This window comes from Epinephelus lanceolatus, chromosome 11, assembly GCF_041903045.1.
Source record: "Epinephelus lanceolatus isolate andai-2023 chromosome 11, ASM4190304v1, whole genome shotgun sequence".
NCBI lineage: Eukaryota > Metazoa > Chordata > Actinopteri > Perciformes > Serranidae > Epinephelus > Epinephelus lanceolatus.
Window position 1 is genome coordinate 28828008 of NC_135744.1, and position 144179 is coordinate 28972186.

Sequence of the window (144179 nt, forward strand, 5' to 3'; positions counted from 1 at the left end):
GATCTTCCCTATGATGTGCATGGTGCACGTTTTATCGTGCGTGTGTCATGCAGTGTGGGACTCACACTGGTCCTGGTCTTGGTCATGGCTTGATCTCGGTGACTAAAACACTGGCTAGCAGACTCTGACAGCATCATTTTTCCCAACTTTGGTAAAGCCACTTTTCATGGTTTGTGTACTGTCAGACTGCTCAGCACTTGGAAGGGTCACTGCCCTGATTTTTTCTCTAGGAAAGGAGAAAGTATGAAACTCAATCTAAAAATTCAAAAGTACATTTTGGAAAATAGCTGACAGTTATGTAAAGCGTGCACAATTTTAATGGGCCTAAACCACCAGTGATGTTCTTTTAGTAGGTTGAGAGTAAAGATGTTAAAGGAGTGGAAAAATAATTTGCTCAGAAACCTTGATGTGATGCTGATCTTTTTTTCAGAATATTATTCAGTGGTGTCAAAGTTTCCGCAAGTTTGTAATAACTGAAACTGCCACAAACCCTCCTACGCAAAGTCAATAATGAAGCACATTCTTTACCAATGTTATCCACAACTCTTCCTTGTTGTTTATGATATTTAAAATGGTACACACCAATAAACATTACCACAACAGAACGTAGCTCATGAGTTGACAATTACATAACCTGGATGCAGACCTACACAATATCACAAAAAAAAACAAGTTAAATAGGAGTGCTCTCTTCATCTTTAAAAAGCTGCCAGAGAAAGCAAATGGAATGTCAAAGACGATTACACATTAGACATCTTGGTATTACAAAGCAGGATCTGTGCCTCACTCCTCTACCCACATCAAGCCTGCTTATGCAACTAACACTGTTCTTGCTCAGGCAAACAGCCAGTTAGTTAGCTTGTAAAGCACAGCAGCAACAGCAGTTCCAGTATCCACATACTGAGAAATGGCATGGTCATGGTATGTGCATCCTGACTCCCAGCTGGTCAGCTGGCTGCTCTATTTGAAGTGTGGGCTCTTTGCCAATGCAACATATGGACACAAGGAGATTGTGGTTACACATTAAAAAAAGTCCTCAGAACTCTGCTGTTGCCTTGATTAAAAAGGTATGAAAGAGTATTTCAGGGTTGCGTTCACTTATAATCATCTGCCCTCTTGCCTCCCATTAATTATAAAACAAGATGATAGTTGATGTTTGCAGCATAGAGAAAACCTTCAACAAATAAAAAAAGAAAATAATGAACTTTCCAGAGACTTTCCTCACCAGAAAACCAACTACTTTCTTCACTTAAAACAACCTATGTTTGTTTTCCCGACAGGTGACATATCTTGCAGTCATGCAAACCCAGTTGTTTTTTTAATTGTGGCACAAAGTATAAAACAACAAAAGGTGGGACGGTTTTGCCATAGAAATTCAAACATACAAGTAACGCTTGCAAACAAGCTTATATGCAACACTTCAAAGTCTCAGTCCAAAACAACTAATAATCACTGATTATGATAGGAAAAAAAGACTAATTCTAAATGTTTAACTAACATAATTTTTTGCTCCTATGGCACAAACGTGATGTCACCTGAGTTACACTTTTTACGAATGTGATGAGGAATCATTTTGATGTATTTATCAAAATATGCATTCAAAATGCTTCAGTGAAACTCTGTTAGGCACTCAAAGCAGAGTACCAGGTGTTATTTAACAAGACATTGGCTGTGTCACCAAAACCCAGTATTTTAAGCCCAAACCATAACTAAGCATTTTCTGTGCCTACACATAGCAGCACATTAACAATGACATTGCCACGCCAAATAACCGTTAAGTTTCAACATATTTGCTTGAATGTACTAATGTAACATATCAGTGATTTGCAGAAATGTAAAATGCCAACATTTATTCCGGCAATTGGATCGGCATTAAATCTAATTTCCAGGGGACAGGGTTGATTCCTAAATATATTCATACCCAGTCTGACTTTGAGAACTCATCTGCATTCAGCCCGACACAATTGACTATGTAGCCCCATGTGGATCCACAAAGAAGCCTCCTCTTACATTACCAACTTCCAACCTCTACTGAGACTGTGCACTGTGCTGTTGTGTTTTGGTTTTGTAGTCCCTGGAAGCATCATGTGACAAGTCTTATTGTGACAGGAGCTTGCTATTGCACTGCAATCCCAAATGCACTCAGTGCTGCAATTCCACAAGGGCATGATCTAGCTGTCCTCCTCAGTGAAGCACTGGGCTAACTGCGTGCAACAGAATAAGTCTTAATGAACTGTGTGGCTGGGATGATTGTTGATCTGCTTCTCTCAGCTCTGTTTCTCTTTGTTCCTCTACGTCTGTTAGTCGCTGTTCAAGTTCGTTCTTGAACAGAGAAGCCTTTTCAGCTCAGTGTGCTTCGCTTCTCATGTACTCAAGATTTGATTATACCCTTACCTTGTCTGCTTCTGCTTTTCACAGAAATGCCTCTGTCACTTTTATGTGAAAACACACTTGCTTTATTACTTTAATTCATGTTCACAGTCGTCTTTGGAGCATAAATACAAGAAGACACATACTCTGCATGTAACTGGAGGAGGTCGTGTCTCCAATTAGACACAGCAGATACATAAAGTGGTCCAGGAAGCAGCGCTTTTTTAAATATGTTGACTGCCAATTAGGGCTGAGCAATTAACTGATGCTTTATCAAAATCGAAATATGGCTTAGAGCAATTTTCAAATCACGAGGCGCAATATTTGTTAAGGGTGAAATGTGTGTCAGATTTAAATGTTGTTGTGCTGCGCTGCAGAGAACTCCTGGCCTGAATATTTAATGAAATGTTCGTTTGGTACAAATCCCCACAATAATCACACCATAATCATTTTTACATGTTGTTCAGTGATGAGAATAATGATGTAAAAATTATCACTGTCTCTACAGCACAGATCATATTGCAACTGCAGTATCAGTCAAATTATTGCAATTAGATTTTTTAATTTTTCACAGAATCGTTCAAGCTGGCTGAAGATTACTGAAGAAGAGCACCTGGCAAACATTTTTTCCTTTTTTTAGAGACATATTGACATCTACAAACCCTACACTACAAATTTTACGACATTACTGAGAGTTCAAAAAATAAACATAATCATTCAGCACTCATAGTGGTGACAACACTTTCTTCAGGCTATGGTCAACTGTATATTCCACCTCCTGACCTGCTGCTCTTCTTACAGTGACAACATCTGGTCTGTTTTAAGTTGTTAGGTGTGAAACACACATCAGAGTTATTGTTTCACACCTTTGGTACAAAGTGTGATAGTTTGCTCTTGTCATTCATAAAGAACCATGTATCTAATGTAGGTAAATCAGGGGCATAGGCACCTGCTTAATGTTTAATCAACTCTTTTTGCCACCCAACCCTGCAGGGGGTTCTGGGGTCATTCCCCCCAGGAAAATTGTTTTTGAAACTAACACAGCTAAAGAAGCTAATAAAAGCTAAACTGGCCATTTAAGAGCATTTTGAGTAAACAAATCTTAGATCAGAGGTTCTCAAAGTTTATGACTGAGTTCCATTTGATTGAGGACTGCACAAGAAGACTTTTAATGACCTTCCTAATTATGACATCATGATAATTTACATAAAATAGAACAATTGACAGTGATAAAGCATAATGCCTGCATAACACTGATATGACTTTTTAGTTTTACACCTTTTAAAGGGGAACTAATATTTTTTTCAACCTGGGACCTATTTTCCAATCTACTTTTGTCTAAATGAGTGATAGGATCTTCAATATTTGACATTTCTCCAGTATGAAGCTAGGACTGACCTGCCTGCAGCCCATGAGCGCACGCTATATTAACTAATAGGGCACTCAGATAGCGTCCAACAATGTCAAAATACATCCAAAGTGCAATTTTTTCACACAGATAGGCTCGGATTGTCAGTATAATTATCCGACAACATAATGGAAAGGAGAAATAAACGTCTGTGTTTACCTTTAGCTGGATTCGGACATGTTCCTCTGCCTGTTGCTGCTCCCTCTCTCTCCTCGTCCGCTCTTCAATTTCAATGAGTTCTGCGTCCGTGTATGTCTGTGTACTCCGTGTTCAAATACATACGGGCGGTCATCAAATTCAAATGGTTCATCCAGATCCAGTTGATCAAAATTGGGTAAACATTCAGCCATGACTACTCCAAACAGAGTAACTCCTCACGTTTGTAAGGTCACTCCAGCGGTAACTTGCTGCAACAACTCAAATCTTGCGAGACGTGAGATTTCAGAGCCAGACTTTCACTCTCTGAGTGAGTGTTTTGACTTGCCACACAAACATGTCCGAATTTTTACCCAATGTTGACCAACTGGATCTGGATGAACCATTTGAATTTGATGACCGCCCATATTTATTTGAACATGGAGTACACGGACATACACGGACGCAGAACTCATTGAAATTGAAGAGTGGAAGAAGAGAGAGAGGGAGCAGCAACTGGCAGAGGAACATTTCCGAATCCAGCTAAAGGTAAACACAGACTATCTGTGTGAAAAAAATGCACTTTTAGTGAATATATTTTGACGTTGTTCGATGTTGTTTGAGTGCCCTATTATTTAATAGCGCACGCTCACGGGCTGCAGGCAGGTCAGCCCTAGCTTCGTACTGGAGAAATGTCAAATATTGAACATCCTATCACTCATTTAGACAAAAGTAGATCGGAAAATTGGGCCCAGGTTGAAAAAACATTAGTTCCCCTTTAATAGATTTGAAATGAATGAAATAGAGATATGCCAGTGTTTGAAATTGAATCGAGTAATGGCTTCTGCTGGGGTACGGTGACGCCACAAAGCACATGGAACTGCAGTACACCATAATACTAGTAGTAATAATAATATGTTAAGCAATATGTTAAGTTTATTTATGATTATGACAACATTTGCTAATAATTATTTCACACAGTGGATTATGCACTATAAATTTAATCACAGAAGTGAACATGTTGAGAAAACAAAGAGAATCCAGTGGAGAGAAGCCCTACTACTGAGCTGTAAAAATGATAATGTCCTCATCGATTGCTCGGTTGGTACCTATCTTGTTAGACACAGGACGATCAGCAGTCTTCCAGACAGGCCAGTTAGTTTTTCCTGAAATTGAAAACCAGTGCAGTTTTGGTCTTGTTTACGTTGTCTATCTACCAGGGAGCCTCTCCGCATTAGCAGACCTTAGTTGATGTTCAGTGTCACAGTGAGTGATAGCAACACTCTGTTAGATCAGAGGGTGAGCGTTAATGCCTTGCTTTTCCTGCCTCTTATTTGGAAACACACACTCACACGTGCTCGCAGTCTTTTTCTATGTCTGTTTTTATATTTTTCAGATGAAATGTTTTTCATCCCAATCTATTTCATCCCAATTCTCTTCCTGCAATTCTCCTCCTTAAATTGCTCGCTTACATGTACCTCCCCATTCTCCAGCCCAGATGTTCCAAAATGTTTTCCCATCAGCAAACTTTTAATGGAGTTATTTTGGAAGATTTTGCCAGAAAAAGAAGATTTTTGCTGTTAGGTATAATTTTAGATTGAAAAGTGTCTACCTGATGGAGTTGAGGCAACAGTGAAAGAATATTATACCAAAGTGTAGTGAGTGAAATACAAGAGAGGCAGACAGAGACATAAACCAAGGGTTTTGATATGGTCCAACACACGCATCTCTTTTACTTGTTCAAAGACGCTTCTCTCTCCCACTTCACTTGATCTGCCCAATCTCCTCATCCTCTGTTTCCATTATTGTGAATGCAGCATGGCAGACTAAGTTGGACTTGATCCACAAGTCATTCATTCTAATTAGATTCCACAGTTTAACTGGCAAATGTTTTAAATGCAGTATGCAGTCTTTAGGTGATGGCCAGAATTTAATCAGGGTCCTTAATTACGGACTTTTTTTTTTTTTTTTTACAGTGACATTTTCATGTCCTGTCACTTTTAATTAAGTTACATATGTTCTCCTCCTTTGGTGTGAGTGCATTTCTGTAGCTCTACCTCACTATTCTTTCTGAAAAATCTATCTTTTTTTACTCACTCCTCGTCGGCTAAAAAACATCTGTATGCAAATCAGAACTGCTGCTGCTGGATCCTCACAAATCATGTTATCAGATGTTTTTGGGGAGCCTACATGGTTACTGTAGTAGCAATGTGACCAGTGTAAGTACACTGTACGGTATTCATTGTTCCTCATGTCTTAGTTATTGTAAATGTTCTCTGTTACTCAAACACCTTACATTTTGCAGTGAAAGAGTTGCCTGCTGTCGGTCAGCCATTATTATCTGTAGTGGAGCAGACAACTTAAGGCATGGAGTGAAAAACAGAAGCTCACCGAGGCAGCCATGGGTGAAGAATAAGAGACTACTTTTGCTCAAGTGTTACACTTAATTATCTGTCATGTCAAAAAATTAAATATCATTTTACCAAGAAAAATATGGCGGATATTTGACAGCGGTATCTGCTGAATAGCTTCCACTTTAGGGCTGAATGTAGCAATAGAGATAAGTTCATGGGGGTCACCAAATTTATGAGGATTCAGTGTCTGAGTCCACTCGCACAGGATAAACGGAGTCTGTATTTTACTGAAATTTACTGACATTATCCCTCGGATATGATGTCAGGGGTACTGGTGTAGTGCTGCCAGAGTGCACCGGGAAGGACGCTAATAATTGAAATTCATATAAATTTTTGAGTGCTTGAAGATCCAATCATCTCTAAAGCAACACATTCTCACCCCGACCTTGTCACATATTGTCGTTTGGTCATGGATCTTCCACGTCTGATACGATGTGAAAGGTACCCTGGGTGCACTGGTTGTTGACGTGTTCAGATGTCGTGTCAAGTTCTGCCTGATGCATGCATTGTCTTTTTCTCAAAATACACTTGCGTTTTCAAGGGAAATTTACAGCTGACAAATGGAGTGGTCAGAGTTGACATATTGATATTTAGGGTGTGTTGAGTGATTCACAACATCAACTCGTTAAAACTTGCAGGTAGCTACCGCTGATAGCCTTTGAGTGGCACGGTGAATCTATAGCTCATTAATTGAAATGTGCATCTGCTGCTGTGTAACAATGATAATATGACCCTAAATCACTGAAATGCCGATTCGCATAGGACCAAAATTATCACATGACCTCTTTGGCGAAATACGGTAGGTAATTTGCAGGAGAATTTTTACTTGAAAAATTATGGACGTGGCAAATTTGCAAATTTGCAATTAAGGTCACAGGTCGCATTTTATGCCCATTACATTTTGATATTTATTCTCCACATGAAAAAAAAATGTCCTGATAGTACCTCAAGGGAGACTTATAGTATCAATCAAAAGCAGTGGGACTCATCTTCTGGAGACCATCAATACCCATATAGCCAATCTGCCTTCCAGCTCCAAATCTTGAATGGATAAAAAGACCGTGCTTTTGTTAGAATTCAGGCCACCAATAATGTGGAGGGGGTAATTGACTCTGGTTTTCAATTAGTGTTACTGTATCTTTCACAAAAGAGGGTCAACACACAAAAAAATTGCCTTTATGAAAGTCATGTTGCAAGAGAATATTTTGCCTTTGAATGGCAAGTGTATTTAATTTTCTCTCTGAAGATTATGGTCAAGACTGAATTTGATGTAGACCACACTGACAGTAACACCATTACAAAATGCATACGTGTGTCGTGGTTGGTCTCTTTGTCTTTTTCCATGTTTATGTAAGCATGATTATGTCGTGCATTCATACGTGCATGAATTTCCCCCCGAGGCTTTCATTTGTCGGTCATGGACAGCTGCAGAACTAATTCTGATTCATGCTATAAGAGGCGTTCTTATATTGTGCATGCTATATGTAGGACACATAACATTACTCACTGTGTAATATAATCAGTAATATTTACCTTATTGTCTCCTGTGCAGTATAAATGTTTATTCTTAGCCATACACAAAAACATGTTTACCAGAAAAACAGTGATTACATGCTGATGACCAGGGACCTATATAGTTTCGACTCAGTGTGTTACTAGAACATTTCAGCTCTTCCCTGAAATCTATCAACCTGAAGACAAACAACAATGATGTTTACCTGAGATCCTGAACTGCATCTGAGGATAGCCACTCAGTCACAGTGCTCTCACAGAACTAATGTAATAGACACACGTCAGACTGAGTTGGCTAACTGTCAGGCACAGATCCATCAAGTGCTTTGTTAAGATTAGTCAGAAATGTACTGGTCACAGGTTCACTAAAGATAATAAATGAAAGGTTATTCTCTCAGTTTGCTGAACATAGTTATCAGACACGATGCGCAACACAATAAAGGTTCATGATACCTAAAGAGAAAACAAGTTTGATACAGAAAGCAGTCGTGTACAGAGCCATGATCAAGTGGAATTTACTGCCAGTGCACATACAAACCTATATTACTATACAAACTTATATTACTGATCAGTTCATCAAAAATCACATGTAAACCTGGGTGAAAGTAGAAACCCCCCTCAGAAGATAATGACATATGCTTTTTTTATATACTCTATTTTCTTAGAATTAAATGTTTGAAAGCACAAAAGTCAGCCAGACAATGATTTGTCATTGTAAAGAGTCACTATCATTCGTATGAAGCTCAAAAAATCAAGTCTGCTATGAATTCTTGTGGAATTGTGACTGATTTATAATTTTGTGTTTGGATCAATGTTTGTTAAAAGGATGACAGTTTTGTTTCTTTCTGCACTTGTTGCTTTTTCATATGTCTCAATGGATTACTTCCTTGAAACGGTGAGATGAGCTGTTTTATCTGTTTGGGTTTTTTTGTGCTATATTTAGGGATGCACGATCTATATCACGCCAATAAATTATCGCCTGATAATGGGATATTTTAATTATTATGTCTCATGCTGGGCGGCATGGTGGTGTGGTGGTCAGCACTGTCGCAGGTTCCTGGTTCGATCCCAGGAGGGAGCCCTTCTGTGCAGACTTTGCATATTCTCCCCTTGTCAGTGTGGGTTTTCTCTGGGTACTCCGGCTTCCTCCCACAGTCCAAAGACATGCAGGTTAATTGGTGACTCTAAATTGCCCATGGGTGTGAATGTGAGTGTGAATGGTTGTCTGCCTCTATGTGTCAGCCCTGCGATAGACTGGCGACCTGTCCAGGGTGTACCCGCCTCTCGCCCGATGTCAGCTGGGATAGGCTCCAGCTTTAAAATGAGGAGTGGTAGGATGATAGGCTGACAGAGAAGGTGTGTCGCTGTGCTATTTGTTGATTGTGAATCAGCTGATGACTCAATTGACAGACCCAGACAATGACACCTAGAGATAGTGAGTGAGCATGCATGCAAGGAGTGAATGGCAGGGTGAGAAAGAACATTTACAGCCTGTGCATAAAAACTATCGCCTTCCTGACTGAACTTTTGCTAGAGCTTTGCATGTGAGGTGAATCAATAGCGCACTGCTATTCTACTTGGTAGTTGTAGGCTTGTCTACCGTGGGACGTTGAGGTGGCACCTGGATGTTTTGTAAAAATGTAACATGATGATACAGACATTTCATACACCACGTGACAGGGACTTGCCGATGCTCATTCAACCCGCATTGGACCTGTTCATATGAGCCAGCTGTCACTTTTTTTGTCACTATTTATAGAGACATTCAGTCTCAGTGCAGTTTATACACTTTATTGATAAACCAGAGAATTACACAGTAACACTGGCCTTCATAATCTCTTTCCCTCTCCACACACAGCTGTGTTGGCTACTACACATGTAGTCTACAACCTAGTAAACAAAATGGAAACACTAAATTTAAACTTTTATACTCTTTTATGTTAGTTATGTACCCATGAAGGATTATGAAGCTGCTGATGGGGATCAGAATAAAGAAAGAATTAAAGTCTGTCATCTTAAAAAAATAAATTAGTTAATTAGTGGTATTACTGGGAAACAGAATCATGAACACTAGTTCACTTAGTAGCCTGTCATCTCAAATCCTGTATAATGTTCCTTTGCTAATCCTAGAGTATTTTCCAGGACCATTTTGCAGAGGACTATAACACAGTAAAACCAACTATCCTTAAAATATATATTGTTATCAAGATAAATTAATTATAAAATTAAGAATTTTTGCTAAATATTTTCACTCAGTAGTATTTAAATAGATAAATAAATAAAAATGGAATAAATGACCAATTTCACCAAAACAGCAAAGTGAGGAGACGAGGGGCCCTCAAAGGCATTACAGACAGACAGCACTGTAGGTTACAACATTGCCACCATTGTAGAGGGCTATAAGGAAAAATCAAACGCATATTCTAGTTTGTGTTATATAAAACACTTTCTGTCTCAATTATGCATGCATTTCCAGTTTGATATGGTAGTTTAAAAAAAGTGAGTAAGTTAAAACAATACAATTGAATTTAAAATGAAAAAGGTAAGACGGGTGTGATTATATGGGCCTCTTTATGGGGATGTTCTCAGAAGATGAACCTCTCCTGTTATATTTACTGTTGCTGTCTGGACTAAATTTACAGTCAACACCTTTGGTCTATGTTCTCCAAATGGCAATTAGCTGTGGATAGTCATGGTCCAGAGATGATGAATGAAATTTCCTATTTTTGAGCAATCTCTCAACACATATTCCACTTGCAAAAAAACAAAGATCAAAACCACATTGCAATGCTATATCCTCTAGGGCCTGAGGAAGTGTTGCATTTTACATTTTCAGCAGCAAGTTGTCTCAAAAAAACAAGAGGCCGATCGTTCAGACAGAAGCTGCATCATTAGAAAATTTAAGGGAAGAGAAACACCTTTGGAATAAATAGAGATGCTTTATAGTTTGATCACTGACAGCCATTGTGGGTGAACACAGTACAGATGTGGTTCAGTAGCTTTAAGCCTGGACAGGTTCGGTCATATGAGCAGTTTACATATGGAATGCAACTGACAACTGTTTCGTCCATTTAATCTCACAACCTAATTGTCATATCATAAGATGATTTCGTAAAAGCAAGGTGGTCATGTCTCACAAACTCCACCAATATTCTGCTTTGGCAGGTGTGAAAAAAAGTATCCACTGTTATGGATGTTTCAAGAATAACAATCTAGACAAGAAAGCAAAATAAGATTTTACAGAAGGATAAGCGAGACACCGGAGCCGGTGCATAATGATGAATCATTAATGAGACAGATTTTGCAATTCATCCTGTCAATTCACAGGACACATTGTGCAGTTTGGGAACTGAAAGTTGTAGTTAAATAGTGATGGATACATACCAAATGATGTACACCTTCTGAGATTAATCACTGAGTAACCTTGCTTCAAAGCTTAATCTGGGATTAAGGTATGATGTCTGCTGCCAGTATGTGACAGCTATGCATGAGTCTCTGAGGTAATTTGAGGTTCTTAGACATTTTCTAACCACTGCAAGGAGAAAATACTCCTCAGAAGCTTGTAGAAGCTCCTAATTTTCTGTCATATACAGTACAGGCCAAAAGTTTGGACACACCTTCTCATTCAATGCGTTTTCTTTATTTTCATGACTATTTACATTGTAGATTCTCACTGAAGGCATCAAAACTATGAATGAACACATGTGGAGTTATGTACTTAACAAAAAAAGGTGAAATAACTGAAAACATGTTTTATATTCTAGTTTCTTCAAAATAGCCACCCTTTGCTCTGATTACTGCTTTGCACACTCTTGGCATTCTCTCCATGAGCTTCAAGAGGTAGTCACCTGAAATGGTTTCCACTTCACAGGTGTGCCTTATCAGGGTTAATTAGTGGAATTTCTTGCTTTATCAATGGGGTTGGGACCATCAGTTGTGTTGTGCAGAAGTCAGGTTAATACACAGCCGACAGCCCTATTGGACAACTGTTAAAATTCATATTATGGCAAGAACCAATCAGCTAACTAAAGAAAAACAAGTGGCCATCATTACTTTAAGAAATGAAGGTCAGTCAGTCCAGAAAATTGCAAAAACTTTAAATGTGTCCCCAAGTGGAGTCGCAAAAACCATCAAGCGCTACAACGAAACTGGCACACATGAGGACCGACCCAGGAAAGGAAGACCAAGAGTCACCTCTGCTTCTGAGGATAAGTTCATCCGAGTCACCAGCCTCAGAAATGGCAAGTTAACAGCAGCTCAGATCAGAGACCAGATGAATGCCACACAGAGTTCTAGCAGCAGACCCATCTCTAGAACAACTGTTAAGAGGAGACTGCGCGAATCAGGCCTTCATGGTCAAATAGCTGCTAGGAAACCACTGCTAAGGAGAGGCAACAAGCAGAAGAGATTTGTTTGGGCCAAGAAACACAAGGAATGGACATTAGACCAGTGGAAATCTGTGCTTTGGTCTGATGAGTCCAAATTTGAGATCTTTGGTTTCAACCGCCGTGTCTTTGTGAGACGCAGAAAAGGTGAACGGATGGATTCCACATGCCTGGTTCCCACTGTGAAGCATGGAGGAGGAGGTGTGATGGTGTGGGGGTGTTTTGCTGGTGACACTGTTGGGGATTTATTCAAAATTGAAGGCACACTGAACCAGCATGGCTACCACAGCATCCTGCAGCGACATGCCATCCCATCCGGTTTGCGTTTAGTTGGACGATCATTTATTTTTCAACAGGACAATGACCCCAAACACACCTCCAGGCTGTGTAAGGGCTATTTGACCAAGAAGGAGAGTGATGGAGTGCTGCGGCAGATGACCTGGCCTCCACAGTCACCGGACCTGAACCCAATCCAGATGGTTTGGGGTGAGCTGGACCGCAGAGTGAAGGCAAAGGGGCCAACAAGTGCTAAACACCTCTGGGAACTCCTTCAAGACTGTTGGAAAACCATTTCAGGTGACTACTTCTTGAAGCTCATGGAGAGAATGCCAAGAGTGTGCAAAGCAGTAATCAGAGCAAAGGGTGGCTATTTTGAAGAAACTAGAATATAAAACATGTTTTCAGTTATTTCACCTTTTTTTGTTAAGTACATAACTCCACATGTGTTCATTCATAGTTTTGATGCCTTCAGTGAGAATCTACAATGTAAATAGTCATGAAAATAAAGAAAACGCATTGAATGAGAAGGTGTGTCCAAACTTTTGGCCTGTACTGTATATAATGTTAGAATGCCAGATGTCCATATTAAATGTCTCTGATAAGTTTTAAATAATGAGGTGAAAAGTATTCCAATGAGCAAACACCTCAGGCTTTAGATTGCTCTGAATACTCTGTTTCTTATCTTTTTCGACTTTTGAGAAAAGAGTGACCTCAGCTTGTGACAAATTTATTCATTCAGTCATTTGCTCCAGGCACATTACTGCAAGTAGTGTGCAGCCTACACTGCTATGTGTAGCTGCACGTTAACGTCAGGGAAACAACTTGGTTGCTGATGTTGTTAATTTCTCCCTGATTTCGGATCATATTCCTGCTGGAACATTTCCATTTGTGTAGATTTTGGTTTAGAAGCTTTTATTGGTAATTTTTTCATAGAAGTTAAAGTGCCACTTCACACCGTTAGAGTCATTCTCCACCTGCAATGACGTTGCGGATGCAGTGACACAAAAGACCTGGAGATGGTGATCAATCAGGGCATACTGGGCTTTTTCGGGAGGAGGGGTTTAAGGAGACTGGTACTAAACTGTGTTTTAAACAGAGGGTGAGTACCAACCTGGTGTCACTCCAAATTCGTCGAAATCCGGAGCTTGGGCAGTGATTTGCGGCATCAGGCACTGGCAAAAAAACGCCACCCCTTAACGTCGGCATGATACGCAGCTGGTTGCCGCCGTCAGGGGGAAACGTGGCAGGACAAGAACGAAAGTTAAGGCGTCGGAAGTCCAAGAAGGGGGTGGATGGGTCCAACAAATACCTAATTTCACCCGGAGAGCGGTGTTTGCATCCCGTATGATTATAAGGCCAAACCCTGTTCTTTTTTCCGAAACCCATCCATGTGCTTTTGTTGCCTAAACCCAACCACATGCGTCTGTTGTTTGAGGGGAAAAAAACATCAATTTGCGTTGCTGACGTAGTGCATTTATTTATATATAAAAACAGTACATTTTTTGTGAAAACGGAGGTGTACAGGCAGAACTTGACACAGAGTCCCAGAACATCAACAACCAACGCACCCAGGGTACCTTTCACGTTGTATCTGCATGTAGAAGGTCTGTCACCAAACATCGATATGTGACAAGGTTGGAGTGAGAATGTGTTGTGAACACAGGTGTTCAGCACAGACAGTATAGGAAAAAATAAAGTGTGAATAAAGTGAACATTAACACATGTTGATGGTCTAGTAGAAACCCAAAATACAAGTGTGAACCTGCAAAGGAGCACCATGTCCCCTTTAATAAGGCATATAACGGGATTATTTATGTTCCTCCTTATTGTGTTTTAAAAGATGTTTTTCTGTGTCTCATACAAAGTACTTTGAATTATTCAGTGTTTAAAAGTGCCATACAAATAAACCCTCCTTCCTTTCACTTTTATTCAGGCTTATTAGACCTCTTCTAGGGTTTAGGGCGTGCACAGACTACGCTTGATTGATGACTCCCTGACTCCCCTTTTTGTTTTGCTAGAGCAAGACAACTTGAACCTTTATTCATTTTTTATGCATATGCTGTGTGGTGACTGCCCAATGTCAGCCTTAGAAGAGGTCTAATCAGCCAAAATGACTGAAAACAACACCAGAGTTGGGCGCATTAACATTCAGTACCCTGCATGTAATGTTCTCAACAATATTTATGTCCTTAAACACAAAGTACCATAAATTAATCTCTTCTAATAGAACACCAATTACTTTCTCTTTTTTAAGTATACGTGCTCAGTGGTGCATTATTATAGGATAAAATCATAAAAGGAGGACATTTTCACAGATCAAAGCTATTTTTTACAGCTGAATTAAATCAATTTGCAAACATAAACTGGCTACCCCCGCTGAAAGCACCTGAGAAATTGTTGTTTGTCCTTTAGGGCAAGAAGTGCGGCTTCAGTGAATTAAAAAGCAAAAACACAATGTAAATCTCCAAGGGGGATATTAGAAGACACTTAGAACTCCTATTAATCTATTTCCACACCAGCTCAGGAATGAGTTTTGCAATGTAAAGCAGCCATGCCCCTGTAGCTGCACACCTAAATGAATAACGCTGTCCTTTCTACTTATCCTTCCCCTCCAATTTCTCAGTGGAATAAATCTCCATAAACAACATGGTAACGTTTTATCTTTGCTCCAACAATGGTAGAATACTTTTTTTTCTGAAATTAACATGCAACCTTATTGAAGTATTTATATAAAAATGACAAAAAGATGAAAATAAAAACACTATGACACGATGAATATGTGGCACTTTTGCTTCTGTGTTTCAAGATTTTTAAACCTCATCTGATACTGCATGAAGGGATATACTGTAGGTCATGTAGTTTTCTAGGAAAAAGGAAACGAGCCATGCTGATGGTACACATTGTGAAAGGTTGTGTGGTTCATTGTAAACCATATAATTTCCGTTTTCTGTGTTTATGTATGTGCAGATCCAATTTTTAGCAAGGACTACAATTTGGCTAAAATATATACTATCTATTTATCTGTCCATTTCCTATACCTGCTCACTGCGTTCAGGGTCACAGGGAGCATGAGTGAATTCCAGCATGTGTTTTGTAAGAGGCAGGGAATATCCTAAACAGGTTGCCAGGTTGTCTATCTCAGTGCTAAAACTATATGTATGTTTTAAATCACGGAAATGTATGATAATAGGGGATACATTCGTTTAATTATTTGCAATGGTATTACTGAGAAAGCATTCCCTGTGTTTTAACACAAACAAATAAATTACTTTTTATAATAAATGATCTGTTTTGGTTGATGATTTTGGTGCGCATCATTTTAAGACAAGGTTTTGACTTGATACATAGAACCATGGTTTTCATAAATCAGCAGAGTTGACTTTAATCCAAACCAAATTATTCACTACTTCACATTTGACACGTTTGACAAATGAAGCAGCAAGCAATACTGTTTGCTCGACTCCAGTCTGCACCCGGTGAATTATTGCATCAGGAAGATAATTCTAGAAACAAATTGTGTTTGTAACAAGGGTTTAGCAGTATTTTAATATCATCGGTGTAGATTCTCCTCTATCTATCGAGTTATATCAATTATATGGTGCTTGCATCACCAGGTTTTCATTAGGCTCCTTCTACATTACATAAGAAAGGTTTTGTCAATAGCTCCAGAGAAAACTGTGTGATGTGCGTGTGTTTGTGTGTGTGGCCTTTCTTGAGGATTGAACTCAGTCGGCCTGAGGGAAATTTGACTTTGTCAAATCTCACATGGGCCACATGTTAATGTTAGCTAGAGGTGGTAGAGCTGTTGATAAAGTATGACCTGGGGAAGTTATGGTGCTTATGGGATTTGAATTACTTCCAAAAAAAAACTGTATAAGTAAGCCCAAGGAGGACCCTCTTCTGTGCTCACACACACATTCACCCAGATACAGGATAAATACTTCCCAGCAGACTTCACTGACACAAACAATACACCCACCCATACATATTTTTTGGACCCTTTATTTGAGATTTTGATTAAATTTAAATTGAGATTAAAACATGTACGTTCTGTCTCAAGTGCCCTTTGTAAGAGACAAAGCATATTAATGATATCTGCCCGACTGAAGGATAAGTTAACCATAAAAGTCAAGACTCTTGTGTCTGTACATTTATCAAGCAAAGAATGACAATGATGCAGCTCTACAAACTTGTACTACCAATGAACTGTAATTGCTACATATACTCAGAGTGATTAGATATTATTTCAAACCAGCAACTGTACTGAATTTCATCAAGGTTACATTTCCTCCAAGGTTTAAGGTTGTAAAATGACTTTCCATTTCAGACACGTAGTATGTGAGTGTATATTATTACCTACATTTATTGACAACCACTATAATCTAAAACTTATATTTTGTTACTGACTTTCTTTTGATAGATATATAAGCCTGTTTGATTTGTAAGTAGAAAGAGAACGGAGGAGAGTGGGGAAAAGAGAGAGGAAGAGGGAGGGAGATATGGGATAGTATTGTAATTAAACTGAGAAAGGTACAGTCACAAAGCATCTGTTACCACATCTAAGTGAGCAGCAAAAGTGTATTTAACATGCTTGTAAAACATTAAAATATGTCGACAAAACAATACAAATGTATACTCGAAATGTGGAAGATTCACGACATCCGAGGAAGCTGTGGCTCAACTGTGGGGAAAATGTGGAACGGCTGTGCACCCGGGTCAGCTGAAGGGGAAAAGCTCTATCTTGATGGCTGCTGGACAGGATAAAAAAGACCCTGCAAAGTGAGAACACATAACTAAATACAGAACACAATGAAAAGCTTCTTGTCTTGTATTTCCTGATAGCACCTTTCTGTATTTGATGTTTTCTATCAAAGCCCTGAGAGGCAAGATAAAAATAAAATTCTGTCTGATCCGAGGTCTGTTCTACAAAGTAGGATTTGGTGTTAGCAAGGTTACTTCAGGGTTAAGTCAGGGTTTTTAGTAATACGAAGCTTGTTCTCATTTCAATGGGATAAATTACTGTGGTGACTTATGCTGAACTTCAGGGTATCAGATCACAGCCTGTCAACACCCCGACCACTGACCAATCAGATCACTAAAGAAAAAAGTGTCCATGGACGAAAGTCTGGAGTCTCAAGAATCATTTCATTTTTCCAGGGCTCTATTTCCACTGGTTTTAAAACAGAGCTGAATTTGCTATTTTATACCCTGATTCCATCACTGCAGAGAAATAATCCACACACTATTAATTGACTCCTGTTATTATAAATGCATCGTTTCAGTCAGATATACCTCATCAGTCATTAACAAGGCTATTTTTCTACCCTTTACTTCAATAAAACTCATAAAATTATGAAACTTTAAAGAGTTTCATGTAACATATTCAGAGTAGTTTCATCATCATCCAACTAAATAGCAAAAAATATTCTATACTAATGTCACATATGGCCTAGTGATACCTACACAACGTAATCATTTATATTACTGGTCATTAACATTGTACTCTTCTCACAGTCCCAGACACTTTTGGTACCATTTCATTTCACATGATATGAAGTAGCCTACTTCAGTTATCTGTTATTGACACCCTGGCCTCTTTCACATGAACGTTAGGGTTCGTCAAGCCAGATAAGGAAAAGATATCCTGGGTAAGTTGAACTGGCTTTGTAGTCCTGGTCTGATCTAAATTATTTTCTTTCCTGTATTTATGACTGATTAAGAGCAGGCATTTTATTTCTAATAAAGGTGTTGCCAGGATAAGTTCCTTAAGAAACTTTAATCTGTTAAACAGGTGGAGAAAAAGTTTGTTGTAATACTCATTCTGGCCACAAGAGGCTCAAGTGCACAGCTACCCTTGCTCTACACATAGGTGTTAGCAGCATCTTGTGGCCAAAATGAGTATTTCAACAACAAACACTTCAAAAAAGTGATCCTGCCCCCTTTCCAAAACATTTATTTTAGATTTTTTTTTTCACAGATGGAAAAAAAGTAGCTTAGAAAAATAATCCTCGCTAAACTATTTTCCCACCAAATTAAAAAAAAGAGAAACTTTTAAGATCATACTGGTAAAATCTTTCTTTTAACCTGCTCTTTAGTCATTAACAGAGAAGAAAACAATTTAGATCAGATTTAAAGAAATGGATCACCAGAATTTTTTTTCCACTTGCCTCTCAGGGCGCCTGTAGTTTCCCAACTTTGCAGTGTTTTTCTCCAAATGCTGCTCATGTGATTTCAAATTGATGAGGACATTTTCTTCATGGACTTTAGCTTTGCCTATTTGCATGTGTTTCTTATGATGCAGAGCATTGAGCTCTCTGTGCCAGCGCATACTATCCATGTAAATATCCATACCTATTGTAGCTGTAGGCAGAGGATGAAAGTGAATAGGGCAGCCCACAGTAGCCCATGGAATTACATCCACATTAGATGTTTTTCCACTGCACAATTTATGTCTAATGCCAATGTCCAGTGCTACTGCAGGACATAGCGTGCGCTATATGTAGCAAGACCAAAAGTAAAGGTGAGAAAGTCAGGGTGGTGGATGGGATTCGGAGAACTTGTAAAAGGGGACTTTTGGATAGCCTCAAACTGCCGTAGAACAACTATTCAAATGGAAAAGTGGAACATCCATCTTGACCTATGCTGGACTGGGGTAGCAAACTATTGTTGGATGATAAGCAACATAAATTGAGAAATTCCTAAAGAACTCTAGGCAAGTTGTTTTTCAGTCTGACTGTAATATAGGGGCCATCAGTTATTTCTATTAGGTATTATATCATAGTCAAGACCACCATTAAGTCTGTTTACTGTCTCAGTGCAACCAGTGCATGCAGTACAATAAATTATACAGACAACAGTCAGAGCTGATGCCCCTGCTGAGAAATTTGGTCAGTATTTAAGGTTGAATGCTGATTTTATGAGTCTGCTTTTATTTTGGAAAATGAGACTGCTCTCACATTTCCTGCAAAGTGTTCAAAGTGTAGCAGCAGAGAAGTAATCAGAGCTGTGAATATTTTCCATTTTCCGTCTATTCTGCTTCTGAAGAAAGATCAAACTGCTCACTTTTTTTCATTCCTTGATGATGAGTGGTCTGAAATGAAACTTCTGTTTGTTTGAGCAGGAGGACACTGGCATCAATTATAAAGTTTTTTCCTCCCTCTTTTCACACACAGCTTTCCTGTTCCCCCTGGTGCAAATACCGGACTTGATGCTTTTAATGTCTATTTGACATGCTCTTCTCCAACTCCACACTGGATCCACTCCTTATGGACCCCCTGCTATCACCCGCTGGAGGCATTTTTTCTTTCCTACATGATCACACCCTTCTTTGACATAAATGAATGCATTACCATTTTTATACTTATTTTGAATATTGCTTCCACACTCCTGAATGTCTGATGGAAGTGCTGCTGTTTCTTTATGTCGTCCTCAATTGTCCAGAGAGTCCCTATTACTGGCTATGACGATGAGGAGTGTGGTGTCCAGGGTAAAGTCAGCTTTGCTCTGCTGCCTAGGTAAGATCAATATCAAGTTAGATCTTTGCAGTAAATCTTATTCTATATCAGGTAATTGTTGTAAGTAGACTTTTCGAGGGACCTAGATTATAAAATATATATACAGTATATAATGTACTAGAAAAGAAGATTCAAGTGTTTCTTTGACTCCAAGTTGACATGAATACACACACACCCAGGTTTAAGATAACTGAATTATATAACTAAATTTAAAAAAAAAAACAAAAAAAAAAACAGCCAGGCTAAAAAAAAGACTAAATATTGTATTAGATGCCTATAGCTGTCTACAGCCAATAGCATGCTTATAGCAAGTTTGACGTCTGTTGTCTGATGTCTGTTGACACATGTATAATGTCTAATGAGTTTTTTTAATTGCACAAAGGGAGCAGAATATATAAAGACTATGCATCTTGTTTATACACACGCAACTGCACTGATGCATGTACACACACGCGCATGATGAGCAACACTATCAAAGGTGGTATTATTTTCCAGACACAAACAGAAGAAATAAAAAAGTTATGCTTTTGTTAACCTCACGGAAGAAGTAGGTCTGCTGAAAGCGTCCATTCAGCTTTAATTATTCTCCCATTTCAGTTCAGTTTTGAAGGTTTTGGACTTTTTTTCCCTGTAACATACTATTAAAAGAATGAATTCGTGGAAAAGCTAGATGCTACTCTTCACACCTGCGTCTTCAGTTATTTTACACCTCTGAGTACCTGCTGCTATATTGGAAAATAAGTCTAGCCTTATTTTATCAACAGTGTTTTTGTTAAAACACATAGAGAAGTCTATAGTGGCAGTGGATATGTTTATTATCATGCCTTTATAAAATTTCAATGTCATTAGCTAAAAGTGTTGCTGATTATTGTAAATGTACCAAATTCCAGCACAACACCAACTTATAACCATATTCAGCTGTTTATACACATTATGTGGATATACTTTTAAATTTCAGTTTCCCTTTTTTTATTGAGTGAAGTTTAGTTAATTAGTTGATCTTTAATGTACCCCCCGGCAACTGAGAAAGTACTCCCTGGGGTACAGTTAATTACTCCCAGTTGGTGATGACATATTAAAAAACAATGGTGCAAACGTTAGTGAGAGTTAGAGAGAGGAGTGCCAGTACAGAAAGTGTAACTTAATGTTATCTAAAAGATTTGCAATGCCATGGCTCAATATTTAGCTGACTTTCACAATGTGGAAAAGTCCGCATGATTACAGAACGAGACTTGTCCTTGAGTGAGACATGGTTACACACAATAACAACACACTGGATCAGCGAAAGGTAAGAAAAAAAATGTATCATTTCTCTGTAGGGTCTTTGCTGTAATGTTGTCAGACACTTAAAATACAAATCTGAGCCTGCCAGCCATGTAAATTGATGATGCAATTGCCCGTACTGATTACACGGCAGCCTCTTTCACCACTGCAACTGCAGGAGTCTCTCTCAATACTGGACCAATTTTGAAAACAGTTGTCTCATTCTGAAATCTTGTGGACTTTTCCACATTGTCAAAATCAGCTAAGTAGTCAGCCATGACACTCACAATCTTTTATATAACACTAATTTACACTTTCTGTGCTTCAACACAACAAAATCTTCCCAGCACTCCTCTCTCCAGCTCTCACTAACGTTTCCATTGTTTTCCTGCAACAAAGTCACCTCTCGCAAGATTTTATAACGAGACGTCGTCCTGGTCACAATAACAAACAGACCATGAGGTGAGGAAAACGTTTAATGTCTCTGTAGGGTCGTTTCTATAATGTTGTCAGACATTTCTAATAACAATCCAAGCATGTGAGTGGCAAAAAAACACTTTTAGTGGACATAAATTGACAGCACACAATTGTCCATAGGGATTACAGTGCAGCCTGCTCTCTCACAAAATTATTCTTTCCATAAGTCACTTAAGCCCTGTTTCCACTGAGCAGTACAGTACTGTTCAGTTCAGTTCAGTACGCTTTTTTCCCATTTCCACTGAAAAATGTTGTGGATGGTACCAACGGAGACATCACATACCATCCCCATTTTTGGTCCCCCATCTGTTGGGGTACCTAGCACACAGATCTGGTATTAAAAGGTGGAGCTGTGAACACTGCAGTCTGTTGATTGGTCAACAGCAGATGGTCACCCAGAGTTGTGGCTGGTTTTGAGGCTCATGTAACCACTGTTCATACCATGGAGAGTTTTACAAATATTAGTAGGCCGTAACTATAGAATGAAATGATGTCTTGCTGCCTCTTGCAGCAGCTGTAGTCAGAGAAAACACTAATTTAATTCACAGGGCCGACTGAAGGCGACTTTGAAGGTGGAACGTTAACTTAATGTTATTCACTGTATGAGTTGATGATATGAATCCATAAGTATGCCTTAAATTTCAGTGTGACAACTTTGACTATTACTTTAGTTTTTATTATCTCTCCTGAATTACACAGACTTTTAGTAATGAGTGGATCTTCAAGCCTTTAAAATGGACTAAATGCACGTTCCTCCTATTTTTAAATATCGCATCGAGAGAGACTCTTACTGCAGCCTGTTCTATTTTTCAATTATTTTTTTTTTATTGTTCTGAAAATGTTGGCGTGCAAACCCGTTCTGCAGACAGTAAACAAGGTGCAGACTTCCCTCTGTGTCACCGGTAATGAGGAAATACAGTGAGTGCTGGACTGAGCAATGAGTGACAACAACCCTGCCCACATTTAAGAGTACTGTTTGCAGTGGAAACACTAGTGTCTAGGTACCATGTCTGAAGGGTTACTTTTGGTTCCAAAGGTACTGAAAGTGCTCAATGGAAACAGAGCTTAAGACACATAAACATTTGAAAATAGAATCTTGAATGAAAAATATAGCGCTTTCCCTTAAATTAATGCAAATGCATTGTGTCAGTTTGGGTGCACAGCTGGGGGACCTGTTTTTGCCTTAAATATAGCACCTTCCATTAAATATAAAAAGTGTGAGAGCTTGCAAAGTGTAGCAGAGGCACACTTATATTCATTATCATGGCAAGAGCACGAAGCACAGCATATGGTCTGTCCCCCAGTGACTAAGAGGATACAATGCCCTTTTACAGAAAGTAGTAATCTGAGTAAGGCGAAGTGAAACATAGGGTGTAAGGGGATGAGTACATTCGGGGAAAAAACAAGTCAATAAAGCACAGGCTGTTTGCGAGGTAAACATGGCCATATAAGGAGAAGCCAACTGAGGACAAAATGCTGACAGTGCTTCCAGACATATACAAGTTATATGAGGACACTCCTGAATACAGATTTCTTGCAGACCAATTAAGAGGCAATATCAGTGTGTCTATTGAACATGTACATATCATTTTAAAGACCTTCAGGAGAGAAAGCTGGACAACAGAGGGAAGCGGACTGAGATTTTTGTTCTTCCTATTTCGATCTGTTTGCTCATTGGGCTGCAATGTGTGTTCTCATCAGATTGATTGTCCACTGTTATGTGGCTATCTGTTTTGGTTATTGACTGGTATTCATTTGTTATTTACTGCAGCCAGGTCCGGACTCTGCCCAGGCAGTACATTACTGCCGGTGGAAGGCCCTCCATGAGTGTCTAATCAGACAGCTGGCCTGACCTCCTTTCTGAAACAGTTAACCAGTCAGATCTTTCTTCTCTGGCTAACCAGTTAAGCAGCTTGTCCCTTCTCCTCTTTGGGTCAGTCAACCAAACTTTTCTAACAGGAAACCCAATTATGCAATGGAGTGCACTTCTTTTTTGAACTTGCCAAACTTCTTATAGATGCAGCTAACCAGTGAAAAAAAAACAAAAAAAAAAACAGAATCAATGTGATTACAGAGCTGGAACATTATTACGTGGCTACATCTACTCAAGTGAAATTACAGTCTCCCATATGGCAATCAGAAAGGATGGCTCAGATTATTCCGCAACCAATCAACATATGGTATTAATACACTGCCAAGACATATCACAGCTCAACACCCGGCAATCAACCCACCATCAAGGAGATGGCATTTCCGATATGACATAATCAACATAGGTTCAACAGCGTCCAACAAGTCTGCTCACAGTGGACCCATCAATCAGACCTTTTCTCTGTGTCATCAACAGTTAGCAAATACTGTGAAAATGGCTCTGAACTTGTGGAACCGAACTCAGCAAAGGTCGACCATTAAAGAGAGTCATGTGTGCAATATGTGGCAAAGGTCGAATTCAACATTCAACAGTGGATTTGAACTAGCTGCTGATGAACCGCCTGAAGGAGGTGGATGGAAAAAGTAGTGGAGCGGACCACAAATCACTACACATTCTCTACTGTTCACTAGTCCTACCATATTTAAATTATGGTGCAGAGGTTTGGGGCAACAACCACAAAAGTTCACTGTATTCACTTTCTATTCTCCAAAGAAGAGCAATGCGGATAATTCATAACACTGGGTACAGGGATCACTCTAACTCGTAATTCATACAGTCCAATTTATTAAAATTTTCTGGTCTTGTGGATTTTTCAAACTGCACAAAAAACATCAACATCAGTGGCCGCGACCGGGGTTATAATTTAAGCAGATTATTTGATTTCCAAAGTCATGGTGTGTGTACAACCAGAAAAAGTTTTTGTAATTCAGTATGTGGAGTGAAGTTGTGGAAATGTTTGAATGTGGAGCTCAAGCAATACACCAGTTTTTAATTAGGTATAAAAATATGATATTCAGGAAGTACAGGGTTGAAGAAGGGGTTTGACATTCACCAGTTGTTCACTGGGATTACTGTTTACTTTTTCTATGTGAGTATGTGGGTGTATACACATGTATATATTAATTATTATATTATATTATATATATATATATATATATATATATATATATATATATATATATATATATATATATATATTTTAAATTATTTTTTACACGTTGGAAATCAATATCAATATCAAAGAAGGACGCACCACAGTAAGGATGCAGGTTGGTATGGTGGATTGGTCCCAAAACACAGGACTTTCCCCAGGGGGCCAATGTTTGGAACCATGTGAACTTTGAGTGAACTTTGAATAATTTTAAGGTACGACATCACCATATTTCTTATCCTTTTGCTATCCTTTTCCTGTTTAGTTTGCACAATGGTTGATGCACTTTCTGTGTAATGTAAATTGAGCCGTTATTTTCCCAGGGGATAGTGCCTGGTGGCAGACCAATCCAAATGCTGATGTTGTCATTATTTATTTTATTTTAGTTATTTAACCTTTATTTTAACAGGGTAGGTCCATTGAGAGCAGGCTCTCTTTTTCAAGGACGCCCTGTAGCAAACAGAGCTCAAAACACAGAAATTACAAAAAAAAAAACAGCAATACAATACAGTAAATACACAGGTATGAAGACAAGATAATAAAAAATTAAGACATAATAGTAAACAGACTAAATGAAGCAAGAACAAGTCTGAGCACCCAGTACTGTGGTGTGAATTATTCTATTCATTAATCATATAATCAACAATTACTTCAAATTGATAAGCAAAAAAATGTGTCTATTTCCACTCTGACATGTGCATTGTCCAATGAATATGTTAAAACCATGAAAACATTTGATGTACAAATGTAACACTCGGGTAAGTAAAACCAATCTGGATCCTAATCTGTCACTCATTGGTGGTTGTATTCAGGAAAGACAAATGTGACGTACCGCACATTATTCATGTGTGCATGAAATTTGCATTAGTCTGTTAATGATTTATATTTTATAAAGCCACACACCCAAGGACAACTTTAATCAAATGGCAAGAGAGGCGGAAGATTGAGCTGGAGCGAGAATGAAAAGACAAAGTGAGAGATGTAATTTAGTGCTGTCAGCGCTGTTAAATTCTCTGGAAACCAGACCCACATGTCACACACACCACAACAATTACCCGAACAAGTCAGTGTCCTTTAGCAGCAGTGTGTAAATGGATTTACGTTATGAAGGTTAGACTGATATCTATATTTACAGAAGTAAATGGCTGACTAGGGTTAGGTTTATGCTAATGAAAACAAGGTAATATGTTATATGTGGAGGAGGCTGAAACTTTAGATCAACATCCATGTATTATGATGCGCTGCACAGAAGTTAACATGAAACATATTTTGTAAGTAGATAATGATGCTAACGATTCACAGAGAGTCTTGCAGGGAGCTCAATGAGCAGTAAGTAATTTGTGGTTTTTGTCATTACCAGAATGGATTTTTTCACTATATGCACTGAACGGACTGTAAAACCTGGAATTAAATCGTCTTGATGGCTCAGTTATTGTCATTATTATAATTAACTGTGTAGCCTGTCAGGCAATCAATAATTGAACGACACTGTGTGAGGGTGTGTGATTGTTTGCAGAAACTGTTCATTATTTAGTTGTTTTAGGTAATTTAAGACAACTCAGCTATTCTCATTGTGTCTGCACCACTTAACTACCTCGGCAGTCTTCAGACACTCCCTTCCTCTGTTCGACTTGCATAACTCACATCCATATTTCCATTTTATCAGAGGAGCTGTAATGAACAGATTTCAGATTACTGTTTGATGCCGTCTTTAATCCTTCCAGTCAGGCAACTGAGACACCTTCTGGACTGCCTCTGCTGAGCAGATTTGGATCAGGAGAGCTGGGACTGCCTGCCAATCAGCACAGTGAGTGTTCAGCATGTGAACACTGACTCAAATCATGCATTCAGGAAATAGCCTATTAAACAAACTACATTTATCTGTAAAGCACCATGAAATGCAATTTTGTTAGACTGAGACTGTGTGCCATTTGCAGTTTTATAGGATGAGGAGCACTGTGGGAGCCAGTCATATTTGAAAGTGAAATACATCAAGAGTCTTACAGTTTATCTGCAATACCAACAGAATGGAGAGAAACCCATTATCCTTTTCACAAGCATTTTCAAGTGCTGGCCATGATGATGTCAAGATTGTCTCATAGATCTACATACATCCATTTGGTACTCGGCTTGTCTTCACAGTAAATACAAAAATAACGATTTTTCATTATTCACTTTGTTCATACTTACTGAATAAGTGACAAAAATAGATGATGAGAAGCAGCAGAAACTATGTACAGGATGTATTTTTTTACCCTGAAAATAACACTAGAATGAATGTCACAAATAGACATAAGGTATTATGTCGCAGGTAGTTAAGTAGATATATTGCCTACAATATGTATTGCTAAAAATAATGGACATAGCTACTGCGACATCACCCATTTCTATTTTGAAGCCTTGAGTTTGGTATTTCAGTTGTCCGTATTTGGACGGAGGAGCAAGGAGTGGAGTTGGCTCATAGATTGAAGCAACACCTGACAAACAGCCTATCACTGAAGTGGTCCCAACCTTAAAATGCGTAACTTTGGGCCTTAATATAATGTAAACGTGTGTTATATAAAAATTCAGTTGTCATAAACATGCAGTTTTAAATTAGCAGTAGAGACCAAACCTTTTTTTTGCATCAGACTGTAAACATCTTTATTTCTGCTACAAAGTTGGGCATAATATTATGAGTGTCTGTGGAAACTCACTGGCTCAAGTTACCATAAGAGCAGTGGTTCCAAACTGGTCCAGCCATGGGGTTCAGATTTCTTCTTAATCATTAGTTCAAGGTCCACACAGTTTAATACATTCAGCGTCATACTTGCGCTTGGCCATGTCTACAAGCTAGTTTGTCGTCTCTTTTAAGTTGCTGTCCATTAGTCACTCACTCTACAGTAGGAAGCAGCACTTCACACTTTTTTTTGGCATTTTGCCTTTAATGGAGAGGACAGGTACACATCAAAGTGGGAAAGAGAGAGGGGGTGGACATGCAGCAAAGGGCCACAGGCTGGATTTGAACCCAGGCCTCTGCAGCAACGGCCTTGTACATGGGGCACCTGTTCTACCCACTAAGCCACCAACACCCCAATAATAATATGTGTTTTGTATGAACTTGACACATTTGCCAGTCATTTCCAGTCTATTACTACAGTTTTTGCTACTTCTGTGTTTGCCTCTTTTCTCAGCCCCAGAGACTGCATAATGATCAATTTATTTATCATGTCTATAATACTTTTCCAAAGCCTGCCATTGACATTAACTATCTGTTGTGTGCAAATCAATAATCCACATACATTAAATTGAGGTCAAATAAATATGATTTTTTTTTTTTTTATTTGAGTAGTCCTAATCAGTGTCATAATACATCAGTACTGTGCCACATTGTATTTATAGTTATCAGGGAAAATACTGGAGTGCATCTCCTCGACCCGTTGATTATGAGATTACTGTGTCCTTTTGATTCTTAATGCATCAGGGATGCATGACGCATACACAGCAACACTCAAGTAGACTACAGACAGATCTTCTTATTGTTAATCTGGTTCCACAGCTGAAAAAAAGGCCAGCAGACAAATTAAAGAGTTTTATTCACCACAAACATAAAATTATCTCAAATAATGAGATTTTTTTTGCACATTCTTGATTTCTCTTTTTTACTATTTACAGTTTATCAGTGGTACCCAACTGGTCCAACCACGGGGTCCAGATCTGCATCATACTTGTGTTTGGCCATGTTATCGAGCTAATTTGCCTCTGTCAAGTGACTGTACTTTAGTCACTCACTCTACAGCTGGAAAAGATACTTCAAAAACACAGCTCTGTGCCGGAAATTCACTGTGCTTAAAAATAAAGTGTGTTTTTTACAAACTTGACACATTTGTGAGTCACTTGTAGTCCATTCAGAATAGACCCATGACCCACTTTTGGACGCCAACCCACCAGTTGGGAACCACTGGTTTATATGATATGTAATGTGGTACTTATTCCTTCTACTGCTTTTATAGTGTATGCTGCCAGTTAATTTATTGACCATCAAACTAAACACTGCTGCAGCCTAATGTTCTCACTTACAGGCTAATGTATGCCAGACTGCAGGGTCAGGTCTCACACATAAATTGTTCTCTTCATGTCCTTCATGAGAATATATTGTTACAGGGAAAGAGTGAAAGGGAAAGACAGGTTTCAGACTGGTTTAAAGTAATTTCAAAGGTATCTCAGGAGCAAAACTCTACTTAAATAAAGTAAAATTTAATGACATTTCGACATGATGATGAATTTAAAAATCCTCAGACAAAATTATGTACTTCAATGTGACCAGCGTAAACTGCTAAGAAAGCTGAGTCATATACCTCAGACCTGAGAAACCTAATAGAAATCCCAAATGCCCTTCAAACTTATTGCTTTAAAAACTTCATCTTAGCATCCAATCTGAAAAGGGCACGAGGACAAAAGGGGAGGATCTAAATTATAGCCTGCTCAACCGATTATGTGCTGATTGCCTATTTCTATTTTAAGATAAAGTTGATCATGGGCTTAAAATACCCAGAGTGTCCTTATTGAGTCCACGTGTAACAATGTTCATATGTCATTTTAATACCTGCTCAGATACATTTATATGAGACAGTGGGCCCCTGGGCACAGATGTGCAAAAGGCCCCCCACCTCTCCTATACAGGAGTAAGACACGCAGACTTAGTGGCGATTTTGCCTCTTTTGTCGTTGTTGTTTTGTGTATCTTTGCTGTCTTTATGCATCTTTTTGTGGTTTTGTGTGTCTCTGTAGAAATTCTGTGTGTGGCCATGTGTCTCCTTGTGGTTGTCTGTGTCTTCTTAGGCTGCTTTGTCTCTCTTAGTGGTTGTTTTGATGCTTTTAGCAGTTATTACATGTCTGTTTGTTGTTCCTTTGCATTTCTTTATGGTCTTTTAAGTCTCTTCCTGGTCAGTATGTGTTAATTTGAGTGACAAGGTGAAAGCAAAGGGGGCCCTTGACACTTTGGATCCCTGGGCCTGTGCCTGGGAGGCCTGTTCAGTAATTCATCCATTGATACATTATATGCATTTCAAATACTTGTAAGCACATCATCACTCACTTGTACTGGCATGATTGTTATAGCATGCTGTAGCTTGATAATATAGGCTGCTGATGTGGATTTGGCATTTTATCTTTATGTATTAAGGTAATACAATTATGTATAGCCACTAAATGAATAATTGAGTAAGGGTATCTGGTCCAAATGTTAAGACATTGTAACCTAAAACCATATTTTTCAGCCACACACCAAGTCACCCCTGGCTTTTTACCTATTTTATGAATTTACATGCAAATCCAATGATAAAATGTGCATGCGTAAGAGCCACAGTGCTAGATTAGACTATCAATGTAACAAAATATTCCTGTGACCTCAGACTGAATCACATATACTACAGAAATGTTTGAATAGGGACAATAAAACAGAGGAGACAGGTGGAAATGACTTTGTTTACTTACGGAAAAGTGCATATTGGAAGTAAAGAGGAGAATTCAGAGGAGAGGGAGTGTGAAGTGATTCTTGAATAGTCAATTTTTCATCTTACACTGGATCTAAATTGTAACATTGAAGCACTGATGCTTGAAATCCTGGAAACAAAGCTTTATGTGGGCAGAGAAATAATTAATTTGGGGAAGAAAATTAGATGCAGTGAGCCAATTTATAGTTGTTTTAACACTGATTGTGTGATGCATTGTGAACATTTAAACAATGGTTTTACTCTTTATGTATTGTGTGAGAGGTACAAGAGCGTATTTATGGCTGTGATTTGAACAATAATTAGAGACAGTGTTTTCATTCATTTGTCCATTTTCTAAACCACTTGTCCTTTTCCTGTAAAGGGCCATGCAAACCTATCACAATTCGACGAGGGTGTATCCCACCTCTCAACTTATTGTGTGCATGGTTGCCAGTCCATCACGGACAAACACATTCACACTCACAATGACACGCAATTTAGAGCTCCCATTTCACCTGACCTGCATGTCAGTTGACAGTGGGAGGGAAATGGTGCTCCTGGTGGAAAACCACACAGATGCAGGAAAGTGAAACAGTACTAACCACTTTTCCACCGATACAAAGTATAACGAAAGCATGAGAGGAAAGTAAGTGTTTAATGATAGATACAAGCTGTATTGTGATCTTGATGGATATTGTATTTTAGAAATTGACATTAGTATGGGATCAACAATAAAAAGAACCGTCTTATCACTAAAAGATGTCCTGCTTCTGTGAATAGCTTGGTGTAGATGGAAAAGGATATTTTAGTGACCAATGTCAGGCAGCTCCACTGTTTTCAGGATGGTACTGGAAGGCAGCTGGGACCACTGACTTTGATTATTATGCTGCCATAAAACAGACTGAAAAGAAAATGAAAATTGAAATCCCTTATTTTCACCGCTGAACACCCAGATGTCGTGGAACATAACAGGTTGGCTGCTTTACAGTTTTGGTTTGTTTAGGGCTGTTGATTTTGTTGCAGAGAAAGGCTGCTGTCTGCAGTGTCTGTTGTCATGACAACCATAGGGCAACCCTAGAGATCTCAGCAGCCTTCGACGGTCTTCAGGCTCTTTTGGTCCTCGTCAACGAGCAGACAGCTGACTCATGCAGCGGCCAGTTAGCGTACTTCTACCAGTTGCAAAGTACAGTTATTGAAAGCATTTGAAGTGGAGCGGTGATGCCACCGTGATTGCCGTTCTCAAGCAGCAGACGAGCAGCTTGTTGGCAGCGGGACAAGAGCTTTAGTCTGGATAAGGCAGTTCAGAGTCAACAGTTTCTGATGTATTTTTCTGCTGGCAGTGCTTGTGGACCAAGTCTGGCTCTTGGAAAACATTTCAACTCCAGCTGTTGAGACTTATAAAGTCAGCAGGCGAGGATTGTTGGAAAGAGAGCTTTCTCAAAGTCAATTCTCTAAAAATAGGGGTTTACAGTAATTATAATGTTTTTTTTTGCTGGTGTAGAGAAAAGGTCATGTCTCTTAAACTGTGTTTGAACTTTGCAGCACACTTTTTATTGTTACAGCTCAGACCTATTAAACCTTTTGCTACGTCTCAGAAAAGCAGCAAGACAAACTCAAAAGCAAGACTCACAGGCAGGTAAAAGGTCTTCAAACACTGAAGGCATTTTTTTCCTGTGATTAATTTGGCCATCGATATGTTTTTTTGAATTGGGGTGAAAGGTGAGGTATTTCTTATTTGGAATAAAATCCATTTTTCTGAGCTTACATACAAAGGCATCATTTTGTGCAGGCGTCACAACCTCACAACAATAGACCTCTGTCAGAGCAGACATCTTGACTTGTCAAAGTAGGAGAGGCACAGGTGGATCTGATCACCTTAACAAAGGCTCAGTTCCATTAAGTGTCCCAGTTAGGTATTGCAGTGAGCCAGCACGCACAATACCATGACATCTCCTAAATGGGATGCAGCTTGTTTAATGTTCTTAAATACACCTGTGCTTTTCCTACTGTGACATGTCAAAATGTCTGCTGTGAAAAAGGTCTATGGCGGACCTGTTGCAACAGTTGCCAATTTGCATCGCTGTCGGTATGAACAGTTTTAATGTGGGCTAGCTTCGGGCTTTAAATGTGACACTGATGAATTGACAAAGAAATTTCCAAATATATTGGCTTATATTTTAAGCTGAAGCTCCTTCTTCCACTTAAATCACTTTTAACCTTATACAAATCTTTATTTGAGTCTCATATCAATTCCTGTAATATCATATGGTGCAACACCTCTCCTAGTTATCTGATGAATTTACAGATTCTACAGAAAAAAGTTACAAGTGCCATATCCTGATCCGAGGTAAATACTCCTACTGACCCAGAAGGTACGGTCTTCTAAAGCTCACTAAAGTCTAGTTCACATTACACAATTTTCAGAGGATCTTGAGAGCCACCTTGGGTCGGAGGTGAGTCGGCAGATAGTCTGCTACGATGAGTCCTCGTGTGAACACGCCTACGAGCAAGTCGCCCCCTCGTCTGTGACTGGGGCTGGATATCTGGCATGCTAGAAAACTGGAGATGTCTGACACGACTGACAAAGAGCATCAGCCAATGAGAGGCGGGATACGTCCCACGTCAGCACGTAGGAGGAAGGAAGAAATGTGAGGAGGACAAGCCGCAGGGTTGCCAGGTCCGCTTGTTAGCTGACTTTGGGCTTGTTTTTTGTAAAGTCCCTAACAAATAATGGTAGTCGCGGGTTGTGTTTTTTTTTGGGCTTGTTTCTAAAGTGGAGTTGCTTATTTGGGCTTGCTCTCTAAACATCGCCTTTCTCTATATATATCCTTTGCTTCATTTGGGCTTGTTTCCAAAGCCCTGGCTGCTTGTTTCTCTCCCAAAATCTGGCAACACTGACAAGCCAGCAAGCAACAACAGCAATAGCAGCGTCCACAGGATCACGGGGAGCACGTTGTGTTTGGACCCAGGCCCTGGAGGCAGATCTGATTCAACACTGGGAAGTATCCATGCCTTTACGGTGTGTCGTCTCCAAGTTAAAAAACGTAGTTTGGTGATGTCACCGCATTATCTGGGGCTCTGTTGGCGAGGGCTCAGTGGAGAAATGTTGTGGTGTTCACACACAGGTCGTAACGCAGTTGGCAAGACTCTTGATGACAGAAACACACGTCGCCAGGTATGAACACTGAAAAGATTACGATAGTCTCCGCGACGCAAAATCACGGTGAAAATCGTGTAATGTGAACTAGCCATAAGTATAACATCTTTCCCAATGCTTGTTTAATGTTTAATGTTGTATTTAAGTTTTACAACAGACTCTGTGACTTTATTGCAATTGAGTCTTCCTCTCACACAGGAGACTAGAAAAAAGCATCTTATAAAGGGCAAAAAACATAAACTTAAATGTATGAGCTTTAGCGTGGTTTGCAGAGGTCTACAGGGACGGAATGAGACTGATATCAGTGTTGTCATTATTATCTCTGCCAGGGAGGTTATGTTTTTGCCGGCATTGGTCTGTTTGTCTGCAAGATAACTCGAAAAGTTCTGAATGTATTTTGATGAAATTTTCAGGAAGGGTTGATAATGGAAATGAAACAGATGATAAAATTTTGGTGGTGATCGGTTGAAACGAAGTGGATAAAATAATAAAATGGTGGGAAATCAGAGCTGCTTGGCGAAGGTCTGCACTCTCTGAGTGCTCTAGTCTGTGTCTGTTTTCAAAAAGAGCCTTAAGCAGCACTTACCACAAAATATGTTAAAGCATGAACACCCTAAACAGGAAAGAGGCCAAGATCAAAACCAGGTAAACAGTCAGAACAGGCAAAGTTATCCAGAAACATGGGCAGGCAGAGAATTGTGAAACTGTGGATCAGGCAGGCAGAATAAAGGCTAGAAAGACAGGGTGGATGCAAATGAAACTAGATTATAATTTCTAGTACAAGTCCCAACATTTTAAGACTAAAACTGATGAATGCACTTTATACACTGCTGCAGTGAAGAGTTGGAGTAAGCTGATAGAGAATAAGATGATTTTTTTCAACCATGAAGGGGTGAAAAATTAATATTAAGGGTTAATTAATTAGAGAATGGTGATATTGACTTATTTTAACAGATTCTACATTGATTTTTGCTGCATTCAAAGTCAAACATAAGAGTAATTGCATCGATTTAGTTTTAACCCAGTCATAGAAAATTCAAAGTACTGGCAGAATTCAGTTTTTAGTCAAAAACAGTATCAGTTTACACATAAATGTTTTATTACAAAATACAAAATAGCACGACTCCTTTGATCCCATCCCTCTCTAAAAGCCTGCTGAGTCCTGCTCACCAGGGAAGAATCTGGCATGTTTTCTCTGTCTTAAATGTGAAGGGGTCCATGTGTCAGAAGGGCACACGGGTCTCGAACACACGTTTTCTAAATTTTAGAACTGAGGCATTTTCTTTTTATCTTATTGTACGTATAACTGCCCTTCCTTTGATTTCCAGAGAAAGATCATTTAATTAAAAGTAATCCAAACTTTCCAAATAAAGACCCCATGCAGTATTTACCTCATAATATCTGTGACTATGATACATTAAGTAAATCCATGTCATTTCATAAAAGAGCTCCTTCTAATCTCTGCTTTAAAGAGAAATGAAATCGTACAATATTGTTTCTGGGTGAAATTAATACATGGATTAACAAAGTTAATCTAATGCATGGATTATCTTTGTTAATCCATGCATTAGGTGCAATTAAAGCCCTTTTTACACGTTAAATGTTAATCAGAATTATTAAAAGGAAGCATAACCAGTCAGTTAAGCCTTGTTATGAAAATTGCCCAGCTGCTGGGAGACAGAGATGTCAACCAGACATATGAGTGTGAACTATTTGCTGATCTGTTGAAGTCATGATATTTCCTTCTCTGTGGAGGCCACTTGCCAACATATTTTGCAGCTGGAGAAGGTGGCATTTTTCTCAGTGTGGTGTAATTGTTTGATATACAGTACAGGCCAAAAGTTTGGACACACCTTCTCATTCAATGTGTTTTCTTTATTTTCATGACTATTTACATTGTAGATTCTCACTGAAGGCATCAAAACTATGAATGAACACATGTGGAGTTATGTACTTAACAAAAAAAGGTGAAATAACTGAAAACATGTTTTATATTCTAGTTTCTTCAAAATAGCCACCCTTTGCTCTGATTACTGCTTTGCACACTCTTGGCATTCTCTCCATGAGCTTCAAGAGGTAGTCACCTGAAATGGTTTCCACTTCACAGGTGTGCCTTATCAGGGTTAATTAGTGGAATTTCTTGCTTTATCAATGGGGTTGGGACCATCAGTTGTGTTGTGCAGAAGTCAGGTTAATACACAGCCGACAGCCCTATTGGACAACTGTTAAAATTCATATTATGGCAAGAACCAATCAGCTAACTAAAGAAAAACGAGTGGCCATCATTACTTTAAGAAATGAAGGTCAGTCAGTCCGGAAAATTGCAAAAACTTTAAATGTGTCCCCAAGTGGAGTCGCAAAAACCATCAAGCGCTACAACGAAACTGGCACACATGAGGACCGACCCAGGAAAGGAAGACCAAGAGTCACCTCTGCTTCTGAGGATAAGTTCATCCGAGTCACCAGCCTCAGAAATGGCAAGTTAACAGCAGCTCAGATCAGAGACCAGATGAATGCCACACAGAGTTCTAGCAGCAGACCCATCTCTAGAACAACTGTTAAGAGGAGACTGCGCCAATCAGGCCTTCATGGTCAAATAGCTGCTAGGAAACCACTGCTAAGGAGAGGCAACAAGCAGAAGAGATTTGTTTGGGCCAAGAAACACAAGGAATGGACATTAGACCAGTGGAAATCTGTGCTTTGGTCTGATGAGTCCAAATTTGAGATCTTTGGTTCCAACCGCCGTGTCTTTGTGAGACGCAGAAAAGGTGAATGGATGAATTCCACATGCCTGGTTCCCACTGTGAAGCATGGAGGAGGAGGTGTGATGGTGTGGGGGTGTTTTGCTGGTGACACTGTTGGGGATTTATTCAAAATTGAAGGCACACTGAACCAGCATGGCTACCACAGCATCCTGCAGCGACATGCCATCCCACCCGGTTTGCGTTTAGTTGGACGATCATTTATTTTTCAACAGGACAATGACCCCAAACATACCTCCAGGCTGTGTAAGGGCTATTTGACCAAGAAGGAGAGTGATGGAGTGCTGCGGCAGATGACCTGGCCTCCACAGTCACCGGACCTGAACCCAATCGAGATGGTTTGGGGTGAGCTGGACCGCAGAGTGAAGGCAAAGGGGCCAACAAGTGCTAAACACCTCTGGGAACTCCTTCAAGACTGTTGGAAAACCATTTCAGGTGACTACCTCTTGAAGCTCATGGAGAGAATGCCAAGAGTGTGCAAAGCAGTAATCAGAGCAAAGGGTGGCTATTTTGAAGAAACTAGAATATAAAACATGTTTTCAGTTATTTCACCTTTTTTTGTTAAGTACATAACTCCACATGTGTTCATTCATAGTTTTGATGCCTTCAGTGAGAATCTACAATGTAAATAGTCATGAAAATAAAGAAAACGCATTGAATGAGAAGGTGTGTCCAAACTTTTGGCCTGTACTGTATGCTAAGAGTGGAGTATGGCAATAATGAATAGTGTAATAAAATGATTACACTTGAAAGCCTTATTAATCACTTTGATATCAGCTGACCTCATCTTTGGCAGCATATTGTATCATGACTGGAGAGGCTGCCTTTTAATTAAAAGGACACATGAGGCCATACGGGTTGGAGTGGAATGTACACTTGCAAAACCTAGTTAGATTTTTCAAAATGTGTCATCACACAGTTTCTCAAAAATGAATATTATGCTGCGCAACTTGTTGGATTTATTCTCTTGAAGCAAATGATTGTTTTCCTCCTGTATCTCATGACAGCGCTGAGTTTGATTATGGGGATGAGTCAAGACCACCATCTGGATATCACCTCCTGCAATTATTCATCATGAGCAAGCAGTAATTTATCTTAACCACATCCCTCTTTCTTAATCATAATCCTCGCCTCCGGCGCTGGATCACCTCCAGCCACTTGTCCATGTCCTGCCGTCTGCTACACTCTAATCTGCATTTAGTTTTCCAAACGCCGTACTCTGTCTGGCAATCCTTGCCTCTCAGACAGATGCTATGGAGTGATGGAGGAGCATGGTGCATTGTTTGTTATGTTGCCTTAAATTGATCTTAAGTGTGAGCACATAACAAACTTTGAAACACAGTTGTGGGTTGATAATGGGACATTTTTATAATTCATAGAAATTAGGTGAAATTAAAGTATTTCACTGTCAGAAAGAGGGTCTTTTCATAAAACTGGGCTGTCTATGCCGTAAAAAAAGACGCAAATTCTTTTGACACTGGTGCAACATGACTGGAGAAAACAGAGAAAAAGGGCTGTGACATTCACTTTTGCCCAAGAGGTAGAAAATCTTCAGCTGCCAGAATGCACTGTGCCTCACTGGACCAATAAATACTCTTACTACTGGGTGACATAATGCGAGCTTGGCAGTTTTGACACCTGAAACAATATAGCAGCCAGCTGGTAACAAAAGATCTGATTTACAGTGAAACAGTGATGTTTCTGAAGATGTTTTAGGTGAGAAATGGGCAACACAGTGACATAATCTTGGTTTATATTTGATCAGCAGTGTCTAGTTTTACTGTTGGTCTAATATGAGAGACAGAGAGAAGAGAAAGGGGTGGCTCCCCCTCTTGATCCTCCTCTGGAGGATCCCTTTCTGTGTGTACCCATACTACCATACTATAAAGTAGGCTGGAAAAAGATTTGTATGGCACAATATGTAGTAGGTGAAATGTAGTATGCCAAAAATACCAGGATGTTCTACTACACCTGGTCCAACTTTGCAGTATGCAAGCCAGCATGCTTCTTTGGTTATGCTGACCCAAAATCCTCAGCACAGTGAAAGATACGATACGTCACACCCACTGAGCTGCAACCAGATAACGGGTTGACCGCTCATTAACAGCTGTCAGAAGTCGCAATTAAAGATGACAGCGCATTCAAGCAACTGATGACCAGTCAAATAGTCATAATAGGAATATTGATTGTTTAAGTAAACAAAATAATCATAAATATTACAACAAAGGGACATAACTATAAAAAATAACAATGACAGAACTGCAGATGTTTCATTAATTTTTCATTTCATTTTCATTTTCACTGTCACAAATATAATAGAATCTACAATCTATGAAGTTAAAACTTTAAAGTTAAACTACACAAATTGCTTCGTAACAACAGCAGAGCTCTCTGGGTTGATCTCTATCTCTGGAGAACTTGGTAAGTGGCGTTTGTTTTATTTCCAAGGCAACAGATAAAAAGAAAAAGGGCCAAAGTTCAGGGTGTAACATTATGAGCCAGTGGTACATCCCGATTGTGTGCATGCTGCATGCAACAGTACATCATTTTTAAGAGCACATGCAGTACCTACTACAACTAAAAAGAAAGTATGTCATTTGGGATGCACCCAGTGTGTCTGTGGTGGCAGGCATACAAAAATGCAGAAGTACAATCCAGTCAGATGACACTGGCAGACTGAAGCTGAGAGATGAGCAGGGAGATCTAGATGCTGGTAAGATGGAGGTAAGTTTACCATAGTTCATTTACACAAACCACCCACACTGTGATGATACAGGGATGGTTAAAAATCAGCAAAGTCTCCCTCTTGAGTTTCACTTTCTACACGTGGAGCAAGCATGTGACCCAACTTAAACTTTTTACCCCATTTACATCTGCACCTTTTCACCAACCAAGGACAAAAATGTCCTTTCCCTTCAAACGATCTATCCATCTCCCCTACCCATATAAAAGAGGAGTCTGCAAGTGCAAGGCAGCAGGGCATGATGGCATAAGGGAGTTCAAAGTACGCACCACTCGCTGGCAAAAGCTCTCTTGCTCCAATTGAACCTAATTCTGAGCCTTAAGAGGGTACCTCAACTACAGGAAACTTTCAGTCAAAACACCCTTAAAAAGTCTGGCATGCTGGTCTACAATAAGAAATGTGTGGGTTTTAGTAAATTCGTGCTTTTAAAGAAACCTTTTAACCACTTACTAAGGGATGAAATATGAAACATAGTGTTGGAAAAGAGGGCAACAAATCTGTCTGAGTGTGCTGATTTCACATGCATCAATAAACAAGTATGACAAAGTATGATATACCAATTTTATTTTCCATAACATTGTGTTGCAGTAGAACTGTACACATAATGCATATCTTTTTACACACTGTTCGTTTTGATGAGACTCAGTGTCATGACCAAGCCTTTTGAGTGTTGAAATTTCATATTTCCATTACATTCCACAGATTTCCCTCTAGTTACTCGGACACCACGGCCTGCACCTGTTGAATTCTTGTCAGTGAGCGCCACCTCCATAAATAACATCAGACAAGCATGCACATTCACACAGCCTGTGGAACAGAAGACACTTATCAAGACATGAGTAGTCGACTGGCTAAGCATCTTAAAGTTCAGTCACCAATTTCCAACCTTGCTCATGTTTAAAAACAAAATTCTATTGTCCTGTTTAATCTGGTGCCTCTTTACACCAAATAACAGCTTGAACAGGTTCATTGTGTAACATTTCCAACCTATGATTTGATTCATGCCTCAAAGGATTAACGCTGCGGGCAAAGATCCTTGCACGTCTCACGAGCTGCAGCCAATTAAGTGGCCATTGAGTGTAAATATTTCTCAGGTGAAATGGATTTGTGCTTTGCAAACATTATAATAGTTTTTTCATTCATGTTTTTGTAGTCACGGTTTTAAATGTATGGATTGGTTTCCGGCCTGTAAACACTATAGGAGGTGCATACACAGCTGCGTTTCCCCCTTTTTCTGTTGTTTGTCAACGCACTACATGTGACAGTAAGTGCATTCAATTATGTTCCCAAAGCTTGTCATTTTATTTTCATCTGAGTGAAGGTACCTTGCACATAATTTGATCAGTGTTGCATCCTTTTTTGCCTTTAGCTGTGGGATGATGTTGTCAGGCTGTTACATAACCCATCAATGACACAAAAAGAAAAGAAAACTGGCTACTGTATGGTGAGTATGTCCGGATGAAAATAAGGAACAATGAGGCTACTTCAAGTCTAAATTGTGCCATTCAGGCTCCGAGCTGTTGAGAGCCCCGAGGAGAATGTCTAAATAATCTCTTACACCTGCTTACAAGGTCGCCAGGTTTCTGCATAGCAGACAGTAACACTGATCAAAAAGCTACGTATTTCAAATCGCACCAAAGCCTTGATGAGCAACAGACTTAATGAGCACATCACTGTATGCCATCAAGTTTCTATCATTTGGGAATATTTTGTGATCTATGGCCTGTAATTACTAACTGCATCCGTAAGTCAAATGAGGTGACTGTGTTTATAGCAGCTATCGAATACAAGCCTTTTCAAATGCAAAGTGGCTGCTTCACCCGCATGCTGCTTTTTCTCCAAAAGATCACACGGCAGAAAAGAAAAGTCAGAAAGTGAGAAATATCAGGGAATGCCTCTTTTAGGGAAAATGTCGACCCTGCATGAATACTGTGCCGGATGTTGGGTGAGGGTGCAAGAGAGACTCCAAACGGCATAATGCACAAATTTAAGAGTGTGTCGCCTCATTGAGAACAGCACTCAAAAGGATTAGTAGTACATACTGCAGAAACCTTAGCTTTCATCTTCCAATAAAAAAACATTGTGATAACCTTCACTGCTTACTTTCCTTGTGTGTTTATTTCAAAGGCAGAATTGTATTTACACCATTTAATATATATGTTGCTTTTTCAATTCACACTAAAAATCAACATAGGTTCACAGCTTTTTTGACTCAGAAATTAACATGTTTTTTTTTTTTTTTCTTTTTTTGCCTCAGTTACAATCAAACATAGCACACCTGTAGCTTCTGTTGTGAGAAACTAACTTGACACTCCTCTGCGGTATCTCACCTGGTGTAAAAACACTCCAACATGGCAGTCAAACACCAGGATACATTTCCTTTTTGAAAATAGGAAGCTTGCCGCATTGTATTTATGTGGCAGAGAATGAAATAACGTCCCAAACTCTGCTTTCTTTCAGGTTTTATTAACTTACACCCAAAAGCTGGAGGTTTTTTCAAATCCAGTTTATAAAACTAATAAAAAGTGGTTTTATGAACATGTTTTTCAGAAAGAAAACATTTTAATATTGCCAGCTTTCCAATTTTGAAAACAAGATTCATCATAAGATTTGGAAGACTAAATATTATTCTGTGTTAAAGCCCAGTGAGAAATTGCAGCAGAGTGGTTAGTTTTAAAACTGTGAGGTTGTGCTGCACAAAAAAATGGTGTGCGAATCTGTCCTTTAAGCTGACGAGCAAGGTGTCATATTTGGTCACATGGAGAAAAAGGCCCAAAGTAAGGGTGCCAACAGTGAGCATAGGGAACACAAATGAACATGGTTACATAATGTCGCTGAGGGGTGTATAGAAAGAAAACACAAAGGAGAAAAAGATAATATTTGTTCTTCTGTTTCGGCAATTGAGTCCCCCGCCCGAGGCCTGCGTGTGAACTTCTGTGGGATGTTGAAGAGAAAACTTTCTATAGATGACTGTCCTGAATACATAAAAAGAAGCAGTATGGAGGTGAACTAGGTTTGCTGAATGGGTTTGTTGTTAATAGAAAATATGGCACTTGCCATGATATTCAAAATTTGACACTATTGTGTTAACTGTAAGGCAGTACTTTTGAATGAAAAAAAGACCTCAAAGGACCCAAGGTGTTTATACGATTTCCCCCAGCAATAACTCAACAAAGTGTTTGTACACCTAATGTCCTTCAGCTATGCCCGTTTCTTTGGTTTAAAGTGTTTAAATGTCTTTGCATCCCTCCAAGTGCATCTAAAACACTCTCCAGATGTCTGAGCATTCGTTTTCTCTGCACTCTAACAACATCTTTTTGAGTGTGTGTATGTGTGTGTGTGTTGCTGTTCAGCTCTTCCTTCCCCGCGGCAACCTGGATACCACTCCTGCATTCCCAGTGGTGGAATGACCTTCTCACCTCTCTTGTCAGGAGCGCGTAGTCACTCCCTTTATTGATCTAAATCCCATCTCTTAAATGAAAACTTTATGTACCACTGATTTCTACCCTCCTCTGCACGGCAAATGTCATTGTTTGCTTCCAAATATTTCTCCTCTGCTTGCAAAGCTCTCGCATCTGTCCTATCCCATGAATATTTATAGTACGACTTTGAGCTTTGCATCTGTTACCATTCTTGATTTATGGCTTTGCACATTTTCTACCCTGTATAAGAACACACAAATGTGCAATGAATTTAAATGTGTAAAAAAACAACCAACCAAAACCATTAAAATTATGAATGTCGAACGTCATTCTTGGATATTTGTGCAATTAGAAGTTGATTCCATCACTCCACACTGAAAAGCAAATATATGTAGTGATGCGATGTACATGCCAACTAAGCCAGAGGTTGTTTTAGATGCACTTTGCAACTGTAGTAGAGTTAATGGAAAGGGAGGTTAAGCATTATCTGGGAATAACCTGTTAATTGCGTGGGGTTATTGAGCTTCACATATATAAAAAAAAACACATTTTGAATACATCGCCATTAACAATATACCACAGTTAAAAACCACACTGACACTAATTTACAAAATATCCCTTTGAAATGTCTTCACGCTCCCTTATATGGCAGCTAATACACTGCAAATGTTTCGGACAACTGTGTAATACGACAAAATGTTCGGTAGGCACCCTGAGATGGGAATACAGATATGAGCTGTACCTTCTCAACAATCTACATTTTTTGACACACTATCCAGTTAAGAGGCAATGAAAGTCACTCTTCTGTCAGATTAAATATGACCGAGTGACAGTACAACTCCTTAACACTCCCCCTAATGTACCTTTTTTTGTTTGTTTTTTTCCACAGTGAAAGCTTCAAATTTGTCCCTGGTGAATTAAATATATGTTTTATTAGAAAATAAATAAACTACCTTAATAAAGATAAATTACATCTGAAACAAAAAGCTCAAATTTTGCATAAGTAGTTCAGAATGAAGAGTAAGAATCGCCACTGCATGAGACTACCAAATTCTGCATATGATGTAGGACGCAAAAGGAACCCATGCTCATTCTATATTGCTTGCTGTACTTTCAGTGAATGTATTTATCCACTTCCTTTTTCGAGGGGCTGGAGGCTTTCTCACACAGAAGGCAGGAGAACATCCTGAACTTGCTGTGTATCTCAGTCCTTTTGTTGGCTTGTTGTGTGGCCTGGAGAGCAGCATCATTTTACAGTGAATCAGTAAAATATATGGATGCAGGGACTATCTCAGTTAAGGGGATATGATTTTTTACATGCAGCTGATGTTGAATTGTGACAACCACTGTGTTTGGATTTGCATAGCAAAGTGTTAGGGTGCATAAAGAATCATCCGTGCTGTGCGCCTGGCTATTTTCTGAAATTGAACAAATTACTGCATTGCAGTATTGTTAACATGTTAAAGAGTTGTATTCTCACTGTGTGAAGATGTCAGCATCAACATATACTTAACTTAGTGCAAGCATCTAAAAATTGTACTTAAAGGGATAGTTCAGATATTTTGAAGTGGGGCTGTATGAGTTGCTTAGCCACAAAAAAGATTGTGAAAGAAGCTAAGCAATGTGAACAAGGGAAGCGGCAAAACATATTTTGCCACTTAAAAAAGTCCCATCTAAAAGGATTAATATCATTTTAAATGTAGGCTATATTCAGACTATTCTAACCCCTTCACCTTACCGTCGGACAGCGATTTCAGACAGGGAATTGAAGTCATTGTATCACTGTCTTCACAGCCAGATTCCACTGACAAACACAGTAATTTAACATAATCTGAACATGCATGTACAAGGGTTAGTTCGGATTCCCAAAAGTCACACAGTAACACAAACAAACTAATTGACTGAGGCAGTGGTATACCAGCAGCTCCTGAGTTCAGCGATCTAAAATGACTGTTTTTCTTAATGGAGTCTGGTGGGTTTGACGAAAGCATAGATGGGGAACTGTAGCCGTTAACAGCCCGTCAAAGATCTGAATTATCCTTTAAGTACAAACGACGACTTTCACCTGGAAGGGCGGTGTTTGTGTCCTGTAAGATTACAAAGCCAAATCCTGTTCTTTCTTCCTAAACCTAACCACATGTTTTTATTGCCTACACAAAAAAAAGTCAAGTTGCATTGTTGTACTGCTTACAATGCACGTAATATGCAGAACTTGACACGGCGTCCCAGAATGTCAACAACCAAAGCACCAAGGGTACCTTGCACGTCATATGTGGACGTGGAAAGTCCATGACTAAATGTTGATATATGAGGTCGGAGTGAGAACGTGTTGCAAGTACAGGAGTTGAGTAAATGTACCTAGTTACTTTCCACCAATTGTGTAAATAAAATTGTGCCCTCCATTGTAGGCTTAAAGTACATTAACATTTATTTTGTCTCCTTGTCTGGGTTGCCCCGTCTCAACATTTTATAGTCTTGGTTACAAACTGTTATTGTTTAAACATTTCTATATATTGGATTTTATTTATTGTGTTTCTGAAGGTGTGTGCCTATAGGCTAGCCGTGCTTTAGGGATGGTACAGTATACTGTAAATACTTTTTGTGCTCTGTATAAAACTCGTGTTACACTCCTGTAGAAAAAAACAAAAAAAGAATCAATATTGTTCAATTAAACATGAATAGAATATTTTGGGAAAATACAAATTAGAAGAGCTGTCTCGGAAATAGGCTGATCATTTTTTTCTCACCATGCTTTTGCGTGTTGTAGGAAACTGTTTTTATTTAAAAGATGATAACTAGGGAGGCTTTGCATGCAGCCTACAGTGACCTATAAATTAGTATTAAAGTTACATAATGGTCCAACTGCAGCAGCTGAGAAGTATAATTAGTGGTGTGGTGTTATGCAGAATGATGAATACAGCAGCAATAATAGATATGTAGGTGTCCTCCACCTGCTACATCACATGCACCATTTGTGTCAGAACTTTCAAAAACTAAAGCAGCCATGTTAAATGGCACTTCCTACAAGGTGTGGTGCTGGATTTGAACATGACTTGCTTTGTGTCATCCATCAGTAGCTTCATTTCCTGAATTAATGTAGGATATTATATTAATTACTAAGTATTTTTTGTCAGTCTTAACAGTGCAAGAGGGTGAAAGCAGGCAGCATGGAGTTTATGCTACTGACCACGTTACTGTCACCACGTCAAACCCTGTCTCCTCTTCTTCTAGTGTAGCATTCAGGTGAGGCGAGTTGTACTATTTGAGGCTTTTGAAGTTACTAAAAAGAGGTGTATGTTTACTAGTGGTTACCCCATTTTGTGAAATATGTCTAAAGCAGCAGACATTAAAGGATATTACATTTTTTAAGAAATATTTAAGTACCATTCAGATTGTTTTTAGAGTACAAGCAAAATGAAACTGCAATGCATGGCTCTGTCCTCCCAGGACATAACAACATCTCTAAAAATGTTTGCTCTGTTGATGCTTAGTGGTTGAGAATCACAGAGAATACTGATTGAGCATTTTAGCAAAGTTGTTGGGTAAAATGGACCAAACAATGAACTCTCAGAACTCATTATATTAACTAGAAGGGCACCAGAGAGGGCAGACCTCCGCCAAGGAGGCCCTATCTCGCAATGTTAATGAAAGTGAATTTGTGTATCTGCCCCATGATTTGAATCCACTCCAAAATTTAATGGGTGCTACCTTGGCCCATGCTACACCCTCGCACCAAGTTTAATGGAAATCGGGCCTGGAGTTTTTCCATAATCCCGCTGACAAACAAACTGAACAAAAAAACATAACCTCTGTGCAGGTAATTACGTAGTTCTTCACAACTTTAAAAATGATTAGAAAAATTTCTCCACAGATAGAAACATGTTGTGCCCAGTTCTGATCAATAAGAACTTAAAGAAAACTGAGCCATGCAATCAAGTTTCATCTGTTACTTGTTACTCTTTAGCTGCACAACCGTCTGGATGTCACATAAAAACAGGAATTACCACTTAACAGGCTCAAAGGTTTCAGATTTCATTCTTTGTTTGTACGATCTCTGACCGACTCGTTGTTGTTGAGTGGCGGAGGCGGCGATTGCTTGCTCCTCATGCTCCTGCCGTCTGTGGCGGCTCGCGAAGTCTCTGTCACAAAAAGCCGAGTCACCCAGACGGAGGTGACAATGCGTTTGTACTCGTTCCTAAAATTCCTGTTGAGTAAGCCATAGATGATGGCGTTGAGACAGCTATTGAAGTAGGCCATGAAGTAGCTGACCACGAAAAGCCACTCGGGGATACGGGGAGCCACACGGGACGGATCTATGGCCACCGCCAAGCCAATCAGGTTGAGCGGAGCCCAGCAGATGGCAAAGAGCACAAAGACCACAAACATGGTGATGAAATTCCGCAAGTCACTTGGTCTGAGGCGAGGGCTCTCCTCTGTCTTCACTTTACGTCGCACCTGGAGAAAAATACACAAGATAAGATTTCAACTGCGAATGCTACTGTTGGTATCTGCCTCTCCGTGTTACACACATACAGACAGACAGAAACCCATGTAGATATCCTCACACACAAGCACTCCAGGGATCTCATCCACCTACCCACCTGTCAAACACGATATCTCAGCTGAAATCACAAGAACTGTCTTTGCCAAACCTTTGCTGTGTTCAGTTCGTTTTAAATCTACTCTGACTAATAATTAAAAATCAAAATGCTCAACTCAAATGTTACATGGCAAAAAGATTTCAAGGATAGGATCATGTATTTTGTCAGTGTATTCTGGCATTTAAAGGTCCAGGGTGTAGGATTTAGAGGGATTTTGTTGAACATTATGATGTCACATTGAAGTTGACATTTGACCTTTTGAATGTTACATGTCATCAATTTATCATTATATTGTATGAGACATTTGTGTGACATTTAGTCAGAATAAGTGTGTGAATTCTTGACTTGTGGCAAAAAATGTGTTCTGTGAGGTCACAGGGACCCTGATCTTTGACCTTTGACCACCAAAATCCAATCAGTGCATCTGTGAATAATGGATGTGAAAATTTGAAAAAACTTCCCTCAAGGCATTCTTGACATAACGTGTTCATGGGAATAAGATGGACAAGTCACGGTGACCTTGACCCTTGACCTTTGATCACCAAATTCTGATCAGTGGATGTTTGCGCCAAATTTAAAGGCCTGAGAGACAACCTGAAAACCTAATGCCTCCAGCTATGGCTATCACTGCTACAGAGGCATAAAAAGGTGAGCACACATTAGCAGCTGCTAAGCAACTGGCCTGTCTTTGACTGGTGTTGTATAAATGTTGATTTGTAACATGTAAGTGCTTTATTTTTTCTGGTTCACATCACAGGATCTATCTGTTTTAAGGGGAGAAGACCTCTTTGGATAATTCGGGCTCACTGTAAAAACCTCTTGAACGACCGTACAGAAATAAGGTGAGCACGCATTAGCAGGTGCTGGGCTAATGGCTCATCTGCGATGTGCCGAACAGCATAGAGAAACACTGATTTGTAATGTAAAACCGTTCAATTCAGGGTTGTTGTTTTTTTTGTTTTTTGTTTTTTTACAGTTTTTACCACCTGGTCTGTTTGTTTTGGAGAGGAAGAGACCTCTTTGAATAATTCGGCTCCTAGTAAAAGCCTCTTGAACAATGAACACCTGAAGGAATTCTTATCAAATAAAGTATCAGCTGATTGCAATGTGCAATCCTCACCACTAAATCCCCCCAAATCTTACACACTGATCCTTTAAAAACCACACTGACTCATCCAGTAAAGAGTATATAAATAAAGGTCCAAATTTCACAACTTGGAGTGACCATATTTTCCCAGTTACAGGTGCAATTTCAATGAACCCTGGAAGGCTGATGGTTTATTGTTTGGCCCAAGGGGTGCCTGTATTATTTACAGTTGATGGCATGTTTACAGATTTATTTGGTTGGTATTATCACACTATTCGAATAGCCCCTTCCCTCCATTCATACCTTCTGTGTGCCCGCAAAGACGTAAATAACTGCATAGAGAAGCTGGAGACTGACCTGAATCACAAGCACCCAGATGCGTAAATAACAGAAGGTGACCACTGCGATGGGAACCAAGAAGTGAACCACCACTACCGCCACTGTGTAGGAACTGCTGACATTCTGGGCGAAGGTGCAGGAGTACACCCGCGGGTCGTAGCGCAGGGAGCCAACGAAGAAATTGGGGACAATTGCCACAACTGTGAGCACCCAAATTAAGGCAACAAACAGCAGAGTGTTGCGATAGCTGTACAGCCGACTGTAGGAGAATGAGTGGCAGATGTAGCAGTATCTGTTCACTGCAATCCCAGTGATGTTGAAAATGGAACCGATGACACTCAGCCCCATAAGGAAACCGCTGACCTGAACAGAAAACAAGACAGTGTTTGTGTCAGTGTGTTGGCTTACTGGAGCTGTATTGGTAGAAAACTGAAACATGCTTTAACTGATGCCGTCTTACCATGCATTGTATGTTTCCCAGTGCCCATCCATCGTGAAAGAGAGCATAGAGAACCAAGGGGTAGGGGTAGAAGGCTACCACGAGGTCAGCAAAGGCCAAACTCACCACAAACACATTACCTGGATAAGAAGACACAAAGAAATAATCCCTTAAACATATTTACAGTAACTTGCTTACTGACTGTGAGATGAGTCATACGTTTTATTATGCAGGAGACACCATAGTTATGCTGCTCTGTTAACACTGGGTTCACCCTCTAATGTAGCTCTGATGGTTTTGCCCCTCATCTTTTCATCTTAGAACAATGCATTTGCCTGCATGTGCTCAGACAGTCAGGATAAGTACGTTCAACCCCGTTGGCTTATTCCGATTGAAGGCATCACAAGTAGCACTTTCGATGCTTTTACATTTAAAGTGCTCACATGTTTGGCATATAAAACAACTGCATTCTTATTGCCATTTACAGCCTCTTTAAGGTTGACATTATGCAACAATGTCAGAAAAACCCTCCAGTATTCACCTTGTTAGTAAAGTGCAGGTATGTGTATCTAAATGCATGCGGGTTTTGCAAAAATACTTAAATATGGCAACTTAAATTGCTGCACATTTGGTGAGATTGTTGGCAGAGAGGGCCAAGATTACATACCAAAGGTTTCTAGCCTTTTGCCTCACCCCAGAAAAAGTTTTATTGTGAATGGCAGAGTCGTTGTGTTTTGACAGAGTAGAGGGACAAGCTTGTGGACACAGCACTTGAGCTTCTGCAACACTGGGGCATGCAGGTCATTTTTAATCTAGCTGATCCCCCAGCGTAATCCAAACAGTGGTCTCTGGTTCACAAAATCCGTTTGGTACGTCACATAAATAAAGCATTGCTTTAGGTCAGGCTGAGCACTGTAGTTTCATTTGCTAATTGGCAATCAGCCGCTTCATTCATGCTTTACCATAAGTGGCTTGTTCATTGGGCACCTCGGCTACCAGCTGATTAGTAGCATTCGATCATATTCATACAGTTTTACAAACCAGCAATTATAACCTGACACCTCTTGCTCTCCTAATACAGAGTATACTCATGTCAGTGCCACAGCTCCCTGCCTCATCCTAACCTCAACCTTATTGTCTAAGCTTTTGGTATTGTTAACTAAGACATAACGTTCGTGTGTGTTTGCTAAAGAGAGATTAGCTCTCCCGGACCGAGCCTGGCTTGGAGGGAAAAGAACTGTCACACAAGACTTACAGGCTTCAATCGTAAATGTCAATTGTTAATGCTACTGCACAAAACCAGGAGAAATGTATTCTAAAGCACATTGAAAACATGCACAGAGTATTTTCCCAACATAAGATGATACCAAGGATTTGACTGAGCATACACCAGTCTGAAGTTGCAGTTACACTTTGCTTCCTCTTTGAGTAAAACACATTTTTATCACTTTATATTCTTTATGACAACCGTGGAGCATGGCACTTCAGATATCTATAACCTAACATGCAAAAAATAGATCATGGCAATACAGAATAGCAAACAACAAGTTACAACAACAACAGTTAAATTAATTAACAAATTTAGGTCTGTCAGCTATTAAAGACGGCTTTGGTCTAGGCTTAACCAGTTCGGTCCAGTTTAAGAACTCCACCCGGTTTAATTCAGGTCAACCGCATAAACCGGGTGGTGGTGGGGGGGAGCTTTTCACATCAGCGGTGTGTCAAGGGACTATATTCAACTTATCTTGCATTGTAACATGCATTATGACAACTTAATAAGGTTTATGTTTGTTTATAAATGAAGTGGAGGAGCCTACAAGTGTTTTGTTTAGTTTGTCTCAGAGGCTGCAACTCCGCTCAGCTGTCTGCTGCTGCTGCTGCTGCTGCGAGAGATCAAATTACACTGGGGGCAGGGAAAAGTGCGAGGGAGTCAGCAGTCATTCAGTTTGTTGCTCTAACCAAAGATACTGGATTACTACTGTACTATACAGTATATACTATACTGTACTATTACGACTATAGAGTGTGTCAGTAAACCCGAAACTCTGTTAGCGCTTTTAGCACTTCCGGTTCTCTCGTCTAAAAGTCAATACATTTTTTGAATGGGATTTTGGTAAAATGCCTCAAATAAAGTCTGTGGTTAACAAAAGCTTAAGCGAGTTTCAGGTTTTGTTCTACGACATAAAACACGTCAGTAAATACCCTACTTGTGAATTTTGAAGCTTTTACCTGTCATAAAAAAGGCGGTTGCTAACAAGTTGCTCAATACGACTACAAACCCTGTCGGGGACATTAACCGCTGGCAGTCTGCCATTACAGCTTCTTATTTAGCTTAAACAGTCCAATTTCCCCATTATACAATGTTTTTAAAATAAAGCGGCCGCAATCAGTTGAAAGCTTAGTGGCGGTGACGTCAAGAGTCATGCGACCGTGGAGTAGTCATGTAGTCCGTATTATCTCACTGAACAAAACCTGTAAGTATCATAAACTTGTGTTAGCCACAGAGTTTATTTTCTGACATAATCCAAAACGCAATGCAAAAATCACATTCACTTTCTCTTCCGGGAACCAGCGCAATGCTAAACTTCCGGGTTTTGACGTCAGCCCTGGCACACTCTATTACTGGTTTATCCACCGTCTTTGCCCTAACGTCTTGGTGTCCTTCTGCTTCTTCTTCTTGTGTAACCTTGTGTGTATTAGCGGTTAATACAGCATTACCGCCACCTAGTGGATTGGAAGCGCATTACACCTATAATGGGCGTTTATTGGGGAAAAATAGCTCAAATGCGACCTCCAGTGGTAAAATTAGGTATATAATTCAATATATTGGGTTGGTTAGATATTTGGCTTTAAATCAAACCGGTTGGAAAATTTTCAAACCAGCACAAGCCTACTTTGGTCTAAAATCTGCTACTTGATCTGCATATTTTGCTCTACATAATAATTGTCTATTTTTACATTAAAAAAAAAAAGACTTTCAGTCTACAAACATGCTTGCGGGTCTTTGTAGTTGTATTTAGTCACAGCGGTGCTCTGAGCATAATGCCAACATTAGTTTGTGACATGCTCTAATTAACATGCTGATGCTAAGCAGGTGTGATGTTTACCAGGTTTAACATTATACTTTGTTATGTTAGCATGCTAGTTGGCATGAAGTGAGGGGATCATAAGAGTCCGAGGGCTTAATCCTCGAGTAACTGAACAAGATGTCATGGTGAACCATCCCGCAGTTCTTTAGATATTTCATTCTGGACCTGAGTGGTGAGGCAACCAACCAGCTGTCAGAGCAGCATTGCCATCCCACAAACACAGAACACATGAAAACACATATGTAAATACATCAAGTATGGTCTGTGCATTCAGCTTAAATTGTAGGATTAAGAGTAAATATTTGCCTGAAATATCAGTGATTGAGAATTTTAGTATAATGAACACATGACACAAACACAGACTGATATAACTCATATCTACAAGGGAGTCTCACTATCAGGGTAATTACTGCTTAACCCAATTATAAGTCATTGCTCAGCGTGTGTGTGTTTATCTGCCCATCAAACAGTGGAAATATTATTTGAAATCCAGCATATACACGCCTCAATCACCACCGACAAATATGCTGATCAGACAAATGTCTCAATGTAGACAATCTTGTATGCATGGGTTTATGGCAGATGCACCGTGGCATCTTCAATTATAGCCACATGATTTCATAATCTAATACTGTTCATAGTATATTTGAATATTAAGAGGACGTGTGCATCAAGAAGAACATACCGTACAGTGGAACTTTTAAAAAAAGAAATGATTTGAATCTTTTCATTAAAGGGCTCCTCAAATGCAACAAAGCAGAAATGATCTTTCTGGATAGATTACTGTATACTGCTCTGTGTGTGTGTGTGTGTGTGTGTGCGCGTGCGCATGTATGTGTGTGCATGCATGCTTGTCCCACTTCAATAAAGACATTTTGCAATAAAGAAAGAAAGATAAATGGCACCGAGGTGGAGGTACACACAACACAAACACAAACTTTTTCCCATAGACTCACAGTGTGAAAGAGACGTCTGTAGGTGATAATTGCTATTGAACATCACAATTAACTTTTAGTTTTTTCACACCAAATAAATGGAACAAGTTGCAAGAGGTATTTAAGTTAGACAGGTGTTGTGTCTTTTTGCATCACTTTATTGCAATTACTATTATAAACTTGTATCTTTCTAGCCCATTGAATGTGAACTTGACCGTCCGCTATTGAAGAGTGTAATGCTCAGTCAATTTTCCCTGAATAAACAATGGTTTGAACAACCCCTGCAACATGATTTGTGTCACCACCTGGATTTGATTCATTGAGTCTGATAACATTTTGGAAGTCTAGGAGAGCCACACTGTAAAATCATACTATCCCTATGTAAGTTAGCTGAGGGCTTATCAGGAAGTTAGCTGCTTTTATACCCAGGAAGTTGAACTTTTTTGGCTTTATGTGCCATTGAGCAGCTTTCATAAGAATAAATGGGGCCCCACCTCCAACGCTGTATCCAGTGAAACAGGAGTTGACTTTTCTTCATGAAGGAGTCACAGGGAATGCAATGTGTTTGCCGGTGAGATTATCACTTACCACTATCATTCATCAAAAATGCATCTGCAAAACAATTCAGCTGTCTGAAACAGATGAGTCTGAAATATTGCAGTGAGTAATGGACCAGGAAGGAGCCGTCACAGTGAGCTGGTAGATGAAGAGCTGCAGGCAACAGGCTGCATGTCTCCAACTTAGTGGGGAGTGCAGAGCAGAACCTGGTCATGGTTGCTCAAAGAATGGTGGGAAAAGGCCAATTATTGCCTGACTTCTTTAACAAAATAGTTTGTGTTGCATCCCCCAGGACTCTGTGACTCGTGGTATTAAAGGGATAGTGCACCCAAAAATGAAAATTCAGCCATTATCTACTCACCCATATGCCGACAGAGGCTCAGGTGAAGTTTTAGAGTCCTCACATCCTTTGCAGAGATCGGCGGGGGGAGCGGCTAGCACACCTAATGGCTGACGGCGCCCCAGACTAATGTCCAAGAACACAAAATTGAAACCACAAAATATCTCCAACATGCTCATCCGTAGTGATCCAAGTGTCCTGAAGCCCCGACATAAAAAGTTGTTTCGAAAAATGTCATTTGAACTCTGTTTTTAGCCTCACTGTAGCCTGTAGTTCTGACTGCTTCTCTGTGCTCCGCGCTCACGTGTGCGCGCTTGCGCGAGACCAGCAAAAGCATGAGCTTTGCTTACCTGTGTTTACATCATGTGACACGTGCACCGCAGGGGGAGACAATGTAACCACAGAGCTAAAAGATCATTTGCACTACGGTCTTTTAGCAAAGGACAGCCCAACATGTCTGAAGCAGCTCACGAGCCTAACCCTCAGCCAGCCACAGAATACCAGAGTCGAGCACTGGAAACCTGGTGGTGTAGTTGTTTCAAATGCAAAGCAATGCCAACGGGTGAGGAAAGTCTTTGCTGCTCAGACTGGGAATTGGCGATGCCTGCACTTGAAAATCGGGACATCAGTACTGACGAGACTGCTGCTCTTCAGAGACCGTGCATCACCGATCACCCTGAGCGCACACACGTGAGCGCGGAGCACAGAGAAGCAGTCAGAGCTACAGGCTACAGCAAGGCTAAAAACAAATTCAATTCAAATGACGTTTTTCGAAACAACTTTTTATGTCAGGGCTTCAGGACACTTGGATCACTACGGATGAGCGTGTTGGAGATATTTTGTGGTTTCAATTTTGTGTTCTTGGACGCTAGTCTGGGGCGCCGTCAGCCATTAGGTGTGCTAGCCGCTCCCCCCGCCAATCTCCGCAAGGGATGTGAGGACTCTAAAACTTCACCAGGGCCTCCATCAGCATGTGGGTGAGTAGATAATGGCTGAATTTTCATTTTTGGGTGCACTATCCCTTTAAACCACACTGATATTGTTACCAACAGTAACTACTGGTGTCACCAAATCAACCAGGACTGAAAGCTTTTGATTGCCATTTTAACCAACATGCTTTCATGCTTTTCACCCCACACAAACATGCCTTCATGTGCTGTGGGAGCAACATCAATTTGGGAAACTATATGGATAATAGACCTCGTTAAGAATTACTGCTCAAATTTTGCATTGTCACTGTAACCATAAAAATTTTTATATGAGCTTCTTAAAATTTATGCTCAAACAACTGCACTTAGTAATGGTGTTCTGTTTTAAATTATGTGCAATTAGCAGCCTGCCAGGAAAATAAGATCATTTTTATTACAGCCATTGTGGTAATAATTTGAAATTAAACAGTAAAACTTTTAAAATGGTTTGCATCAACAGGAAAGATTCATGCAATCAAAGCTAATGCACAAAGGCAAGCATGAGGAAAAAATGCCTTTTTGTTAAATAGTCTCACGAAAGTCTCCTTTGAATGGTCTAATAATTCAAAAGTTTTTCTTCTATCTCCATAAACATCTGGAAACATTTTCCATTTTAAAAAAAGGTCTCTGCAATCAGAGATGACTATAAACACAGGTTTTCTGATAATTACTGAAATTTGATTTTCAATTTACAGGCTGAACTGAGTCACCTCCAACACAGAAGAGAGTGTGGCACATTTACAACTGTGACAGTTCAAATGCATGTACACTCAAGTTTTAAAATATTCGAACAATTATCACACAACTGTCAGAGCCATGTATTATTTTTGAAAGGCAATCACCACCACGTCTAAACTGTGAATTGTGTGACCTACTGAATGACCCACTGTTCCACTGCACTGCCATGGTGTCACACTACATGAGAAATAACAAGTGTTACATAAACTCCTGTAAAGCTGCATGGCTGTTATGAGCCTCTTGTTCGTGCATAATTGTGTGCTAAATCAAATTTCAGGTACTTTTTACAAATTGGGTGCTTCATTGTTTATGTTGAGGCATTGTTTATAAAATACATGCAAGTGCTGTTATATTTATTCATGAGTGTGCCAGTAGCCTATGTTGTTTGAGAGGTAATGAGTAGGAACGCATTTAATATGATGTTTAAGTTTGTTGAGTGAATATCATGAGATGTGATGGCGTAACAGACTGTTAATAGGCAATGAATAGGAGACAAAGGAGTGAAGAGTTTTTTCTTCTCACACACATAACTAATGGACACGTATTAGTACTGTTTTAAAGCCAAAAAAAACAGGGCAGATGGTTGTAATTATCAACAAAAATGAAAAGAGAAATCCTTTCTGCGATAGCTGTTTATGACTTCTCTGACCACGCAGTGCTGTTAATGCATGAGGACTGGATAAGCAGCCGCTACCACACGTGTACCACTCTGGCACATACCCAGGAAATCCGTGTGTGTGTGTGTGTGTGTGTGTGTGTGTGTTTGTATGAGAGAAAGAAGAGAGAGAGAGCAGTAGCTGGCAGCTTCATGTTCTCCCCCATCAGCCTGATGAAGAGCAGCGCACATTAGATGAAGCAGCAAACAAGTGTTTCACATGTGGGGGTCTCACACAGATGCGCACCTGTGAGAGTTTTTGAACCATCTGTTCACTAAGCCACGGATTACAGTGGTGATCGCATTTCCTAATTATTCATAGACGAGTCTATACGCTTAAATGGGACAATCTTGTTTTAGGGTTTGGAGCAATGTAAAGTATAGTTAGATTACACTACAACTTAATTTACCCAGAAGCCTCTGGGAATGGGGTGTAATTTGGACAAGCAAGTGCTCAGAGACCTTGAATTTTTTGAAATTCCAGATGAAAGCATATACACACTCTGAAGTGCTGAGTTTAATTTGCAGTAGCAACCTATTTGGCTGCACCAATCAAAGAGGAAATGAACAAACATGCATAGTAAACAGTATTTTTTGCACTGCTGCTTGTTTTTTCCACCCTTTTTATGCTTAATAGGTGGATTGGATGCTCCTAAGATTGAAGTTTGTGCAGCTCTTCACAAGGTTATTCACATGTACATAATTGCATATGGAAATGTTGACTAAAACGTAATCTCCTTTGTCAAAGGCACGCGTGAATGATTACTGTAATAAACAATATTAGAACTCAAAATGGTTTTATGCATTTTCCCTCCATGTCTGTGAGCAATTCCCGAGGGGAAGAGATTGCAAAGATTTTCCTCTCATTTGCTTTTTTTTTTACGTCTTTCCTGTGGGAGGACATGCTAGGCAGATTTGCCTTGTTTGCATTTAAATTTGTTTTCAGTGAAGGAGCGAGGCCAAAAAAAAAAAAAATATGGTGAGGGAATGATGACAGGAATGGGGACTGGATCCAGAAAGGAGTGATGTGGAGGGAAAAAAGTGGTCAGGCACGGTGAAAAAGCTGCACTTTCATGTGGAAAGGCTGTGTTAAAAATGGCCAATCTCATTTAGGGAGGGTAAAAAAATAAAACAATCCCTACAAGACATGATCTGGACAATTAAAAGCCTTGTAATTTTATAATGAAGCTGTCACCTCTGGTCATTTCTTCAATCTGTTAAATGGAAGAACATGACACAAAGACAAAGGAAAGGTGCTGTCTGTCTCAATCTGGAGAGATGAATGAACAAAGCTGTCAACAGGAAATAGAAAATTAGGAAGATGGCGGGAAAAATAAAAGGAGGTTAGAGGTCAGCGGAGAATGGGATTGTTAGCGGCGGAGAAAGAGGAGAAGGGAAAATAAGCTGATGACAGAAGACAAGACAAAAGAGTAATACATTTTCTCATAGTTTTGTAGGCCAGGCAATAAACGATCTTGTCATCACCACTATACATCAGAGCCTTTTCCTCAGCATGCCAAAAGCTTTCTCACTCCACTGCCCTGCTGACTGCCTGGTCATACATAGCTGACCCCACAGGGGAAAGAAAGGCAAACCTTTCTACCGCTTCCACCACTGTCTGGTCTTTATTTTGTCTATTCACTTAGCTGCTCTTCAAATTCCTCAACCAAGGAGTGTTAGTTTTGAACGACACGACCCAATAACCCTCCTTCCTCGCTTCTTAATGATTACACTTTTTCTTTTTTTCCGCCTTGTTTTTAGAGGTTGAACATGTTTCTTGGAGAAGAAAAAAGACACACACACACACATACACACACTAGGAGTGCAGGGTGGGCGATCAGGCCACGTTGCCACTCTGAAATGGATTGGGAGCATGTCTGGCTTCTACTGTGTGAAGGAAATGACCTTAAAAGTGCACTGAATCACTTTCTAGACTGTCCATATTAAAAGGAGTTCACAGAAGACAAGGAGCACCAGCGAAGTTTGAGTCTGTTCTTGAACAGAGTTCAGAAGAATATGCGCAATATTCTATAACTGAAAAGTAGTTATTGCCTCGGGCAAAAGCTGTACAGTGAGTTAAACTTTACACTCTCATAATCTTACACTTTCTGCAGGAGCAAGGACACATACAGCCTACAGAATAGCTGCATTTTTAAGTGTCTGATTTTCTCTTTATCAGGACAAAGAAAAAGACTGCATGAGGAACAAAAGTTGACAGCCACAGGTGACTATTTAAAAAAAGTATAACTTCAATGGTCAGAAATCATGTAAGATCAGCAGACACAGCATGTTGATGTTGAGCTGGCATCACTACCATCTTAATCTGTGACTCGTTTGTTTGGTTAAAAGGTTTATTAAAAATATTCGCCACATAATCAAAGTTAAAAGTCTAAAAGGTAGAGGTAAAAAAACATTTGAATCTCTGCTTGAATTCAATCCACAAAATCCCCATTCATAACTAGACAATCCCTATTTGCACATACTTTATCCATGGCTCACCAAGTATCTTATTCCAACATATTTCACTTAACAACACAATTTCTCTTACCCACCAGTAAATTCTGTCTGAAGTGCAGAGGGGAAAAGTCATCCTGGTTGAGTTAATTGGTAAAAACATCCCCGAGGTAACATTTTAATTAAAAATGAGCAGCAATTTATCCAGTAAGAGATGTGACGAGTTCTCTGGATTTGACCACTGCAATTTACCTGGAAGTTAGTGCTTGACTTTAACCAGCTCAATACATCAAACACGGACAGTCACATTTGGATGGGCAGTAGATCAATTGAAAAAAGGTTAATGCTGCAGGTTCTCTTTCAGACAGTAAGCTTGAATTACGAAGACCAATAGGTTAAAATGTGCCCTGCATTTTAAGTACCTTAAAACATTTGATATAAAAGGTAATTAAATGTTCAGGGATTTAACGTCTCCTTCTTATTTTAATTGCCTTATATTTAAGTGCCTTGTTTTTACTTTGTGTTTCTCACAGATAAAAAGTACTTATCCAATACTCTCCCTTAGGAAGCTGTCTAAAGGTCATTTTATATTATACTTAGACCAATATATCGTTTTCCGATCTGCCACTGCTGCTTATATTTTTGTTATGTTTATTACTGTTTGTAGGCAAAGCACAGTTACCTGAACACTAGACCAGCTGCTTAAGAGATTTTGCATTGCAGCACAATTACACACTACACCCACAAGTTTACCTCTGCTTAAACTATGCAAGGAACTACTTTGGTGGGGGGGTGTTGTTTCGGGCACTGGGGAAACAATGAAATATGAAACTTTAAAATCTGCTGCACCTCTGATCACTGCCAACATCATCCCCTCTATCACTGCTACATCATCTATAAACAGATATCTGCATGTGAATGCAGAATTTGTAGGCAACAGGACAAGACAGTTTGATATGCTTTTTTAACATTTCCACTGTGAAAAGTTGTGAATGGTACCAATGGAACCATTTCTTACCATCCTCATTTTTGGTCCCCCCTCTGTTGGGGTACCTAGCACACAGATCTGATACTAACAGGTGGAGCTGTGAACACTGCAGTCTGTTTATTGGTCAATAGCGGACAGTCACTCTGCTCAGGGCTGAGTTGTGGCTGGTTTTGAGGCTCATGTAACCACTGTTCATACCGTGGAGAGTTTTATTAGTAGACTTTACCTCTACAATGAAAGGATGTTTTGCTCCCTCTAGCAGCAGCTGGAGTCGGAAAAATAACTTAATTCACTGGGCCGACTGCCGGTGACTTTTAAGGTAGAAAGTTAACTTGTAATGTTACTCAATGCACAAGTTGACGACATGAATCAGCACACTTTAAATTTCAATTTGACAACTTTGATCATTGCTTTAGTTTTTGTTTGACCTATACTCTTTGTAATGAGTGAATTTTGTAATGAGCGTCGTTCCTGTGAGCTGTGGCAACACTAAACCCCTGAGCTTGCCTGAGAAAGACTAAATGCACAAACCCACTATTTCTAAATACCCCATAGAGAGAGACTCTCACTGCAGCAAGGCGCAGACTTCCATCTGTGCCACCAGTAATGAGGAAATACAGTGAGTGCTGGATGAAGCAGTGAGTGACGATAACCCCGCCCACATTAAGGAGTACTGCTTGCAGTAGGAAAAACTAGGGTCTGGGTACCATGTCTGAAAGGTTAGTTTTGGTTCCAAAGGTACCATACCGAAAGTGTTTGGTGGAAACGGGGCTTATGTGTCATCACTGCGATATGTGGTCCAGGTGACACCTCTTGTAGCAGGAACTACCTCAGAAGCTGTTCTGAGTATTTTACCAGGTGTTTATATTGTCAAGACATTAGCAGCAAAACTGTACAAAACTTTTCAGGTGTGTATTTGAGAGCAAAATGACAGTGACGTTTAAAGATGGGTGTGGTCCGAGCAAGGGAGCTGGAAGTACGGAGGTAGGAAGTAGGGTAGGGGCCATTGGCTCCCTCACTTTACGCCCCTGGCTCAAATTCCTTTTAAGTCATTAATCACAGTATTGTGGCTGGAGTGATCCATCTTAAGATTTTTACTGGTTAGTCATTTATCTGCCCTCATATGCAAATATCTGTTTATAGAACATCATGACTCATGACTTGCTAATCGGACTGTGAATAATGACCTTCACATGGGAGTCATGTCCTGATAACGCTGGCTCAACTGAAATCCCCAAAATATTGGCTGCTGCCACCAGAGCCTAAGGCCCTGTTTAGACGACAGCAGTTTCTCTAAAAACGGAAAAGTCTGTCCTTTGCGTTTTAAAAAACTTCTGCGTTTATGACAACGTTATTGAAACGATTCCCGTTCACACGGAGCTGCAAAATCTACCGGAAATGCTGTAGTATGCACGCCCGGCCAATGGGTGGCAGTGTAAATTTGCAAAGCAACACCACGGCATGACGGCATGCGCTGAAGCGCCTTCCTCTACAACGCAGTGATTACAAACCAAAACAAAGAAGACACAATGGCGAAAGCATGCACAGATAACTTTGTCTGGATGGACGAAGAGGTGGAGTTGCTACAGTAACAGATCTACACTTCACTTCAAATCAACAGGGTGAGCAGCACAAACAGAGCTCGGTATTGTTGTTGTAACAGTCGGCATGCCTAGTTACTGGAACCGTAATGCGCATGTGCATGTGCAAGTCTCTGTTTTCAGAGGAACTGCATATTGCAAGATTACATGACAACTGAGACGCTGCCGTTTCCAAAAAGTTGCACTCTGGAACCCGTTTTCAAAACGTTGTTTTTCAGTCACCCAAAACGCAGCTGTCGTGTAAACGATGGGCCAAAACGCAACTAAAGTTTACCGTTTTCAGTTGAAATCGTTGTCGTATAAACAGGACCTAAATCGTTGCCAGACCAATGGCTGATAGGTTCTGAGATTGCTGCAGCACATCAACCACTGGGGGTCAGCAAGTGTTTTTAAGCTGGTGTTAAATTACTCTTTAACAAGAGCTCCAGAGCCAAAAAACTCATTGGAGGAAAGTGTGTAGGAAGTGGTTGCTGAATATTTCAGTAAATATGATTCAGCCGTTGGTCGGTTGCTGCTTTGAAAACAGCTTTGCAAAGCAGCTCTTCCTTCAGCTGCCTCCCTCAGGTCCCCCTCTCTCTCTCTGCCTCTGTCGCCTCTCTTTAGAGAGCACTGTCACAGATTGTTTACAGTGTAAACAATGTGCATCATCCAATATGACGCTTCATTTATGAATCACATTAACTTTAAGTACGCACCACCAATAATTACCATGTTAACAGTGTTAAGCAACTAGCAACATGATGAAATCAGTAATAAACAGTTTCCACAGTTAGAGCATAAATAATTCTCAATAACTTGCATAAACACAAAAAACCCTCAAATCTTATTGCACACACAAGAAATATAAAAAGTGCTTTGCTTATATTGTTGCAGCTGCTTTTGGGAACTTCTGCGTTGCCCTTTATTGAAGATTTTATACATTTTTATGCAATTCTAACTCTTGGAAAAAGCCATTCGGGGTAGTGTCACATCACTTTACTATTATACTTGCGGGGGTTTAAGGCAACCAGAACACACTGACCGCAAAAAACAAACACAACCCTCATGCTGTGTGCTCTGCGCTGATTAACCGGGAACCAATTAAGCAACTGCCATGCAGTATAACCTCAGTTTCAGGCAAACGTGCAAACCAACCGTAATGGCTGAGTAAATCACTGCCATAATGATAGAGCAACTTAAATCATGGTCAGTCAGGCACAAAGAAAGAAAGGAGGTGTTCAGGGAAAAATGCAGGTTTGCTCCCTAACTGAAGCACTGAATAAAAATGAATGGCTACAGTAAAGATATATCATCATAGCTCATTAAACAGGGGCTTTCTCACAGATAAAAGAATAACAGCAGCAGCAGTTTAAAAATGGTAATGATACCTGTATGAACAGTATGGCAAAGATACACGAGTATCTATTCAATCCAAATAAAAACACATAAATTAATTTTGTACAAACTTTTAGACATAGCTTTATGTGCAAATAAATGATTTGCGTGGCCCTCTGCACACAGACAATTTGCATATCAAACTACAATCAATAGTTGTATTCATTAAATGGGACAAAGGGTCACTTCTCTGCCCTTTATGCTGTGCAAATGGCCACGCTGAAACTAGCTTATCAAAGCCATTCATCTTCTCGTTTGTGTGTGCATCACTATGTGCTGCTTGTGTTAATATTTATCTTACTGATCCCACATTCATCTGAATACCAGTATATGCTAAACATGCTGTCCCAGTGTGTGCAGACGGGTGCATCTATATGTGTGTGCATTTGTGCAGCTGAGCTAAATTGCTTGCACATGTGTAAATTGTGTTTCAGTATTTTGCTACTCATACATTCAGTTATTCAAAATGTTGTCTTTTATGTATAGGATGGGAAAAAGAGACTTTTTTTTGGCGCAGGCAGTCATTTGTTTTGGAGCACAGTCCTCTGGGATATTTCTCCAAATATGTCTGCACAAAATTGACCTTTACCATGCAGGAAGTCCATAACAAATGGGATTGGTAGATGACCAAAGCATCAATTTCTTAAATGACAAATTTGTTTAAAAAAGCAATAGTATAGTATATATGAGAAATAACCAGATAGGCTCATTTTAATGTTCTGGACAGAATTTTATATTCCCCTAGGTGTGTGGGCCACACTCTGACACATGAATGAACATTAGTTTCTGGTTTCAATGTTTACATAATTACAAAATGATAAGCAAACAGACCTGATATAATTCACTTTAACAACAACACAGAAAACATCAGGAGAGAAAAAATGCACATGGTGTGAACATTAAAGTACATCCCACAGTGGGTGATGTATGGTGCAGACAGATGGTTCAGTGTCACATGATGGCCGGATAACATGACTCCATTACCATATGTACATGAGGGCATGCAGAGTTGGAGTTACATCAAAGAAACGGTCTGAAAGTAAAATCTTTCCGCTTTGAGATCTGCACTGTTGTTGCCTTTATCCAATCAGCTTCCTTTTCTGCTAGGCTTGTTTCAAAGCACAATGAGAGGAGTCATCTTCCAAATAATGTCTGGCCATAGCATATTAGCAATGCCTCCACATGGCTGTTTCTGTGTTGAAGCACGTGCTTTAGGGCTTGCCTTGGTTTGGCTAACACGGGACGCGTGCTGCAACAGAAAGCCAGCATATGGGCAATGTTGGTGGAATTGCAATATAGTGTTGTGATGTGATAAAAAAGCTTGTCAGGTGAAGGGATGAGTGAAGGATTTACAGCTGGTGGTTTTATTCCACACAGAAACCCCGAAACCCTCAGGATCTGACTTGCAAAATGTATTTCTGTGTCATGGCCACGGTCAATGATTCTGGATGTGTTTTGAGTGCAGGAACCGTTTAACTCTGCCTTGTTTTTATTCCTTTTTGCTTTTCTTTTTTAGTTTTTGATGTAATGTTAGAAGTAGAGGAACAGAATTTCATAAATGTATGCAGAGTCAGGCCGCACACTTCAAGTGTCCAACCAAGTCTATCCTTTGGAAAAATTGTCACGTCATACGATGGTAATAATTCCAAGCAAACTCGTTTTACAGTAAAATCATTTACATAAAAGTTAGAATCAATAAGGTTTGATTCAGCATGTGTGTAGGTAATTGTTGCTGCACACATTTCTAGACAACACTTTACAGCATCGACAGGCTATGGATTTAAATCTATAGCAATCAAACTGCAACCTATATCACATAATGCATTTAAGAGTGTCACTGTGTTTTGTAATTTTTTGGTGTCAGTGACGGAGCTGTCTCTATAAGAATCATTTGCAATTTGCTATATATTGAGTACACAGTCTTTGCTCGGTAAAATGACAGACTGCTATGTGTTGAATGACATAAAAGGAACTCTGAAGTACATAGAGATTGGATAATAACTCTTCAGTGTTCCTGAAATGTGCTACATAGTGCTAGTGATGTCTTTTGTCAGGCATTGTGAATGTGCTGTGAGCTAGAGTCCATGTGAAAATCTCTTCAAAATGGGTGCTGCCAAAGGATTTCTCATGATTTGTCAAAGACAACACAAATTGAGAGAATCTGGCATGATAAGAGAGCAGCAGCATGTTATGTAACAGCACTGGAGCTGAACATGTGATAATAGAAGGCAAAATATACCAGAACTTAAGCCACATAATGTATAGTTCAGTATATATGCATATAGATATACACAGTATAAAGGAAAAATTCTCATATGTCATCTTGCTGCGATCGGTTTTATTAGAAGTTCATTTCACAATAAATAGTTTGAGATACGAAAACTTGTGACAGCTTGTTCTGCGGGTTATCCAGAGTAACATTTCTTTTTAAATGTGATTTTTGAAAAATGTGACAACGACAGGAAAAAAATATCTTTTCACTATTAGGGTTGTAGCAGAAACTGCGGAGGCAGATATCTCAAAACCAAGGCAAATAAAACACATCTGCATGCTGATCATACCACAGAGGGAAAATGAGAAAATATGTTGTTTTTTGGTGAAGCAGGTGAACCCACCCTCTGAGACCAATATCCTAATATATGTTGACAGTCAGCATTGGTGTCAGGTGTGGCCCCTGACCTGTGGTGTGCACTGCTTGTTGTTGCTGAACTGAATGTGGACACTTCAAAGTGAGGGAGCGAAGGAGAGAGCGTGAACCAAAAGAGAGAGTTCTCAGGATCTTAGGGATAATCAGAAAACATCTGTGAAATCCAGTAGTTAAGAGTCTGCAGGGAAGTTAAAGTGTGGTATCGATCAGAGCTACCGCCAAAGAGACATCAGAAGTTTCAAGGACTTGCCTTTTGAAAGTTCAAGTTCATCCAACATATCAGGCCAAACGGGAAGCTTAAGTTTATCTCCAGCTCTCCCTAACATGTCCGCACGGCGCGTACCTCAGTGATGGAGGACTTTGCTGCGATTATATCAAAGAGCCGGAGATTAAAGCAGGTCTCTGGGGCTCACTGGGCAGGTGGTGATACAATGAATGCATTGTATTTAATGTTCATGGGGAGGGTGGAAAAAGTATTCTCATCTCCATATGACTAGTCTGTCAAACATCCAGTCCTCATACCAAAATCCGTTTGAACAAACAACCAAAAAAAAATGTGGCAAATGCCTTTGTATTTGCTGTTGGAATAGTAAAGTCTGGTCCTGATAGTGAGACCGTGCTTTTCCTAAACATATACTCAATCTTGAACAGCTTAAGTATACAGTACACTTTGGTTGTTGTTTTTTAACCATGTACAGGTCATGTTTTATCAAAAAAACATTGTTTTCTGGACATTTTTAACTGTGTATCTGTCCTGGTGAGAGGTCTTAAAGGTCAGTGAGGGTGCTTTCGCACCTGCCCTGTTTGGTTCAGTTCAATCGAACTCAAGTTTGTTTGCCCCCTAAATGTGGTTCGTTTGGGCAGGTGTGAACACAGCAACCGCACTTGGTGCAAAACAATGGTCAAAACAACCAGACCGAGACCTCTTGAAGAGGTGGTCTCGATCCGGTTACAAACGAATTCTGGTGGGGTTTGTTTATGGTTAGAACGTGTTCTGACCTCGTTCTGAACCAACTGCAGTCACATTACACATAGTTTGAGCATGAGCATGTTACAGTCCTGGAGGATTATTAATGTGTGCATCCTCCTGTACTGCCTTAAAGGATAACTTAGGTATTTTTCAACCTGGGCCCTATTTCCCCATGTGTATGTGTGCGTATGATTCATAGGTACAACTCGTTTTAAAATTGGTTCAGTATTGAGGGAGGCAGCCACGAGGTAGATATGGGGGCAAATGCATCCCGTATAAGTTTGCGCATTAAAAGTGCTTTTTTTTTGCCACTGACTGGTTCAGATTGCCAGTGCTATCTCTGTAAATAGCATACTAAGCGTTTCGAACATTGTTTATATAACATTACCTCCACTGTGTCTGTAGCTCTCTCTACTCGTGGGACAGCCGTTTTCTTGAGGAAGAGATGTTTCGGGATTGGATGTCTTCTTTTCTTCGGCTGGCAGTCGTCATCTTGGGAGAAGTGAGCACTGCAGACCCGATGGTCTGCAAGGCGCATTATCTGGACAGGAGTGTTAGCATCCATTTGTAGCACAACTAGCCACAACTTCAGCATCTTGCCGTCCGACAAAGGCAGCCTATGAAAGCTGTACGGGGTGTTGCGCGACATCCTGTTCTTGCAATTCAGATAAACACAAACACGAGCCATTGTTTTCAATCGATGCAGTAAAACTCTCAACTGTACTCCGGGACAACCAGCGCCACTCTGAGCGGCGTTCAGCATGGCTCCTCTGTTTTCTTCCGGCAACAAGCAAAGCTCTCGCGAGATGACATCACACACAGCCCAGAGGAAGTGAAGGGTAAGGGAAACGCTTAGTATGCTATCTACAGAGATAGCACTGGCGATCTGAACCGGTCAGTGGCGAAAAAAAGCACTTTGAATGCACAAACTTATATGGGATGCATTTGACCCCATATCTACCTCGCAGCTGCCGGCTGCATCTGCCTCCCTCAATACTGAACCAATTTTAAAACAAGTTGTACCTATGAATCATACGCACACATACACATAGGGAAATAGGGCCCAGGTTGAAAAATACCAAAGTTATCCTTTAATATGCACATTCGGTGCATCTAATGCATCAAAACATTGTTTTCTAGTTGGAGCCACACCTCGATTTCAAACTGTATGGTTAGCCTAATATGAACAATGCAAGCAATATAGTACATGATGACCAGGCTAAAATCAACCCACGCAGTTGTCCGTCCATTGTGACATTAGAAAGTGTCACATTTATCTTCTGAAAGCACCCTAATAGTCGACACCCGTGCCAACAGCTCTGTGAGGCTGTGCATAATGTCAGCATGCTAACATACAGATGTCACTATCTTAGCTCAGCATTTAGGATGATAACCATAGGTGGATTGTGGCAGCTGTGGCTCAGGAGGTAGAGTGTGTCGTCCACTAATCAGAAGATCAGCGGTTGAAGTGTCCTTGAGCAAGATGCTGAACCCCAAATTGCTCCTGATGGCTGTTTCATCGGTGTGTGAGTGTGCTAAAAACTGAGTAGCAGGTGGCACCTTGTACGGTAGCTTCGGCCTCCGGTCTATGAATGTGTGTGTAAATGGGTGAATGTGACTCGTAGTACAAAATAAAAAGCACTTTGAGTGGTCAGATGACTAGAAAGGCGCCATATAAGTGCAGTCCATTTACTGTTTACCATTATGAGACAGTGGCCCCCTAGGCCCATAGATATCCAAAAGGCCCCACTACCTCTCCTCTACAGAAAATACTGAATAGAAAATAATAATAAAAAAAGAAAATACAGACTTTGTAGTGGTTTGGCCTCTTTTTTATGGTTTCTATCAGGTGATCTTGTGTCTTTTTGGTTGTTTTTTGTCGCCTTGTAGTCATTTTGTGCCTTTTTGTGGTTGTTTTTCCCCTTTTTATAGATATTTTGTGTCTCTTTCCAGTTCTTTTGCATCTTTTTGGGGTCATTCAGAGTCTCTTCCTAGTCAGTATGTGTTAATTTGAGTGACATTTAGCTGGTGAAGGTTGGGGGGCTGACGCTTTTGCCCTGTACACCTGTATAGCAATCCATCCATGACATTAACAGTTTCTAATTAGCACTAAAAACACATGGCTATGAAAACACGCTCTGAACACAAAGGTTTCTTCTGGCCTCTTCTTAAACTTGGCACAGTGTATGTTTGAGGAAAGTTTCTGACCTCCTGTTGTCACACATGTCGGCACTTTCCCCTCCGTGCTGGTGTCAGCAACATAATCCAGTGAAAAATAACAGGCCATGCTGAAACCAACAGTAATTTACTGTAGCTTCAGTTGGCAACGAGGGGCAACTGCAGCGCAAATACTGCCAGTCAGCTCTGCCCGTTGGTTCCCAGCAGTTCAGTCCTCATCAACTTGGCTAAAGGTGATGATTTTGCTGCTGGCCCGGCAGGCTGCTCACCAGCCAGGCTAGCTGCTTTCCAACCGTGGGCTGCAGAACCATCAGCTGCTTCCTTTTTCCTCTGCCTCCTCTGTGATGCTTTTCTTTAGCAGAGGACTCTGGCCCACAGAAAGCCTCCCCAGCTCAGGCAACATAAAATTTGAAGTACTCTCCAGTAGGCTATGAGGGGGACAGAAAGAACCCTGCAAGAACACTGTCAGACTACTGTATGTCACTGGAAAATTGAAGTAAACTTGGATGTGCCTTTGGGGGGGCTATATAGAGAGTTTGACTCGCTACCCACTCTACTACACAGCAAACCTGAACATACACAGTATATCTCAATAATTTTGCTTTGTATGATCGTAAGAAAGCCAGACAAATTTTAAAAAGACAATGATAAGTCTATAAGTAATTTGATCTTTCAAACATAACGGAACAGTGTCGGAGAAAATGAATCTCAGATTTTTTAATTTAACAATTTGCAGTAAATATGCAAAATGTGCAGATATTTTAGCAACTATATTTAAAAACTCAGAAAGAAAGATGATGAACTGCCTCCTTCAAATGGGTAAATGCAAAAATGAACAACCTGACACACCTTCACCCTATAATTTGTTTTGGCAAATGTCTTAGCAAACAGTTAACAACTTATGTAAACATCCAGCATTTACTGGGCAACAATAATATTCATTTGGGTCTGTGTTTATGTCACCTGGCGAACATCAGTCCAGTATTCTACTTTCAGGTCTTTTTTGGTCTCCAAGATGGATGACGCGTCTCCACTGCCTCTCACTGTACAAAATTAAGCCAAATATCCTGGATATGGCTGGTGATGCCATTTGGAGCCACAATTTGTGCAGTAGTGATTGGCAAAAGATGTTTTTTTTATCTCAATGGAAATATCCCTGGTAAAATAAAGATAAAATAAAATCAAGTAAAATAAAACAAAACACTGCAGCCAGCCCACAAAGTGGCGATTGCAATGTCTTCGCTGCATTTGTGGGAGCTGTCATGCTGTCCATCTTTACATATCTGGCTTCTTGCTTGCTAAATGCCCCAATATGTTCACCAGCTAGTTGCTAACTTGTCCGTCTGTTGTTTGGGTGCTGGGACGTCTGTGAATGAAATTATGAAAGCAGTGAGAGTGAGCCAAAGCAGCAAAGTTGCTTGCCAGAAAACCAAAACAATACGCTGAAAAATGCTATAAAGCTCAAAATGATTATTCCCTGTTAGTTTGTCACCACCAGCGACCTGTTTCTCATACAAAAAGCCACACCATCCATTGCTAATATGAAATACTGATTATAGCTGCTTTAAATCACAACAAGAACAGGAACCTGAGAGACTTGAAATTTGTAGGTGCAACAAGATGGTTAAAGTCTGATAATAAATCACAAAGAGGAATAACACTGAAAAATTGTTGACGAATGTGGCTGGGAAAATAGTGGAAAACCATTATTTCTTTTTCATGCTTTTTGAGGACTCATGGTTGCAGTGGCACCACAAGGAACTGCTTAGTTCAGTTATGCCTCAGGCCAGCTGTAACTGTGGTCTTTATCATCATGTCACCAGTTTGACTAATGCATGGAAACAAGGTGGAAAAGATTAAAGGTTCAAGTTTTCCGTTAAACATCCCACTGAATCACAGAAACAGCTCTAATGAATGCCCCATGGCCTGAAAGACGCAATGTTTTCCACCAAGTGTAATTGAAAGTATAATCACCGATAAATCAATCTGTTAATCATATTCACATTCCTCTTCCTCGCTGCACCAACTTCTTCATGCATCACATTTTTAATAGGCATTATGAATGGTTGATGTCGTGTCTTACAGTCCACTGTGGATGTCTTTTCAATATGCATCATTAATGCACGCCACATTAGTGATGCACTTGCGTTGTTGCCTCACCTCGGGTGTGAGTGCACAAATCAACACAGCACAAGTATAATGCTCAAGCCTGTCAATGTCTTTCAGAGCCAGATTTCTAGGTACAAAGTTGTTTTTCCATCAGGCATGATTACACTTTCTGTCTCCCCAACATGCAGAGGTGCCACATATAGTATGTGTGTGACTGGCAGCAGCTGATTTCTTGTTGTCCTAATTGAAGTGTTTTCAGATGTAACAACAGACTCGTAGGATGTTTGTTATAAGAACTGTCAGGCTTCCTAAACTGAGGTAGGGAGGGTGAAACAACAAGTGCTTCAGTTTACAACAAATCACATTTTGAATTGGCCAACTTGCACTTCCGAATGAATTATATCAGAGAAGTTAAATTATAGATGTGCTATAAATTCAACAAGTCCTCCAACCTACACTACCACATATGATTGTTCCTACCTTCTAATACAACCCACAGAAGCATATTAGCACCCCTGCTGTGAGATTAGGTTCAGGAAAAGAATCACCAGTGGGTGTTGTCACATTATACTTAACCAATGACTGTATATAAAGGTGGATAACGTGTCTCCACTCCTCCCACTTTCCAAAAATGAAACCAAAATATCCCATTTACACCCGCTGACATCTTGCTCTGTTGATCGTCATTTGGAGCCAGAGTCTGCCCAGAAGCATCTCCACAGTAAAATTGGCACACACAGCTGTCCATCATGTCATCAAACCCCCTTTTTATGGCATCAAATAACTAGTTATAACCAACCTTTTATAAAAAAATGAACACTCAAGCATACATACACTTGATAAGAGCTTTCTAAAATGACAGAAATTATCTGATGTGTACTTTGAGTTTTTAGTTTGGCCTATTTTTTCACCTATACTGCAGCCAACTACCAAGGGGCAATTGAGATGTTTTGGCTTCACTATCATGTCGTCCATCTATGTAACATAATGCTACATACTAAACATAACACGACAACATAATGTGATGACCTGATGTGACGTTAAGTACATGATGTCTGGCATACCTGTATAACTCAATGTTGATGAACCTGTGTGACTCAATCTTGATTTTTGTTTAAAGCGACACTTTCTGGAAATTTTACTCTTTTCTTTGTTTAGGTTAAAATGCTATTAATAAGCTGATGGCACACTAAAATGTAAGTGAATTCCACCAGAGATCAAAACTCATAATTATACCATTCTCATATGGTTCTAAGAAAACTCTGACCAGTCATTCCAACCGAATGCCTTCATCCTGAGCTAAAAAGGGACGAGATGGTCGCACTGTTTCTGCTGGACAGGTATTTTTTAGTTTGCCTCTAATGTAACTTAGGCTATAACATTATGTATGACAACACAGCATCCAGTTGCTAATGGCTAACGTTAGCCTACTGTAGCGTAGCCTCTTTTGGAGGGAGGTGGCGTTGCAGGAGGAGGGGGATGGGACTTTGGAGGGAGGCGGGAGTTCTGGATGTTCAGATTTATTCTAAATGCTGTGTGAAATGCAAGGAAGGTAAGAGTAGCTTTAACACAAGTCATGAATCCTGATCTTCTGGGTCAAAGTCCTGTGTTTTTTGAACATGGATGTTTTATATGATCTGGATAACAGACCCCAAGGTGGCACTTACTCAGTCAAATGAGATTGCTTGCCTGGTGCATATGAGAAAAAAGTTTCTAGCTTCTGGGTTTACTTGCGTTGTATGCAGCCCACTGAATATGTGCAGTAGTGACACTCTTGCTGGTATCACCCACAAGTTCCCACTCCTAATTTTTCAAAATGCTTTTCTCTGCTTGAGGAAAGTTTTACAAATATAAAACCTCAATGGATCAGAAAATTATAATAGAAAGAGTCATAATTGACCTTGTTTGCAGTTCCAGATTTCCTATCAACAGTTTAAAAGATGTTTAGTTTATAATAGTGTTCTGTGGGTAAATGCTTTTTGGGCCGCAGGGAATTTATTTTTGCTGCAAAACCATTAATGGCAACTGGAAAAAATTGGAATCAAGGTTAAGTGATGTTTCTGGGGCCTGTTTTTGAGCCATCCAACCACCACAACTGCATCCATATGGGGACTTCTTGTTTCTCTTTATCACCTGACTTTCTCCTTTGCTCCTGTTATAATGACTATTGCCACTAAACGTAAATATGGGTTGTGACAAGTAAGAGGATAGTCTCGTATAGTCTTGTATACTTCAACAGCAAAGACGGTCAACTATATTTATTTTTTTTTCTTGTTATGGACTCCCTTTCTCCAAGGAAAGAGCCTTTCTGCCATTGTATGACAAGCTTTCTCTCACTAGCTGAATAGGCCTCATGGGTAGAGCTCTTTACGATATCTACTGCTGTCTTAAAGTATGTTTAACATGGGAACGTAATGTTAACATTATTCAAAAGATAACAAAATTATCCCCTAGTGAGCAATATGGGAATATTGTGAGGCTACTGTTGTTTATCACAGACGTGACTGCAGGGAGTTTCAGCAAGTTTGGCAGGCTGTTAGTTCCCTCTAGAGAGTTGGGCCGGACTAGAAAACGTCTGCCTGTTTTGCTAAATAAGTGAAACAAGTTATTGATCAGATTTTAAGAGGCTACAAGGGAAATGGAGATATCGCTGCCAACTATTTATCTTTTGTCATGCTGTTAATCCAGCTTAAAATGCCTCTCAAACCACATGAAATCCTACTGAATATCTTGTACACTGAACAGCACATGAGAAACTATGAGTGAGCATCACAAATGATGCATGTATTCTATGAAGCTGTCATCTGTTGGTAAGCTTTTGTTTGAGCGGGGAGATGAACTGAGGTCAGGACAATTCACATTCAAAATGCACTTTGTGGATGGACGCTTTGCCTCAGGCAAGCTAAACCCTCCGTATCCCCCCCCCCCCCCCCCCCCCCCCCCCCCCCCCCACATTAAGAATGCACAACACTGGCCCCCGTCCGTTTTTCCCCTCTATTCCGTCACATTAAAAATGCCATTCTGCTCAGTCTGGCGGCACATGCTGGCTGTGAGGTTTAACAGCAGATACTCCTCTGTCTGTCTATAAACTCAGAGGGTATTTGCAATGGTTCAATGTCTAGTTAGAAAATCTAATACAGGAGCTGGTGCAGAGTGCTAATTTGTTGTGGAAAGAGGTTAGCCTTCTGTACAGCACTGGAGATTCTCACTAATATGTCACACTGTATCTGTGATTTTTTTAAATGTACATGTTGGACCCACATGATCCGGTGATGCTTTGGCTTACTGGCTTTTCTACTGAGTGCAGCAGGCAGACATTAAGTCTGGTTAGTCCTAGGAGATTGACCTTTGAAGTGCACACTGAACTGTAAAGCAAAGCAGATGATTAAATCAGAAAGCTGTCTTAGCTCATCATTATAACAGTGAACATCGGAGAAAATAAAAGTCCAGATTAAAGCTGCACTGCACAAAGGGAGAAACGACTATTGACAGTATTGATTATGAAACCACCAAGAACAGTCTTTTAGACGCAATCTCTTTCATTATGTAGAATGTTTGGCTTGGCTGTCCACGTCATCTCTTACAGAATTATGTCCAGTTGATGAACTGCAGCCTTTGAAGGGTTTTAATTTCTCTGGGCATCCTGCGTTTGATCAGAAAACTTGGCATTTTGGATGCACGGCATTTGAATGCTCAAACTGTCTGTCCTGGCTGCCAAGTTATACAAGGGCTGCAAACATGCTCTGATCGGAAGGTGTAAAACAGAAGAACAGAAACCAAAGGACATGTAGCCCCACAGGAGAAATTAGCAACTTCGTTTGATTGTTTTTTTGTTTGTGTTTACTCACAAATGCAAGTTATTCTTATTAAATTGTAGATTGCATTGCATTTTTAGTCAACTGAATATGTCTTGAAAGCAGTCTGATGAGCCTTTCCACGTACATTTCATAATTTAAGTTGTTTTAAACCTCCTGTGTAAGATTTAGGGGACTTTAGTGGCATTTAGCAGTGAGGATTGCATATTGCAAGCAGCTGAAACCTCCCTGTAAGAATCAGGAGGTTATTATCAGAAGCTGAATTACCCACAGAGGTCTCCTCCTCTCCAAAACAAACAGACCAAGTGATTGAAACCGGTAAAAAAAAACCCTGAATAAGGCAGTTTCACATTACAAATCAGCATTTCTGCGACACTGTTTGGCTTGCTGCAGACAGGCTGCTAGCCCAACACCCGCTAATGTGTGTGCTCACCCTTTTTCTGTGATACCTCAAGATGCAGACATTCAGAGGGTTTTTAGTGGGAGCCAAATTATCCACAGAGGTCTCGTCTTCTCCAAAGCAAACGGACCCCGTGATATAAACCAGTAACACTGAATAAAGCAGTTTCTGTGTCTGCCAGTTACCAGCAGCAGTTAGCAGCTGCCAGTCAGCAGCTCCTCCACAGCGACCTGTTGACTGGCAGACGCGAAAAACGTGAATGACCCTATCTAAAGAATCTGTCCGTTCTCAGCTACTGTAGAAACATGGCGGTGTAACATGGCAGACTTCGTGAACACAGGACCTGCTCCCTGTGTAGATATAAACAGCCCAATCTTAAGTAACAAAAGCTCAATTCTTATTTTCAGGTGATTATTCACTTAAGTCAACATGCTTCTGATATTTTATTCCATCTGTGCCGATATATTCCCCTAAATCCTATACAATGGACTTTTTTTTAAGATTGCTTTTTTGGGGAGTTTTGCCCTATTGATAGGACAACTCAGATAGATCGGGAATGTAGGAAAGAGAGGGAGTGTGACATGCAGCAAAGGGCTGTGGGCCGGAAACAAACCTAGGCCACTGTGGAGGGCTCAGACTATAGCCATACAGTACAGTATGGTATGCTTTTTTTCCCTTTCCAGCGAGAAAAGTTGTGGATGGTACCAATGGAACTGTTCTGTACGTCCCCATTCTTGGTCACCTTTTTGTTGGGGAACCTAGCACACAGATCCAGTTCTAAAAGGTGGAGCTATGAACACTGCAGTCCATTGACTGGTCATAGCAGACAGTCACTCTTGCTCAGGGCTGAGTTGTGGCTGGTTTTGAGGCTTATGTAACCACTGTTCATACTGTGGAGAGTTTTATTGTTAGACTGTAACTATAAAATGAAAGAATGTTTTGCTGCCTCTTGCAGCGGCTGTAGTCGGAGAAAAAATAACTTCATTCACTGGGCCGACTGCCGGCGACTTTAAAATGGGTAAAGTTAACTTGTGATGTTACTCACTGTGACAACTTTGACCATTACTTTAGTTTTTATGACATACATTTTTAGTAATGAGTGGATCTCCAAGCATTTATATATATTAATTTCGACCAGGTTATGTGAATGGCATATACTCTAATCCTCACTTAGAGAAAAAAAAAAACATTGTGGAGTGTCACGTGGGCTCTGGCAACACTAAACCCTCGAGCTTGTCTTAGAAGGACTAAATACACAGATCTTCTATTTATAAATATCCCATGGAGAGAGACTCCACAGACCCCTTTCTGTGCACGATAAACGAGGTGCAGACCCCCCTCTGTATCACCGGTGATGAGGAAATACAGTGAGTGCTGGACGGAGCAGTGAGTGACAACAACCCCGCCCACATTTAAGAGGACTGTTTGCGGTGAGTCTATGTACCATGTCTGAAGGGTTACTTTTGGTTCCAAAGATACCATACCGAAAGTGTTTGGTGGAAACGAGGCTTATGTGGGACGCTCACTGTACCAGGTGAGCTAGAGGTCACCCCCACAGCGGACGTTTAATGGACATATTAATATCCAAACCCATTCACCTACAAAAACTTACAATAGTTGAAATTGAGGAAAAATGAATTCATTTAAGAAAGATGGCCATTTTTTATGCTGGGGCCTTGAGCATCGTCAACAAGAGTCTGAAAGACTAGACTGTGCATGAGTCAAAATCAATGCCATTTGATTACGCATTCAATTCAGGTTTATTTAAAATCAATCAGGAACAGATGGTATCTCTTAAATCCATGGTTTCTTTTTGGGAGAGAGTGATTATGTGCCCATCTCTAATTAGGAGTGTCTAAACTGCTTTACTTTATTTCACACAACTTCAGGGTTTACCAAATAGAAAACTAGTTGAATGAAAACCAAACACTTTCCCATCTTTCAATTTGATTTGAGGCAAAGCACTTAGTGTCATAAATACCACTGACACAACGTTTAAATGATTTAAACATGGCGTAACACATCAAAGTGTAGCTCTCAATCTTGTGCTGATACAGTTGGCTGCAAATTATAACTTTTTGTTGTGCATTTTGCTGCAATTTCTTTGGCTTTATGATATTATGTCAGTTATGCCGTAAGTGTTTTCAGTTCAAACTTCACCCTAGTAGAATTTCTACCACCAAACAGACCATTTCCACTGCAGTTAAACCGCAAGCTGAACATAAATTCCTGTATAAACTGAATATAAATAACTTCCCAAATGCATTTAGAATTGGACTTTTTCCACATTTGGCCTCTAAACCTTTATGTACATTTACAGTCTGTATCTCCATCTCTGTAGGGCGGCATCAAAGAGTAGATTAGGGAGTAGCTTCCATCCTGCTTCACTGTCTCTCTCTGCGTCTGCCCGTAACAAACATTCTGTTTGTCTGTCTTGTTTGCAGAGTCGTTTGCATGAAAACAGTCCTGCACATCCCTGTGACAACTCCCCTTCAATATCCCATTCTTTTTTTTCCCCATTCATTTTCTCAGCCTAGATTGCCCTTAATTTCTCACGTCTTCTCTATTTCACCTCCCTCCTCCATTCATTCTCTTTCTCATCCTTCTCTTGCAGCAAATCCCTCGCTTCCTCCACCTCTTCACCCACTGCTGCCTGAGGGTTTTGAGAAACTGTTACATAATGCACTTCAAATTATCACAACGCATGTATTATGGATATAGGAAGATACAGCAGGCATTACGGGATTTGATAAAGAATAAAGGAATGAAATTACTGATCAGTTGCTTTGCAGATTAAATGGGTCAATCTATCGCCTTCATGGTTATTGAGATTAAAGAAAATTGTTCTGTCAGTTGCAGTGTGTGTGTGCGCGCATATGTGCAAACTTGTGCTATTGAGTCATCCCCCGTCTCAGCACTAAAGTACTGATAACAACTGGGTGATTGTGATGACACACGACAGTAGTTCTTACATTGTCTCTGCTGTGCCTCTTCCCTTTATAAAGCAGCATCACTCTCCTACTTTTCATAGCCAGGGATTTCAGTCCTTTCCCTCTCTTATCTAAATGTTGGGCTGTCTTTCTCTATTTTATAGCTTGTGTCCTTGTCATTTCTTTCTGTTTTAGAGCTGTTTCCAAACCTTCCTTTTGCATCTCTCTCTAGCCTTGCTCCTCTCTGTCTAGCTGGTCGCAGCTCCTCCTGCTTCCTTTATCCAGCTGTCTGTGTTCAAGGGAATTACAGAAGTCATGCTTCACCCAAAAGATACAGGACAGTGTCTGGGCACAGCTCAGGCAGAAGTAGGCTCCCAGAGCACTTAAAGCTGCTGAAAACATCCCCAGCAGTCATGCCCAACCTTCACTTCTGCCTAAATACTCACTGAGTAAGACAAAAAACAGTAAAAACCAGATGATGAAAGAATTATATGGCAAAGCCTCAACACATACAGAAAATCCCCCAAAGCCCCGCAGACACTCTCCTCCCATGCATTATAGATCAGTGGCAACTCAGCTCCCCTATGGATTCTACATGAAACTACACGATGAAACTACACTGAGTGGCTAATATTTGTCACAATGGGACGTATAATGGGATGTCAAATGCAATTTTCATGCGAGATTCCAAATGATTCAATATCAAGTAAATGGATTAATTCAAATCAAACCAGCAACAGAGCTTCTGTGTCTAATCTCTTCCCCCTTTTCTTTTTGAGCTACAGCTTAACAATCCTCTATTTCCATTTCGCCTGCTCTGTGATCTCTCCGTCTCTCTGCCTCCTTTTCTCCATCTCCTCTGTTACGCACATAAAAAGGTTCCAAGAGGGTCGTTGGGTGGATGGTGGATGAATCTGCCTTCAGCTGTCTGGTTTGGACTCTTTCTTTTTTTATATATATATATAACTGAGCAACAGAAAGCTGAGAAAGCTCCTCAGCATTAAAGAAAATCTGATCGATCTGACAACCTGTTCAGCTGTCTGATCTCCTGTTTTGATTTTAATGAATTAAAATCAAACACCAATATGCCCCCGTGGCAAAAAACCTTGGACGGGAGCATAAATTATCGTAGAAACCAAAAAGAGCCAAGGATCTGAGGGTTCCTGCTAGGTCATAGTGGAAAGGAAGGGCATAACTGTTTTGAAAGTGATGAGTGGAATATTAAAATCTATATTAAACTCAAGACTTTCTACCTAGCCAAAATCTTTGCAGGAATAACTACTGGTGTAGCAAGTAAATAAATCAGTACACTCTGAAACATTGGAACCAGGGTTACAAAGTGCTTTGTATCAAAAAGAGAAACACAAATATAAAAGGAACTTCCAACTACATACTTTATACACCCTGTGTCTCAAAACTCGTTTTATCTGTTGTGATTTTCCTCCAGTGTATTATAGATGGCATCGTTGGTTTTCTAGTTTGCTTCTTGTATCATTCTTCTATGTGGCAGACTGTGACTCACAAAACAGCAAATGGATTATTGCTCAAGGCGGAGGAAATAGACAATGAACCGTAAGATAAGTCACTTTTAACAAAGGCATTATCCAGATAGCTTGTGATTCCAATTTTCTGTGTGCTAAACTCTTGATAACTTGTTTCTCAATTTATTTTGGCAGAATAAATCTCATAAAACGGCACCGTGCAGTTTTCGAAACTCCAAGGATGCAATTACAAATTAAGCGAAAGAGTCTCACTTTTATCCATGTGAGTCACTTTGAAATTTATTTTCAATGTGAAAGCAATTTCTGCATTATTAAGCATGGCGAGATTAATAATTGCAAGAACAGATTTGTGTAAATCTGAATTAGAAGGAAGATTTTCTGTGGCTGGTAATATAAGTGTAAAGGTAATATTACCTGATATATAGTCATACAATGGGTTGATATATCTCAGTTAGGCAAAGTTCATCAAACATGTCACTTGTGAATGTGGAACAGAAAAGTGCTTTTTTTTTCTCATACAAAGAGGACAGCTGTCTGTCTGAATTCTCTTTAAAGCACTCTTTGTCACAGCCGTCAGTAGCCCACTGCAGTTTATGAACATCTCCTAACAATTATCAGTACAGACAGGGCATGTTAGTGGCGTTCAGAGCAATCCCTTGCAATAGTCTGCAAACGGCCGTATGTCCTGTCAAAATGTCTCTGAGCAAGACACAGAAATCCTCCATACTTATTCATTGTGAGAAACTCTGGATTAATGTGTCACTCAGCGTGAGGCCCAAAATGTAAAGACGAGAAATGTAGACTTAGGAACTGTCCCAATAAACGAACAGCATAAATTCTCCCTGTCTCGCTTTCCTCACACACATTTGCAAACTTTCAAGGACTGACTCGCACTCATTCACTGGTGGCTAACACTTCCAGCACATCAAACAGAACAACACACCTACACTAACTCAAAACCCATTTGTAACCAAGTTCCTCATCTTAACCAGGCGGCTTTTTCAGCTGTCAGGACCAGCTGTCACAAAACAAATCATCATCAGAAGTGCCTGGCTTTTCAGGAGTTGCTCCTCACAAGTATAATTACAGCAAATCAAACATACACATGTGAGTGCTTGCTCTCTCTCCCACCCTCCATTGTATTAATATTTTACTCACATTTTCATGTTCATGTATCAAGGGAATACTACAAACTACAGCTAAGACAGAGAAGTGGCAGTATTAGTAGTAGCAGTAGATGTCACAGGTGACCCATGGGAGAAACAGAATGGTGCGGGGAGAGACTGCAGTTTGAATGTTTCAGAACCATGGAGAGAGTCAGACAGAGTGACTGGAGGTCATTTCACCATACAGAGTACGCCAAGTTTGGTATCGCGTCCTTGGGAGTGTGAACTTGCCAAGTTCAACTTGAGAGTCCAAACTCTCCAAAATGGGAGGGCGCAGTATGCTCAATATGCAGTTGGAGCAGCAGTGTTCTTGCTGCCATCCATTCCAGCTCAGCTGGGATCTAGTGATTAGGCTACACTTCAACACAACTGTGCAACTGTTCTGTGACAAAATACCTCAAAGCTTCGCTAACTGGCTTTTTGGGGGAACCAAAAAAGCTTTTTTGGAGCCTTCTACTGGATTGAGGTTGGATTGTGAGTTGCAGCCAACAGTTATTGTCACTCTAATGCACATCTACGACACTTTCACTGTGCTTTCTCAATTATTTATTTCATAATGACCCAGAAGCACACAGAAGCTGCTCAGTGTCCAACACAAACTAACCTTGCATTGACAAAGTTAATCTTCCAAAAGGAATTAGACCATATGTTTAAAACACACCTGAGACATCAGAGGAGCACAACTGGTAAATCACCAAACAGATTCTGTTCTCACTTTGAATGATCATGGACTTTAGCCAGTCGACCACCTCGGGATCTGGTGTGCTAGCTGCCAAGATGAGCGGTCATTCTCACCTGGTCAATGAGTCCTACATCTCTGAAAACACTGGAGCCAATTTTGAAATAGTTTTCAATACTACAGACTTTGAACTGGAACAGTACTCAGGCTGTGACTGATGACGTTTCACGAGTTCAAACGAACACAGACACAGACGAGAAAGAAGATTGAGAGAAGGCCTTAGGTTTGAGCGTTTCAGCACCATCAAGAGAGACAGATAAAGAGACTGATTTTCAGTATTTCAGCACTACAGACAGAGGCAGATTGAGAGGGACTGGATGTGAGACTGCCATGGGTAAAGTGTGTTTTTTTTTCCCTCAAGCCTCATTCTTAACTAAGGCCTAGTTTAAGCATTATTTTTGTAGAGGCAGAGAGCATTAGAGAAAAGTAGCTGGAGAGGGAATGAGAGGGAGGTGGAGAGATATGATGTAAATAAAGTCTCTGTGAAGAGAGTCTCTGTAATGTGTGATCCTATCTAACTCTCTTTGAAGGTTTGCAACACCTACGCTCCTTCAAAGACAAATCTCAGGGGACAAAAACCTCTGCCCCACACAACTGTACAAGACACCTTTCACATGCTTACACACACACATGTTCATACAAGACAATCACAAGGTGTGTAGACTTCCTGACCCTCATTTTCCCTGGATATGCTTTATGTGTTTCTGCATGCAGGCACACATCTGTATGCTAGAGTGCATGTGTGTGAGTCAAGGCTTTTCTGTTTTAAAAGACTAATTTCAGGGGACAAATGGCTCTAATGGCTCATGAATGCATGCATGTGTGTGACTGTGCATCCACGCCACAGGCTCGCTGGTATACAATAGCACATGATGAGAGAGAAAGCCCTTTAAATTAAACATTGAGGTCTTTGAAAAGACAAAAGAGGTAAAAAAGCAAGAGGGCAGAAAGGTAATGTGCAGTCCTAATGGAGCTTGGTTACATGAGCAACATGCCTCCGAGGTTTGATTAGCGTGAATAACATATTTTGATGCCAATTCAGCGTCAGAATAATAATGAGTCAGTACTCTATTTACTACAGTATGCATATATCGTTATTAAGGGTAGGTGAGAATGACTCAGACTGAGTCATCACTCACCAGCCTAGCGTCTGACAAAATACTGTGGTCCAGCACTAAGCGGTCAGTTTATTTTGTTGTCTCCGCCACAGCACAGACTTACGCAAAGCCACGACAACTGTAGAAGGTAATCATATGCTGCCCTCTGCTCCTGCTGGGACTGTTTCTATGCTGTGATAAGTCAGGTGTTTTCCCGTCTAAACCATTGAGTGGGTTGTTTGAAACTACAGTAGCCATCCTTCAAGTTCACGGCTGTGGGTTCAGCGTGGTTTCTCAACTGCTGAGTGGGCTATTTGAGTTGAGAGAGATCAGCTTTAAGGCAGAAATGCACCATGTGAGCGGCAAAACTCCCCCAACAAATGTATGTTTTACTACCTCTTTCTGCAGAGGTAGTCCACAGCAAACCTCGAAACAGATAAAGGATAGCCCACAACAACCAAGAGCATCTTGAATTGAAAGGTAATTTATTTTAATTAAGCTGTAAACCAGTGATAAGCCAGGTGTCCCTGTGCAGGCAGTTGTTCAGGTATACTATGTGTCCTGTAGTGCAAAATTTACTGCTCTGCACTTAGGGGGAGTGATGGTCTTAATTGAGTGAAAAATCAACATGAACACTCTTTCCTCTAGCATCCAAGCCACAAGCGCTCTCTCTTAAAAGCACAAGTGGCACTTAAATCAGGCTCTGTGGACCGATAAGCATGTTTTGCCAAAGGGTAAACGTGATCACAGTGCATAACACTATCTTATCCAATATGATTTTTATAGAACACTATTGGGTGCTGTGTGAGATTTACGTGGGACAAAACCTCCTACAGTTGCTGTTTAAATCTGACCAGAGCCACGTGGCCCTATGCACTCACTAGTATTTTTCAAAAGTGTACTCCCAGGACTGCTTGTCTTATATTTACCAAGGTTATATCAACATAATGCAGGAGTAAAAATGAAAAACAGCAGGGTTAAGATGTTAAATAAACTCTCACAACCAGCTCTATTTCTAATAAGACATAATCTCTGTCTAATTCACCGAAGAAGTGGGAAGACTTCTGTCTGACTACATTAAATCCTCTCAATGCAGTTATTTCAAGTGTCACTGTGCATTAAGTTTAATAAGAAAATGGTTTAAAGGATGTTTGTAGGTTACGCCACGCACAAATTTAAAAGCACACTTGACATACTGCTTCTGATTTACAAATGTGTTTCTTGAGACCTTCTTGAGTTCCACTTCTTCAGAGCGTCAATAAATAAAAAGCCTTGGTTCAAGGTGATCCGGAGCTATGAATAAGCTGAACCTTACCTAAACCTTAGCTTTAGAAAAAATCCATGCTAGAGAGCAGAATGTGGGAGTCTTTCCTTGAAGACGGGGTTGCACTCATGACCGTCAATCTGACTCAGGAATATAAAAAAAAAAGATAAAATCAAAGAAAAGAATGTCCTTGCCTTTAATGTCTTTAAAAGAAAGTAAAGTAGTTTTTTTGGATAATCTTTACAGCATTTTGCCCATCAACTAATAAGGCGGAAAGACTCCTGGCCGCACCCTACTGGATATGCAAATAAATGCATATTTCCTGCCCTAATTGTTGCCTGATAAAGCACAAAAAAGCCAGTCAGCACAGTGTGGCATACTTTACTGCGTAAGATATCTACCTTAACAAGGTTTTACTATCACATTTGTTTAAAAATCTGCCATTAGGGTGAGGTACTTGTTTCAAGAATAATTTGTTTCATTAATTTTCAGTACAGAAAAGCTGTCGGTTTTTAAGAGAAGCAAATTAGGCAGTAAACTGATAACGTTAAAAAAAAAAAAACCTATGCATGATTCAGTAAAACTCTTGAAAGGGCTTCATTTTCATCTGAAAAGAGTTGAATTACAACCTCAAGGATGCATTTTTTTTCCCTTTTTTTTTTTTACCTGGAGCGAAGGTTTGTTGAAAGAGTTCTCCCATGCTTTATGATTTGGCATTGTGCTTCACTGTAGCCGCGTGAGGCCTCCTGGATAATTATTTCACAGATTCACACCAGAATACGTTCATCAGCCCCAAGTATAGTCAGCTTTTCAAAAGGACTCACCTGCGCTGATTAACCAGCTCCTACACAACAAGAGTGAGTCAGACTATCTTTGAACTGCACTGATAAAGAGCAGAGGAGTGAGGCAAGAGACACCAAGATGTTACAAGAGTTTTCACAGTGCAATGTATCAATCAAGCTGTCAGTAGCATATAAAGTTGTGAGAATATAATTGGCCTGCAGGGAGTCTTCAACACGCTAAATGAACTGGAAATATACATGTTAAATCCCTGTGCCATCATCCGTCATTTATCCGCAGCCATGTGTCCTGCACAGATGCCCTTCAGCATGATATGAATGGTGCTCTGGATAATGTCATTACCGGAAGCTATAGCCCTTTGCATTTAGGTTGCAAGCATGCTGACAGAAGTGGGTTGACAGCCTAATCCAAGAGGAGGAATTTAGTTGAAACCACAGATTTTACGGTGTGAGTTCAGTTAAATATCAAAGCTATAGAAAATGCACTTTGGGATAGTTTTTGTCACTGGGTGTACTCATGATGATGTTCTTGGAGGGCAAAGTGCGCTCCAAGGTCTGTGGGACACAATATGAAATGCGCAAAAGCAGCTTGGAGAACGAGGTGAAGGGTAAAACGAATTCACTTTACCCAGAATTCACTACAGGATTTCACACAGCCTACATCAGTATGCAAATTCATACTGCCACAGCAATGGAAGTTCAACAGCAGGCTAAAGTTCACAACGACTTTCCCCACAAAATGTGTAATTATTAGGGGTTGTCACTAATCACCTTTGTAATTATATATAAAAAAAAAAATAACTGCAAGGGACGACAGGTCTCACCCGAGTTCCTCAGCTTGCGGTTCCTGAACACCGAGATTATCACCAGCAGATTTCCCAGCACGTCCACCACCGTGGTGAAGATCAAAACGCTGGCCAGGATTGCTATGACCCAGGCGGGGCGGGCGCTCCCTTCCGTGGCCAGTGTGCGCTCTAGCTGCCCCAGCCGTGGCTCTGTCCGGTTCTTTATGATTGTGAATGTGTCCGGCATCACTGGCCAACAGCCAAACGCTGCTCTCAAGTCCCAACTGTGCTTTATGTCCCGCAGGCACTGCCGGTACCGGTGTGTCCTAAACGAAACATGGGGCGCACCTGGATGCCTTCCCGAGTTCCACAAGAGCGCACGTCAAGTCTGCTACTTAAAGGCAATGTTTGAGTTACTTGATATTACGCGTCGCTCACGTGTGACCTATATAAAGTTACAGGGACTCTTCGCTTTCTTTATCCTCGCACAAAAGTCATCCATCTATGTGCCAACAAAGGCTGAGGCGGTGCCACAACTCCTCCCTTATGAGAAAATGCAAATTATTTGTCGTTTAGATAATATTTCATAAAAGAAGGTCCGGTCCACTCATATTTCAAGTCTTCATCCTCTCCAAGTGCCCCTGGCTTGCTGCTTGGCATCTCTGACTCTCATTCGTATGCATGCGCCCACGTTGGAAAAAAAGAAGGCTATTCCTTTCTAAAATGTCAAACCATTGTACCGCCTCAGGAGTCCTGCCGATTTAATTTGCTATTCTCTGAACAAACGGAGGAGCAAATTGTCTTCCCTAACCATTTGTGATGCCCTTGCCACGCGCTGAACTACGACGCAACCGGCGCTGTGCGTGGCGAGGAGGCACTGTGGTAAATAACACAGAGGAGCCCCTCAGTCAGGCACACAGCAGGATGAGGAGAATCCACAGAGTGGGGACGAAATGAGACAACGGCTTCACAAACAACATTTTTACCTCCGACTTTATGTGTTTATCCCTTTCTCTCCCTCCTCTGACTGTTTTTGACTTTCTCACTCCATCTCCCGTGCTGAGGTGTGCGTGCAAACAAAGATTCCTCTCATTTTCGCCCGCCTTTTCCCAGCGTGACTTCCCAGAATCTGCCTTTGATCTCGGCACAATGCTCGGAGTTGCCCTAAGTGTACACACAGCGGTGGGTCTTACACGGGAAGTCCAATCAGCCCACTGTGAGTTGTGTGGAGCATTTGTCACAGATAAGCCCGAGACTATTTTGGAAGTACAATAATTGCGCATAACAAAATCAGTCATGTTTTCAGCTGCAGGCCTTTGTCTTAAGTTATACATGCATTCCTACTTTGTGATTTATTAGCTGTATTAAAACCTGTGTTAATGCATTAACCTTTTAATAACAAAAACACAAGATGAGAATAATCATTAAACAGCTGGAAGGGTCTTTCAGTTGCAGACACAATACACCATTGATTGAACCAATATTAAGCAGAGTGTGCATGCATCCACCAGGGTGCCATTTTTGGGCTCCGGACTATGATTCACTTTGTGCACAGTGCAGTCAGAGGAAGTAGAGGTGGCAGTCTAATCCCATTCATCCTTTTAAGGTGGGTAACTGGTGGCAACAGTGCTGTCGAACTCTCCATCTGATCCAATGGATTCATATGTCATCGATACTGTCAGTGCCAGTGGTGACACATTGAGGCCAGCGCCATTCACTTGCTTAACTCCTCGCTGCCGGGCTGCAGCGGATGCCCTCAAGCACAACAGCAGGAACAGATTAGAGCAGCCCAGTGTCAGCCTCAAAGCAGGGCGATGTGATGACCAGGCGACAGACAGCTCTGGCTGTGAGGTCAGCCAGATTGGCACACACACACACACACACACACACACACACACACACACACACACATATATAAACACTTTAAATGCAGACACACACTCAGTAGTAGGAGCATGGGCTGAACAGAATCACAATATCACACATCAAGAAAGGCAATGGTGGTACAAACCATAAATCTGCTAATTGAAAACTGCAAAGCCCTGATAATGCTGCGCTATGACTATGGTGGACATGCTTCAAAGACTTCTGAATCTATATCCAATGTGATTACAGTGTTTGCCCGCTTGAAAAGAACCTTCAATAATCTTAGGCACTCACTCATGGCAGGGAAGCATATTGTTGTGGGTAAGGCAGGAATGTTGAAGTGGATGAATGATTATGGGACAAACTGGCCGCAAAAACTGGACACCGACACCGTCCTCTACAAGAACCAGTAGCATAGCTGCCCCATATGGCAATGTTCTCTCTGCTGTACTCCACAGGACAATGCAATTTTATTGATGAGTCCATGTTGGCGAACTCTCACAGTCATTGTTCCGCAGAGAGTTTTGTTAAAATGACCAGATGGTGCCACCAAAACAAACATCCATAGAGTATGTTACAAAGAAAACAAGAGAGCCTGGCAAAACTGTAAGTATAAATTTCTGTGGAAATGATGTAACAAGTGTGACCATATTTATATTCCAGCCATGCATCCAAACAACACTTTGCTACACCACTTATTGAGATGACAAACAGGTTTGGAAAAAGATGTTGCAGTCTGAAGTAGAATTCAGTGCATGGACACAGCATGTGGTAGTACTGTAGTTCATGATAAAACTCAAATTGTTATAAATTATGGATGTGTGAGGGAGGTCTGGTAAACATATGGGTCAATCTTTGTTATAAATAATTAATTGTGTGTATTGGATGAAATGATGAAATGAAAGGAATGATGCTATTTGCTAATGTTGCACTTGAAGTGTCAGCCAGCTGCTCAGTGGACGCCAGTGTTGATCTGTTGATGGTCAACCCAACACTTTTGTCCAGAGTCGGATGAAAACATCTCAACAACTGTTAGATGGCTTGTCATGAAATTTTGCACAGACATTCTTAGTCCTCAGAGGATGAATCCTACTGGCAACTATTAGATGGATTGCTGTTACACCTTTTCCTCTAGGATCATCCTGTGAAATAGTATCACAACATCTACATGATGGATTGGCACACAGTTTTGTATAGATATTCATGGTCCTCAGAGGATGAATCCTAATGAGTTGGAATTTAACTTAAAGCACAGCTGTGCCAAAGTACTGCCTTGCAATGCTGCTAAGATGACTGTGGACTACTGGTAGGTGATGTAACTAAAAGTAATGAGGTGATTATCTTAATAATCACCTTCTGTAGTCCTGCAAACCACAGATGTAACAATTGTATGTCATTATTTTGGGGATATGTTGTAACTTTACGTTTCAACAATGCTATGGTTAACGTGTGGTTATCTTTAGGCACAAAGAGCACTTGGTAATGGTTAGGAAAAGATTGTATTTTGGCTTAAAATACCTGCACAATAGTTGCTGGTAACACTGTGATGTTGCTTAAAGTCACCCAGTTCTGGTGGCATAAACACAGCTGGAAATGCTGAGATGTCCTGCTAATTAACAATTTGTTTGGTTGTTTGTTGGTCTCGAACAGTGATCTGCTGCTGTCTCCCCTACTGTAGGTGTCATGTAACCCACCATCCCCTCCACCTTACAGATGACAAAGTCAGTTCATATACATGTAGTCAGAACTGCGTCTCTTGATACGCTGAAACGTTGATACGATATATATGAAATGTACAAATGTACGTTGTAAGTTGTAAAGTGTTAGCCAGTTGTCTAAAAATTTTTCATTAACGACTTGTTGCCATTTATAACTGCAGATTTGATAAATTATTGTAATACTCCCTTTGAATAGTGTCACAACATTTATATTTGCAGAACACTTACAAACCTGTGGATATTCTCATTCATCCAGGTCATAGTTATCTCAAGGCAATTGAATCGAACGCAACTGGACTTGGTTTTGTCTTTGAAGACGTTTCACCTCTTATCCAAGAGGCTTCATCAGTTCATGCTTGTCTGACTAGGCTGGAACTCGTCTGACAAACTGGTGTGGAAGCACCCAGGTATTTAACCTCTGGGGAGGTCTTCACAAGGCCAGTGATGTCACTGGTTCATTAGTGCTCCAATGGTGTGTCAATGACAGTTGCTGAAACTCCTGCTGCAACGCTGCAATTGGAGTCGTTAGAGTCACATGAGGCCATTTGTGAACGACCTTTGTTTTTAGAGGTTAAGTTGTTGAACCTCCTGGGCAAGGATGAAAGGACAGCATTATAGGTGGGAGGTTCAACAACTTAACCTTTAAAAACAAAGGTCGTTCACAAATGGCCTCACGTGACTCTAACGACTCCAATTGTAGCGTTGCAGCAGGAGTTTCAGCAACTGTCGTTGACACACCATTGGAGCACTAACGAACCAGTGACATCATTGGCCTTGTGAAGACCTCCCCAGAGGTTAAATACTTGGGTGCTTCCACACCAGTTTGTCAGGCTAGTTCCAGCCTAGTCAGACAAGCATGAACTGATGAAGCCTCTTGGATAAGAGGTGAAACGTCTTCAAAGACAAAACCAAGTCCAGTTGCGTTTGATTCAATTGCCTTGAGATAACATTTATAAACTTTGGCAGATGGCTTAATTGAAAAAAAAAAAACGGCAGAAAAACCTTAAGGAAGGGCACACAATGAGAAAATTGTTTCATAATTTGGGACATAGCTAGTTGGCTTTGTTCTGTTTGTTCTACGGAGTGACTGTTTTGAGTGATTATCATGAATCACATCCATTGTATAATTGATTTGTCAGCCCATAAAATGTGGAGCAAAATCTCAGAAATACTGGAATTTGGTGGAGAATGTGCCCTAAACTAAATTTTTATTTACAGAGATATCTAGGTTTGGGATTTCTGCCATTGTTTTATCATTTTATAGCAACACCAAGGAAACTGACACAGAGAGATTCTTCGAGGGCAGAGGTAGGTTGTTAATCTGAGCAGTACATTTGCACTGCCAAGAAATAATTTTGATGTAAAACGTTAGTGTTAGGAGTAGTGTTTTCAAGTGTAACAACAAGAATATTTTTTGGCAAAGGCTGTGCTCTCCACTTGCCTTTTAGGTGTGTTTGTCACACAGTTCTGTGTGTTATGATTGTTCTTACATTTGAGTCATCAGACAGACTGTAAAGGTTACTACCACAGGCATTTCACGCTTGCACAGTTCAACAAGGACCTCATAAAAATCTTAGTTGTTGCAACTTCAGCGAATCTAAATGCTTATTCTGCTGGCGAGCATAAAAACCCCTGATGATCAAAGCACAATATAGAGCAGACCTCCTCCTTACCAAAATCAGATCTCAGCAATCTCGAGGGTGACAGCGTACCAATTCCTCAGAGCTAAAGCAGATAACATGAGGTGCACGATGTGGCCAAATTCCTCAGCAGCATTTTTGATCCATCACTCTGCCTTACCTCTGTTTAAGGCAGCATCTTTACAAGAACAGAGCAAAGTGGGGATTGTTATAAAAAAGTCCAACAGTGTGACACTGAAGGTCCCTGTCAAATGTCAGCGCTCAAGCCAAGACTTTTGGAGGCTAAAATAAACAGCTCTTTTCTGTGTTCTTTGTTTAGTTTGCAGAAAATTACCATATTTCCATCTGAAGAAATGTCCCAAAATTTGAGACAATTAGTCTTTTTTTCTGTCATGTAAATGTGATATTCAACAGCAGGCGAGCTGTGTGGCATAATCCGTTGACATTTATGCACTTTCATCATGCAAGAAAATCCAATAAAGGACATGAAGTATGCTGCAGAGCAGTTAACTTCCCTGTCTGACACATAGCCGTTTTGGAGGCATATGCCAGAGGATTGCCTTAGTAATAATCTGTTACAACAGCAGGGGGAAGGGGGTGATGGAACAGGGCTGGTACACAGATTCCTCTCAGTCGTACACAGCTGAGGACAGCTTTCTGATGTGAATTCATATCATCATACATGGGCGTGACCCCTTGCCATTCAATATCCCCATCCCCCCCTGTTGCCTTGTTTTAGCAGTGCAGGCATGTTGTGTCTGATTATACTCATAAGATTAAAGTATTCATGAATAATACATGCAATGAAATTGCTCGAGACACCGGCTGCATTTGTGACCATTATGGTCATGTGTGTTTGCGTATGGGACGCGCATGTGTGTGTGTGTCATCAGAAGCAGATGTTAGGCGCATAGATTAGGTCTGGCTGGGTGTGTAATCCTGGTGTTACTGAGAACAGCGTGGATTTATAATAACCCACACAGCTACCCCTCAATAAGCAGAAACTGGGGGAATGGTAATCTCTTATACTTCTCCCACTTCTCTGCTCATCTCTTGCCTTTCTTACATGATCTATCCTTCATTCCCCTCCTCCCTTTATGTAACATCCTCTCATCCCTCTGTCCATTCCTTCCCACCCCTGCTGTGTCCGGACAGATCTGGAGGAACGTCATTGTGGAAAAAAAAGCAGAGAAGAAGAAGGGGGGGGGGGGGGGGGGGGGGGGGGGGGGGAATGGGGGGGTTGAAAGAGGTTTTAAGTGGCTTAGCTGACTCTATGGTGTAAATGCCAGATGGTCCAATGAAAAGCCAGCAGAGCTAAAGGGACTGGCAGGTCCTCATCAGTTTTCTCTGATGCACGATGAATAAACATAACAGTCACTTTGTTTATTGCTCTCTCCCTCTATGTGTCTGTCTGTCTCTGTTTTCCCTCACATGCCCTTGTATTTGCCTTTGATTTGACCCTGTGCCTGTCACTGGGACAACCAGCATGCTCGGAATACGTTAAACAAGCAGGATGGTCGTCAAAAGGGTGTCCCAGAGAGTCTGTGTAAGTTACTGGGACATGTTGCATAATGCTTGTCAGAATAATTTAATAAGCTGTAAAACTGGATGAATAAATTGCTTGTAGTTTCTTTCCCTCCCTCTGACCAGACAGCGGGACTATTTCTACCTGTGGTGTGTTGTTTACAATTTTGTTGTTGATTCTGTGTGTGCCACGCGTACGGTTGGAGGCAGAGGTAATGTTATGTAAGGTTGTGCCCGCAAGGATGCATGTCTGGGTAATGACGCTTCCGTTTCTACCCCCAAAGACCCAAAATGAAGGCAGGATCACAAAACAAAAAAACGTGAGTGAATTGCTGGATTCAGCAACAGCTGACATGCCACCTGCACCTTTTAGAGGCTTCCGTCTGTTATCACTCGAGACGTCTTCAGCATATTATGCTAATTGATAAAATCTCATTTTCTGTGTTGCCTTGTTGTGACAGGCAGGGGTAATAGAGGAAACATAGATTCAGGTGTGTTGATCGCATCCGGGGAGCAAAACAAGCTGATTATTTTTAGGCTGTAAAGTCGGTAATGTGAGTTTTAGAATGTCTCCAGCAGTGACAAGCTTCGTCAAGTTTTATGTGAATTTTACACAAAACACATGACTTTTTTTTTTCTTCTTCTTTCCTGGGCTGAGGATTCATCTCCCTCAGGTTCTGCCTTGTACCTGTTTGAGTCTTTTGTGGTTCATGGTTCCTGCAGGGAGAGAGAATAGAACTGGAACAAGCCAGCCAACATTTGACTATGAGCTATTTCCATCTATTGCACTGACACAAACTGGCATGCACTAAAAGATATATGAAGTGTTTCAGTCAAAAATGATATCCACTGTTCAAAAAATGTAACACTTACTCTGACAAAATGATTGCTGCCATGAAAACACAGCTACAGCTGCTGGCTTTCTTAAAATGTACACTTTGCAAATAGTCATTTTAAAGGATGTAATGACAGATTCTTGAAATGTTTATAAATAATTTCAAGGTTGTTTGTTTTTCTCCCCAAAATCTAAGATACTCAGGCATGCATGCCACCACTGAATCCTGACTTATCTCAGTGCATGCATACACAATACCTACATATAATATGTTATGGAGTGGGCGAGTGCTTATTCTTGTGTCGAACAACTCTGCTCTCTCCCCTCATGTAGCACTGCCTCAAAGAAACACACAGTATTTTGGGAGCGGGCATGTTGAGCAGCGTGCAGCATTTTGCATCTGCACTACAGCAAACACATGGACACACGAACAGTACATGCACACAAGCACCTCCTCGCCCCTTAATTGGCCAAAATGCGTTGTATGTGACAGAGAAAATGAAACACAAACATGATCAGGGAAATGTCTGGTTGCCATGGGAATGTTTTCTGGCAGACAGTCAGCCTAGTGGTGTTTATACGAGGAGGGCTGGATGATAACAAGGACAAAGTTTGTGCGCCAACTCCACAGGGGCGGAAGAGGAAATAATCAAAACCCACAAAGGTTCCTCGGCACGTTTCCTTGTTACTTACACACAGAGTGAGTGTGGGGCGTAGACGCTGACCATCACCTGCCCTCAACCTTTTGTCACCAATCAAGAATTAATGACTGGTCACCTTTTGAGGATGTAGATAAAGTGATTAAGAAATGTCACCCTACTTGCCAGTCGCAGACCTTGTAACATTCGATAATTAAAGTTTCCTAATTTGGTCTATGTGCGGAGGAGCATGTCTTATTATACAAATACGTACTGAGGCTGTGGAATGCGGTTTTCATTTTTCATGTGTGGCCGCTGTACAAAACACATTTTCTGCACAGACAGCAAAAGTATTATCTAATCACAGACAGGTGCTTTTAGAGATGCATAGTCCGCACATTCTCGCCATCGCACTGGGTCAGTATGGAAAAAACTCACAGAAACAAAGAGTGCCACACAATAAGCCGGATACATCTATTCATGTCAGCAAAGAAATCAGTTCCTGAGGTAAACAAAGGTGCATAATGAGGAGATTACGCTGAAATCGGCTCAACTGTTGACAGCGCATACAGCCGAGGCAATCTTAGCCATGATCATAACACCCTTTTCAAATAATCTCAAATGATTTCAAAATAAAATTTATTGTTTGCTTTATCATACAGTTTATGAACTTAACATTCCAGAAGACATTCTTGTGCCTCATGTCTTCCCAGGACATCAGTGACTTTAAGCTCTGCTAAATGAATCTGCCAGATTCCAGCCGGGAAGGAAAGGAAAACATATAAAAGGCGTGACAAGACTGACTTGATAGGATTAAATATTTTATGGGGATTATTTATCTCGTGTTTGAGATATAGCTCACCTGCGACAGCACACCAGGTACATATTCACCCTTAAGACAGATGCCATTTCTTTTCCAATTAACTTTGAATCCGCTCGATTGGAGCATATTCATCAAGTCCTCGAAACATCCACGTTGGTACATAAGCTTTGTGCTTGAGCACCTCACCCATTTGAAATAACTGGAAATCCAGCAGACTTGAAAGGTACTTTCCGAGATGGTTCAACCACAATAAATGGCAATAAAGTCGTTAAACATGACAGCAAAGGCTTCACACTTGTTAGTGGTGTTGATTTACAGCGTTGAGATTCTAGGTTTAAATTTCAGCCTTTGGAAGCTGCTTGTTTTGTGTTGAGTTTGCACGTTCTCACAGTATTCCTGTGGGTTTCCTTCCGGTGCTCTGGTTTCCTTCCACAGTCCACAGACATGCAGACCAGGTGAACTGGAAACTGTAAAGTGCCCACAGGTGTGAATGTTTTTTTTGTGTTAGTCTGACCTGTCCGGGATGTTTCTGCATCTGTTGCCCGGTGCAAGCTGGGTCACGCTCCAGCACTTACAGAGTAGACCTGAATAGGAATGGGTGGAGAGGATCAATGGATGGATGAACACCATACAGTGAAACATGAATACATTAGGCGACACTAAGCCTGATCATGACCATGTTAAGACCTGTCAGTTTGTATGTGTTACTATTGGTGAAGGGTGTCACAGTTCTTGCAAAAAGTTAATCCATATAGTATCTTTCAGTCGAACATTCTGTATTTTTTTCCGGAAAAATTACATTCTTGCAATAACAAATCAATCCATTTACTGAAGCAGACAAACTATTCACTTGCACAAAAAAAGCAATTTAAAACATAAATTACTTGTAATGGGTTTTTTGTTTTTTGTTTGAATTCTCAGGATTCCATTTGAATCCTTTAACTGCGTGCCCTTGAATTTTTAAGAGCCGCCGTTCTTTTAAGTGGTCCATCGTCATCAAGATACATGAACGATACATACTGTCTGATGTGGATGATTTGTGTTTATACCCGCCAATATCTACTCTGTCCTTCAGGAGTCCAAAACAGTTTGCTTTGTATATTGTTTACATCATTGAGTATGAGATGTTTTTCCTCTCCACCTCAAGGAGAAAAAGGCAGTCTTTTTAAAGAGTCATGTTTACCAGAGGAAACATCACAAGTGTGAGATAAAGGCAGGTTAGTGCAGCCGTTTTTGACAGCGGACATTTAGTCTGGCTCATTCACAGTCTGAACTGTCCTGATCTGCTGTTATGAATATGTTAATTAATGGTCAAAGGGGACCTATTATGCATTTCCTTATTTTCTGTTATAAATATGTATAATATTACAAAGTCAGATGTTCATATTAAAAGTGACCAAAGTTCAATTAATGTGGTAAATGTATGTAAAATAATCCCTGCGACCAAAAACCTCAGGCTGGAGACCGTTCTGAATACTCTGTTTACAGTGCTCTGGTTAAAGTTTTCCCCACTATTGAGACAAGCTGACATTAGCTCATGATAGACGTCCTTATATAGTCATCAGCTCCTGGCACTCCACTGCAAATGTTTACATTAACCCACACTACAAATAGCCACATGTCAGTGTCATGGAAACATGTAAGCTTGGTTGCCAATTTTGCTCATGTGTTCATGATTTTGGATTATATTCCTGCTGGAACGCGTCCGGATGTGATGATTTTGGTTAAGAAGCTTTTATTGGTGATTTTTCATGGTACAAAGTACCGCTTTACGTCATTACAGTCATTCCTCCAGCTGCAGTGACGGTGTAGAGACACCAAAATGTGGAAGACCCGGTAACACTGACCAAGTAGAGCAGACTGTGCTCTACTTGGGAGGGGGGGTTACAGAGACAGGTGCTAAAACGGAGTGTTTCAGACAGGTGTTCCAGCACAGACAGTATGAGGAAGTGTTTTTGGAACATTAAAGCATTTAAACATTTTCTAGTAGTGACCTGAAATACAAGTATGAAAAAATGAGCACAATAGGTCCCCTTTAAATTCTCCTAGTCACCTACCACCTGTTTGTTCTGCCTGTGTTTCAGAGTTGTTTAACATGGAGTTTAATTCCATTTACATTCCCTTTTTTTGTGTGTGACGTGGGAGCACGGCAGCATTTACACTGTGTTATCAGTGAGGCAACCATGTGTACATGTGTACATGACTCTGTTCTTCACGGGTGCATTTCCACACTATTCTCTAAGCCCTTCAGCACAAGTCTGATAATTCATATCACATGTTAATACCAGGTGTGAAGTGGGCTTCATTCTATCTGCTGCTAAATAGTGCAGCTTTGGTAATATATACAGAGTACATAATGAGTACGTAAGTGAATTTGTATATTTCTCCAAACGCTGTCTTACATTACTGCACAGCTGGTATTGTGCGTTAAAATAAGAGGTCAAAACTATTTCTGAGTAAAACAAAATAAAATAAATATGTAGCATAACCTCAAGTGCTGTTTTTAATCATAGACGGATACCCCTGATGCTTGCATTCATGAGGAGGCTCCCAAGAAACCAAACACACAAATAGTGTAATTATTAAATAAATAATCACAGAATAATTAAATGATTAAATAAAGATCTCCTGGTATCAACGTCTGGTAATCTTAATAGCGTCTCTGAGGCTATGTCTGGGATGTGTGGCGAACAGTTCTCTTCAAAACAACCTCCAGCATGTGCCAATAAAAATAAGAAATGCATTGAGTATTACACGGTTGAGCTAACAAAATGATTGTGTGTGTGCGTCTGTACGTGTGCGACTCAACGGGACGATGTGTAAAATACACAACAACATATGTACATACGTTTGTATCATTGAAAAACAGAGGCAGAGAGGTTCCTTTCGTATTTTGATGTTAATAAATGCTGTGCTTCAGTGGTTCTATAAATAATAAATGTAATAGCATTGATTCACAGCCAATCTCTGCTAACTCTCATGCAGCACAGGTGAAGGCGTCTGGAGAACATATATTTCCTCTTATTCCCCCAGCTTATAAATGAGCCAGGGGATTGGTGGTGGATTAGTGTTTGCTTACAGCGGGATAATAATGCAGGATAATAAAAGTATATATGGTAATATTCTCTTTTAATTATTTTTAGGTGGTGGACCAACGGTGTAATAATATAAATGTCAAGTATAATCAGAGAGGGTCACTGCCTCTCTTTCATTAGAGGAATATTAAATCTATTTGTTTTAAACAGTCTTGTGTGCTCATTTAAACCCATCCCAGCCTGTTGTGGGTTCAGATTGGGTAGAGGCTCTGTTTATTCGTGTGGCTCTCCTGGCTCTGAGGGACACCAGGTTCAATAGTCTCTCCAGCTCGTCCCCAGATCCTGCCAGACTGCTGGAGCCGAGCCCTCCGCGATCCTCCTGTGATCCCCTCCACTCCCCTGTCTGTAAGTCCCACGCTCTGAGGGGGGGCAGAAGTTGAGCTGGGTGCAGGTTGATGCCCAGGGGGCTTGACGGATATCCTTCGTAGGCTCGTCGAGTTGGCGGCAGAGTGTCATAAAGGCTCTCTGTATCTTCCCCTTGCTCTTGGTCATGGCTGGTCTCACGGTATTCCTCGTAAACAGGCGAAGAGCTGTCTTCACAGCTGTCATGGCCCTGCAACTGCTGGTGCTCTCTGTGGTCCTGGCAAGCCCCCATGTCTCTGCTCCTGTTGCCCGTATCCTCTCCTTCCCCGTTGCGCCTTCTCTTTTCTTCTCTGTCCAGGATGCGTTTCCTCTCCCACTCACCCGACTGATTCCTCTCCCACTGGAAGGTTCTCCTCCCGGTCTCCCGTACCTGCTCCCGGCCCCTGTCACTGCTGTAGCCCATCACTTTGTAGTCCAGCTGGAGAGACCGCGTGCTGCCTCCCCGTCTGATGTTTTGCTGGGTGTCACTGAGGTCGTAATGGGATCCCAGCTCCGGCGGACGCAGACGTGATGGTGACAACCAGCTTGAAGTCTGCCTGGAAGACTCCCAGCGGTATGCTGAAGAGGAAAAAAGACACATAATAAATCTTTTAAAATAGTTTGGAACAGTTTCAGTGAGAAACAGTATGTTTTTAATGGAACAACAAGTAGAGAGACGACCTACTTAAAAGAGTTAAGAAAAGGATTTTAGTTAACATACTGTGTGAGGAGCCTGAGGCTTTATTCCCTGGACAAACTAGTGCTGCCAAATCACTGGAAGTATGTAGCGCTCTCTCCTGAATGTGTGTGTTACGTTGCAAACAGCCTTTTGGCAACGCACAGTGCGACAAGCAATGAGATTATCTATCTAATAGGATCAGCCGGCGAAAGGTGCCACATCAATAAATCACTTCACTTATAAAACAACAGTATCATCCCAATCTTATCTGCAGGAGGTAAACGAGGTGACACCGGTGAATATGCTTTCAGTCACTGGAGGGACTGATCTGAAGATGTTCACAATTGCTTAAATCACTGCGGATCTCTGCCCTCCTAAAACCACAACAGCTAAAAAATCACAAGGTCTGGAAGTTACTGCCCTCTAATAAACAAACAAAATGTTCCTGGAATTAATGAATAGCCTGTACATATACTCTGGCTTTTTGTGTTTCCCTTCTTTGGCTTTCCCTCTGCTTATTTCCTACCGTCTTGATCTGCTTTTATTTTCATAGAAATGTGTTGTTTGTTGGTTTTGTGCCCGAGAGTGTGTTTGCAGATGCGAGTGAGCACTGCATGTTTGAGAGTATGTACGTGTGTGTTTGTTTGTGTCTGATGCAGCAGGAGGTTCATGAATGGGCTTTGTTTCTCACTGTGCCACTGCGGAGTTTACTACATGTTCCAAGGGACTGCATGTTTACGTTGTGTAATTGCTCCACTTCTCATTTAGAATTTATTAACGTGAAAATAAAATCAGTCAACAAAATTCCTTTTTTCCCCTCTACATTTGAGTTCATGCTGTTAAATGGACTGACACAGAACTCCCCACTAATCCACTACTTCCTACAAACTACAGCATGCAGGTTGCATAATTCATGGTTAGGTTAATGATCTGTGAGTGAAAAAATATCATATTGATGAAGAGAGAGAAGCTGGGGGGGGGGGGGGGGGGGGGTCATCTTCTGTGTGGGATGGAGAGTACACTTCATAAGCAGTGCCAGCTCCTGGTATATAATGCATGACACGTGTGTGGAAAGAGATATCTAATAGACTGCCGTGCCAACACGCCACAAAACATGTGGGAGTTCCTTCTGCATGCCATGCTGCTGAAATCCCAGGTTGAAATATGTTCTAATGAAAAGGTTAAAGGGGAAAAAAATAAATGTATGTTCTTACAATCCACAGTGTACTCTTTGACGAACTCTACACAAATTTCATCTTTGCTCTGCAGGTGGCGACTTGCTGTCAGTGAAGCGGAAAACAAAACAAATATCTCATGGGACAGGAAGCCTTTGATGATGAAATGCTCTTCTCATAGAAACAACTGAATGCAGAAAGGCACAGTGAATTATGACACGGAAGAAAACACAACTGGATAGCGGGGGGGAGAGAAGGAGGCTGGCAGAGAGCCATTTAGCACATTGCGGAAACGTGTAAACACACAGGCGCACACAGCGACAAAATTCATAACACGTAATATGCACTATACATACACATGCACACTGTAATTGTTAACACAAACACGTTATCTCATGCGAGCAGCATTAATGATATGTCAAGTGGAGAGTAACAGACATGAACACCCTTCACCTCGCAATGAATCAGACTTTTTTCTCTCTTATTATGTTGATATATTTAATTTTTTTCAATTTTCTTGATGTGAGCACAAATATATGAGCACATACAGTATATTAAATTATAAATATATGTTTACATACACTGAATCCAATGGGTTATTTGGAGAGACTTACTGAACAACAATTCCATTCATCATTTAATTCTCTCTGTCTGAAATAAAGCTTCTTGTGCTTCAGTGGGCTGGCAGCGACAGAGGCATAAACGCAGTCTTGCTCTGGGTGAGTAATGAAATGCTTTGTGAAGCCAGTAAATTACATGCAACCCAGAACAAACAGACTTGGTAACTATGAGCCAATTAATATTGGTTTTTAAGACTGTAGCACAAGCAACTGACATGAACATGTTATAGGATACATGCAAGTGGATCATACCTGCGCTGATCTTTGTTTAAGCAAAGCCATTCATTTGGAGAGAGTGGTGAGTCAGTGTTAAGCCTGTAGATGATGCCTCATTTAGTGTGAAAAAAGAAAGTGTTTGAAGCTGCCTTTGCCTCTGTGGATGTGAGGCTTGGCTCAACATACCCCTAAAATCCACTGAGACGCTCTACAAGGCTGGGGTGAAAGCTTTGCTTTGCTTGGCGTGAGGATGGCTGCACCCAACTTGACTGTGCTGTTTAATGTCAGTGTAATTCAGATGACCTTAATCAACTATTTATATACAAAATGCACTTTTATATGTTGCATATACACCAGAAATAATTATGGGGTGAGGGAATTGGATTTTTTTACCCATAAAAATATTTCTTAGCCTTTTACTTTTTTTTTTTTTTTTACAGCTATTTTTTTGGGGCTTTTTAGCCTTTAATGCATAGGACAGGCAAGCGTGAGGTGGGGAGAGAGAGGGGGAGTGACATGCAGCAAAGGGCCACAGGCTGGAGTCGAATCTGGGCTGCTGCGGCAACAGCCTTGTACATGGGGCGCCTGCTCTACCACTAAGCCACCGGCGCCCTGCCTTTTACTTTTATTTGATTATAGAAAACTGTTTTATATTGAAAATGTGATGCACAATCTGAATCATTTGGTCATTTCCAATAGGAGAACCGTGCTGCAGAATCAAAAAAGGTGCAAGTACAAAAAAAAACATGAAAACCCAAGAAAAATACAACAGAAACATGCTGCAGAAGCCGAAAAAAGGCAAAATGATTAAACGCCTGCAAGTTCCCACCGGGCTAATAGACTTCACATTGTGATGACATCACAGACTTTAAAATTTTTCGGTTCAAGGAAAGTTTTCTAAATACAGAACTTCCAATGGATCAAAAATTCATAATAGAAAGAGTTAGAATTGAGTTGAGAAGTTTTATATTGGTGGCCTGTGGGGAGAATGCTTGTTGGGCCACTGGGGATTTTATTTGCTGCAATACCACAAGTGGCCACTGGGGAAAATGGAGAGACCAGATAAGACAGTGTTTTTTAAGTGGGCAAGCCCCCAGGAACCGTGACACGCTTTGAAGCCAATCTGACATAGTGGCATAACTGTGGAATAACAACTCGTGGGTTTGTCACATAATGCCTCAGGGCCCAAAAACACGTTTCTGCATAGACTTACATGGTTAAAGAGACATCTGTATATCAGTGGACACATTTTTTTGACCATCTCAACCCCCACCAAACGACTTGCTTCACTATCAAAATTTCATCCATTCGGTTGGATAACATTTTGAAAGTCTAGAAGAGCAACACGATGAAATCATTTTATCCCCATTCAAGTTAAGAGAGAGTGAATCTGGATAGCTGAAAGTTAGCTGGCAAAAGTCTCTGTGCACTTGCTCTATGGGCCCTCTATGGGTCAAACTTTTTTGGCTTCATGTGCCATTGAGCAACTTTAATAGGTATGGACAGGGCCCCGCCTCCAAGCTGTATCCAATTCTCTTTACACATCCATGGAAGCAGGAAAATGAACTAAGTAAAGAAACCACATAAATAGATATGTTCTCTTTTTAACATTTGGCCTTTGTCTTTTACAATATTGTAATCTGACTGAAGTCAAAGTCTCTTTTTCGTTAATGCCAGCTACGTTAACCCTTGGTACTTTATGATACTGTGAAAGATTAAGACCAAATGTAGAAAGAATACATACCATTTTATGTTTCCTTTTTACTCCACTTTTCTTACCACTTCAAAAACAAACACACCCTTTCATCTGGTTTCTTTTTCTCAGGTTAAAAATCAAGCTGTTAAACTTAGCACTCCCCTTAGAATAAAGGAGAACTTCTATTCTGTTTACTGCATATGCAGCATTTTTCTTTTGCAGTTCTTTTCAGGGTTTGTGTGTTTTTGAATTGGCATTGTTTCTTTATTCACAGCGTGTTTACTATTAATGTATTTGTTTGGGCTTTCTGCAGCACATTTCTTCATTTGCAGCATATTTCAGTCGCTGTATCTGTTGTTGTATATCTCTTCCAATGCAGCAGCTTCTCCTAATCGCAACGTTTGAGGTCGTTGTAGCAGGTTTTCCCTTGTTGGCCACCCTAGAATCCAGTATCAAATCCACCTACCCAATCTTAATCCTTTCAAATCCCTTATCAGACCCACAAGACATAAATAATAAATGAAACTCTAAGATTCAATTGAGATCTTTATCAGCTTTTGTTGGCTAAGAAAGCAGAAACACTTGAGTTTTGAGTGGAGGCTAATTAGTAATTAACTGCTATTATTAATCAATCACCTGTAGCTACAACCTGGGGCTGACATAAGCAGCATACAATGAACTGATAAATATGCACCTGACATATCAAAATAAGAGGTGTAGACAGATTATTTTGGCATAAATTTTCCACTAGCTTCTTAATTCAAATAATGGAGGTAGTGATTATGAACTATTAAGATTGCAGGGTCACAATATTGATGTGACATTTATGAATGTTATGTGGGTGAACACTGATGCCATTCACAGTCAAAGAGAGGTGTCTTCAAGTGAGTGTAGAGATCCTAACTCATCATGGATTTTTGACGTCAGTGCTGATACTGATATTTCAAATCTGCCAATATTCATTTTTCTACAATAAAGCCAAAACACAAACAGAAATTCTTGATAAGCATCCATCAATATCTGATTATTAAACCAGCTCTAGTTGAAGGAAACTGGAAACCAAATGGAAAAAAAATGCATGGACAGAAATGGTAATCTGTGCTGTACGGAGTATGATAAAAGCATTGAGAGTAAATAATGTAAAGAACACAAAAGGTTGGGTTTTGGGATCACAGCTTGAGAAATAAAGCCAAAGGGATGGAAAGTTAATAAGATGTTTTTCAGTTGCTTTGCATCTCACTCACCAGGGCTGTTCCGCTGCTGTTCTTTGTCCATGTTTGACACTACAAAGGGAGAGAGAAAGCCAGAGAGTCAGAGAAAGGCTGAGACAAACAACACAGAAATCAAAGGGGAGAAATTGAAACACAGAGAGATCCAGTGTCAGAAACTGACAAAAATATTGGAAATCTAAGCAGGATGTTTTATTCTGAATAGAAAGGGGATTGAACAGCAGAGGCTTGGCTGCATTCACTACATTACATCTTAGAGCTATACCACTGAACAAACACTTTGGCATCAGAAGACAGACACAAAAGAGATAGATGAGTTGACAAAAGATCTTCTTTCATACCTTCACTTTCAATATTATCAACAGCATCATTGACAAGACGTATGACTGTCACTATGGAGGCTGGGCAGAATATAAGAAAGAGAGAAGAACAGATATAATGTCATACAGAAGTAATCCCGCTCAGTGCACTTGTGAATAGGGTAAGGTTTCAAGTGTTGGGTGTGAATGAGATGAGATGGAGAATGTGCGCAAGCTTATGTGTGCACACGTGTTGAGAACAGAGGAGCAAACACATTTGTATGCATGTGTGTGTGTGTGTGTGTGTGTGTGTGTGTGTCCTATAAGGGTGTGGAAGAGACATGAGGTCTTTGCTGCTACAGTAATTAGACGGGAAAGAAAGCATCTACATTGGTTCCTTATCTGAAAAACACACACCCACACACATGCACACACACTCACATGATAATTAGGGTGTTCAGCTTCCTAACTTTAAACCAAGGGAAGATCAATGGTATTGAGTTATCTGGGAAAAAGACACTATAGAATTGAATAAAGGAGTTAAAAGAGGTTTTTTTTCTCTCACTGAAGAACTGTGCATTAACTGCTGAAGCATTTGTATGTATGGTTTTGGTTGCATTAAGGTACCTTTAATGAGACATTTCCACTGCACTATTTTCAGCTTGCTTTTCAATATGTTAATAAAGACAATGTACTGGACCAAAAGTGCAAAGAGGACTGTTTCTAAATTCCGTGAATTTTATCTACAGCAGTGGTTCCCAGCCTTTGTTTGCATGTGACTCATGAATGTGAAGCAATGTCTGGTTGAGGACTCATTTTCCCCTCTTTTAAATAACTGTTAGAGGCTTTACAGTTATAAAGTAGTAAAAAAAAAAAAAAGTGTGTTGGGTTGTTTCAGCATCAGTCTTACCGTTGTCATCGAAGGACTCAGAAGTGTAGGAACTGAGGGAGTGTTCCTCAGAGGTGGAGTCTGAGAGACATGCAACCTCCTCCACCAGCTCTGACACGTCTAATGTACATAAAAAACACAGCATTTCTTAATAACCAACAAGCCATATCAACATACCACTCAAACTGTTAAGCCGATATAAGTTCAAAATTTTAAGTCTATCTTAAAGGTAAACTACACAGGATTTGTAAGCACGGCCGCCAGCAAAAGTAAAAGTAAAAATCAACCCCAGATTCACTCTCATTTGCCTTTTTGCCTTGCTATGTTTGCATTTTTTTTTTTGGCACTGACTCTTGGATACCTGCTGCTTACTGTCTGGCACCTGGTAGCTACCTTTTAATAACACCCCAACCTCACCTGAGTGCAGTGGGAGGTACACGCCCTTTAACGTCCTCAGCACAGAAAATAAGAAGAAAATAAGACACTACAAGCAGAAGACAGAGCCTCTGCAGATATATACATCACCACATGACTGAGCGGGATTACTTCTGTATGACTCTTTACAGAGTTCATTAGGAAAATCCTGCATAGTATATAAAATACTGTCTGATATATACATTTAAAGAGTTACTGGATGCTGTAATCACTCCTTCTCGCCACCCCAGCCCTGAAGAGATCCCTTCCTGGCATGACTCCACTATGCAGTCTAAGCTTGCCAAATCAAGTGGGTAGGCACTTGTGTTGGAACACATTTTTTCACAAGGTAAGAGCTGTGGACTTTCCCATCTATTACACTGAAGGGATGTTTTTATAGCCAAGACGAACAGGGGAAATGCTACGAAAACCAAAACCTCTCTCCATGTACATATAAGTGTATATATAAGTGTATATATATAAGTGTGAGTATTGTATTTATATAGACTTGGAATATCTACATCAATCCTCCACCAGAGTTTGTTTGTAACCAGACGGAGACCATTTCTTCAAGAAGGTCTTGGTCCGGTTGTTTTGGTGTGCACCCATGTGTGATTGCTGTGTTCACACCTGCCCAAATGAACCGCACTTAGTGGGCAAACAAACTTGAGTTCAATTAAAGCAAACCAAACAGGGCAGGTGTGAAAGCACCCTTAGTAAACATCAACATTCTCCTAAATCTAAAGACTAGAGCGCTAAAAGATGTGATATCATCAATTGTAAAGTCTGGAGCTGCTCCATAGACAATGAACTGTGAAAGATGATATAAATGACACTGAGAGCACCCAGGGGAATGTTCTGAGTATATGGGTACATTTCCTGCTTCAGGACTTAGAATACAATAGAGTAAAGCTCATTTGGGTATAAAAAGGAAAACAAACATTGACTGAACTGTCCTAGGCCATGGAAAAAACATTCTGGAGTTCTTAATTTAGGTGGTGTTCCTCTTTAAGTTGCAGACTCGAAATGAATTCAGGTCTGTTCTCTAGCCTAAATGCTTTGCAGTACAGCGTTTTCAACAATTCCCTGTACACCCGCTGCGACTCCAGGTTTGCTCATTTAATGCTGTCTGCACCAGCTGGAGGTGTCATCAAGGGTAAGGACCACAGAGGTACTTGTTCTCGTGTAGTTCGGTGCAGCAGATGTGAAACACAACCAATCACATTAAAAATCTTAAAAAGTTGGTCTAGCCAGACCTGCTCACACTGCAGTAATCAAAGCTACAGTCGCAAACCTGACACTCTGTCTGTGCGTACAAGTCAGACTCAGTTTTATTCCTCCTCCAGTTAGCCTCAACCTGCATGACTTTAGAGGCAACACTGCAGATAAATAGATGCTTACAAGTCAGTGTGATTCCTGACACAGTTTTCCCTTTGCAGAGCTGGGGGTTGTTTCATTATTTTGGGGGTCAGAATTGCCTGTGAGTGATTGTTTTTCAAACGACTGCCAGAGGGGCAGAGCAGGTGCTTATGTGTCACAATGGCTTCAGACAGGGGCATGTTGCTGTGAAGACTGTCTGTTAAGATAAGAGACAGGTACGTAGTTCTAGCAGGTGCTCTGAGCAGCAATAAAACGCCTGGTTTCACATTTGTGTTCAAATTGGGAGTGTGATACAGAAAACCAACAGAGCGGAAATCTCTGGTGTAGGCTTTAAAAACAAATCTATTTGGAATATAAAACTGCTTGGAAATAAGAGCTGACAGCTTTGCTGATGTGATTAAAAGTAACTTTTGGCAAAACTAAAGAGGCTTTGTATTGGTAGGCAGAACAAATGGGAAAGAGCAGAAGGAGAAAACAGTTTACAGACGTTTCACTGCTGCCCCTGCTGAATCACAATGCACTTAAAATACCGACCTTGATTGGCACTGAATTATAACTCTGGTAATTATGATATATGTAACTTCTTGTGCAGCTGCTTGTGCTGAAACAACAGTAAATAATGATGCATTGAGACATTTGGCATATTGTGTCAAATGAAAAAAAAAAAGATATAAAAAGAAATATATGTTTCTGATACTGACAAGTCCAGTGTGTAAGATTTAAGGGGATTTAGTGGCATCTAGTGGTGGGGATTGTATACTGCAACAAGCTGAAACTTCTCCTTCTCTCCATAACAAACAGACCAGTTGATTTAAACCAATAAAAACACTAAATTAAGGAGTTTCACATTAATAAATCTGTGTTTTTCTGACAATGTGAATGGCCAAAAAAACAAAGCCAGTGTTTGGTTTCTCCATTCTGAGCTACTGTCGAAACACGGTGGTGCAACATGGCGATTTCCATAGATGAGGACCTGCTCCAGGTCTTGACAGTTCTAAGGTAACGAAAAAACATTGATTCTTAATTTTCAGGTGATTATACACTAATGAAAACATACTTATTATACAATATCACATTTCTGCCAATATATCCTGGACCTTTAAACTAAGGACCAAAGGTGTAGGTGAAGGTATATATCACATTTCAAAATGTAAAACCACAGTGCTACTCTGCTGTTTCAGAGCAGATCCTTAACAGGTGAAAATAATCTTGGTTTCCAGCTCTTTCAGCTGTTTTATAAAAAGCAATAAACAATTTGTTAGTGCCCTTCGGTGGCATGGGTGGCTTTAAGAGCTTTTGTAATTGGTGGCTTGGTTTGCACAGCATGTCTTTGTCACCCCTGTCTGTCACATCTTCTAAAAATGCCCTTGTCTGCCTCAAAATTGTGCTTCAACCTGGACAGCCTGCAAAGCAAGCAGTCAGGGCTTGGCCTATCTTATAACCAAAACTCTGTCCATGAGGGCAGGGATGTCTGGACATCAACTTTAGCTTTCTGAGCCCAAGCTAGGTGGTCACGGTCCAGTGCATATGGAACAAGTCAAATGCTCCTGTGGGAATGTGAGCAGTAAGGCAGTACCATCAATCAAACTAAATAAGGAAGGCAGCACCACAACCACTGGTCTGATTTGGCATGCAGGTGAGGGGACCCTTCTCAACATAATCGAGCTTTTCTTTAAAAAAAAAAAAAAGAAAAGAAACATTTTTTTATTCTTTCTTTCTTTTCTATTCATTATCCTTCCTCTCTACTACCGTGCCATGTGCCAACCTTGGCAGCCACACCTGAGATTACAGACCGGACCCTTGCTCTAATCCTACCACTAATACTCAGCCAAACTGTATTCTCATTCTGGCCCCCAAACTTTTTAAACCCCCTGCACCCCCTCACCATGTGCTTCATCTGATGTTCTTAAAACAGGAAACTTTCATTTTAGAAGCGTTCTGTTAATAATGTTAAATTAAGCTGAATTAACTGTTCCTGCAATATCAATTAAGTAATTGGCTGCTCTCACATTTTTTATTATTTTCCCGATTTTTCCCTTCAGACCAGTTTACAACATTTTTTAATTGGAAATACTTACTACCACTAATACTGAGCCAAACGTAGTTCTAATACTAACCTCCAACAGCAACCAAAACAGCTCCACAAATTGCTTTCTGTAATTTCTCCTGTAATTGGTTCAGTAATAGTTGTAGCATTTGAACAGGAAAACCTCCACTGAGGGCGCTTACTCCATCTGCATTATTAGAGGAACTGGTGTTTCTATGAAGCCTTAGTTGTCAAAGTTATTCAATCCTGAACTTTTCATTAAAACTGTGCAAAACATCATGAAGATCAATATGCTTATTGTGAGACTATGAGAGCACAATTACCAAAAACCGGTCGATATGGGACCTGATTTGTTCAATTTTTTTCCAGTCATTTCATTATTCATGACATTTTATTTATTCATAAGCAGCAGGCAGTGACAGAAAAACGACCAATATGTTTTCTCACCTATTGACTTGTGCCCATCTATTGAAATATTAATTATTATACTTATTAGTGGTTGCTGTTATGTAAATAAATACCCAAACTGTTTCCAACTGCTTAATTAAAGTTGCAGCTAACACTGGAGTCATTAACCCAATAATAAGAATGTTAGTTTGCTATCAGCATAATCACATTTTAATTAACGGACTCTGATGTAACTGTGACCCCTAGGGGCGTATGCATTTCTTTTTATGTGCATACACTCAACAGGGGAGCAAAAAAATAGAATAACCTATTTCCCATTCCCACAGGAAGGAATCAATAATTAAGAGGCAGGAAGTTCCCACCACAGGCTGTATTATTCAAACAACAGGTTGGACAGAGAATCGAAATGTGTGACGTGACGTCTACCTCAGCACAGAGATGCAACGTGGTTATTTCACTGACAGGGAACAAACTGTGAACTGTGCTCTTGCTGTTGACAGAGTTGGCAGCTAAATATCAGACTGCAGTGGAATTAGCTGACAACTACTTCTTGCCCATCGCCCTCAGTTTGATGTCCTCACAGCTGACAAAGGTACACGTGAAGCAAACTTGGATAAAAAAAAAAGAAGTGGTAAAAAACTTGGCAGAAAAGTTGACTTTCTTTGAGTGGCACTGTCCCAGCTACCTTGATTTCAACTTAACTTTTTAGAGCAAAAGTAGGACAACACAGGACATCAGTTCTGGCTGATTACCCTGACCATTCAAACAGAAGTGCACAGGAGATGTAAGAGAGTTATCCTGATACAAGAGGACACAATTGCCAATTTCAGCAGAAAAGTAAGTTATACTATCATTTACGGCTGCCAGAAAGTAAATAGTAAATCGGAAATAGAATTATTGCAAAATATAAATATCACTTCTTAACCACCCTTGCTTACTCTGGGCCATTTTCTTTGATGTGTGTGATCAAAAGGCATAGATCACTGTGAAATAAGCTCTCTCAGTGGAGATGAGAGTATGAGTGTAACACAATGAATTCATGGCCTGTGCACTCAGTGCCTTTTTCATCAGAGGTCAGAAACTGTGTGTGCGTGCAAGGGTGTGTACGTGCGTGCACTTGCTTGCAGTCTTACCCTGTGGACTGTTATCTCTCTGTGTTCTCTCCAATTCAAAAGCTCTCTGCCCCCATTCCTCCTCTCTCTCATCTCTCACTCTCTCCAGCCCTTCCTCCCTCGTTTCCTCTCCCTCCCAGGACACTTTGTGGGCTGGGCTGTGCTCTGAGCGGCAGGACGATGCAGAGGGGAGATTGGGCGCCACGCTGCACACTGCTATACCCCTCCTATTGGACACTCCTCGGACATTGGAGATGTCTGAGAGGAAGCTGCTCAACTGTAGAGATGGAAGACAACAGCGATGCAAAACAATAGATAAGTGATTATGCCCTGGAATTTTACCTGGTAGAGCCTCAGCCTGGGTTCAATTCCAACCCAAGACACTTTGCTGCATGTTGTCCCTTCTCTCTTTCTCTCTCCTTTCCTATCTGCCTCAGCTGTTCTATCTCATAAAGGTTAAAAGGCTCAAAATATAATCTAACATAAAAATAAGTACAACTCTGGTGACATTTTGTACTGTCAGTGAATCCAATAAAAGGTAAATCCCACATAAATCTTTCTGCTCCTGTAAATTCTCGCTAGTACAAAGCTCAAAATAAACCCAAACAAATGCACTATTTGTCCCTGTTTATATTTAGTTTGTTAAAAACACTAAATTGCTCAGCTGTTTTTTAAAAAAAATGAAAATTATTTAGCCCATTTTGAAAAAGAAAGCATAGTTGTGAGGCATTTTTAAAGACTTATATCTTCAGTTGGAATGAATGGGCTTAGAGCTGAGAGCCATAGACAGAGACAGGAAGTCAGAGACTAGAGTAAGTTGGTTTTGGTCTTAATATACATTTAAAGTCTCTTTCAAATTGTTTTTATTTGTATGAGAATAAGACTGAAACAGTGGAAAATTGTGCAGCCTTTTTGATACTACCACTGGGGGAGCACTAATGTTAAGAATTTTCAGATTCTTCACATGGTGCCTTTAAAAGGAATACTTCACCCACCAAATGACCATTTGTGTATCAATTACTCACCCCGTGTTTTCTTGAATTTGTGAAGGGAAAACTCTTTCTCATATGCCTGCGGTGAATGAAGAATCCGAAAAACAGCAGCATCTTGAGGCATTTAATACGGAGCTACGTTTAAAACCAACAAAACTGCATCAAAAGATCAATTTATGAACTCTCACACAACTCCTGCAGTATAATCCAAGTGTCACTTATTCAGTCTTATGTATCCAAACAGGTCTCACTCTGAAGTCATTGAAACCCGGCGCTTGGGCAGTGACTTGTGGTGTTGGACACTGACCTAAAAAGCTGCCTTTTAACATCGGCATGACATGTGGCCGGTCGCTGTTGAAGTTTAACAACACTCAGCAATGTCAGGGGGAAACATGGCGGGACAAGAATGAAAGTTAAGGCAGCAAAAGTCTAAGTAGGGCAGGTGGGAAGGGTCCAACACACACTGACTGACACCCTGGAGAGCGATGTTCGCATCCCGTAAGATTATAAAGCCAAACCCTGTTCTTTTTTTCATAAACCTAACCACAGGCTTTTGTTGCCTAAACCCAATCACGTGCGTCAATCCACATTGTTGTACTCACATAGTGCATTTATTTTGAAAGAGACAGTATGTAAACAGTAAATTTACTGTAAAAACTGAAGTGTATTTTGAAAGAGGACAATGCTGTAACAGGCATAACTTGACACAGCGTCCTAGAACGTCAACAACCAACACACGCAGGGTACCTTTCACATCGAATCTGGATGTGGAAAGTCCATGACCAAACGTCGATATGTGACGAGGTCGGAGTGAGAATGTCTTGATGTTTCCCACACACGGCCAAACACGTGCTTTTGAACTCTGCTCGTGCATTCCATTGAGCAGAGTTGAAACACGTGCATATGCCCAGGCCAACTACTCGTCTGTGTGCAAGACTGTTTATGTGAAAGTGTTTTAGATAGTAAGATTTTAGTGAAACTGCATGTGTTTCAGAAGTACTGAGGATACAGCTGGATAACTGAGACTTGGATAATTCTGCGTGAGTTGTGTGAGATTTGGTAAAAAGATGTTTTGGTATAATTTTGCTGTTAACCGTGGAACCCAGTGACTTCAATTCATCAAGAATGTTCACCTTTTTTGGATTCTTTGTTCACCGTGGAGGCATGAAACAAATTTAGTGCAACATGACATGACTAACTGTTTGTAGGTGAAGAATTCCTTCCAGCAAAAATGACTTTTTTTTCTTATCTTGTAAGCTTATAGTTCCTTTCATATAGTACCTTCCATTTTCCATGTTTTTTTTCCCCAATTATTACTAAATTTCAGTCCCATATTTTCTATTATGTCAGAACTCCATCACTGAGACTTCCTGCCATACAAGCACTTTCTTCATAGTCCCACTCTGAGGACAGTGAACCCTTTCTCAAGCACACTATGATTATTTGTCCCGTGGCTATTTGTAAGAATGACAATAATACAGGTGCTACTTTTCTGAGTCTCTTCCAAACAACAAAAGAATGCAACTGAATAACAAAAGCACAACATCATCAAAATGAGGAGCTGGAAGGTATGCTGATATAAATATTGATATTATTATATAAAATGATATTGCCTAGGAAAATTTAATTTTACCTTGTTATTACTATATAGTATACAATTATGGATATCATAATCATTAATACATGCCCATGCACACTTCTGCATACCTGACTGCCCTCACTAGAAGTTGTTTTGTCCCCATCACTCCTCATGCCCTGGTTGATGAGTCCTCCTGGTAGAGGGGAGTGGGTAGTCGGACGCACCAGGACCTGGGGAGGGCCCCCAGTGCTGCTTCCCACCTCACCATAGGTGCTCGTGGTCCCAGGTGATCCCGACACACGCACAGCTTTGAACTCAATCCCCTCTGCCCCCATGCCAGTCTTGTGCAGCATGTAGCTTGTTTCTGTGGAAATAGCTGACACACCCATCACAGCCTGAGTACCCGAGCCCGGGTCGGAGTCTTTCCTAAATTTGATTTTCTTCCTGAAGGCGATGAAAAGTATGAGGAGGAGAATGATGACAAAGGCAAGGACCCCGATGCCAATTATTTCTCCTGGTCCGACGTAAGACAGGGGCTCCGCCTGGGTCACACAACGAGAAAAATCATAAAAACATGTAAGATATCACTGTCTGGTGTTTCTAATTCATTTCCAGTTTGATAAAGAAAAATCACATCTAACTTCCTGAGAAAACATACAGGTCATCTCTAAAAAGAAAAGGTGCCAAGTTAAAAATCTAGCTTTTTCCCCTCAGTCAGTGCAGATTCTGTTAAACGTATCCAGGCCATCATATGAAAACTAGTTAATATGCATGTTTGATGGTGCACAGATACAGTGAAGCTGACCTCCCACCCCAAAGTATTTTAGGAAGGAGATCGATGTTAAGTAACACATCACACGCTGAAAAAAACACAAGCTTTTCAAAAGTTTTACAACCAAAAAATGTCTTTTGGTTAATAAACTTACTGAGATTTTGTTGATGTTAAAATCAAGATTTTGTATCATGTCATGTTGTGTGAAATTATTTTTTTAAGTGCAGAGTTTAACAAGCATCACATTTCTGGTCTTGCAGTATGAAAGAAATGATTACTTCCACAGATTCATGATTTAACAGGATACATGATAAGTATGCTCCGGGAGAAAAAATAGTTTTATTTCCTGCAGTAAATGTCCTTAAAAAAAAAAACAAAGTTAACATATCAATTGGTTGTGAAAGCAGCCTAATAGGTTTTGTCGACCATGGCTTCTCCTCTGCAGATTACAGTCTTCTAGAGAATAATAAAACCACCTTCGCACAGTGTGTAACAATAATTAGGCTTACAGTCTCAATATAGGGTATATAGTGCATGACAAAAGTTATGAGCGTAACAACTTCAAATGGAGACTGTGATTTCCTCATTACCACACGTCCATTCATCTACTGTGAAGGCAAATATACCAAGCTGGTGAACAAATCTTCCAGGAGTCTGCTGCACACTGAAATTCTCTACTGTTTCACTACATATGCCAAATCCACTAACAAGCAATCTGAATGTGCATTATATTCTCTAAGATTTACACCTACATAAATTCAGTGTTGTTTATACTATACCTGCGTGTCATCCCCCGGATCACCAGGCATCTGATCATCACAAAACCGACCCTCGTACCCGTCCGAACAGTTACAGTAGAACGACCCGAACGTGTTGACACACTCTCCTCCATCTCCGCACCCGTCCTGGTCACACTCATTAACATCCTCATCACATCTGCAGAGGCAGATAGACAAATAAATTGCTGTGCAGGGGAGTGGTGAAGATGATTTGTATCAAAGTAGAGGAGGAGAATTAAAGATGAAAGCGTGACAGTGAGTGAAAAAGAGAGAAAGAAAATAAATACTTTGGAGATCATCTTTTCAGAGGGCCTCTCTTTTGCTAAATCAAGGGATTATCTTCATGGATTCCCCGTTATCCTCAATTTATATGGTTCTGATTTAAAGAAATGTGATTGCATATTTCCAAACATATTGCAAACACATGCACACACACACACACACACACACACACTCATACCCTTAGATAAAGACGTAAATTACGACTGAACGTCACAGATGTAATTTTACCCCGCATACATCTGTGCTCATCATTACTTGTCATTTTGAGCATGGTGCCCTGCTGTGATAGAGATAGAAAATAGGTGTATTTTTCTTTTCAATTACTTTTTCTTGATGAGATTTTCAAAACAGTGCGGGAGAGTTGAGAAGAAGAATAATAATTTCTGAATATTGCAAGAAGCTTTGCTCTGAATGATAAAATGCAGCGAGTCATTTAGCATATAGTTAAAGGTAAATGCAGGATTTCCTAAAAAACACTGTCTGTATGATGTATAGCCTTATACAAAAGTAATCCCTCTCAGTCATCACTTACGGCCCACTAGAGCTAGTGTGTATTTATCTGTAGAGACTCTGCTCTCCACATTTTCTTACTTTCTTCTTAATTTCTGTGCTCAGGATGTTTCTTGGCGTGCATCCCCACTGCACTCAGGTCAGGTTAGGGCTTTATAGAAAGGTATCAACCAGATGCCAGACCATAAGTAGCAGGCATCCAAGAGGCACAGCACTGGAAAAAATGCAAATATAGCGAGACGAAACGCCAAACGAGGATGAATCTGGGATTGGCTTTCACTTGCACTTTCTCCAGCCAGCATGTTTACAAAAAGTTACTGACAATCCTGCATAGTATAGCTTTGACTTAACCAGGCCTGGATGTACTGGTCTGTGATGTCAGCTCATGAATACCCATATTTACAATCCTCATGAATTGAGCAAGCTTTTTGTATTTCTGAAATCTTTCCCCTTTTTAGAGAATTTTCCGATTGAATATACTTTATTTAATTCCTTTTTTAATGCACATATGTTAGTGTGCTATTATTATTTAGCAATCTGCAGGAAAAACAATTTCATAGCAGATTACACTCAACAGCTGTTTGCTTGTGTCAGAATACAGTTTTTGCTTTAGCTGTGGTTTCAATCTGTTTATATTTTCAACTGATACTGATGTGAACAATCTGCTGTCTGATGGAAACAATTTAGTTTTTATCTCCCTTATTTTTCAGCTAAAATGGGTTTAATTCAATTCCATCAAAAGCACTTTTTACATCTTTGTCAAAATCATGAAAAAGCAGAGGCATTTTCTCCATTGAGGGAAAACTGCTCTCTGGTGGTGGCTCCATTGAACAACCACATGAGCAGAGAGGTTATTTCAAAGGCAATTACTGAGCTGTAATTAAGAAGGCAGCTAGAGAATGATTATAGGCTTTTCAACCGAAATTATACTGAATTAAATTAGAAACACTAATTTATCGCACACAATAACAACTAAAACAACGCGGTGGGTGCTGCGGTGCTAATGAAGGCTAATGAGTGTGTGTTTGCCGAGTCCCACACATATCTTTTCATGTCTGAATGTATATGAAAAGAGAGCTGTAGATTTTAATATGTCTAAATCATCACCCTGAGTAAACAGAGCACAGCGTTCATCAATACTGTTTTTTTTTTCACAATCAGTAATTAAGGCTCAAAAGTGTGTGCGTGTGATTGCAGGCTATTTTATCTTACATAAGTCCCCTGAGTCCTCGAGGACAGCCACAGAGGAATGCACTGCCTAAAGGCTTACAGTCCCCACCGTTCTGGCATGGGTTCGGCATGCAGGATGTCAATTCGATTTCACAGCGCCCCCCAGTGAAGCCTGTGCTGCAACTGCACATGAAGCCTGTACAGAGAGACTCAGAATGACTCGAAGAACAATGTGTATAATCACAAAAGTAAATGCATAACATCAAATCCTCTCCACATGTGATTTCATTTTGGAGTAACTGACTGAATACTTAAAATACCATCGTACTAAATAAGCTGTATGCATGCTGATGCAGAAACAAGCCACTGAATTAAAATGAGGAAACAATGAAAATGCCGAAATTGACACCAGCTATAGAAACTAGAACTGTTTCATATGACAACACTTATTCGTGTCATTTATTTATACACAATGGCTATCACCCACACACGCTGTCATCTACACAGACCTCCAGAGGGCAGGCTGCTGCAGATGGCTCCGTTGAGGCACGGCTGACTGACGCATGGATCTGGATAAAGCACACAGCCCAACTTGACCTCGCTCAGCCCTGCTATCTCAGCATAACGGCTCCTCTTATTCTGGAGTGGCAGCTCGTTACCGTTCAGCATCAGTGAGCCCAGGCATCCCTGGAAGCCATCCTGGGCTCTTGGCGGGGCCCTCGCTCCGCGGTCCCCAAGTCCGGGCCCTCCCTGGCTTCTCCCTGGCCCTGGGCTTGGCCTCTCGCCCTGCCCGTTGGGTGGCCTCACTTGGGCCCCGAAGAAAAAGGAAGAATCTGGGGCCAGAGGCCAAAGGCGAACAGGGGCTTGGGCTGCTCGCCGGCGCTCTACATAGCTGTCATCCAATGACAGGAGAGTGTAGTTCCTAGTCAGCTCCAAGGCAACTGCATGCCAGAGGCCGTCGTTTATTGGTCTGCCAGAGATACCCATAATGCCAAGGGTGTTGTCACAGTCCAACTGGAACCAGAGTCGACCCCCTTCAATCTGTGGAGGGAGAGAGAAAAGAACTGTATCCTTAAAAAATGTGCAACCAATTAAATACAGCACACTCTCTGCTGAGTAGATCTGGAAAGATACAGTAAAGTGCAGCCTTAGGATGTGTTTACCTTGAGCATGGTGCAGGGGTTAACGCGCGTGAACATAATGACTCCTCTTCTCTGAAGTGTTCTGATCCTCAGGCCGAGCCTCATCTCTCCACTCTGGCCACTCTCTGTCACTCTGTACTTGATGTAACTGTTTCCAGAAAAACTCAGAGAGGTTTGTCCTGCGTATTTGCAAAACATAAAACACAGGATTAAAAATTAGAGGAAATCCTTGCTGTGTGCCAAGCTACTCATCTACCCACATCAGATACACAGAAGGTCCAACTTTCAAGCTTAGAAAGGATCAAATCACACCTGCACAGTCGTCAAGTCTCTCGGGCTGACACTGGCAGACAGATGGCGCTGTAGGACCAGAACGGACACACTGCATGTCTGCTGGACAGGACTGACCTTCACAAAGCTCCACAGGAGTGGGGCATGTCCCTCCTGTTTGAAAATGGGCAAATACAGAAATATTAGAAATATATGCCTTCAGGATATCAGAATATCATCTATATTTTCATGAGAAAAATACTTTATTATAATGTATGCAACATCTGTTTGTCTCTTTGTTATCTGTATTGTTTCGTTATCAGCTGTGACAGACAATGAGGACACAAACAGTGTGAGCTAGGCTCGGTTAAATTGCAAGTGCAAGCATAAGCGCAGTGCTCACCAGGGCAGGTGCAGGTCTCTGTAGTGCTGAACCTTGGTGCCACCAAGCTGACCCTCTCTGTGCTGTAGACGACAGGTGAGTCACCCTCCATCACCAGCGCCTGTTCACACACCCTGTCCCCACAATCCAGCTCCCCAGAACAAGCACTGCTCACCACCACTGCCCCAGCCAGGACACCCCGAATCTGGCCCCGCGCTGCTGCTTCCTCCAGCTTTGCAGACAACTCTTGTCGGGAGTAGATCCCACCCATCCGTCCACTGCCTGATGTCTCTGGCATCTCCATGGCCAGGAGCAAGTCCACATCAGATGTCCCCATCACTGACTGCACACTGAGTATGTGCAGGGGATCCTGCTGTCCTGGTGACCATTTCCAGCCGGCTATTCCCCGCAACATTAGTTTGATCTGGCTCAGGTAGCGACCAAGCAGGTCCTCTGGGGACAGGGAGCTGAAACGTAAGGTCAAGGCGCTACGCAGCAGCTCATCTGTCACCTGTTCGACCTGGACTGACACATCAGCTATCACAGCGAAGCGTCCATCACTCACCGTGGCATTCATCTGGTATCTAGAGAGAGGACAAGGAAATATGTCATGTTTAGACACAAAAGGTTTTTTCCCCATATCAGCCACTTTTTAGCCTGTGAGAGTGCTCGTTGTCTGCTTGTGTGGTGTTTACCTGCCAGGTTCCAGGCCTGGCAGAGCCGCAACGCTGCCATCCTGCCTGTTTATCCTAAACATGCTCTTGGTCTGGGGCCTCTGGGTAAATGACAGCACGTCATTGGGGTCGCGGTCGGTTGCATAGATCTGACCGATCGGGCCACCCTGGAAGGTATCTGTCGCCATGACGATGAAGATTTCCAGGGGGTAGACGGCGGGTTTATACTGACTGTTCCCGATGACTCTCATAAATATCCAAGAGGAAGAGGTAAGACTTGGCTTACCAGAGTCATTTGCCTAAGAGACCAAAACAAAGTAACAGATATTCAATTACTCACATCAAAAGAAGCAGAGTTCAGTTGAAAAGACGTGTTAAGATGTTTTTAAGGTCATATAATGAGACTGTGTTCACACTTACTTACTTTCTTGGCAGCTGTACAATCAAACAATTAAAAACAAATAATAAGGGTAGCTGAAACTGGAAAAAAGAAGGTATTGTCAATATTAAAGCACAGCCCCCCACCCCCCGCTATGTCACTATATTAGTGGTGTTAATAGCTTTCCCATTAAGGAAGTGAGTTTATATAAGGCTATTTTTTAAAACCCAAGGCTCCAATAGCCTGACTTAGCAGCTAATTGTGAGAGACTGTGAGAGTAATGCGCAGCTCCTTAAGTTGACTGCATGCCAACACATTGTATTTATCGGTTAACGTTTCCTGTATAAAAAGTGGTTAAAGAAGTATTTCACTGCTGGAAAGATGGTCTTTTAATAAAACTGGACTCTGTATGCAGTATAAAGATGTAAATACTTTTGAAATTGGTGCTACATGACTAGAGGAGACAGAAGAAAAATGCTGTGGTATTTACTTTTGCTCAAAAGGTAGAAAACCTGTAACTTCCAGAATGCACTGTGCCGCACTGGACTACTAAACGCTCCTGCTGGTGGGTGACATAGGTGATTTGGGCCTTGAAGATTGAGGGAGATTTGCCTTAGGTCATTTACACATATTACCCACATTTTTAAAAGCTGGTTGAAAATTGGTATCGCTTTAAATAAAAACACTGTTGTTAACCTGGATTTCAAGAGTGAACTCTCGCGGGGCTTCAGGGCCAAACACACGGTTGGACCTCAGAGTCCCAGTTTGGTCCAGGGAGAAGAAATTTCCCTCGTTTCCTGACAAGATGAGAAACTCAAAGGGAGGGCCATTTCTTGGTGAGTCTTTATCGCTGACTGACAGCTTCAGCAGGGTAGTGCCAGCGGCTTGGTTCAGCTGGAAGAACGGAGAGAAAAAAGCAGCTTGAGTTGACCCTAGCACAAAAACACATGAAGATAAGTCAACACACACACACACACACACACACACACAAACACACACACTGTTACCTGTATGACAGCTGTGGAGTTGGGAGGAGTGAAGACAGGAGGGTTGTCATTAACGTCAGATATGTCGATGTTGAGGGTGACAGTGGAGGACATGGCAGGAGAGCCACTGTCGAACGCCTGCACTGACAAAGAGTACCTTGATACCTAGATGAAGCAGGAGGGGATGAGAGTGCTATAGCATCTGTATGTATCAGGCAATATGACAAGCACTCTTATGCTTGCATAATATGAGGCTTCATTGGGTGTTGACCTTGAGCGGACTTTGTATTTTCTGTGCTCATGAACCAGAAAATTGCTATTGATTGTTTATGAGATATTGTACTTAAAGATGCATCCTTACTAGTTCTCTGTCGAGCCGCTTATTGACTTTGAGCAGGCCTGTTACAGGGTCAATCCAGAAGTGGTTGCTACGATCACCTTTCAGGATGGAGTAGGTGATTCGCCCATTCACCTGGCTGTCCAAGTCTTCTGCCAATACCTTGAGAACACACACAGGGAGTAAAACAAAAGTCAATGAAAAAGACCTTTTACTACCAAAAGAGACATGTTGTGACCAAAAAAATCTCTTTGGAGCTGCAGAACATATCCGAGTCTCATAATGACGGTGACACAGCCCAATAAAGGTCTAGTGTGTAGGATCTAGCGGCATCTAGTGGTGAGATTGCAGAACTTAAACTTCCCCAATGTGCCATGCAAATAGGAGAGCTGTGGTAGCCAACACAAAAATGTGAATATCCCTGTGAATGTGAATATCTGAAAGGACTTGCTCATATGTAGATATAAACAACTCATTCTAAGGTAACAACACAAAGATTCTTACTTTCAGATGATTATAAACTAATAAATAATAGTTATGAATATAATGTACAATTTCTACCAATAAATGTCCCTAAATCCTGCACACTGGATCTTTAAAGCCTCTCTAAGTCTTCCTAAGCTTGAAAAGTTTGTGTCACATACAGCAAACATCTCCTCACAATCCGCTAGCTACATGTCCTCTGAATATGCTGTGAAAAAGTCAACAAAATGGCAACAAAAACACTTCACTTCTGTTTACGTTCAACAGTGTTATCAAACACAACGGAGCTAGCTCGCCTTTTAGCCTCATTGTAGCCTGTAGCTCTAACTGCCTCTCTGGGCACCGCGCTCACGTGTGTGCGCCTGCGCGAGACTATGAGACATGGGCACCGCGTTCATGTGTGTGTGCTTGTTTTCACTGGTCTCGCGCTGGCTGGTTGGTGCAGCCTGGACCACAGTGTTTTTGTTGCCATTTGCGGAGCCTGGGCTGCCAACAGACACCGGACTTTTTCACAGCATATTCAGAGGACATGTAGCTAGCGGATCGTGAGGAGATGTTTGCTGTATGTGACAAAAACTTTTCAAGCTCTAGAAGACTTAGAGAGCCTTTAAATCCAAATTAGCCTATCAACATCACAAATGGATCTAAATGAGCTTTTGTGATTATTTGGTACTTTAACTTGCAGTGTTGGCAGTGAAAGCAAATCTGTCCACATATTATTTAATTGTCTATTTTCCTCCAAGACTTTCCTTTTTGGGATTTGGAATCTACAGCCAGACTAGCTAAGGAGACTCAAGACGAGCCACCACTATTAAGGTTTGCCAAAATTTTGAGAAAAAGGCGCCAGGCCATGGACATATGACGTAAGGGTGAAAATCACAAGTTCCATTATGATACATGAATTCTTTGAACAACGATATTTGCTGATATCACAAAGTCTGCCTGGACAAAATTCTGATTTGATTCAATTTAGGGGACAGTGATCGATATAAGATCATATCTGGAAATTTCCTCGTTGTTTTTTTCTTGGCTGCTGACTATTATCTGCCTGGGGCTGCTAGCACTGTTTGGATGTTTAGGAAGGAGGTACTCTTAGCTGGAGATGGTGACATAGACCATGATTGAATTTCAAAATAAAGGCATGTCTTAAAGATGATATGTGTTGATGTTTTCACTTTGCATCAATGATACTGGAACACTAATCACTGAACTGATATATCAGTCTTGATCGATGTATCATGACACCCCTAGTATGACATATATATTTCAGTTGACAAATTGTTAAAACTTTTTTTTGTAATTGGTGTATAGGCTCTACATTTTAACAGTCGGAAAATATAAGAATCACTTTAGGCCTACAACAATGGTGAATAAAAGTTAAAATGTCAGAGAAATTTAAAAAAAAACAAAAAACATTCATTTTCATATAATTTTTGTTAAAGCCACAGGGAGCAACTGGAGTGAGGATCTACTAGCAGCCACAGGTGCAGTTTAGGTGTGTGTGATGACATGGAGAGGCGACTGTTTGTTCAATTCCTAAAGAGATCAGCATTGACGCAGCAATAGCATCAGTTATATCAGAACTGCAGAGCATGTCCTCCTTGAAAGAAAACCAAAGAACACTTAAGCTTTTCTTGATAGAGAAGGTGTTTGTGCTCTTCGGTGACGGTGATAAACAGATGGTTCATCCAATCACCTGCTAATTGTTTTTTTAAGTACCTGTCCTTTTCCTAAGTGTTTTCTCACTGACAGCTTCTCAGATAGTTTGTTAACACGGAACCATCTGGCGCATCAGTTTAAACCAATATAAGGATGGAGAACAAATTAAGACCACGCGTTACCCTTGTAATTGTCTGTCCCACAGACGCATCCTCGCTGACCAGGACATTGTAGATGTCCTGACTGAAGGCTGGGGCGTTGTCGTTTACATCCATGAGTTCAATGGTCACCATGGTAGCTGTGCTGAGAGGAGGGTTCCCGTTGTCCCAGGCCTCAACAGTGAGGTAGTAGTCCTTACACACCTCAAAGTCCAAATCATCAGCCACAGAAATAGAGCCTGAAACATACACATAGGAGAACTTACAGATGATTCAATTTGATATTTGGTTTTACTTTTGTATTTAAGCCTGGAAGTAACAAGGCCATGTAACAAGGATCTCTGCTCACCCAGGTTCCTGTCTATGGTGAACTTTCTTAACTCGTTGCCCGACCGGATCTTGTAGGTGATGTCAGCATTTGGCCCGATGTCAACGCTCGTTGCCAACACTCGCAGCACCTCGGTTCCCAGGGCTACATCCTCCGGGACAGTAACGGAGTAGTCTCTCCTCTGGAAGACTGGAGCATTGTCATTCACATCCAGCACCAAAATGGTCAAATCCACCTAAGGGAGACACCAGCTCGTTTGTCTGCGCTGCTCCCTGCCCTCAGAGTTCAGTTTCAGCACCGCGGACATGGACATTAATGGGAGCAAAGATACTAAAGGCTTTGCTAACAAGATAGGGGACTGAGGCAAAAATCGATTGAAGTCTGTGTCCACCAAAGCCCCAGAGAGGATTCTTTGGCTGCTAGATAAATGTTAAAGATTTGCAGCATTACTGAGTCAGATAAATGCTGTTTTTGCTCTATTGAATCTGAGTCAACAGTTCAACTTTTCTGGTACTGTCACTGTGTGCGTCTGCCTTTTGGAGGGAGGTTCAAAACTGGGCTTTAAAGCAAAGTTGTGGTGTTGTAGAAACAAACCGTTGCCTTTATTATTATCTTATTATGGAGTGTGTTACTTGAATGTGAGTACATTTGGAATTCTTCTTAATCATCAATCACACCTAGCGACGATCAGGTGTAAGGTTAAACATTGTTACATCTTGGTATTAATTAAGATGCTTAACTCCATTCAAGGTTAGAAATATAATCTTGCTGGTACAAGAATGCGTAGCCAGCCCAGCTGTTTTCCCGCTACCTTCATCAGTCTCTTCATCAGACCCTCATCATATTTGTCCCACTAGTCTTTCCTGGCATACACAAGCAGCATATGGTACGGAGTCATAGAGGAGACACACTTGCTCCCAGTTCCACTTACTGCAAGCGGGATGCCCATGAATTCTCACCTTCACAGCAATCATATTAATGTGCATGATACAAGTACGGCTATAACTCAGGGAATCACTACGGGTGAAGCAGCATTTTGTTATCGTGCAGCACAAACCTGGAATAACCTCCCAGATGATGTTAGACAAGACCCAACTCTGGCCACTTCTAAGTCAAAGCTAAAAAACATTCCTTTAAACTCAACTTTGCACCTCTTGTCTGCACATTTGCTATTTTTAATGATTTCTTTTTAATTGTTAATCATTTAGTAATTAATTTCACCTTTTATACCTATCTTTTTTCTCTCTTCTGTATCCTTTATAATGTTTCATATTTTATTGCTCTGTGAAGCACTTTGAAATGCCCTTGTGTATGAGCTATAGAAATACTGGAATCACTACTATTACTACCACTACTATTGCTGCTATTACAGCTCCGACTACTGCTGCTCGTGTTAGCAGTGATAATGATACCTGCTGCTATGAAATTGGTCTAAAACTGCCACACCTGACCTCACTTTTGCCTGGGGTTTATTTTCACTTAAGTCCCAAAGCACCTAAGAAAAAGAAACCTAGTGACTGTGAGAGATCTCTTTCCCTTCTCTTTTCTACACTGCCTCTGCGTCTGGAGCTGTCACCTTCCCCGTCTTTCCCATCCCACCCACTGCACAATTTGATGACGATTTATCTTGATTAAATCTACTAGCTTCTTATCTGATCTCCTCGGTAAACAACGTGTTGTTATTCATTGGCTTTTCTTATTCATTGTGCACAGACAGAAATACAGATTGCACATCACCAGATGGATGACTCTGTGGCTGAATAATGCACCTCTGAGTGTATAAATTCTAATTACATTATTGTGGTAAAATAGTGTAATTACAAAATCACGTCTATTTGTGTTTTTTGAAATAATTGGTGCAAATTACTCAGAGGCTGTGTTAATAACTCTGTATCTGATTTAATTACAGGATGATTATATCACCTAAAATATAAATGTTGTGAAGACTGCTGTGAATTTCAATAGTGTTCACAAGTATTTCTTTTTCCCAGCTAGCAATTATCAATGAATAAGTGCTAGTTTTGGGGAGGATCATGAATACCTTTTGGAATAATACTTCCTGCAGTGTTAGGGAAACTACATTGAAACTGCATGTTACCAGACTACTGGCTAATTTACTGACTACATCTACTCTAAAAATTTTAGCTTGTTAAAGTTAAACTAGTTTCAAAAAGCTACATCACAGGAAATGAACACAATCTGAGTCAAGAATCTCATATTGTTACACAAAGGTGCAGTTGAACTGACACTGAGTAAAGTATAGGTGTGTTTGATTTAGGCACTAAGGCAGGATGTGTTTTAAGAAGAGGATAGGGAGCAGTTGTTGGGTTTGAATTGGGACATTGATAAAGGGGAAAATCATAGTAATCAATCACAGATATCCTGGTTGTAAACCAGACTGTCAGTAAATGACAACCAGAGCCAATGAGCTGCAGCAATGTGCCATATTGTTTGGCAAAAAGCATCATGAATATGATGTTTAAAATGTACACATAAACTACACAATCCAGTAGTTAACTACTGAAAAAAGCTACAGAGACTTTAATGTTACTAAATTGCCACCCAACTATATAGTGTAGATGACCTGACATGAACTCTTATTGTGTGGATGGCCTGACATGACTTCAGCTAGATAGTCTGACATGATTGTGACCAACTTTGGTTAAGTGAGGAGAAGCAATTGTTCTCATAATGAGTTGTCTGAATAGCAGGAAATAACACAATAGCAACTGGAGTAATGGAAAGTTTCTGCAGTACCTACAATGCTTGTTTGTGAGACACTATAAATTGTCATGATGGACCAATTCTTTGGCTTTCTCTCAAGATTAAAAGACCCTTAAATGTGCAACTCTATGTCTGAGCCTTTCTTATTTTAAACCTTAAACTATAAACTGAACTATATATATAGTTAACTACTCCCCAGCACTGCAGTTTTTAGTGAATACTGGATATCATAGCAAAAATACAACTGAGATTAAATGTGTCACTGGAGCCACCAACCTGTGAGGACATTGCCCCCTGTTGTCCAACCTGGTCAGTCGCCTGGACGCGGATACGGTAGGTGTCCCGGCTCTCTCTGTCCAGAGATTTCTCCAGAATCACCATCCCAGATACCGGGTCGATGGAAAACAATCCGTTGACTGAATCCACCAGAGAATAGACTACTGTACGGTTAAGGCCTGGAGAGATCAGAAGACAAATTCATGCACACCCAAGACTTAATTATCATGTCAAAATGATCTTCTTCCTGTTCGTGCAATCTTTTTTTATCACAGGGTAATTTTAGAAGCATGTACAAATTGTGTGTCTCGTTTCCTCAAACAGCTGCAGGAGACCTCTTTGGTAAGAATAATTAAGTGTGGACAAGTCAGCAGTGTGAACACTTGGTGTCATAGTAGCTTTAACCTTCATCCAGTATAAGTAGGAAACTTTCCGTGCTCATTCTCATCCTTGCGTGACATGTTACACATCCAGCATATAACTTCATATTAACTTACCTTCATCAGGGTCACTGGCTTGCAGCCGGGTAAGCAAAGCCTTGGGGGCGGCATTCTCATAGACACTAGCCAGGTAATGAGTAGAGGAGAATGAGGGGGCATTGTCATTTACGTCCAACACTTTGAGAGAAATGTCAGAGCGGCAGAACAGCCCTCCTCCGTCAGTCGCCTGGGCAATGAGTTTGTAGGTGGGTGTCATTTCTCGGTCCATGACCGTGGCTGTACGCAGCTCGCCTTAGGACACAAAAGAAGAGGTGTGTAAAACTGCAGGTGGGATGTTTAATCTGTGATGTATCTTGCTCGTACAAAATAAGAAGAATAACAACTGAATGTACCAGTGTTTGCATCCATGTAGAAATCTTCAACCCCTATGCCAAACAGTGAATACTGGATCTCAGCGCTGGAGCCTGAGTCAGCATCTGTTGCACCCACTGTCAGAATGCCCTTGTTAGTGGGAATGTCCTCAGGAAAAGAGGCGCTATACACCGCCTGGCACAACCCAAACACACACACACATACACATAAATAAACAAGCACAAAGTGAAACCACACTGCCTGAAAAAAAAAAAAAAAACATCTGTCCAACACATCAAAAAACACATTAAACTGTTGAGCACTGCATCCATTATCCTTGCTGACAGAGCGAGTACAACAGATTTAAGTGCCCTTTTCTGACCCCACCTTCACTCCTGCCAGTGACTGTCTCTAAAAATGAACTTTGTGACCTCACTATTTCGCTAAACACAGACCAGCACAATGAGAAAACTACTGCAGTGTATCCCACCCTGCTGCTTTTTCTCAGAGTTAACCTGTGACTGACTTTATCATATGTAGAGCTTGATCGACAGAAAATTCATCTGCAACTATCACAATGAAATAATAAATACATAGATTTATTGATGATCAATTATCTTGAGTTGCGTCATGGTGATCAAATCTCTCCAACCACTGATAATACTGCTGAAAACACGCATACTTGATACTTAATAATAATAAAAAAGAACAATGTGCCAACAGCACGGTTGCAGTACAGTGCAGAATAGTGTGTGACTCATAACATCTTTTGATACATTTGATGCATGTAATGCCCGAGTAACCACTTTGTAGTTACACAGGCCTGACTTGTCAAAGAACAGAGGGAATACAAGAGGAGAACAGGGAGACAGGAAGGATTGATTTCAAAGAGAATGGGTAAGAATTTAGAGGGAGAATGAACGTTTCTCAACTAATTACATGAAACTGAAGAATTGTAAAATATTACTAAATGAAAAGGGATATTCCCAGGAGACTGGACAGCCCAATTAGCTTCCCTTTTTTACACTGATTTTCCTCTCATTCATGTAGATCAGATTTTGGCACGGCATTAGGACTCATTTTAGGATGAGTCTTAAAGTTCCAAGGTAGGAATTAGCACTCTGCTCTAAAGTTAATTGGTTTTCACCACGGATTCATGTCAGTTTTATTACCATATTATATACTGTATGAAAGCACATTGGAAAAGTCACTTTATACTTAAGTTTAAGTACATTCCCTGAAATATAGTGCAAAGACAATTTGAATAATTCCCATTGAGTTTTGTACACTGTAGAAGAGAAAATCAATATTTTAATTGAACAAATCCTGTTCTGCTACAGCCCCAGATTTTGGCTTTTTTACAAAGTCATTATGCAAATTTTAACATTATTCAACAGTGTTAAAAAAATGGAGGAGTGCAGTAACTCTATGTTTCCCTGAGCTTTGCAAGGCATGCTAAAACACAAAAGTAATTTCAGTTCCTTTAAACAAATTTGTCCCAAACCTCTCGCATTAATAAATTACTTTTCAACATTTTTTAGCAAAGAAGCAATTAATTTGTAGCCACAGTAACTTATCTTTCCCCTGTTATTTACTACATTGACTGTATTATCATAAGGCATATTCAAAAGGGATATTTTCTTTCTATCTTTAGACAAAACACTACATGGGAATATGGTTAGCCTGTGAATAAATGCAATTAGTCGACCATGAATCCTAAAAAAGTGGAACAATAGTTCATCGTCCCACATTCCCCAGTCTGCTCTCTGTTTGTTTGCTTTGCATATATTCATTTCATACATCTTTATTTCTGTGTATCCCTGACCTGGTTACAGATGGGACTGTTGTCGTTGGCATCCATGACGGTGACTTCCACTGCAGTGCGAGCGACATATAAGCCGTCGCTGGCTGTGATGTTGAGCAGATACCAGTCCTGCTGCTCGCGGTCCAGCAGACCACTCACGTAAACCTTCCACTCTCCCTGCACAAGAGCCAGGCCAAACACGCCCCGTGGGTTTCCCCCTGGAGATTATATGGACGAAGATTAGAATGCTGACACCTCGCAACAAAGAAAGAGGTGATTGTAACTGACTTGTGAACAAATTGGAAGTCTCATTCATTCACAAGATGAATAAGCATCAGCTTTCCACCCATCCACACACACAAACACACAAATAATGCAGGTAGCCTTTGGCATAATCAATAAACATCTATCATCATAGCGTAAACCAGGCTGCCGGTGTAGCAGCAATGGCCTTTCAAAGTTTAAGAATTTGACCTTTTATGATAACGCTTCCATTAGGCCAATCAGTATTTTTAAATGCCAGAACACGAGGCCAAAATACATCATCCTTAGTTATTATCAGACGGGTTATGTGAATGGAAAACATCAAGCCTCAGTGCCAAGGTGAGAGTTTTGCAGGAGACTCCTCACAATGTGTTTTATTACTCCCATAAAAAGAAGGAGTGGCCACACAAAGTCATGAGTGAGTCTGTGAAAGACGACTTCCTATTTTGGAATTCAAACTAACTTTACGAACTCATTTAAGGCCAAAGTTCCTTAGGTGGTTGGCCCCATTGAAAAATGTGTAATATACACTATGCTTTAAAGCATCTTTCTTTCACCTATGGAGATATAAAAGTGTCAGTTCACAGGGTTTCTCTGCCTTGCTCGAAATATTTTTTTGTATAATGTATACCCTGTAACACTGAAATTAAAAGGATATACAAAAAAATAAAAGGTTAGTCGTGTTTGACATTTGAGTTGAAATTCATTTAAAATTTGACCTTTAATAATAGCAACCCTATTAGTCCAATGAATAATTTTTATGCAACACCACTTCATCTCACTGCATGAGGCACAATTACTGCAGCACAGAATGCATTATGTTAGCACTCTACTTAATTTCCTCACCAGTTATGTAAAAGTTGACGAGGCGGTTTTGATCTGTACCATCTCGATCCCTTGTTTTTAAAACAGCTACCACCTCACCGAGGGGATCGCTCTCCTTTACTGCACCCCTGTACAGCTCCCTCTCAAAGCGCGGCGGGTTGTCGTTAACGTCTGACACAGTGATGGTTACCACTGTGGTGGAGGAGAGGGACTGCAACTCCCCCAGATCAGAGGCCACTACTTCAAAGCTGTAGCTGGAGCAGGCCTCATGGTCCATCTGACTCACTGTGGTGATCCAGCCTGTTTTGCTGTCAATAGCAAAGACAGAAGCTGTAGTGATGGGGCCGCTGAAGGAGCGGGCGTCTTTTGTCAAGTCCAAGTTGTAGGTGAGCAGAGGTCCGAGGCTGTAGGTTACCTGCAATTTAAAAAAAAGACACATACAGTGGCTTTTCAAAGCATCGACAGCACTCCAAACTGAAGAGCAAAACACAAAGAGAGGAAAATACTGTCGCATACCTGTCCATTAGAGCCCCAGTCTGGATCAAGGGCACGTACTTGAACCACTCTCGTCCCTACTGGCATCCCCTCCATCACCGTGGCTACATAGGTGTTAGTCTCAAACACTGGCTTGTTGTCATTCACATCCAGGATCTGCAAAATGACAAATTTTCATTAAATCCACCCAACAGAGTCTAAATCATACTGATAGTCATGATAAAGCAACAAGGAATCAAACTTCTTCAAATGAATTTGGCATTTAAAGTGCATTAACTGTCTTCATTACATTATTTTTTAAGAATTTCTGAATTACACTTCATATCTTCAATCAGCTACAACAACTGCTTTGGCAGAAATGCATCTCTTTGTTTAGTCTGTAAGCATTTACACACGCACTTTACTTTGCGGAGATTGTATCTGCTCTCATGTTGTAAATGAAAGGTTTAAAATTGGTTTCTGACTTATTGCAATACCTGTTTTGACACAGATTTATTATTTTCTGTCTGTTTGAGCTCTTGGGTACACTCCAGTTTTCTATAATTTCCTTACATTTATTTTATTGCACTCAAAGGCTGAGGGAAGTCCAACTTAAGTCACTTTAAATTAGATATAATATAAGTTGTGCAGACCTCCGCCACGGCCAATAGTCCAGTCCTCTGCACAATCTGCAAGCCAACCACTAAATATGTCCGGCTTTATTTCCGAAACTATTAGAATTATGTCAAAATATGGTTGTGCCTAGCTGAAGCCTCATCGTCTCGACTGTGTGTGTATTATGTGCATCTAAACTGGAAATATTCACATACTTAACATACCATTCTGAAACCAGAAAACACTTCTTTATCATGTACATAGGCGTAAATATCAGGCTGAAATATCATCATTAATATGTCAGCTTGTTATCATAAACAGTCGTCACAGAAAAAAACTCCATCTTTGCAAGGAAGACATTTTTACCTGAGTTAATTTTGAATAAATATCTCTCTGGGTGTTAATTGCAGACAGTTCACATGTGGATGTAAGTATATGCAAAGTTGCATGATATTTGCATATTTACATTTCCATAGCCACAGCTTAGTTCGAGAAAAAAAGCATTGTTACGACTGCTTCCTGGATGAAGTTTGAGCATCTACATATGAAGGCAGTGGCGATCCTAGACTCCAACGGGCCCCAGGCAAAGATGCCCATCCAGGCCCTGTCCTTTATGACAGTATCCAGCTGTCATACAGTAGCTAGAAGGGGCACATTAAAGGAATTTTGGGGCAGCAGCAGTGCTCTGTATAGTGCCTTTGTGGGTGGTTTAAAGGGGTGTTCAGTTGTTATTGCAAAATGTACAAATAATATGAGAGGCCATTGGGAGGCCCCTGTTCCCAAATTTTTCAGGGGGCCCTAAACATTTGCCTGCTTTGCCTCTCCTGGCGGTGCACCCCTGTATGAAGGCTTCCCCAGAGGATAACTGGTACCTATGAATGAGGACTGTGATATGGAGTCATCAATTTTCTCCTATTTCTGGCTCTGTTAGTATTTCTGGTTATGTTTTGCCACTTTTGAACTACAAGGCCAAATGTCCTGTCTCGCAATGTTAAGAGAAGTGAAAAAGAAATTGGGGCATTGACCCCATGATACAGCCCATGCTACACCCTTCCACTAAGTTTTATGAAAATCAGGTCAGTTGTTTTTCTGTTTTCCTGCTGACAAAGCAAACAAACCGAATCGAAATCATAATCTCTTATAGGCTCTATGTTTAACTGTATCACCAACCTTAACCTCCAGGTCCACAGTGGAGACAGACTCGATCAGGTCTCTTCTTGTCGTCGCTGCAACCTTGAAGCGGAAGATGCTGATTTGTTCATAGTCTAGCGGCTTGATCAGACGGATCAGTCCTGTGTCCCTCTCTACCAGGAAGGTCCCTCCCTGGTTGCTGTCGAGCGTCTCTCCTCCGACTACAGTGAAGAACCCCGTCTGTCCAGGAGCCATGTACACAGACCCAAGGGCTGTTCCTACTGCTGTGTCCTCTGGGATGGTGAAGGAGTACTGAGGCTGGCTGAAGGAGGGAACGAATGCATCTGGTGGGACGACGTGGATGAAGGCGGACACCAGCGAGTGTTTGGCTGGAGAGCCGCCGTCTGTGGCTTTGACAAAAAAGGATAACACAGTCCCCTGGAGGTGGTCCACAGTGCTTTTAGTCATCATCCAACCGCTGTCTGGCTCCACCTGGGCATTGACAAAATCACAAAGCCATTTCAATCAACTCCAGAGACAATAATTTAATGTAATTTATTTAGTAATTGAGCAGGATTTTACTTCATCAGTTTCATTTCTCCTTTTATTTCCATGAGACAGAGCATGGTAAACAATGTTATTTGAGCTTCCACTTGCTATCGTTTACACTTTCATGCTACTGCTACTTTAAATATCCATTCAGATTATATTAGCCCTTCATACCACAGCTTTCTGTTTCATTTACAGTCATAGTTGTTCATTTGTTTGTTTTTAATTGTGTTTCCCTTTTGAGCAGTGAAAATTGGCCGAGGCATCAATCTTAATGCAACATAATTTTGATTTGATGAGTTAAAATTTATAATTACAGTAACAGATGGCAGTTAATCCAATGAAATGGGGACGAGGGTGTCAGCTGAGAGTATCTCTTGATTAAAAATCAGGGGTTATAGCATAAATTATGGTTTTTAATATGGTTAACTCATTAAATAAATTTGTCTAGGTTTGGATCTTTTTCTTGAGGGCAGTAAGAAGATATATATGCAGCTCTATTTATCAAAAACAAGCATACAGCTATGTAGTGCAAATATGTGATAAAGTATAAAATCAAAGAGCAAAACGAACTGACCTCCAGCACATCAACCAGTGACAGGCGTGCCTCGCTGTAAAGGGAGTAGGTGATCCTCCCATTAGACCCAGCATCAGGGTCAGTGGCTTGGATCTGAGTGACCAGGGAACCTTTGGCAACATTCGCTTTAATACTCATGCGGTACTCTACAGCTCTGAACCGAGGAGCGTTGTCATTCTCGTCACCAAGAACCACTCGAACTGTGCAAAATGATGCACGGCCTGGAAAATAACAGAACATAAATGTCTTTGTATAAATTTATGAAATTCATGTAGTTTTAATACAGACATAATTTGCCTTGATATACTGTTTTATTCACTGTAAGTCACCGTAGATGTTGAAATGTAATGCATCTGTAATGTGAATAAATATTCATAAATTCTGAGAGTGGGATCATATTATACCACTCTTGCATTAATGTAAGCTACATGCTTGGCCTGCAAGATTTAGAGGTAAGACTATTGTATTTTTGGAGTCTTATGTTGGCTGATTTGAAGATAGGGAATCAGTTCTACAGTGTGGTCAGTGTCAAATATAATACCTCCTCCATCCAGGGCCATAATGGTCAACACCATGTCCTTGTTAAGAGGATTTTCTCTGTCTAATTTCTGAGCAGTGGATATGACTCCATCTGCATCGATGTTGAACTGAGTTTTCCCCAGGTCGTTGATGAAGGAGTAGGTGATCTGGCCATACAGGCCGGAGTCCTCATCTGTTGCACGAACCTGGAGGTCAATACAGAAAATAACATCAGATTGGTCATTGCAAGGTTCTATGACATCACTCATGTAGGACATTACCTATTACAAACCCTGATGGACACATTACTGAGTAAATAGTGAGGAGGCAAACCTACTTGAATGACCTTTGACCCTGGAGGTGCATTTTCTTGGACTTCAGCCAGGTAGAACCTCTGGCTGAACACTGGACTGTACAGGTTGGCTCCCAGGACACGGACAATCACCTGGAGATCATCATTATATTATAATCATCATCCCATTATGATCATCCTCATGTCTGCTGGCATTTTGTTGATGCCATTGCAATAAGCATCATTGGCTGATGTGTCAAAAATGATTACATCAACATGACATGCACACCAGCAGTAAGAGCATCAGGTTTGTGATCAAACAGTGATTGACGAAGCTGCAAACACTTGTGGAAAAAAAAGGCTGAGAAGGTTCAGTGTGTTCACATCGTGTCAGGAGAAGAAGAAGAGGGAGCAAAGAACGGGGTGACATGTTATTGCAACAACATATAGAAAATCAGAGATATGGACTATCACAGCCCACTTGTAATTACCACTATGAGACAGATGTGAACATTTTTTTTCCAGTTGGCAGCTCATCCTCACGGTAAATCTGATATGGCACGAACACACATTAACCTCCGACTGCAGAGCTGCTGAGCAGCCGGTAGTAGAAAAACCGCAGTCCTGCTGGACAGCTGCAAATGTTTGTGATAAATTTGAAGCGAGGGGTTGCTAAAAAAGGTCACTCAGCTTCCTGAGTATAAACACTGCAAAGGTTAAAAAAGAGCAAATGAGTTGACAGAAATAAATCGTGAGTTGTCTCACCTGAGCAGTGTTGGTGAAGACTCCATCTGACACAGACACATTGAGCTGATACGAGAGTTTCATGCCTTGTCTCCTCTTGTTAGACAGACTGAGCACCCCTGTATCTGGCTCCATCATAAAAGTCATTTTCTCATTCCCAGAGAGAATACTGTATCTGAAGGCAAATCAAAAGAAAGAAGAGTACAGTGGTGTTTATGTTGTACAATGTTATTTTGTTCAGACGCTGCTGGAAACACAAAGTATCTACTTTTGTTGCTTGCTCTTGAGAAAAAGAAATTAAAGGTAGAGTGAAAATCGCTTCGATTGTTACAACCGAAACACAAAAACAAGATTGGCTAGTAAGAAATGTGCTTTTGTAAACATAACAAACTGAAAAGTTCAGACAAATATTCAACTGAGTTCAATAGGGAACCACGTACAAAAAATTCTAATCATCACTGGTACAAAACATTACAGAGAAAACACCAAAACCACAACTTCGGAAAAACATCTCTTACCTCAGCCTATGTGCATCACAGATGTCAGCATCCGACGCTTGAACACAAGTCACAAAGTGCCCTCTGGGAGCGAGCTCGCTGACAAAGGCCTCGTACAGCGCTTGGCTGAAATTAGGTGGGTTGTCGTTTGTGTCAGTAACAGTCACAGTGACACTAACATCACTGCTGAGGGCAGGGTCCCCGCTGTCGGTCGCTCTGACAATAAAGTTGTGCCGTTGGATGAGCTCGTAGTCGAGCAGGCGTGCCGTGAATATCAATCCGCTGTTACTGTCAATGTGGAAGTAGTTGGTGCTGTTGTAGATGTCAGATAGGATCTGGTAACTCACCACGGCGTTCTTCTCCGAGTCTTGGTCCTGGGCAAACACCTACAGGGAGAGTAAAATTAAACTTTGCACTGCCTCATCCATTATTCAAAATATGGCCTGATTTGTTTACCCTGACATACTCTATTGCTACAGTACACACCGAGTCCAAATGTAAAAACGGATATAAAATTCTGTGTTTCACTGAGATACTGCGTCTAAAACCACATCACTGCCGAGCAGCCGGCACGACCATTCTGTTGAAGCACAATATTTAATAACAAAAGCAAAGAGTTATGACAAACAACATGATTGAGTGAAACAAAATTCAATAGTGAGATATTCATGTTGAGGTAGAGGATAAAAAAACTCTTTTAGTTTCGGTTTAATCAACTGTTTTATATTGCAGAAGCAAAATAAATGTGTTTTTGGGAAATACGTTTTCTTCATTTTAACACAGACAAAAAGCTCATTGATGATATTTATGTTGAATTTAAGAATCTGTTGCATGAAAACCAAAAGTACAGGCGGGCTATGTGTAATTTCAGAGTGAACAACACCAGAATTCCCAAAGTCACTGGAAGATATAAAGGGCTGGATAGAAACCAGAGGTTCTGAAACCTCTGTGATGACAATCGTATAGGAGATGAGTATCATATTTTGCTTCAATGTAGGCTTCATGATTTATAGAGACAAGATATATGCCAAGTATCATTTAAATCACCCATCCATGTTAAAATTAGTTTTGTTATTACAATCAGGTATGCCAAAGGTTATCTGTAAACTAGATGCATTTTTTAAGAATGTCCTTCCTTTGTTTATATAACATTTGCCGTATTTTCGCCATGTCTGCCATCATTTTATTATCATTGTATGTTATGTTTGTGCTCCATGCCAAGTGTTCGTGGTTTTGAGTCACATGAATAAATAAAAAATGAAGGAAAATCTTTATATTCTGAGTGAGTTTATAGAAATGGAAATAATGAGCGCTAGTGTAAACCAGAAGTCAACATTGCATTTGCAATGTATGACCTACGCAGTGAAGAATATTGCAAAATCACTGAGCAAGCCCAAGTGTATTTCGAGGCATGATTAACATTCATGTGACACAATATTCGAAGATTGCCCTCCTGGTTCTTGCTAAATTTAATAATATAGTCAAATAAGGCCATTAACCTATTTTGATGACTCAAAACCTCAATGAAATTGTTACAGAAACCAGTGAATTCAATAAGTTGGTGTCTTACAATCGTCTTGAGCAAACATGATCCTCAGTGCAACAACAGCACTGGTCTATTATTCGCTAAAGGTCAAGAGTTTCCACTGGGAAATTTCTGGGGAAATATGAGACTATCCTCTCATAAATAAATGATTTGGCATCTAATATTCATCCACAATACAGCTGAAGAGAGTCTTAAGTGTGAACAAATATTCAGTAAAAGTACACACTGCACTGACAAAACAAACAAAGACACCGACCTGTAACACGGTCATTCCGATCATGGAGTTCTCAGCCAGCACAGAGGAGTATGAGGTGTTCTGAAACAGCGGCAGGTTATCATTCACATCCAGCACAACAATATCTACATCGACCTCAGACTTTGCCCCAGTCAGTGTATCTGTAGCCTTCACCGTTAACCGGTAGTACTGCGTGGTCTCGTAGTCTAACGGGTAAATCACACTGATGATTCCTGTGTCAAAGCCAATGTCGAACTGGAGGGAAGGGTCTCCATCCGTGATGGTGAAGATGACGCTCTGGCCTTCGGGACTGGTGGCATTGATACACAAGACAGAGGTGGTGACGGCCACATCCTCTCTGACGGTGACACCATAGAAGGGTTTGTCAAACACCGGCATGGCTTTATTTACTACAGTAATAGGCAGCTCCACCTCACTGGACAAAGGGAGGAAGCCTCCGTCAGTGGCCACAAGGACCACCTTGTACTCTGCGTTGGATAAGTCTGCCTCAAAGGCCCTCTTTAAGGTCAGCTCTCCTGTCACAGGGTTCACCTGCATAGATTATATAAATAATTGTTTGTAACACAAGGAGAATAAGAATGTACAAACATGCCCATGAATGAAAGTGAAAAATATTTAAGATTTAAAACAAAGAATTGTCAAGTCACCTGAAAGTTCCTGTGCTGCTCCCGAAGGCTGTAAGTCACTTCTCCATTCAGACCATTGTCCTGATCGATGGCTGAGACCTTGAAAATAGCTGATCCTGGCTCTGCTTCCACCTGCACTGCAGCGTAGTAGGGAAGGTTCACAAACTCCGGAGCATTGTCATTCACATCCTCCACCTAGAGAAACAACCGACATATCATGGTCATTTTCAGGTCCATACTTGTAGTTTGGTTTCTACGAGAACATGTTTTAATGTTAAAAAAGCAAATTTTCCCTACTACTGCCTGGGCTGGAGCACCTAAATTCACCCTCTATCTTAAACACTCTGTTTTAACACATGTATCTTTAAGCCCTCCTTCCAAGAAAAACCCAGTCTGCTCTGATTGGTCAGTGTCTCCAGGTCTTCTGTATCTGCACCCTAGGTATCTCTGCACCATCATTGCAGCTGGGGGAAAGACTAACCTTGTGTAGCAGCTTTTTCTACTGTTCAATTTTTATTTTAAAGAAACATCAGCTTGAAATCTACACACTTGCAGTAGTGTGCCTGGAACAGATGACCATATGAATAAATCTGTCACAAGCTAATGTCAGCTTGTCTCGACAGCAAAACAAAAAAATGTTGACAACAGAGTGTTCAGAATGGTCTGAGGCCTGAGGTTTTTGCTCACATGGGATACTTTTACATATGTTTATCTCATTATCTGAAACTTTGGCCATGTCTAATATGAGCATCTGACATTGTAATATGACAGAAAAAAGGGAAAAGCATAAGAGGTCCCCTCCAAGAAAATTCCAATGGGGTCGTCGACACACCCACCTGAACTTGTACAGTCACCCTTGCCACCCTCAGTATCTCATCTTCTCTGCTAACCTCCACCACCAGCTCGTAACTCTCCTTCTCCTCTCGATCAAAAGGCACACCAGTGGTGAGCACCACCCCACAGGTTGGCCGGATTGTGAAGCGTCCACCGGGGTTCAGCAGTGTGTACTTCAGCGGTTCATTGAGGCGGTGGCCGACTGTGTTGACAACAGTCACCAAAGTGACATTGGATATGTTCTCTGGGATGGAGGCGGAGTAGAATGGGAAGGTAAAGAGGAGGCCGCTCTCTATAGCCTCTCGCACAAGCACTGTGACCAACGCCATGCTGGAGAAACGTCCATCCCATACCTTTAAACAAACAAAAATAAAAGGGTAAGAGAGCCTTGTCGTGCTTTCAGCGCTGAGTGGAAAAACATTCTTTGCATTTATTTGACAGCAGTCTCACAGTAGGCTAATGCAGACGATGTAAAGCTGCGGCGTTAATGTGCATTCAATAAGACTTTGCATGCATTGCCCTTTTCTCTCTCAGCAAAAATAACAAAACAACCGCGGCACATGGAGACCACCCATCTACCTGAGCAGAAAACCCTGCATCAACTAACTGAAGTATTCTACATCAAGACACTGAATAATAATGATGGGCTCTGTGTGCATAACTCTGCAGCTGACCCTGTGCTCTGACCTCCCTGTGGAAATCATTATGTAAGCCAGTCGAAGCCAACTGCATACTGTTTATCTAGGCCTGTGACAAGATACATAAAATTTCTATGCATGTATCATGTCCACTGAACACGTGTGGGCAATCACTTACCTTCACATTAAAGCGATAACGGTCTTTACTGAGGTTCTGATTAATGACAGTCACAACTCCGGTGTAGCGCTCCACGGAGAAGTACTCCACATTGCTGTCCACCAGAGAGTAAACTAGCTGAGGGGTGATGGACTTGTCAGGGTTCACGGTGGGGTCAGAGGTGATATCGGGGTCAAAAGCTTCAACCCTGAGGACTTCGACTCCCACGTAAGTTGGCAGCAGGAGAACTGTCTCGTAAGTGTCCTGTGACAACTTTGGAGGTGAGTCATTGATGTTGATTACCTAAGACAGGGTGTACACAGAGTGAAAATAATGTCTACAAATGAAATAAAAGAATTAAAGTGAGTCATGACTGGTGTATGAGGCAGTGAGAGATGATTCATATGTCACTTACTTACCTTTATAATCACCTCTGCTGGGCTGTCGGCACTCCGAGGAGGCTGACCACTGTCTCTCACATGAACCCGGAAGAGGAACTCAGAGAAGGTCTCATAATCCAGACTGGCAATCGTTCTAAAATTTCAGAGCCATCACATAATCAGAAATTATGAGATCAGTTCATAAGCAGGTAAATCACATCCTTATTATTGATGGACCTAGTCTGGTTTCTACATGTCACCCACCGAATCGATCCAGTCCCAGAGTCCACGCTGAAAAACATACGCGCTGTCTCGTCTACAATCTGGAACACCAACAGGGCGTTGTGATTGCGGTCTCTATCAGTCGCCTGGATGACCAGAGGGTTACCATCCTCCCCCAGGACCACACTGTTGACTGGAGCAGCCTCACTGATTGCGCCCACATACCTGTTAAGGTAAAAAGAGGAGCTATACTTAAATCACTCCAGAAAATGATATGTTGTCAGGACTCAACACAGCTCAGCAAACAGCAGAGGAGCATGTCACCGCTAAACCTCTTCTCTTCTGACCCCACTGATACCTGATTTGTTGGAAGACTGGTGGGCTATCATTGACATCCCCCACCTGGACAATGACAGTGGTGCTGGCCTCCACTCCAGCCATGCTCAGGGCATGCACCACCAGAAAGTAGGATGTTGTTTGCTGCAAAACAAGAGACATGCAATGAGTAAAACTGTTAACTTTAAATTCCATGTGCTGTAAAACAATCATGTTAACACTGAGCTTTGGCAGATAGTATAAATTTATAATATTTCTAGTGAAACAAGGGCATCAACAAACCTCAAAGTCAAGTAGTCTGCGTGTGCTGATTACACCAGTGTGATGGTTGATGAAGAAGCAGCGCTCCTCGTTGCCCCTGGTGATATCATAAATGAGTGTAGAGCGGCTGAGTGCACTAACGGTGGTCACATGTGTTCCAATAGTGCTGTTCTCAAAAATCTGTGAATACAAAGACATCAGTGATAACATTTTAGGCGCTTTGGTGAGTTATGTTACAACTTGACATTTACCTACCATATATCTGTCTATAAATTTACTATCCATCCCTTCCTACTATCTTCTAGCCTTTCTTTACTCCATCTATCTCTCTCTTCCAACACCTTGCCCCCCATGCACCCATCCATTCATTCAGCCATCACTCTCTTTTACCTCAGCTTGATACTCATTCTGGGTGAATTTGGGTTGGGAGAAGTCGGAGAGTATCAAGGAGATGCGAGCTGTTGCTGTGGCCATTAATGGAGGAAATCCACTGTCTGTGACACGGACAGTGAGGGTGTAAAAGCCCACAGAGGTGAGGTCCAGGTCCCTAGCAATGAAGATAAGGCCTGTGGCATTATCAATGCCAAACACACCACCGGTGTTCCCTGAAAGTAGCAGAAAGGTCCCAACGGGTAAATACAAAAAACTGAATTTTAATCCCAACTTGTTCTCTGACAAAGCATTAAAAAGCCAGTCACAGTTCATACCACTATCCAAAGTAAAAGAAAAAGACAAACATAAAAATTAGATAGCATCACACCTGCTTCCAGAGTATAAGTGAGTTGCCCGTTAATCCCATTGTCTTTGTCCAAAGCTGTGACTTGTAATACAGAAGTGCCTACGGGAGATGACTCATAGGCCACAGCATCATATACGGTGCTGGTGAAGTAGGGGATGTTATCATTGGAGTCCTCCACCGCTACCAGGATACGAGCCAGGTCACGGTTAAATGGAAACTCCTGATCCTTGACCTGGAGTGAAAGGAGAGATGAATATGGATTGAGTTGTAGGAGGCTATGAATGAAAGAAATCAGCTAAAATCAAGTGGGTACAGTTGCCAAGAGGAGCTTCATTTGGAAGAGGGCACAGACACACATACAGTAATTAAACGCACACACATAGACTCATGGCAACAGCTGAAGCACATTCCTCCATGTCTCCTTTCTCACCATAATTGTGAGGATGTGCTGTGTTCTGGCCTCATAGTCCAACCTATCTGCAGTGTAGACAACCCCAGTACCAGGATTGACCCTGAACAGTCTCATGCTGACTGGATCTACACTGCCATAGATGGAGAAGCTCAAACGGGCACGCTCGTCCATGTCCGTCGCTCTAACGCGCAGTAGCTCCATGTCAACAGGTACGTCCTCTGAGACGCTGACATCATAGGCTGGCTGTGAGAAGACCGGAGGGTTGTCGTTGCTGTCTTGTATTCGGATGAACACCTGAGTGACAAAGAGAAGAGTTGAAGTACGCTCAGTATGTTATCTTCAAAACGGAGCTTTGATGCTAATGTTCAGGTTCATACTTGTATTTTGGGTTTCTTCTAGAACAAGTTAACATGCTTTTGTGTGTTTTTCCTCATACTGTCAGTGCTGGAACACCTGTATTCACCCTCTATCTCCAACACACCACTTTAGCGCCATTAAGTCCCCCATCCCAAAAAAGCCCAGCCTGCTCTGATTGGTCAGCATTTTCTGGTTTTCTGTGTCCGTGTTCTCAGTGTGTCTGCACCATCATTGCAGCTGGGGGAATGACTGTAATGGAGTATAGTGGCACCTTCTACCATACAAAAATCAATAAAAGCTTCTAAATCAAAAACTCCTCAACCAAGACATGTCCTAGTAGGGCTATGATCTGAAATGTTGGAGAAACTAACAACATCGGCAAGCAAGATTACATGTTTCTCTGATGTTAGCATGTAGCTACATGTAGCACTGTACTTGCCACCAAGTCATGATTGTAATAGACTATAGTAGCACTTTCTACAGTGAGAATCACAAATAAAAGCTTCAAAACACAACAGGACATGTTTCAGCAGGATAATGATCTGAAACCAGGGAGAAATGAACACTATCAGAAACCAGGATTACATGTTTCTCTGACAATAGCATGTAGCGACATGTAGCAGTGTATGTATTGTTCCCTTGCAGTAATGTGCCTAGGGCAGACAACCATATAAAGAAGTCCATAACAAGCTAACACCAGCTTGGTTTTTACTCACAGGGATTACTTTTACAAATGTTTTCCTTATTATCTGAAACTTTGGCCACATTTAATATAAATATCCTACACTATAATATTATGTATAAGACAGAAAACAAGGAAAAGCATAATAGGTTCCCCTTAAAGATAAGAGCCTTGGTGTAGAGTCAGCATTTGTGATTGATAACATTTGATACAGTCGTAGCGTAGCGTTAGCACTTGAATTTTTCATTTGCAAGGTGGAGATACCAGCAGCATTTATACTAAATCTTTATAGTCAAAGCAATAGTTGTGTTGTTTTCAAGCAGGACAGGGTATTTTCTAAGAGGGATGTAATTGTGCTGCAATTTTTGTATGTATGCAAACACTTGACCTTTATTTGCACAGGCTAATCCCATTAATCCACTGATAGCAAGGATTTCCCTTACAAGGCAGACCTAGTAGGCCAGCCAAGACAGCAGGAGCACAGGAAATGTCAAAGAGAGAGCAACAAAAAGCACATTTCATAGTCAGTGAGAGATAATTTCGGGAAAAGGGAGTGCGAGCATAGGAGGGAGGAAAGCTGAGAGTAAACAGCTCCCCCAGGAAGAGGTAACAATAATTTAATTTGATGTGGGTCTGGAGTGTGTAAGAGGCAGTGCCAGTGCATAACAAATCACAAGTGTGCGTACCTGTGCTGTGGCAAAGTTGGTCCCATCTGTCACCTGTATAGTCATATTGTACACAGATTGCACCTCCGCATCCAGAGGCTTGGCCACAACCAGAGTTCCCACCCCTACTTGAAGGTCAAACTGCATGTCAAAGCTCCCTGGAATCACACACACAAACAGAGACACACACACACACAGTTCACACAGAGTTTCAGTCATTTAGTATTCACGTTGCGCTCTAAACTCAGGTGCTCTAAGTTATTACTGTGTAATTGTTTTGGCCAGGTGCCTGCGTCTGGAGCTGGAAGGTCTGTGAAATAAAATGAACTGAAATGCAATGCAATGTAGCGCCGAACCCACTTGGCAGCCAGAGAGCTGTTAACAGCCACACAAACATCTGTCTTATCACTCCAAAACACAACCCATCTCAGGGATCAAAAACCTGCAGCCGGGTCTTTTTCCACGGGCGGTGAGTGTACAGTTTAGAGGCTTAATGTTTGATTAGAGTGAGGGAGAGGATTGATACGTGTTAGGTATTCAGTACCATCCTTCGTCTCATTCCAGCTTCTCTCCAGAGATATCTGGGAGCTTGAGCTCTCCTCAGCATATGAATACTGATTGGGCATTTTTCACAGGAGCACCGATGCGTGTTGAGTCGTAGCAAACCACAGGGACTCGCGTTTTTTTCAGTTTGAGAGGTTGGTCAATATTATACTACGATCTCACACCATTAAGAAAAACAGAAATCACAGTCTGTAGTCTCTAAATAAAAAAAAAAAAAGTATCCTGTTGACTTCCTGAGGTGCCTCAAGGGGGGCTTTCAGACCTAGCTTTAATATTTTTGGTAGTATCTTTTCCAAACAGACAGCAAAACAAAATCAGAACATGTACTTGTAAGTACAGTATATGTCTGCAGGAAAAATCTGTTGTAGTAGTCAATAACTTATGACTTAATTTTGAAACATGTATGGACATAAATGTTTTCATTTTGACACATAACTTTAATTACTCACAGCCATAATTGCTGTCAGTAGATAAGCAAGCAATTTTTTAATGGGTCTTTAAATTGTTTGTATCACATATTCTACCAGCACAAGAGCCCATGTAACCTTGCAAAATACAGACATACAAAAATTGATCTCTGAGAAAAGTGAGAGAATGTCAACTATTGCAATAACATTGGTGACACAGAGGACCATATTTTTTGTGACTGCAGAAAGAATGTCAGGCAGACTCATATTAAAACTTAAGTGGTTAAGGGTCTTCACATCACAACATACTCAGGTCCATCCATCCATCCATCCATCCATCTTGTGCTCATTTTTAGCCTCACTTATGAACAAGACCCGAAGATATTTAAACTCCTTTTCTGAGGGCAGTCACTCTCCCCCACCCCTGAGGGGGCACTCCACCATTTTCCAGCAGAGAACCACGACCTCAGACTTAGAGGTACTGACTGTCGTTCCTCCACACTCAGCTGCAAGCCACCCCAGT

At 40.7% G+C, this 144179-nt stretch overlaps 2 protein-coding genes across 2 annotated transcripts in view; both read right to left on the reverse strand.

Annotated features, from left to right (window-relative positions):
• Positions 1-39522: 39522 nt before the first annotated feature.
• Positions 39523-85944, reverse strand: mtnr1bb (melatonin receptor 1Bb). The gene is made up of 4 exons (XM_033610091.2): positions 85005-85944; positions 48885-49003; positions 48443-48787; positions 39523-46852 (listed from the first exon to the last, which is right to left on the reverse strand). The coding sequence occupies exons 1-4, from the start codon at positions 85210-85212 to the stop codon at positions 46430-46432; spliced, it is 1095 nt and encodes a 364-aa protein (XP_033465982.1). The 5' UTR covers positions 85213-85944; the 3' UTR covers positions 39523-46429.
• Positions 85945-93814: 7870 nt separating this feature from the next.
• fat3b (FAT atypical cadherin 3b) overlaps positions 93815-144179 on the reverse strand; it is a 78451-nt gene continuing 28086 nt past the window's right edge. Inside the window, exons 10-52 of the mRNA XM_078172473.1 lie at positions 142707-142843; positions 141000-141275; positions 140591-140801; positions 140221-140435; positions 139852-140010; positions 139592-139713; positions 139276-139458; positions 139051-139165; positions 138653-138934; positions 137839-138189; positions 137024-137197; positions 136377-136907; positions 134596-134960; positions 134099-134252; positions 133379-133486; positions 133064-133247; positions 132523-132743; positions 131436-131888; positions 129693-129827; positions 129198-129591; positions 128109-128305; positions 126325-126478; positions 125990-126223; positions 125493-125671; positions 122514-122727; positions 122189-122403; positions 119889-120026; positions 119549-119692; positions 119238-119435; positions 118184-118461; positions 117510-118072; positions 117149-117280; positions 116858-117015; positions 116204-116735; positions 115737-115890; positions 113733-113889; positions 112310-112723; positions 109632-109887; positions 104271-104360; positions 103403-103462; positions 103077-103115; positions 99340-99405; positions 93815-98025 (exon numbers count right to left, since the gene is read on the reverse strand). Of these exons, the coding sequence (XP_078028599.1) occupies positions 97265-98025; positions 99340-99405; positions 103077-103115; positions 103403-103462; positions 104271-104360; positions 109632-109887; positions 112310-112723; positions 113733-113889; positions 115737-115890; positions 116204-116735; positions 116858-117015; positions 117149-117280; positions 117510-118072; positions 118184-118461; positions 119238-119435; positions 119549-119692; positions 119889-120026; positions 122189-122403; positions 122514-122727; positions 125493-125671; positions 125990-126223; positions 126325-126478; positions 128109-128305; positions 129198-129591; positions 129693-129827; positions 131436-131888; positions 132523-132743; positions 133064-133247; positions 133379-133486; positions 134099-134252; positions 134596-134960; positions 136377-136907; positions 137024-137197; positions 137839-138189; positions 138653-138934; positions 139051-139165; positions 139276-139458; positions 139592-139713; positions 139852-140010; positions 140221-140435; positions 140591-140801; positions 141000-141275; positions 142707-142843 (10103 nt within the window). The 3' untranslated portion in view covers positions 93815-97264. The remainder of the gene's footprint in view (positions 98026-99339; positions 99406-103076; positions 103116-103402; positions 103463-104270; positions 104361-109631; positions 109888-112309; positions 112724-113732; positions 113890-115736; positions 115891-116203; positions 116736-116857; positions 117016-117148; positions 117281-117509; positions 118073-118183; positions 118462-119237; positions 119436-119548; positions 119693-119888; positions 120027-122188; positions 122404-122513; positions 122728-125492; positions 125672-125989; positions 126224-126324; positions 126479-128108; positions 128306-129197; positions 129592-129692; positions 129828-131435; positions 131889-132522; positions 132744-133063; positions 133248-133378; positions 133487-134098; positions 134253-134595; positions 134961-136376; positions 136908-137023; positions 137198-137838; positions 138190-138652; positions 138935-139050; positions 139166-139275; positions 139459-139591; positions 139714-139851; positions 140011-140220; positions 140436-140590; positions 140802-140999; positions 141276-142706; positions 142844-144179) is intronic.

What these genes read in the sequence shown, in the direction of transcription:
- mtnr1bb (XM_033610091.2), bottom strand. Translation starts at nt 85,212, where the DNA reads ATGCCGGACACATTCACAATCATAAAGAACCGGACAGAGCCACGGCTG. An exon ending in TGGGAAACATACAATGCATG is followed by an intron (nt 48,788 to 48,884) that starts GTAAGACGGCAT and finishes TTTTCTGTTCAG; the next exon opens with GTCAGCGGTTTCCTTATGGG. An exon ending in TCTGGGTGCTTGTGATTCAG is followed by an intron (nt 46,853 to 48,442) that starts GTCAGTCTCCAG and finishes ATTTTTCTCCAG; the next exon opens with GTGCGACGTAAAGTGAAGAC.